We start from the raw sequence: 144,179 nt of genomic DNA, 5'->3' as shown, positions 1-144,179 counted from the left end.
GAATTTGAGCACAGGTCAGACTACAAAGTGAGCTGAAGGTCACATTGAACTGCATAGCGAAACCCTGTTTCAAAAAAAAATTCTCAGTTAATGCAGTCAATAGGTTGTCATTCCTAATATGAGACTTGTCCTTATGATGACATCATAAGGACTTTCAGGTGTAAGTGGAAACTACATCAGTCTTTGGTATATCTCTCTTGAGGAACAAGTGTGTAAGTCAAATTTTTCCATTAAAATGAAATGAAATACATGCTTTGTGACTTAAAATGTAAAAACTGGAAAGGATGAAGATACTCATTGCTTGAGTGTTTTTAACTTTCTTCACTGTGGTAAAATAATATACTTCCAATTTTTCTTGCTTTTATGTGGGGTGCAGGTTCTATTTCTAATCAGTCAAAAATAAAATGTTAGCTAGATCATTTCAATTCTAAATCCCAAATATTCTGATTTTGCGTTCTTTCATTATGCATAGATACAGATATTTAATCACACACATACATCTGTGTATGTATTTATATAAATGTGTACACACTTATGTACATGTATGTATATAGACATCCACATGTATGTATGTGTGTGTATATATGTGTGTGTGTGTGTGAGAGAGAGAGAGAGAGAGAGAGAGAGAGAGCGTGAGTTAAAAAATGTGTTCTGAACTTTCCAATGTGATAACAGCATTACATATATATGTATATATGTATATGTATATTGCATATATATGTATATATGTATATGTGTGTTAAAAGCTTGAAATGTCACTAATTCATCTGTAACACTTAATATTTAATTTTAATTTTTAGTAAATTTAAAGAGCCACATGTGTTTAATAGCTATGATATTAGAGAACACAAATCGTAGAAATTGTGCTGCTGCATTTTGGAAGAAGACAAGACAGAAACATATTTTGAATGCTGTCCATTAAGCATGATAATCAGACTATGATATAATACATAAATTTATTGATGTGATAAAATTTTGGTTAGATCTTACCAGAGTAACCAAAATTTATCAGCATGACTGCTATAAGAACAATTAAATGTTAATGTTGATAGCTTTAACATTTATTATAATGCCCAACAGATCTTGGTGAATGCATGCATTTGTGTTCAATATTAATATATTACTTAGAAATTGAAAAAAATTTGATAAAAATATGGCTTATAAAATGTAACTCATTTATATATATAACTATACATGTACAAGGGTGTAGGTATATATATATATATATATATATATATATATATATACTTTTTTCAAGTGTTAATATATCCATATAAACACAAGCTTTTGAGGAGCGGGGTGATGCATATGGTGGGTGTAAGCGGATAGACAGATACTCCTTAGGAAGTTGCTCTTACTAACATGTCTAAATTACATTCCCTCTAAAAATATCTTCTTTGAGGCATTATGTTTCCATCATTTCACGATTGTTTTTGTCAGTCACTACAACACAAGGGCATCATGTATCATGATTCAGAAAACTGGAATTATTCTAAGACTATATATAGTGTTCATATATAGAAAGTGAAACAAAAACATGGAGAAAGACTTCCACCCAAAATGATACCCATTAAAGGAAATTATGTATTGGAACTGGATCATACACAGATAAGTAACTGACAGGAAAATGGGCACATCTCATTGTGATACAGGGACCTAGAAAATGGCTAGCTAGTCATAGAAGATGGGTATGTAGTGTTGTAAAACTGGTCTAGTTTCTTGAGGGAACGTCACAGTCTGACTTTGATTTGCAAGGTGCTTGGTTTTGTTTTTGTTTTTGCTTTTGTATCAGGGATCAGAGATCAGTGGTGCTGAACTCACCCCCGGCCCAGGAAGCTGCTTTATTAAAAGTGACAAAGCATGCAGAGCACCATCATAGATAATACTACCCCCCAAAATATTTTAGACATTTGAAATATACCCAAGAGGAAATACCAAGAGTAATAAAGAATACATTCTAGTTTTTGCAATCATAAAAATTTGGCCAGTATACCTTCCCCTGTCACTACCAAGAAGACATATTTTCCTGTGATAGCTTCCTACACCCAGGAAGTATGCCAATTTGAAACATAGTTAACATCCTATTACTACATAAGATTTGCTTAAATCACACACTCGTTCTCTGTATGGAATGAGGTTTAAAGAATGAGGCTCCTCTCATGCCAGGCTGTATTATGGTTAAAAGACTGTTCTACAGAAAAATTAGTAAAGTTTAACCTATCAGTGAGTTTATTGAAACAGAAAGATGCAGGCAAAAGTCTATACAAATCATTTTGATAAGCCTAATTATCACTTTCTATAACACCTCTAGGCTATTTTGAAATAGAGTCCAAACACCATACACTGAATGGCTTATTTTCCCCAAAGGAAACATTGTTCTAATTGAACTTTTTTCCAAACAAAGAGCAGTGTCAATTTTCTCCCTCTCCTAAACTACAGACAACAGCAGGGTTCAATCACAAGCTAGTAGTGCTATATTTTATCACTTAGAAGATTTACATTTCTTACATTAATATCTGAAGAACTGTTATCTAGAATATTTAATGGCTTTACAGAACTCTTATTTTTCTAAAATTACTAAATTGCAGAATAGGCTAGAACATAAATGTCTGGGTTGTCAGGTATTTCCCTTTCTCTCATAATAAAGTATTGCAACATAAACTATTATTTTCTGTGTTTTATCAGCTCTCCAATGTCTAAAATTATTTATGATTGCCCAAATCTTACTCTCTAAATTAATTTGTTAGGTTGTACCAAAATTAAAATATATTCATATTACTCTATAGTTTTATCCGTATACTGATATAAAATTTTCACAGAAATATTTTATAACTTATCAGGGCTGGGGATTTAGCTCAGCGGCATAAGCGCCTGCCTTGCAAGCAGGCAGTCATGAGTTCGATCCCTGGTACCGATAAAAAAGGAAACAAGGAAAAAGACAAAAAAAAAAAAAAAAAAAAAAAAAAAAAAAAAAAGAAAAAGAAATATTTTATAACATCATAGTAACACATTCCCAAATCTTGATTTTCACATTCTCTCCTATTTATTAGTTACTGTCAAATTAAGGATCCATATGTTTTATATAAGAATATAATTGTATGTTTCTATTATAAAAGAAAACTATTGAAATAGAATTTTCAGAACTGTACAAATGACAATTGACATTTCATAATTTGAATCTATTTGTTCAGTCAGAACTGTGATTAAGAAACAGATCATTAGAAGCCATTTAGCAGCCTCTTTGCAATCGTTATGTTATCTTACATTGTTTCCCCATTCCTGAAAAGGATAACCAGGTCCAGGAATCAATTACTCATATTTTTTGCCTGTCTACGCTTTCTCAGCATTCCGTTTGTAAGCTTCATTCATGATGTTGTTTATACTTCTCTTTTTGAATTCAGTAGGAAATATGTTCTAAGTTTTTAATTATTTATTAAAATTAAACTTAAAATTAGAATGGACAAAACAGCTCCAAAACAGAAAATTCTCTAAAGAAGATTGGAGGCGTGATCTAAAATATGGTGCGTGCATATGTTAAGAATATTACTCTAAAAGAAACATTCCACTAAACTCCCTTAACATACTCCCTTTTCTTCAGAAGATACTCGTTTCACCACTCTTGCCATTTCCTGAAGCATTTCAAGAAGTCCTGTTTTGCTGAATGTCTTTAGTTATGGTGTATGTCTGCTTGATGTGCTCTATGGAATCTAAATGTTTAAATTTCATGGCCTATTTGACTTTGGAAAAGACCCAGGAGTTGTATGATGCCAAATCTGAAAATAAGACATATGAGTCTATGGTATAACATTTTTACAAGTCTGACTTTTTCCTTTGATGGCATTCAACAGCAGCGTTCTCTGGATTTTTTTTATCACACCTCTTAAAGACATACTTGAAAATTGCTCTTTAGAATTGCTATAGAAAGTGCCAAGAATAGTAGGGTAAGTGTGCTCAGAGGGAGATGAGATAATTTTAAGGAGTAAATGGCAATGTATCTTCTACACTAATATTTTTTTAAATTTACATATTCATCATGTTTTCCATCAATCTTTTGTGAAAAAGTAGTTCACAAGTTTTATGAAAGGATATATAACATCATCAAGCATCCCAAGAATGTAAATCAAAATGGTTAGATCACTTAACACAGATAAGGATGATCATTATCAAAAATAATATTAAATGACAAATGTTCACAAGAATGTGGATGAAGAGGCACTACTACACTGTTGGTGCAAATATAGATTGATATACTCATAAAGGAGAAAATTTCACAAGTCTCTAAATAAATTAAAAACAAACTGGTATTTGCCCAAAAGTGCCTCTTTTAATACTATACTCACAGAATACAAAATTGGCATCTCACAAACATACCTGCACTTCATGATCACTGCATCTTCATTTGTAGTATCCAAGGTACTGAAGCAACCTAAATATCCATCAGGGAAGAAATGATTTAAAGAAAAAATAGCAAAGAAACAACAAAAAAAAAAAAAAACCTAATTGTGTAAGGATATAATGGGATATTATTTTTTCTTTTAAAAACTAGAACTTTGGTTTTGGCTATGGCATGGACAGAAATGAAATCATATTATGGAAAATAAGCCAGGTACAACAATACAAAAATGACATGATACTACTTCTTTGTGGAATAACAGAACATTGATCTAGTAGAAGTTGAGAGTACAAAGGTGGTTACCAGAGGATGAAAAGAGCAGGCTTCAGAGAGGATGGCGAGAAGCTGATTAATTTGTGGCACTAAGTAATATTCAGAAAGGAGTAGGAAGTCCTGGTGTACTCTTATATAGTTGGGTGATTATAGACACTGAAAGTGAACAAATACATAGAATAAAACTATTAATACTAGAGAACAGAGTAGAAGAGGCGAGGAGAGGATGGAAGAGGAGAGGAAAGGAGAATACATTAATACTTTATTTTTATTATTTTTAAATATTAATACTTCATGGTGAAAGATCTAATCCATAGATCACTCTCGGAATTTTGTTCTGATTGCATTACTGACACTGCTATATGTTTAGCAAAGGAGTGTGAAGGTGCCTATGCTTCACGTGATGAAACATTTTGGAATAAGCAAAGCAAGGACTCAAACAGATCATAAAATGACTTAGGAGAGAAGGGAAAGGATACTGGTGTTACAGCTTTATGATGGATAAGAAGTGGAGTTAGAGCATCTGTCTGTGCACACAGATAAGAACCAGTATGATTTGAAGTTTTTCCAGGTTCAAAGTGATGAGCACCTGGTTTTTACCAATTTGTTCAGATTTGGGGCAGTAAAGACAAAAACAGAAATATGCTTCTTCTTTTTAAATGTATATAACTAAATAGGTGTCACATTGCTTACTGAAAGGGTAAGAATAAAATTTAATTTTTAAAAGTAGTATATTGTAATAATCCTAGTTCATTGTTATTCTTTTCTAAATGTCTAAACAATTGTTTTAAATTATTTTAAATATTAGCAAGGATTGCATTGTTTACTCAGGACTGTCCACTATATTTGTTGGTTTCTTTCTGAGGTTTTTTCAAATAATGATCCATGTTTTATGGGAAAATAAAACATGAAGACAAATATTTACCCCATAAAATATGAAACATAATGTCAAATACGATATTTTTGTAGTAAATATTAACTAGCAGTGTTAGATATCTCAGTATATTCTTGAAATTCCTTGGGAATATTGAGTCATTTTTAATTTTTAATTTTTAAAAATTAAAGTAAAAGTAAAAAAAGATACAAAATCAAAGAATGACTTCAGAGAATTAGTTAAATTTACAATATAAAACTACGCTGGCAAACATTTGATGTGCTCTTGTTGATCATGTTTGGAAAAGCAAAAACACTCAACACTGTAATGTTGGTGGTGAAACTGAAGTAAATTTTAAAATAAAGTATATTTTTTCAACTGTTTATAAAATGTACCAATAGAGACTAAATGTACTAAAGCTGTTCATGGCTTACAAAATTTTTTATGGATAATTTGAAACTTGAGTTCTAAAAATTTAAGTGTTATGAAAAGATAAATATTTTGCTGAAGACTATTTTAGCCTCATGTGCTACATATTTTCCACCCTGTGTTGGGAGCCAGCACTGTGTGAGTCCGTGTAGGAAGGGACTTAAGGTCCCATTCACACGTTGTGTCACAGGCAGGTAAATTGATAGGCAGAGAGGGGTGAGCAGTGGAAAGGGATTGACACAGTGCCTTGTGCTTAAAAATTATGCTAGATGAGTGATATAGTTGCTTGTACAGAGCAATGACTAGAAGCAAATAGATTATTGGTTTATATACCTGAAGAATTGTATTGTCAAGAACTGTATTACCAAGAAAAGAAAAGAACATTCTGACCTGCAAAACTTCAAGCTGTTCAACCCACAGAATATAAGCAGGAAGTAAACTAAAAGCAGTCACTCTTTCTCCAGATGAAAACATCTCTATGGATTTGGGTTCTGATAACTCTGAGTAATTTTTATTGTTTGTATTAAATTTATATTTATCATTTCAAATATTTTATTTGTCCTAGTATTTATTTTCTTTTTCAGATACTCTGATTAACCAACATTGTGTCTGTTATTTCCATCAACCATGTCTATAATATATATTGGCTCTTTTTATATTTAAATTTCTCTAAGCTTCATTTCAGTAGGTCACTTAAACCAAAATTTTAGTCACATATACATTTTCAACATGTCTAATCTTCTGTCAGTTTTGTTGTTTCAAGGATTTAAAAATTACTTTTATATTTTGTGCTTCTATGTGCAAAATGGTATTTGCAGAATTTCTTAACATCATACACATTTATTAAATCTATTGTCCTTTTACTAAGTTTAATTCCTTCTATTTCCTATATAGTTCTATTTCCTAATATTTTTAATATTAGATAATTAATAGTTTAAATAATTGAAGGTCTAAACATGAGATTTTATGTTTTTCATTATGATAATTACTAGAAAGATAAATTAAATATGGTCCTTATTTTAGTGTTGTTTGTTACTAAATTTGGCAGCCATGGACTAGTTCTAGGTTAAAAATAATTTATGTAATTAATGATCATAGAAAATATGTCATACAGGAACAGAACTGTCATTATAAAAGATTTGCATAATTTCTGCATGATTGAAAATGATTGGTAAATTTGAGTCTTCAAGTTACAAATATGATTTTATTTGTGCTCAACCTGAGACATTTGAAAGCCAGGAGACCATGTAAGGAGGTCAGTCTCCATACTGGTGAGAGATAATGATAGTCTGAATGTGGGAAGTGATAAAAGGAAAACAAAGGGTTATCTAATGCAAGACAAGTGCTACCACTCTTGGGCCCTCAGCGTTACTGGATGACAAGTGTGGTGGACTGACAACTGGTTGTTAAACTTATAACATCAACTGTACTTCTTCATCATGCCTCTGTGTGTGGATGGCCCACTTGAGGATTGTTGCCAACATTAAAAAGATGGAAGAAATAAGCGTTGTTCATTCTACTGGGTGTTACTAGTTCTCCCGTTGCCATTGGTTCTCTTGCAGGAGCTTGTTAAAGTTTTTTCCTGATATGAACTTGGCTGTTCTCATTGATAGAGGAGCTAAGGATCTGACTTCAGCTGTTCTCACCATCAGAGGAACTCAGATCCTCATTTTTGCTGAGGATGGCTGTGGGGCTTTTTGGGGGACCTCTGGTCCTAATTTGAGCATTGCTTCTTGACTCCAGTGAAGATTGGTTAGCCTACTGATACAGATCCTTCATCTTGCTGCATAGACTTTCTAACTTCCACTTCTGACCTCTGGGCCTTCCCAGAGCAGATCCTTGAAACAGACTTGCATAATACATTGTAGTGGGTTCTAGGCTTCCAGTTGGACCTCTGGGGTATATTGTCATGGACTCTAGGTCTTCAGCTGGACTCATGCATGACATTGCTAGGGAATCCAGGCCCTCAGCTGGATTCTTTGAGTCTTAGTGTGTGCACAGATTTCCTGCACTTCTTACATTAGACTATTTGGGTGACTACTATAAAATAATACTATGAATTATGTGTTCTGTATTAAATTGTTTTAACGTTTGCCTTGATGGATTTTGGACTTGCTTTGATCCAAATTATTTGTATTCTCTTTCTTATAAATTTTGGAATGAAAATATTTATCTTGTGTCATTAATTGGTGGAAGTGTTTAACTTTGTTTTCATTTATATAGGGGTTTGTAGCTAAGAGTTTTCTTAAATCTCAGAAGAAATTTTGGACTTGGACTTTTTAGCAGTGCTGAAACTGTTAGGGTTTTGGTAGCTCTTGCAGATGGACTAAATTTTCTTCCCATTAAGGGACTTGCATGTGTTTCTTAGGGGGCCACTCGTAAAATGTCATGATTTGTGTCTAGATGTCTCCCCAAAGTACAATCATGGGAGGCAGGCCTTTCAAAGGCAACTAAATCTACACTTTGTCATTGTTTAATTGTCTAGTATTGGAATTGGCAGTGAGAGTGCTCTACCCACCCCAAGAATAAGGGAGGGGATAGACTTACCCCTCCGTTTGCTCTTTTGTTCTATTCACATTTGGTATCTGCTGAAGCTGCCATGAATTGTTACTTTTTAGCCATCCCACCCTGCTTTGGAGCCAGCTGAATATGGGCTGAAACCTCCACAAACTGTAAGCTAAATAAATCTTTCCTTTCTTCATTGTGGACATCAGATATTTTACCTCAGCAGTGAGAAAAAAGCAACCAAAACAAAAGGTTAAAGAAATATTAATATTGATAGGATAAGTAGAAGGTTGAGAATTTCTTCCCAAACCTCAAGCCTATGTTTGTAGGCAGTGAGCAAGTATTTTCATTCCTTCTGAAAAAATAACTCTGGGAAATGTTTTTTTTTTTTTTTTCTTTTTTGTAATAAGGATTTAAAAGTATGAGTGAAAATGCTTCTGTATCTGTAACATTTATTGTACATGGAATATTGGCAAGAACATTAGTACATTTCTTTAAAGTTCTCTGTTCTATCCACTACAAAGATGGGTAAGAATATGGGTTGTATTTTATGAGCTCATAGACAGCTCTCTATTAAACCAGCTGTTTAAACTTTAGCACCATTTGCAATACAACATTTGCCTCATTTTCATTAACATTTCCTTTCCTTAAAAAAGATTTTTATCAGGAAATACGCTGTTAAACTTCCCTGTATGAAGATTATGTCAGTTCAAAAATTCAAATTTTTGAAAGTATTAATATTTATTGATAATAAAATTTAAGCAGAGGAAACAGCATTTTCTTACTCTACATACAATATGTAATACTTTTTTTATTTTTTCACACATCTATGAATGTAGATTCTTATAGTTTTATCTTCCTGTTGCAAACTTGCAGCAAGTCTCTCTTCTCCAATGAAGAAGCCCCTACACTGTGCTGCTGCTAAATCAACCATATTGAATTGAATCACTAAGAATAATTCCCTTCATTTCTTTTCTTTCCATTGTAATCTCTCTTTAGTTATTTTCTCTCTAAATTACTTGAAAATAAAGTTGATAGAATGAACTTCAAGAAACATTAATGTTCAGTTGGTAATTATATTTTCTAAATAGAATAATGCATTTAAAAATTTTAGTAATGTCAACGGGAAGAGTATTTGAAAAAAATCATTATAACATATAAGTATAATATAATCAGTATAACATAAAAGCAGTACACATTGTAGTTTCACTTATACTTCATAAAAGATGACATATATATATATATATATATATATATATATATAAACTCACATATGTAATCATTTGAACGTTAGTGTCATTTTGCAAAAGAGACCAAATTCATGTAGAAAGAAAATGTCAGATGCGCCATAAAATTAATGAATAATAAAATGAACTATCATGCCTTCAGCATTCACTTTTTTTCACTTGAAGCATAACATTAAAAATGTCTCTATATCTACAAGGAATTTAGATAATGTAGGTGTGGTAAATATTTTGGTTCTGGTTAAACATGTCACACGGCAATAATATACACCACATATATCTGAAAATATTTTATTGAGCGAGTAACCAAGAGTTACTGGGAAAAAAAACCCAAAATTGTAACCCATTATTGTTATACAAAATCTTTGTAGCTTTTCAACGTTACAGACAACTTGGGGCAAGTTCAATGTGGTAGTTCTATAGACACTACTATCACAAATACATCAAATATTTTTTCTTTCCTATTTTTCTCTTAGTAAGCAATAACTCATATTAACTGTATTACATTAGAAATAAAGACACAACTCACAGTTTTCCATATGCATTTCTTTAATGTCTTTGAATATGAAAATTCTTATAATTGTAATGAGTCCCATTTTCTTCAAAATAGGGATTATCTTCTTAGATTCTTGATAATGAATAAGAATTTTATTACTGTCAATTAATAATTAGAATTACTTTCTAATTATTATAATGTTACTTTCTTTTTTATTTTTGTACTGTAGATCAAACTTATGACCTTGCACTTGCCAAGCAGGTGCTTATACCATTGAGCTAAATCCCTGGCCCTTCATGTTTAATGCAAGATGTGGCCTTTAATGATCAGGAAGCATTTGTGGAAAATATCCCACAACCTCCATGTTAACTTTCAGTTTTTCTGTAACAAAAATAACCTTGACCTAAAGATTTTTCTTGTTTGCCATCAAATTGCCTAGTATTCATTGTAAAAAAATCTGTAAATTTCATTGATTGTATATCTTTCTTCAATTAAAAATGAAATTATATTTTAATTTTTTGTATGAGTGGCTTGATTTTTCATATGAATTTAGTTGTGTTTTTTCTGCTTACAAATAGTAGTAATGAACACGACAAAAATTCTATCTTTAAATAATGTGTTATTTGACATTTTAATATCAAAATTAGTATTAAAAAGATATTTTTGTGTATATTGAAATTTACCCTATTACAAATAGAAAAGTACATCTGATTAATCACTCTAGTGTTCATTTAATCATCAAAGTCATCTTCCCAATTAATAAGTTTATAAAATCTCATAGTTTATAGATTACAAAGAATAACAGCACCTCTAATTTTTAAGTGATTTTTGTGTTATACAATCAGATGTATCTATGATTTAGCAGAGATCTGAGAGCTGTTCTAATTCTTTTTGGAACTTTCAAAATTCTACTTGTTTCCTATTGTACATGTTCAACAATTTATTTTTCCATTTTCAATTTTGAAACTTATTTATACCATATATACAAATGAGTTTTTATATGTTATATCAGATATAAGCTTCATTTACTTAAAACCTGATCTGTGCCTTGTCAGAATGTATCAAACATTCTTCTTATTTGGTGAATATTATTCTTATTTGGTATATATCAAAACTGAGATGCATAAATGTATACAAAAATTCACACAGTAAATGATAGTGCTAGAGTCTCACTTAAGATCTTTAGACTATAAAATTCATTATCAAGTCTGTTTAATATAAAATGACATTTCAAAATATTAACTATCCAAAATAGTAGTTAGCATATAACCTCCTGGAATTATTAACATTTAAAAATTTCAAATTCTCTAAATCATGGTAGTTGTAAAATATAACTTCATGTCTTCAGGTATTTCCGTTTCTTTCCTAAAGTATGTTTACTTAAAAGATTTTTCTTTTGTTAAAAAGACATTTCAAATGACATTGTGAACACACTGGTCTTCTGAAACTTGAAAATTTCATATAAATCAACACTACACCTTATCTAACAATACTATAAATAAATAAATTGATTTATCAATACAAAAGACTGCAAAATATATTATTACTTCCATTGTATCTTTAATGAAATTAACATATATTCTTTTACTGTTTTAGTAAAAATTATAGATATAGATATAAATATATATGTGTGTACAATGTATATTTATGTGTGTACACATTGTATGTGTGTACAATGTATATTTAATATTGGTTTGTTGAATATAAATTATATTGATCACATAAAGTGTGCTTTTGAATAAGTTTCAAATATTCAGAAAAAAACATGGATATTTTAAAAATCAACTAATAAAAGGCATCTAGTGGAAAGGAACTGAGGTTATAATCCTCAATTGTCACACAGCAACTAACTTATGATTAAATCAATACATATGCTTTCAGATACACAATGCTGCTTCACTGAGAATTCTGACCTCAATATGTCATCACATAGGTATTTCAATATCAACCAAGGTGTAGGAAAGCATCAAGTATTTTTGAACTTGAAAAGCTTGAGAAAGGTTTTATGTATTTTATAAATTTGATTTCTTATATGCATTTCAGAATATATGTATGTATTGTTCGTTCTTCTCCTTATAAATAAATTGTATCTAGTAATTTTATTGTGTGTTATACTAGCTAGTTGAATTAATTCTCTAAGTTTAAGAAAATATGAAATACGTATAACATCACAGGGTACAAAGATAATTTTTACAACTGGTATTTATTGTTAGGGATACAAGTTTGAATTTTAAAATTAGACACATGTTTAAAATGTTTTATTTTAAATAATAAGGTTTTCTGTTTAATACTCTGCAAAAGCACTAATCTAAAAGTTATAGGTGGTTTTATAATGAATTTAAAATGAAATCCTATTTTTGTAGTGTGGAGAAAGTTTAGTCCTTCAGAAAAAGCATTTTTTGTGCGTGCTAGAAATAAGGATTGTTGTATAAATCACAAACATAGTTTTTAGAAGAGCAAACTCTGATCCTCTAAATATTACTTAGAAGAAGACTGATTTATTTTATAGTCTTCTGTGTTTCAAATATTATTTCTTCAGAATTCATGGCTGGAACGGGGAAATTTGTCATTAACTGAAAAGTGATTCAATATCAAAATAATGTAAATCATCAATATAAATTACAATAGTAGAAACGGATGGTTAATGTAATGTTGACCGTTTTTTATACCTCTATAGTATGGTTTTCACATGATGTTTTAATATGCCAAAATATAAATACTGTACATGTTCCTGAGAAGTATGAGAAAACTATACCTCACGTATATAACCAATTTCACAAAGTCAATTTTACCTAATAGATATATTTTATTTATTCATTGCAGCTTAACAACCTAGATAATTAGATAGCATACTATCTAGTTTATAGAGAAAGCAACAGATTATAATATTAAGTGACCAAATGAATACAGCTAGATAAAATATTATAGAAAGTGTTCTAAAATATAGTGAATGTTTTACATTTTTAAATACAGCAAAAGAACTCTTGTCACTAATCCTCAAAATCTTTCTCCTCATTTTGAACATAGAGTACTTTCTCCACCATTCTTGTCACTTTTGGAAGAAGTCCTGAAAGTCCTCCTGCCTAAGTGCCATTAGTTTTGCAGTCCTCACTCCCTCTATATGATGTCCTGAAGAGATTCAAAACATTTGCCTTTCATATTTATCTGACTTTAGAGAAGAACTACAAGTCCCTTTGAGTCTGACCCAGCCAATTAAGCGGATAAGGACACTCCATAAGATTTTTCTAGATGGAAATTGCCTTAAATACTTTTAATGAATTCAGGACATTGAGGAAAGCAAAATATTGCAACTGAAGACACTCAATAAACAGGGCACTGAATATTTAACAAGATTATATCTACAACATAATGCTCGGTATTCTCTTCCCTTCAGTTAATTTTACTGTACCAAGAGAATAATAATTGACAATTTTAACATTCCTATACAGAAAACATTTTATTCATATATCTAATTAGTATATATCATAGACAAAACACTTGATATAGAAATATAATATTGCATAAATTCATACATATTTTGTAAAATAATATAATTAAATGATTAAACAAAATGTATTTTGGAATATTAAAATTTGTGCAAGTAACCAAAATCAGGAGTCAACATTTAGCACTGAAATTCCTGATGTGGTTTTAATATTATTAGTTTCATAGGTATTTTCAAAAGCTTTGTTTTTGTAAATATTTTTATCACCAAATTAACATAAAGGCAAGATAAGGCCACAGATGAGGTGAGAACATCTGACTCCAAAACCAATAAACAAGATAGAGATTGTAGTCACAGGCATTTCACTCTTGTAGTGAAAATCACTGTGGAGACTGTCTCCTAATATAGTTCTCCTAAATTAATAAAAGATACCTCGCCTAAATTAATATAAGATCGTTTTCCTAAATTACCATAACCTGTTACTTAGAAAAGTCCTTCAGCCACTTCCAAGGTCCTCCTCAGTTTCCTGCAATTTGCACTCTAACCCCTTTTTTATTTGGAAACTAAATATATATGGGTTGCCTAGAGAAATTCCTTGTCTTAGCCTTCAGAGTCTCAAACTCTATAGAGGGTTTTGATTGCCCTGGGGCCCTAATATCATAACACTTGCTCATTTATTTAAGACCTCGCCATACACTTTTTTGGGATACTGGGAATCTTAGCCAGGTCCCCAGTACTCTTTCCTTACAACTTATAAAACTATGTTACCAATAAAGGAAAATCAAAATGAGAGCAGAATACAAATTAATTGTATATAAAAATTGAAAGACAAAATGTGAGATTTCAAAACATAAGTATAATTTACCTTCTTATTAGTTTAAATATACCTCTACTTTATCACTTAAAATCCTTAAAGTATCTTTGTCTCACTATTTTTATCTCTTTACTGTTTCTGATTCTCTTTCACTTACCTTAATTTTTTCCTACAGCTGTTTTCAGTTAACTAAAAATAATAACAATGAAAAGTTATGCCTTGAAAATTAGTGCTACTTAGCACTTAACTTTCAGAGTTAAATTGGATAGCTTCATTTCTTTAGATAGTAATAGAGAAACAACCAAAGAATGCTGTATAATAAAGATATCAAAAAGAATTATCTTTCATCTGGAAAAAAATATATTGACATATTGAATATAAATTGCTTACAAATTTAATCACAAGTTTGTAGCTTGGATTCTATTGTAGAACATTTATTTGACAGTGGTCAGAATTTTCTTTTCACCCCAAAAAAGTTAGAGAATAGCTGTAAACCATAAAAGTCAGCATTATTGAATCTTTAAGAAATTACATCAAATCAAGGTTATATATATTAAACATAAAGGATGTTTATGATTTATTTATTATAAACCATATATTTCTATTTGGTCATGTCCGTGAAATATACATGAGATCTGGAAATGAATTACTTATGATTCAGTGCGTATTGAGTGAATGCTAATGCTATCGTTATTGATTTTTTTAGACATTTTCTTCAAATTCTGGAGAAAATGTCCTTTAATTTGAAGATAGCCTTGTTATTACATAATTTTCTTTGAATATCTTTTATGTAATCATCCAGTCTCATCTACTAAACATTTCAAAATGTAAGCTGAGCATATATTCTGAGTTTTAGATTTATTTTACAAGAACAACTCATTCGATTCCAAATCAAAGATCTTACTCCATGAAAACTAGTAGGCCAAAAGTCTAGGCTTTGCCAATTACATATTAAAGTCATATACAATAAATAAATAAAATGAATAAACATCTAAAATACGTGTATTTATATTTAGAAAATACTCGGTAAGTAAATAACTGAACGATTTTGACACTGTGAACTACATAATGTACTAGTAGTCCCAAAAGTCTCAACTACTTTATAAAAAATGTTGTAAAGTTATTGGTCTTATCTTTGATGATTTCTCCTTCTGGGAATATTTTGTAATATTGGATCAACTCCTCTGCTGAGAATCATTTTAAATCTTGTAGAATGATCTTATAATCTTCTCAGTATACAGACAGAAAATGTATGTGAATGAGAGCCCCCCAAAAGAGTGAAAATTTTAAGTTACTGGAAACTTTAATAGGAGAAAAAAACAGAGTTGCATTTATGAAATTTGAGACTTCTGTTTCTTTGAAATGACACAGATTCAAAAAGGAAACAGGATCAATAACGTGAAAACCTGAGCACAGGTTTCTCTTGTTTCCTGGGATTTCTGAAGATTTTTTTCATAATGAAGACTGTAATATTTCCAAACTATTGAATGGAATTTGGAGGTGCAGTCATTAGGATGAAAGGTGATATATACACTTCTCAAATTTTCAATGGACTAAAGCTGAACTTCATTCACAGTGCTTCAGTATCCAGTTTGGAAAAGTAATATGAGATGTTCATTATATCAAAAAGTGGTTGCTTAAAAAAACCATGAATTGTCCCTGAAGGATGCCCATTAACTTCAGATTTGTTCTCTACTTGTTGACAATTAAAATACCATTTTAGACAAACATAAAAGTTTGAAATTTGGAAATCAAAATATACATTAATAGATATTTTAAAAAAGATTTTCACACATAAACTAACCATATCAGCTCAAAAATAGACATGAAAGAAAAATGAGAAAATAAGCTCAAATAAATAGGAATTTATTAAAATCTTATTATCAAGTTGTTTTTTTTTTCATCTATGAGCATTTCTGATCACATTAAAACAATTGGAATAAAAATATTTTTATAAATTTTTCAAGTAAAAATAAACTACACAGAATGTATTTCAAATTAGTATTTGCAAACTTGTCAGCAGGAAAAAATATAAATTATGTTAATATGTAAACATTTCTAAAGAATTAAAGATAATTATATGAATTGAAATTGTGGAGACTGGACCAGAGTTAAACCCATATCAACGTGCTATCACAGGAAAATCATATTTAAAAATCTGCAATTTAAAAGCTTTATTTCATTTTAAGTGTCCCACTGTACAATAAAGTTAGGAAATGCACACCTTCATGTTATCTTATTTGGGAAGTATTACAAGATTCTTAGGAAAAGTTTTATTATTTATAGTCTTTGATTAAACCCATAATGACACAATTTTTATGAATTTACTTCCTAAATTTTATTTCCTTCTCAGTATTTCCTCATCTCTGCCACTGTCACTTTCTCTCTGTAAACTAAAAATTTAGCATAAAAAATACAAAAAAGGCTCATCATTTGAATTTGAATTACTATTCCTATTTTTTCTAATATCATCTACCTATCAGTATTTCCAAATTAACAAGTCTACATCACGGTTTTATTATAGAAATGTAAATCTTTTCACTTGAGAAGAATAGAAGAATGAAAGTATTTTAAATTGTCTTTATATATAGTTATTCACATTCCTTGTCAAGAGTGGTTCAAAACGCAGGTGCCCAAGAAGAAAAAAAAAATTATAAAAAAATTCTAGAGCGTATCTGAGATATAAGGATGGAATAATCCATTTTCTTCTATAGATTTCAAAGTATTTCCATTATATTCATTCATACTTTTAAAACACAGATTTTTTTCAATTAAAACTTTGCCAGAACTGTATTTAACATAGTTTTGTCATTTCTGCCCAAATTCAATCCTTTATGTCTCTGATTTGCATTTTAAAAACATCATTCTGGCAGTTTCTTCTTGAGAAGAGATTGGAATTCCAAACATTAATTCAACAATTTATACTTGAGACTGTTGGGGTGCAAGAGAGACAGAAATCTGAAATGGCTTAGTTCAACGAGGACATTACAGCGATGGGAAGATGTCATACAATTGGAGATTTTTTGCATTTGTGTATTAAGAATAGGATGGGATACAGGATTCCCTGATGTTTGACTTTGAGGAAATGAATATATTGGGCAATTGTTGTAGACATTTTCAATTTACAGAATATCTAAAAAGTGAATTTTATTACTCTAAAATTGAATACCAAAGAGGAGATTTTGATGATCATTTGAAAGATGAAAATCAAACTCTTGAATCTAGAATGATGTTAAAAATATAATCCTGTTTTAAATTTATTTTCTATTGATTTATAAAGATGGAAATATTTATCAAGTACCCTGTGATATATTAATACACACATACATTAGATAATGTTGAAATCAAATTATAAATATTTATTTCCTCCTTTATGGTTATTCTTACAGGTATTACCTCATTCATTGTACAGATTGATGTGTTTCCTCTATTTATTTAGCTTCAGGTATTGTGCTTTGTTTGAATCCACTCTCTAAAATACACTCTGTTGAGCTTTAAGTGATGGAGAAGTCAAACATTGTTTCTTCTAGTTTTGGAGAATACTCTGGTTATTATAGTCGAGAGGTGAAAATATGCTGTACGTGCTCGTGTATACTCATCCTGTTGTGTTCTCGGACACCACTACCTGTACCTTAGGACCTGGTGATCAGTATTTCCTCAGTGCTCCCTCACTATGAATCTTCCAAAGAAAAACACTTTTCATGGATTATTTCCTTGCTGCTTTCATTTGATTGTGTGTCTTTTGTAAGGTGAGTATATATTCTTTTGAGTGTCTTTACAGTTTCTTGCCAACCTTGAGTCCCATCATCATGTGAACCCTATGAGCCATATGTCAAAACAAATCTCTCTGTCTTTGTGTGTATACACACAAACACACACACACACACACACACACACACAACATATATAAAATCTCTCTTTCCCCCTCTCTCCTTTTGTCTCTGTGTTTCTGTGTCTCTGTTTCCTCTCTCTCTCTCTCTCTCCCTCTCTCTTTCTCTCTCTCTCTCTCTCTCTCTCTCTCTCTCTATATATATATATATATATATATATATGTAAAATCTCTACCACTTTCTATATATAATCTCTACCACTCTCTCTCTATCTATAATCTCTACCACTCTCTATATAATCTCTCTATATATAATATTTACCACTCTATATTATATATAATATATAAAATACATATTTATTATATATATATATATATATATATATATATATATAATCTCTACCACTATCTCTAACTCTGTATTTCTGCAGATCCTTGATTATGGCAAGTATTAATAATTATTATTTTATTTTTGTTCAGGTAATTTTTTCACTTACATGGTAATTGTATATAAATACAACATACAATGATAGATTCATTTACATTTTGAGGAATCTACAACTCTTGTCTGATAGCATCCAGTATATTTTTTTAGATAAAATGTTATAGATTTACAAATACTTGAGATGGTTTTATAAATGAGTCCAATATACTCATTTCAGAAGTAGGCTTGTTTGTTACATGTATTCACATAGTATTACAGATTAATAATACTTTATAAAAGCATTATGTTAACTGGGTATTGAATTCTTTGTAGCATAAATACATATTGAAATGTTTGATACATTATCTGTGCCCCAATTCATAGCAATGTGCACAAACTTCTTAGATAACACATTTTAGAGCTACTTCTTTTAAGCGGTGAATAATTGGAAACAACTTCCTTAGAAGCATTTGGCTAAATTTTATCTAAATTAGTGATGCATATATTGTTTTTCCTATTTTTTATTTATTGAAAAATGTTACATTGAATTATTTTCTTCAGCATTAGAGAAGTAGAAAAAATATCATGCCACAATGTTCTTTTTCTTAATTAATGTTATTCTAAATACATTTTATTAAAATTGTTACATTTGAAATATACTTGAAGGGCTAGACATGGAAGTACACTCCTATAATTCCAGTGCTTGGGATGCTGAGGCAGGACGATTGTTCCAGGTTAGACGCCAGTCTGGGTTTTCAATGTGAGTCCAAAGCCAGCTTGGACCACATAGCAAGACCTTGTCTCAAAGAGAAAAATACAAAAAAAATTGTTTGTAGAGAATCATACCTATATATAATTGTATGTGTGTGTGTGTGTGTGTGTGTGTGTGTGTGTGTGTGTGTGTGTGTACTGCAAGTAGTTCTTTAGGGACGTATAACTTCCATAAGGTTTTTTTTGTTTTTTTTTTTTTTTTTTTTTTTTTTTTTAATCAAAATGAGTTTTGTTCCACCCTTTTTATTTGGGCTCTTTTTGAATCTTTCCATTCATCTTCAGTCATCAAACTGGCTAACATACGCCTTCTCAGATGCAACCTTCCTCAAAAATCTTTTTGATACTAAATTCTTAATATTTGTTCTTTATTTTTTCTGTCCATTTTTCTTCCCTGCCTGCTGCCTTGTTTTTCAGCCTTCCTAGTGTTCCTAATCTTCATTTCTTTCATTTATTTTTAAGGAATCCACTTTTGTATCCCAGAGGTCATTTCATGAAGACAATGTTTAATCAGATTGAATGCATCAAGATCTTATTCTCCTTACACTAAGAGTACTTACGGAACTGTTCTGCTGATACTGGACAAAACTCATCCTCGGAAGTTTAATCATAAAGTCAGTTTCAGACGTTATGAGGTACTATTTGATGTCTCCTCATTATCTGTGCCCCAATTCATAGCAATGTGCACAAACTTCTTAGATAACACATTTTAAAGCTACTTCATTTAAGCGGTGAATAATTGGAAACAACTTCCTTAGAAGCATTTGGCTAAATTTTCATAAAGCTTTGGCTTTATCATTACTATGTAAATCACCACAGTATAATGTGCAGTCCAACACAATTTCATTTTGTGTTTTTTCCCCATAAGAAATAAATTTGATGTTTATTTTCATCAATTAAATTAAATATAATTAGTCTTAAATAATATAATTATGAAGCTTTCTTGTTAAATTACACCTTCACATCTTTGTATCAAAAACTGCTTGTGATTCTTTGTATAATACCTAAACAAGTGTCATTATGACCTAAAAGCTTTGTGCCTTTTATGTACTTTAGTCTGAAACATTTACTGCTACTATTACATCTTGCAATTACAGTGAAGTGAGGCAGAAAATAGCAGTTCAAAAAATGTATTCAAGTAATGAAGTTGGAGCCATTAGTTTCAAGGCTGTTGTTATTTTAGTAAATATTTAATCTTCTTAGCAGCATGGTTTCCTAATTGATCTTTAAGTATTATTGTTCCTGGACATTTCTAATCGACTTCTAATTGCTACATTAAAGCAGTAAGAAAATAAAGTGTAATGGGTGGTGGAGGCTTTTACATTACACTAAATCAAAACAATGTAATAAAATTTAGAATTCATTTTTAATTTTGAAATTTGAAATACAATACAAAAAAGTCTACACATGCATGTCTTTTCAACTTACACTGTTCTATCTTGAAGAATATGGTGATGTGTCCTGCTTTTTTATACATTGTATGTGCAATCATTTGTAATATAAATAAAATAGCTATTAATAATATTTTTTGCTCATTTACAGCTTTATGTGTTTAATTTTCAGCTTTTTGTATTTAATTTGAGTCTATATCTTTGTATTTACTTTTCATTTATCTGTATTCCACTTGTGGGAAGAAAATTACTTTCATTACTTTATTAAGAATTTATTGAGAATCTAGGCAAGCAAAGCATGGCAAATAAATATAATATATCACATCTATTGCTAATAATAGTTGCATAGATCCTTGAAGATAGCTCTTTTCTATAAAACTAGAGCAATCTTTATCATTACTCATGTATTTCAGTTATCTAAAATTTTTCAATCTTAGTTACTTAGTGCCATGCAATTATTGTAGTTACTAATACTCTTAAATTTTGCTGCCCTGGATGTGGCACAGTTTTTGAGAGAGTTCAAACTGCTTTGACTCTGGGTATTTTGTTTTAGTATGAAAGTCATACTTCCAGCAATAAAGGTTAAAAAAATGAATGAATTTTAGGAACAATGGAGGTTAAGAGAGGAAATACTTATTGAGAGAAATAAAGCTTCTGTCTGAGAGAGAGACAGACAGAAGGGGTCCCGAGTGGGTTGCCAAAGATTCTGTATTTTCTTGGGATTTTTATAGAGTAGAACGATAAGGTAAGGCAGGTCTAACACTGGGGAAAACTGGGAACTCATGATATAGATGGGCAAGCTGTGGGGCAGAGCTATGTTTAGCCAATAAGGTTAATTGTTCAGGTAAAAACCAAATCACGGACAAATGTGGAAGTGAGTCATGTAGCAAGTGAGCATTCTTTTCCTGTAGGGGGTTGGGATGGTGACTCCACGCTTCTCAAGGTGATCCAGATTTAATCCCTAAGGATTATACTATGGTGTGGTTGCATTTGTTTTGTCTTCTGTGACAAGATTTGGCCCACAGCAAGAAGTATGTGTCTCCTCCAAGGTCATCACACGTCTATTCCTCTAGGCAGATTCCTTGAGGACCTCGCTCTGTCTGACTGCCTATAATATTTCTAAGTAGCTCAGCTGCCTATAACAAGCTGACTACAAATTCACTAAATTCAGTGAAATTGTAAGCCAAAATAAACTTACCCTTAATTTTTATTTCTCAGGTTTTTCATCAGAGTGATGGGAAAATGACTGCATAAAATGGTAATTAATATTCCTATCTCCTTAAGTAGTTTTTCGTTGTTTGTGTTGAGAAAATTTGGTCTCTTTGTACTCCTTCATGGAATATAATAAATCATTTTAAAATTTACTTTTCTGTTACTTAGGACACTAGATTTATTTTTCTTTTGTTTCTGTATTTTGGTGCCTGTTACAAGCTTCCCTCATTGCCCCATTTCTTAGCCTTCTGAACTAATATCTTCTATTCTACTCTTTCAACAACTTTCATATAAAAGCAAGACCACATACCATTTATCTATCACTGCCTGATTTATTTCACTAAATGAAATTCCCTTCTGCAAATGACAGAATTCTATTCCTTTGCTGTGGATGAATAATTGCTCATTGTGCGTATATGTTGCATTTTCTCCGTCCATTCATTCATCAATGCAAACCAGTTTATTCTGTAACTTGGCTACTGTGAATAGTGCTGCAAAAACATGGAGTGTGATCAAGTCTTCTAGAGTTGTGTTTTATATCTGCAAGATCATGTCATCTGCAAAAAGGAGTGCCTGGCTTCTTCTTTTCCTATTTGCATCTTATTGCTTTCTTGGTCCATGTTGCATATAAGAGGGATCATTTTCAACTTCCTATTCTATTTGATATGGTCTTTGTTGTGAGGTTATTATACATGTCTTCATTGTACTGAGGTAAAGTCCTTCTATATTGAATTCATTGAGAGGTTTTATAATAAAGGGAGATATATGTATCCCTGGGTATAGTGGTCCATGTCTGTCCCTCTCTCAGACAGAAGCTTTCTTTTTCTCAATAAGTATTTCTGCTCTTAACGTCCATTTTTCCTAAAATTCATTCTCTATTTTAGAGAACATGAACTCGTATTGAACGTATATTTGGTTGGGAGTTCCATTCCCTTATATCAATAGGGATTCAATGTACACCACTGTCCCTGGATATAGTGGTCCATGTCTGTAATCCCAACACTCAAGAGGCAGCAGCAGGAAAATTACTATAAATTCAAAGCCAGTTTGAATTTGGCTACTCTGTCAACTCAAGGCTAGCCTGCACTACATGGGGAGACCCTGTCTCAAAAAAGAAAAACAAAGAAATACAGAAAGAGAAAAGAAAAGAGAAAACATTTACCAAATAATTTTATGGTGTCTATTGATAATTTTATGGTGCCTGTTGACAATTGATACATTTATTGATTTTTATACAGGAAATTACATTTTCTAGTATTTTATTAACAATTTTGTAACAGTTTCATGTTCATGAGGAATACTGTCCTGTGGATTTCTTTTTTAATGCATCTGTTTCTAGTATTAACATTCGAGTAAGTTGGCCACATAGAATGAGTTAGGAAGGGATTTCTCCTTTTCAGTTTTTGACAGCCGTTTGAGAATTGTGTAAAATGCAGCAGGGTGGCCATTTAATTCTGGCTTATATTCATTGTGAGACTCTCTATTTCTGATTCAATCTTTTTTTTTTTTTTGGTTTTTTATGATATTCTATGGCCTTTTGTTTATATACTGGTAGTATCTATTTATACAGAAATTTATCTAGTTTTTCTAGGTTTTCCATTTCATTGGTACTAATTTGTTTATAATACTTTCAACAATCAATTACATTAATGTAACATTTATTATAATATATTTTAAATTAAATTAAAATTTTTATGAGCATGTTTCCATACATAATGATCACATTCATCACAGGACACTTGTACCTGTACATAATATAATTTAACTCTAATTTTTTTCCTATTCCCGTCCCCACCATTAAACTCTTCTCCCCCTCCTCTTCCCCATTTACATTTTTATTTTTTATTTTAAAGAGGATAAAACCAAGAAAAATGAAACACAATAAAATCAATCAAAAAAGCCAGTGTAAGTAATACAAGACTTCAAAACAATGCAAAATCAATAACTGTTAGCATAATGCCGCCTGTTGTCTTCAAAATAGTTGCAGAAACCTTCAGACATAGTATAAATCAAATAGAACAGGACAGAATAGAACCAGTAAAAACAAAATAATGAATGCAAAAAGGACTTCAAACCAAGGCAACAGTAAATCCAAAATGGCTACCATAATTTTGAGATCTTTATAATAGCTGCTCATGTCCCCGGATATGACAAAATCAAGCAAAAAAAACAAAAAAACCAGGACAAACCCAGACACAACAAAACAATGAAAATGATACAGGACTTCAAAACAGGGCCCCAGGGAACCAACAATGGCTACTACCCTCAGAAGATCCCCCTAGGTGCCACACTGTGTACTGCTATGGTCTGAACAGATGATCAGACCACTGACCATGATCTGCAGGTTGGTGAAAAACCAAAACACCACAGGCATCAAGTTACATCTCACTTCAATAGCTTATCATTGCAGCCTGTGTTTCTCCAGATCACTGGATTGCTTACCGGGGAGTGGGGGGACTGGATTTTTTTGTTTGCCAGCCCATGTGCCAAAGGGGTTGGGGTCTGGCTGTGTCCATCAGCAGTGACCTGTGCATGGCGGTGGTTTGCAGGAATAGCTTACTTCTTGGTGAATCCTTGTTCTCTTCCTCCATTGTCTCTCTCCCCATTTACCAAAACTTCATTTCAATTTTTGTTTCATCCATTCTCTTTTTAAAAATCCCTTTTACCTTCCTTCTCTTCTCCCTACCTTGTTCCCCTTCCCATTTGAGTAAGTTTTTCCTACTTGCCAATATAGAGGTTCCATTTGATTATGCAATTCTCCTTTTAGTACATTTCCAAAAGAGTTTATAGCAGTTTATGTAATAGTTGCATACCCTTTTTATATCAGTACAATTTATAACAGCTAATTCTTAGAAATAGCCCTTATGCTCATCAATGGAGGAATGTATAAAGAAAATGTGATGTTTATATACAATAGAGTACTACTGTGTCATAAAGAAGGATACACTGGAGACATTTTTAGGTAAATTAATGCATTTTGAGATGAATTTTCAGTGAAATCTTATTCACAAATTATCCCATTGTTTCTCTTGTGTGAGAAACCCGAAATGAAAGAAAGAGCAAAATGGAAGCCAGACACGGGAAGTAGGAAGACCTTAAAGCGTCTTTTATCTCTAATTTCAATTTGGTTTTCTACCTTTTATCTCTTGGCTAGTCCAGTTAAATGTTTGTATATTTTATGCTTTCAAAAATTAATTCTATGCAGCATTTTTTTTTACATTCTCTTTGTTTTTAATTTTCGTTTTCTTCCAGCTCTGATCATTAGTGTGTGTGTGTGTGTGTGTGTGTGTGTGTGTGTGTGTGTGTGTGTGTGTATTTAACTTGGGTTTGTTATTTAATAATTCTTGAGTAGAATGTCTAAGCTAATTATTTGAAAGCTATCTTTTAAGGCACAGTATTGTACACTTTCTCTTAGTACTACTTCTGAGCTATACTATAAATGCTAGTCTGTTGTGTCCTAATTTTCATTTTATTTCAAGAGTCTAATAAAATCCTACTTTGACTTACTTTCTTTTTATCTGGAAATATGTTCCTTAATTTCCATCCATTAGTACCATTTCTATGATTACTCTTGCTTTGAGTTCTAGCATTATTCCTTTTCGATCAAAGACATGATACAATTTAAGTAAAAGTACTCTGTGTTGATGAGAATAATATGTACTCTGCACTACTGAAAAAAGTGCTCTGCCCATTAGGTTCTTTTTGTCTATAGTACAGTTGAAGTTTGATGTTTCTTTCTTATGTTGGTTTAGATAATTTATTCATTGTTCAAATTTATATGTTGGTGTCCATAACTATTCTATATGACTCAGTATGTATATCTCTCCAGTTAGAATGAATAAATTATGCCTCATATAATTTGATGCTCTGCTGCTGAATTGCATCCTTTATCTATAAAGGAGATCTTCTTTGTCTCTTTTTGCAATTTTTGCTTAAAAGTGATAAAAGTATACTTGCTCAAATATAGTTTCTATTTGCAAATCTATTTTTCCAATCTTTCATTTTTAATCAACATATGTCTTTAGGGGTTAAGTTAGTGTGTTGTAGGCAGCACATCTTTGGAGTTCTGTTAGTCATTTAGCTGGGCTAAATATTTAATTGAAGAATTATTTATATTAAAGTTTAGTATTAACTAAGATTATAATCCTATCAGTTTTTAAATTTTGTTTTTATATAACCTTTGTTCTCTTCCTCTCTTGTGTTAGTCTTTGAGATTTTTTGTTGTTGTTGTTGTTGTTGTTGTTTAGTGATAGGGATTGATTCTTTTTCTCTCATTTACATATCATATGTATTAGTGACTTTTAGAATTTTACATATTTTCATTTTACCAGTCATACACCTGTGACAAATATATTCTGTGAAAGTACTTTCATGTTAAATATACTTAGGATATTTTTAAACTCCAGGTCTTGCAGGTGTACACGTTTTACATTGTAGTAAGAATCTATAAGGAAATAGATTTACTACATGACATAAAATCTTTAGAGCTATTTTATAATATTCACCAGTGACTGCAGGCTATCTGTCCATACAGTAGAGACCCAAAGAATCCAGCTGAAGAACTGGGTCCCAGGCCGTGTCCTTCATGAGTCTAGGTACAGGCCTAGAGCCCACAACGATGTCTGATACAAATCTGTTTTTAAAGATCTGCACTGGGAAGGCCCATGCTTACTGGGAAAGCTAGAATGTATGCGCCAGTAGGATAAAATATTTGCACTACCAGGCTGAGGGATCTGCACTGGAGCCAGGAAGTGATGCTCAAGGTAAGAACCAGCACACCTTCGAAAAGAACTTCAGCTGCCCTCCATGATGGGATGGACCAGAGCTGTTCTAATTCTGGAAATAGCCCAGTTCATATCAGGAAAATCAACGTGACAAGCCATGCAGAATCAACAGCATGCCATCTCCTCCTCTAGTTCTGCTTTTATGCTATTGGCAACAATCTTCAATCTTTACCAATTTTATAAGTTTTAAAATATTTTTTCATAGTCAACAATTTTTTTTTCTGGAGTTGTGAGCTATAGTATTATTTCAGTAGATAATTTTCACTTGGACAGTGCAGTGCCTATGTAGCTTCTTTAAGTATAAGCAGCACTGGGAATGCCTATCTATCTCAGTTGATTAGGCTTTGAAATTTGTGGAATTGCTCTCTAAAACAAAATGAAGTTATCTTATGTGGAACAGGATTGCTAGTGGCTCTGGGCATGGGAAACACTGGTAAGCTGCAGGTTTTTTGTCAGTTTCTGTGGTTTAAATGTGCACACAACTTCTCTGGTTGGCCATTGCATGAAAAATGCAGGTAGAGTACCAGGAAGTTTCCAATGGCCATGTGAAGGCAGATCTTCCCTACAGGGCACAGGTTAATGCAATAAAAAATGTCCAATAATAGTGACAGAGCACTTAAATGAGACCTAATACTTCAAGAGACTTTTTGGAGACTTACTTTTTAGAGACATCGTAAGGGTATTACGATGACTCCTGGGATTTCAGTAGGCCTAGCAATTCATAATGATTTTTCTAGCTGCTTCATGAGAAGATGAGTTCATAGGCACTCATAATATGCCTGGTATCTATTTCTGAAGTGTTCCCTCAACCAATGTAAAACTATTGCCAATCAATAGGATGTAGTGAAAGGAAGGAAAAAAAAACCCTTTACATTCTTTAGTTAATTGTCCAAAATAATAATGATCTATTTTGAAGTCATTTAGTCTCAGGTATGAGCTGTAAGGGAACCACTAGAAACTATTAGTTAAGAACCAAATTCCTAAATAAAGGTCTTAGTTAAGGATGACAAAACTAAAACTTTGACATATATAGTGAGAAAAAAATTAAAATTGACCACATGACTGCAAAAGAAATCTTAGGGATTCACAATCTGTGGAATGTAGGCCAACCCACTGAGCCATGGTGATTGAATTTTAGAGCCATGCATTGCAAAGAAAAGAAGAGAAAGAGAGCTGAGATGCTCTGAGCCCTGGTTGCCAACTCGTAGGTTATTAATTACAGAACTACATTAACCAAGACTCTGCTCTCACCCCTCATAGCATGTTAAATGCATTACAGCACTCAAAACAAAAGCATTAATTACTGATTTATTTGTCCGTTTTATTGATAGCATGTATTCCATATTTGAGTTATTGACTACAAAGAAAATATTTAGTATTTCTAAACACGGAACAAAGATGGATACTAAAAGATAAAATATTTAAATACATTGAGGTTGATGAGACTGCTTCTATTTTATAAATCATTTCAATCTTTCTTGAAATAAAATGGGTTAAATATAAATGTATATGTCTATAGCTCTAATTTCTACATAACATTTTGTTTGTATCATGACAAATTAGTACCTATTACTAGAATTTAAAAGCAAGTTTAACAGTTTTATCTGTGGCTAAGCTCACTGTTCTCTATGATAATTTTATTTGATTATCATTAGGTTTTATACACTCTAACATATTACATGTAAAATATGTATTAAAAGATATATTATCAGATAATTAGATTATTTTAGTACCACTAACAGAATAATTAATTTTATTTTGACACCACCCATACTATTAATAATAATTATAATACACATACTATAACAATTTTCAGAAAAATATAACTTATTGGATTTCCCTCATAATTAATCTTTCAAATCATAAATGAATAAATGTGCTTGCAGAGATCTTTATTAGTATATATTTTATATATGTGTTTATTCTCAAAAAGTGACATATAGGGAGGAAAGGAAAAAAGAAATAGAAAATATGGACAAGGCGTCTACACTTTGGCTCTTTTCTCTACACCCCTCCAGATGCTGCTCAGCCCCAAATTTGAACTCTTGTTGAGTTAGTGTCAGGACAATCCTTCTCAGATGCAGTCAGCAACATCAAGGATCATCTCTTCAGTGGAGTTGTTGAAAAATGTCTCAATGTTTCCAAGAGTCCTCTTGTCTTTTTGGGTCATATTACTAGCCACGTACTTGAGGCCAAAAGATCACTGGACCAATTCTGTGGATGTGGTTTTCCCTTTGGTGTGAAGATCATAGTTGATAACTAATGAAACCTGCTGTACATCAATGCCTCTGGCCAGCAAGTCAGTGGTAATTATTACTGTGCTAGGGCCAGACCAGAACTTCTCCATGATCACATCTCATTCCTTTTAGTACACATCTCCACACGTGGTACAGACAGTGAAGTTCACAGGGAAGCATCTTCTCAGTGAACCCATTAATCTTACTTCATCAATGAAGATGACTATCTGGGTGATGGTCAGGGTTTCATACAGTGTTTGGAGCTTCTATTCCTCTCATTCCACATTTAGGCAGAATTAGTGGATACACTTTCACATCAACTTTTCCCTCTTGACAAAAATTCCAGTGGGATCCTTTATGAACTCATTGGTTATATAAAGCACATCAAAAGGCATTGAGGCTGACAAAAACCACCTGTGTGTTGTAGTTGAGATTTTGTAATATGTCATAAATCTAATCTTTGAATTCATGCCTCAACATTCCATCAGATTCATCTAGTACAAATATCTTAATGTATTTGAGAAATAAATATCTCTAGATACGCTTAATAACCATGTGGCCAGACGCTCTCATGATAATAAAGACCTCCCATCTGCAGCTTCAGTTCCTCAGCGTGCACATCGATTCACCCAATGCAAGCATGAGCCCAGGCAACCTTGTGTTATGACTACGTTTTTGTCTCAACAGAGAGTTCAAGGTACTCATCTACCTCTGACCGCACCAACTCCCTATTCTTAATCTGAATGCCTCCTCTGTGTCCAACAATCTTAGGATATGCACTGCTAAGGGACTCACATTTCATGAAAGAATAAGTCAATAATTCTGTCCTTTAGATCACACTGCCTAGAGTGACTACAGGATTTGAATTCATTCTCTTTCCAGAGTACACAATGATTTATAATAAATCCTGAGCAATTTTTCAGTTTCCATTCTAACTATAAACAGCAAGATATATATCCTATTATCAAAATAGGATGTTCTTTTTGTTAACATTCTTTGTGCCCCAAAGTTCACATCAGGATAATAATAACTTCACCTGCTGTAGAATGTTTAAGAATTTCTCCTTTGTTCCTCAATAAATAATCTATAGGTCTAGTGTTTGATTCATTTCCCTTTAAGACTGAAGAAGAGAACAGAGGCCAAGGATAAGATATTTTGTTCCTTGTGCAAAACTAACTCTGGACACCAATCCAGGCATAAAGCTAGGGTGAAGAAAAAATAATCATCTGCTCTGCCTGGACTGATATAAGTTCAATGCAGTTAATGAGCTGCCCCCTCTAATGGGGCATTAGAGGGGAATTAGATATCATTTTTTTCTGGTAAAGGACAGTGTTATGTATTTTAATTATATTAATATTGAAATCATATGATTCATATGTCATCATTTATTTCAAAGTTATTAACAATTATAAGCTAGCCAGAACTGTATTTACTCATTCATTTATTTGAGATCACTGAATCCCTTAATTGCAATGTGTCCCACTAGTTTTCTTTTCTGAAATTGCATCAGTAATTACCAAGGCCTATTTTATTTTGAGTTTATATTTGGAATACAAACATAGAAAAATATTGTATTATTTGAATAAAAATTAGTTTTTTACACTGTCTAATTCAATAGAATTTATTAAACTTCAAATGAGACTCAAATTGGCAGATTAGAAATTCATTATTATATTATGGCTGATGTACTTTATGTGCAATTTAGGAAAGCTCTGAATACCATAAATCTGAAGTGATGAGGTGGTCATAACCATTGACTACTAGAGTCAAGATAAACCTCATTCTCTCTGAATTGTTTATTAAAGTTAGTCAATTTCTAAAAGGTAATTTATTTGCTCATTATAACTGTGATGAAAGTGGTAGCAACAGAACTGTTTAATTATGAAAAAATACATGTCCAATAACTGGCTAATTAAAGTTACTAAAGTTCTTGATGTATTTCCTAATTAAGTCTGAGAGAAGTGAAAGGAATATTTCCAATTACTATAAACTACATAAATGCACCTATTCATTCAATTTGAAAATTTTTCTTTATGACAAAAATTTAGAAATCATAGTTTATCCATAAAGAAATAATACAATAAAATAATATATTTGGTCAATAGTAAGTAAATAAACTTGCCTCAAAATATATGTAATTTTAACATATAAATTATAAAAGGGAAGACTATTTCCACTGAAAACACTTAATGGTAAAGGGAATACAATATTGCTGCATTATTTGGTAATCTATAATATATAGGGTGGTAAAATATTTTCATTATTTCATAGAGGAATAAATAATTTGATGGATTAAAATAATCAGAATAGGCTAAAATAACTAAAGTTAGATAAAAATAAAATCAAAACAGTCTTTTATCAATTAAAATTAATTAAAAATTTCATGCAGTCATATAATTTGAGCACCAAGATAGCTATGACAGGAGGACCACTGTGAGCTCAAGGATAACCTATGGTTCATAATGTTCAAGACCATCCTGAACTAAATAGTGAGAACTTTGTCTGAAAAATCTTAAAAAATAGAGTTATTGAAGGTGACCAGTAAATTACACAGTTGGATAATTTTGCTGAATTTTCAGAAATGTTATTAAAAGTATGTTTAGAATTATGTAAAATGAATTTTTAAATATTTCAATCTATTGGTAGTTTAATTCACAATCTTTTTCTTATCCACTGATCTCTCCAGAATAACGCCTGGAACAAAACTAAACTAACTTTACCAACAAAAACAAAATCTATTGCATATTTAGCAGGATCTCAGAAAACACAGTCAAAGATAGGACAAGGTAGGACCTAATGGTCTGAGTTAATATTCTCAGGTTGATCTTTCAAGGTAAAGAAGTATATACTTATTTGACATTTGATTGTATTATTAGTGAGAATATTAGGATTAAATAGGGTAAAACAAGGATGCATATGTGAATGTCAATGACTGAACTGCTTTTTGAAATGTACTGTTTGATGTATTTGTTAGAGTCTTTGATAACTTACTCTGTAAGAATTTCTAAACTAGTGAAGTTATTTACTGGTTACTGGTTTTACCTTTTAGAACATAATTTTTCAGGGAGAAACAGCTAAGTCACACTGATTTGAGATCTTATAGCTTATCAAGCCATGATGACCAAGATAGTTTTGATTTTTAAAACTATATGCCTGATCTGATTTCAATCAGCTAATTTAATCTTTTAAATAAGCTTTTAATCAGTGAATTAACTTTTTATCACAAACTAACAGATAACATTTTATTCTTTACCTCATTTTACTGATAAGCAAAAAGGAGGTAAGAGGAGATCAGTTAGTCCAGCTAACTTGCATAGGGTCAAATCACTACACAGACACTTATTTAGCAATCTATTTGCTGTATTTATCTGGGATGTAGAAAGAAAGGGAAGAAATGAGGAAGTGGAAAGAAGTTGTGTGCAGATTTCTTCTCATTTTATTATTTTTTGTTATTATATTCAATAAGTGTATAAAGTACAAAACAAAGAATTGAAAATTGGCATTCATGTATGCTTTCAAATGTTCTATCTCAGATATTTTCAAAAAGTTATGATGACCAAAGTTACATTCTTTTACATTAATATTTACAGATGCAACTGAAAATATGGCTTAGAAGAAATTTTATTAGTGTGGAGTCCTGTTTTATGAGTGTTATTTTGCATGTATATGTAAAACATGTTCCTTAAATATTTTTGCTTGTCATAATAAAAAGATTTATTTCAATATGTTGGCAAATGTAATGTGTTGCACACAATTATGTTTAATTTCTTCTTTTGAAAAATATTTTTAAAATACATTGATTCTTAGAACTAAGAAGTACGATATGCTGTTGCATTAATTTCAACTTGAAATAAACTGTAGAAAGACTTATGCAAACTAATTAAATTACCAAAGGGGCAATAGATTATAATGTGATATTTTTTTGAAAAAGCTTTTTATTGTACACACAAAAAGTACAATTTTATTTTCCAATCACAATAGGTATATTTTTGGAATCTATCTTCCGTGTTATATTCATGATAAAAAGATAACAGAGTTAAAACTTTTAGATACAACTAGATTCAAATCAAGCTACATGGAAATATTATATCCTATTGAGAGGCATAATAAGTTCAGGTAGTGCAAAATGGTTAATTAAAAGCAATTTAAATGTTTTTATTGTTTTTCAGGGATCATGGGAAATCTAGGTTACTTGAAATATAGATTTCAAGGAAGTAAAAAGGAGGACTTTCTAAAATTAGTTAGAACTCTGAAGCAGAGTTTTGACTTATACTCTTTAGAAGAATTATCTTGAGCATATCTGAGAAAGGATATATGTATCTTTAAGAAAGAATAAAACATTATTAAAACCTGATACTTTGGAGAATTGATTGTGCTATGAGGCATCTTAATGGACTAAATTAGAAGATAATGAAATACCTTTTTCCAGGAACTTTAAAGTTTGAAAAATATTTGTATTCAAAGCTGCCAGATCACTAACTGCATCTTTGTCACTTACTAGTTATAAGGGACTTCTGTACACTAGTGTTCAGTATTTCCAATACCACAAGTGGTAGAAGAATAAAACTCCTTATTCTTAGTGAATTCCCAAATAAGGTGTCATATTTTGCTGTTTTGTGTTTGTGTATGTGTGTGTGCACTCAATCAAAATGACAGGCAGTGGGAACCACGAATCTGTTCAGTTATTACTACCAGTAACTCAAGATAGATAAGATAGGAAATGGCTTAATTTTAAGAAATAAAACTTCATTTAGTTTTAGTTTGCCTTTATCATCCTATTCTGATCAGTCTAATACTATTTTTTGTATGAACTCACTGCGTGTGAATATATGGACAATTATTTAGAAGAAAACTTGAGAAATATGATAGACATGAGGATGTCCTGTTGTCTTGCTTTGAAATCTGTCTCTTACATTGTTTTCTTCTGTTCTATTACTTTTTGCTATGTTTAATTTTAACTTCTTTAAAGTATTTTTTTATTTTATTTAAAAGGAAAAAGAGGAAAAAAACAAAACAAAACAAAGCGGTGTAAAGGTACAAGTAATACAGAACTACAAAAAAAACAAAAAACAAAACAAAACAAAACAAAAAACAGTAAGAAATCACCAGTTAATAGATTACATATTATCATCTAAAATAAAATTTAAAAAATAAAAAAGTATCTATTAAGTGTTTTTGAATTACTAATTATTGTAGAAGACCTATATTACAAAATTAAGACAATTTAGTAAGTAAAAACAAAAAACAAAAAAACCTGTTATTCTATGAGCAAATTTAAACTATAAGAAAGAAGAACTAAATGTATGCAGATGAAATAGGAGTCTTACTGATCATTAAATTGTCTAAATGTGGACATAAATACCATCTCCAAAGTGATTTATTCTTTAGCTTTTTAACATCGAAACAATGGGATTCATGATCCTTGTTTTCCTGCCAAAACATTTAAACCAAAGGATACTTTGGTTAATTCTCTATCATTGAAATACTAGGGATTTGCAAAGCATGTCCGATATGTGGTGTTTAATAAATACGATCAATAATCTCATGGCTTACAAGATAATGCTGAGGCAATTTGTAACTTGCGAAGAAAAACAGATTGGGAGCTGAATTATTATTTTTATGTTTGATAAATCTATAACACAGGAATAGTCAATATTTCCACTCATTTAATTTCATTTATAGAAATCACAAGAGTTCTGGGAATTGTGTATGTGCAACAAGGAATGTGTTGACCATTTTATTTTAGTTAGAAAAAGTTAACACAATGTGCATCCTCTTTAATATTTTATCACAGCGCTCATGTTAGTACTCAAGTTTACAAAATTTTTACTTATTTTCTATCATCATCTTATATCAGAATTCAAATTCATATAAAATATATGGAAGGGACTAGGGATATAACTCAGTGGTACAGCACTTGCCTGGAAAGCTTGAGGTCATGATTTCAAATCCACTTACCACAATAAACAAATAAAAATAAAAAACAAAAACATAAATGATGCCATAAAATTATTTATTAAAGCATCAGGACAGTGATGAAAGTAGAAACATAATATATATTACAGAATTTAACTGTAAATATAAGTAATGATGAAAACTTAGGAACAACTGTTTTTATTCTTGTCTTTGTCCTCCGGAAGCTTTCTAACATCACCTCAATTTCTTACCCTTCTTTTAGCTCCACAAACTCAGAAAATCCTAATATTTAGAAAATGCTGATCCATATTTCTGCCTCACTTTGACTTAGAGGAGTGAGACATATGTGGTACAGTAAAAAATAGCATAGCATCTTCAGGTTTAGGATAGATATAAACTCTAGTGTTTTTCTCCCTAGCAGAATTAAGTATCCCTTAAACCTTGAGTTAATTATTATTTATTATAATTTTATCCAGTATTTCAAAGACTCCTTGACAAGAGATTTCTTATAGAAATTTCTTGTCTTTGTAAAGATCAATTTATATTTGAAGTAAAGACGAGGATAGAGAAACTAATGAAAAGTGTTAGTGGTTGGTCTAACATATCCACAACATAAACAAAATTGTAACACTCAAGATTCTTCTGGTTCCCAAGCCCCAGCACTATCCTCATTTCTCTGCCCAAAACCATTCATTTCCTTGCTGCTGACTTAGGCTCTAAATCTTAACCTTTCCTGTTAGCTTAATTCCCAAAAGTTGACTAGATACATTTACAAGGAAAAGAAACAGTATACTTGGGTCCTAATGTTTCAGGCATTTTAGAGACTACACTTATTTTCCTGGAACATTAAATAAAGACAATGACAGAATTGGTCTTCACTTGGAATTAAGCTTTCAGCCAAACAACATTCAATATACTTTTTGCAAGACATCCTACATAGTACAACGTGACTGCAATTGGATATAAGACATCATAGAACAAAATTATTTCATCATCTGGAATTATAGTGCCAATGAATGTTACAATTAAACATTGTCAAAATGATGAAAAACTTTAATCTTTCCTGATAATATGTTGTATTCTTTAAATGAAATAGTAACTACCCAAAGACTATGAAATTTACATATTTTATGTCTTTTTGAAGACTCTAATCTGGTTAATGCAGATGATCTAATAATTTTAATGATATGATAACATATGAATTATATGCAAACATGTTATCCGTTGGCTTGAGATGCTTTCTTTTAATCTTTCATTCAAACTACTCTAGCACTAGTTCTGATAGTCTTTTTCTCTATCATCTGCGAAAGTGTTTATCTGTGCTATTTCATGTCCTGAACATTTAATGTTTTTGCTAGTTTCTAAAAGCTAAATTCAGTGCCTCATCATAATCTTTTTATAACTGGCACTTTACAAATAACATATAATTAATACTTACTTGAGCTATTTACAAGTGATACACTTTTCAAGATTCTTAAGCTACACTTTGAATTAGAACATCAGTCTTCATCTGTTCAGGGATTTCTTTCCTCTAGATCTTTGATGAAGATAAAAAGTGAACTTTTTGAAACTCTGAAAGATTAACAATATATATTTATGCTTTCCAGAAATTGCAAACAACTATTTTCCTCTAAAGCTTTACTCTACATGAGTCACTCATACATATTAAATTGTGCTTATTACTCAATACCTATGAAACGCTGTTTTTGTATTATTTCTTATGATAACATGAATTTTTAAAATAAATTTCTGATTATCTTTATACTTCTATATAACTCTACAATGCTGATGGTCAAAGTCCAACTTTTACAAAACTGTAACCCAAGCAATCAGTGAATCAGTTTCCTTACAAAATATGGGTAGAACACATAATTTGTATGTACTTTTGCTCACATTGTATTTTTTAATAAATCTTCAAATTAGCCTATGAAACAATAAATTCAAATATTTTGGCATGTTTTAAGTACATATTTAATAATTACCTCTCAAATGATTAATACTTTAAATTCCAGAACAAATAAATTTGTATTTTCAGGGACTTTAATATACTAAATTATTTTGTACAGTAGAACATAATAAATGAGATTTTCAAAACGAATTTGCCCTGGAAAACGATTTTCCATGAGATATTTTCAAAATATGTGTTTCTGTAGAACACATTTTTGTAAATATTACTCTAATAAAAGGCTTCATTTTAAGAACTATTTTTCCCTCAATAATCAAACATGTAGAACTCTGCTGATCATTATTAGATCAGAGTTAAATAATTATTTGCTGTCACTTCACGTAAAGGGGTATGTAAATTAGGAGGAGTATATTACTTTGAATTTTTATGTAACATCTACCAGCAGGGCATGATCTAATGAGATCACTTGAAAGTAAGTACCTGCCCACTATAAGATGCCAGTGTGAAAAAATTTCCTGTTGAGACAATGAAGATTCTTTTGTAGAAACTATATATTACAGTTGAGATCAAAGTTGACTTTTTAACCCTGCTAAACAGTTGCCAGACTATTAAAAAAAAAGTATTTAGGGAATAGACTTGAGAAATCAAAATTCTCTTCACTCAAATTCAATTTGTGATATGTAAAAGATAAAAATAGGAGTACTTTAATAGAATTATTATACAAATGGAGGAGAAATAAATTACAGAAGGAAGGTTAGCTATAAAAAGAAAAAATGTCAAGTCTTAATAGCAGTGTATATCCGATTCAAGGCTAATAACTGTGCTCATTTAAAGGTCAGGGAGATTTAGCACCACAGAATATGTAAAGGCCAGTGGTTGACAGGTAAACTGCTCCATTTACTCCATTGTCTAGGTCACCTAGAGACCTTCTTGAGTGGGACATGGGAGTGATAACCGTTACAAAATTTTAGACAGAGATAGCATCAGTTCATCTAGAATTTTTCCATCCACATAAAAAGGACAAAAATGTAAAGTTAAGATTATTGATTACATGTAAAGATAACAGAAACACCATTTATATCAAAGCAAAGCACCTTATTAAAAGGTAAAATAGATCCTTTTTCAAAAGGGATGGTGACAAAAGATGGGGGAAGGGAGAGATAGTAGACAGGAGAGGGACAAAGAAATAATGAAGATTTTTTTTTTGTACATGTACCAACTCCCTACAAGGAATGTAATCATTATGTGCTATAAACATGTAGTAGTAAAAATGAAATTGGATAATTCGAGCATTAAAATGGTTAAATTTCTCATTAAATTATTGTACCTTGGGTACAAAACAAACGATAAAATAACTTTATCCATAATAGCAGCATTAAATATGCTAGTGGAACACTTATTGTGGGCAGCTAGTTATACATGAAAAAATGAGAGACATCTAAGAAGAGCTTCTTACTTCTAAAAGAGAAGCTAACCATAGCAGTTAACTGAGTTGAGAAAGAATCTCAACACCTTAACCCAGAACACATTATAGCTCCTGTTTTTCCCATTTTGTTGTACCTTTCTCCAAACTACACACTACCAGTCATCTTGTGTATCACTGAGTACAAAAGTGGTATAACATTCTCCAGTGGCTCACTAAGATGTTACACCGTCTCAAACCAGTAAGCAGTCTAAAGCATGAGCAATGCAGTTACAAAATAAAAAGAAATAAATAGGAGGTGTGCTAACATTTCAAAGTTGGACAACACATGTTTGGATTGGGGTCAATTTGATTCTACTCTGTTTCTTTTCAAAATTTATGTGAATGTAAAAAATAAATATGCATATATCCCAGTTATAGATTTTTGTCACAATGGTGATAATGTCAAATTTTAATAATGTGGAGTAGCTTCTTTAATCTATTTAAGTTCAAGTGTTTTAGGGGAAGGCTTGAGAACTTTTAAACTTTATATTCACATATTTGAATCTTGTGTCTCTTCTAGAAATCAATAAATTAATAGCATTGACTTTTTTCTATTCAATAACAAAAGTAATTTCCATTCTCATAGGTTGGCAGATATTGCATCATGTGCTTCTTTATGTAAAATTTGTAAAGAGGTTAAATGAATCTCCTGTTTTGTGTAGACTTTAGGTGAATGTCATTTACTTCTAGGGTGATCTGTAAGTATGATTCCATTCTACAATTCTCATTTGAGAAGAAAAAACCAGTTGCATTTTCTCTGTGCCTTTCTAGATAACATTTTAAATCTGTAACATCTTGACAGCTACAAAATGTTTCTCTGCCAACTACTCAATATTTTCTTAATTGCCAAGGAGTTACATGTGTATGGGGGTGTGAATCAATGTTTCATTATACATGTATAAAATTTGATGATCAGATTAAGGTATGTAGTGCCCCCATTATCTCAGTTACCATTTCTTTGCAGTAAAGAACATTCAAAATCTTCTTTCCTATCTATCTTGCTATGTAATACATTATTGTTAACAGTTGTGTGTCTTATGTAGAATAATATGCTGGAATTTGTTTCTCCGATTAATCCTTGAGATTGTAGCCATTATCTCTCCTTTCTCAACCTTATTCTCCTCCTCCCATCTGGTAGTTATTTCTCTCCTCTCACAGTATATAAGCCTAGCAAGTTCAGAGTCTACATATAATAGTAACCATGCAGTATTTGTCTTGCTGTGCCTCAATTATTTCCATACATAAATGTTCTCGAGTTTTTCCACGTTATCACAATTGACAAGATTTATTTTTGACTGAGGACTAGAATTTCATTAGGCATATACAATAATGTCTTGTTTTGCAAGCGTAATTCTCCTAGAATTATGCTTGTAATCCAAGGAACTCAGACACAAAAGCAAATTTCCCAATAAAGAATAATGCAAACACAGATTATTTGTGTCACAACACAAAAATATACATAGAAAGTGATTATAATACTATAAAACAATGCAAAATAATAAAGAAAATACAAAACATAAAGAAAAAATTAACTAACCTGCATTTGTTTTGAAAAGTTTGACTGGTATGAGCGAGAAAAGAGAGAGAAAGATTATTGTCTAGGGGAACATTGATTATCGCTGACGCACTGCTATCTGTTGACTTACTGCAATCTATCTTTTTGTGTGATTTTAACAATTAACTTGTGAATGTTGCTTTTGCCTTCTTTTAAAGATTTCACAAAAATTACGAGATTGCATTGTCATCAAATAGATTCATTCCTCACATTACTATTGCCTTACTAGATTGGTGCTTTTCTACAAAATTATGAAGTTTCCCACATTTCATGGTTCTCCCTAATCGCATATGAAGTGAGGGATTCCTCTATTTTTTTCTACTTCATTTCTGCAGGTAAGATTTCATTCATAACCTTTTGCTGTTGGGAAGGATCACCAGAGCTGTCCAGCTAGAGAAAAAAGAGAAACATTGGCCTAGTTGTGATCACATGTGGTACTACTCCTAGTGCAAGATATCACCTGTTTATCAAGTTCAAGGTTATTAGAAATATTTTCTTGTCTTGCACAAACACTCACAGAACAAGTTACTTTCAATCTAAGGTTTTATTCTATTTGGATACAAGATCTTGATGCTATGATTAAGCTTGATAATATGCTATGTTGCCCCGTCAACATGTGCTAAGCCAAAAGTAATGACCATAATTTACTTCATGTAAGATCTTAGAAGCAGCACAACAGTAGACGCTATTGGAAAAAAAAAAGTAAAGATTTGTGTGTAATTTTATAATATCACTCTTGTTTTCAACTGAGAACTATTCCTAACTGAAACTGAAAAAACCTAATTGTTTTGCAAACCAGAAAATGCATCAATTCTATCCATCTGAAGACAATCTTTATCTAAGAATTGTCAAATATAAAAGGAATACAGTTTAATTTTCACAATCATCTGGAAAAATTGAGGACTCTTATATCAACTTAGGTTATTGCTTTGTTCCAAACACCAAAATAAAATTTAACTACATTAAGTCAGTGTGCTACATGCATTGATATACAGATAAGTCTTATGCTCAGGCTAACTGGTAGAGGAATGATATGCAGATTCTGTTGGGGTGTTCAACATAACACTCAGATAAATCAAGATGTATTTACCTAATGAATAGAGAAAAGGAAGTTAGTTGATCAAGGGATTAAGAATAAATAGCTCAGTTATGAATAGGATTTTCTGGTCTATTTAGCATTGAAAGCTTCCGAATTTTTCATTTTTGGGCAATGAGCTCAATTCAAATGCAGCCTCACCAAAAACAAAACAAAACAAAACAAAACAAACAAAAAAAAAAAAAAACTGGGACATTTCTACAAGAAGTTTATTTGCATGTGTGCTGAGATTTTTTGTTTATTTTAAACCATATTCAATGTGAACAGAGTATTTAATCTAAAATACTATTAGTAGGTTTGGCAAATTGCTTACATGTACCATGTATATGAACTATTAAGAAGTAAGCATGATGGTTAATTACAAGTACTTTCATAAAATTATACATATACTATCACATTAATTAAGTGCACATTGCACTTGAATCAGTAATAAAATCCTCAATTTTACCCTTCACCTTCCTGTGCACGGCAACTCAATCTAAATGTTCTCTAGGATTTAGAAGATGGAAATAGAAGAAGAATTATTGGAAGTCAACACAGCCTGGTTACTATAACAACTCCCTTGGTGGCTTCAAACAAAAACTGCTTTTTCTTTGTGATTGGTTTCCTTCACTCACTTATTCCTCTTTATAGTGCTCGTCAGGGTTCTTTCTTCAGTACAATCATTCTGAAACTCAAACTGCTTCTATCCATGGGCTTTCACACTCCTTAGGGCCTATGCATGAGGAAAAAGTTATACTTATCTATTTATGCCTTAGGCTTCTGTGCATAAATCTTCACTCAGAGTAGTTAGTACAAATAACAGGAACATATATGGCGGTCTTGCATAACATTGTATACAATATAGTAATTGTTGTAGCCAGGGTTTACAAGGGAAAGGATTACAGGACACCTAATTTTATTATTATATATTCACCCCAAGACTCAAATGCAGGAGATATATCCGCACACCAGACACCCAAATAATTCAGTTGAGGGCCTAGATCCCAAGGTATTGTCCTCCAGGAGACCTGTTAGAGGCCTCAAGCCCACAAAAACTCTGTATGTCTGTTTCATAGATCTGTGAAGTAATGGCCCAAAGGTCAGTGTTGGGATGGAGAAAGTCTGTGGCAGTGGGGTAAAGGATTTGTGGCATTAGGCTGAAGGATCTTCATTGGAGCCTGGAAGAGATGATCAAAGTGAAGACCAGAGCTCCCTAGAAGAGAACCTCAGTCATTCTCAGATATAGCAAGAGCCTGAAATCCTCAATGATGAGAACAGCCGAGTTCATGTCAGGAAAACCAGCATGAGAAGCTTCTTCAGGAGAATCAATAGCACACCATCTTCCCTTCAGTTCTCATTTTATGATATTGGCAACAATCCTCGTGGGCCTTCAACACACAGCACAGACTGATTCAATTCAACTGGGCATTACAAGTTGCCCATTAGTTAGTCCACCACAATAATAACAATCAGTGTCAGTATTTGAAACCATTAAACCTACAGGTTTATTAGATTTCAAGATAAACTCTTAATCTTTCCATTAAATTATGATTGCTACTTTTATGGTTAATTTTATAGACAATTTAACCAAGGATAAACTTAGACATTTAGTCAAGAATCAGTCTGAGTGTTCACTGAAGGCGTTTTTTATTTAAAAAAAAAAACAGAACAGAAAAAAAAGAAATGATACAGAATTTCAAAAAAAGAAAAAAAGTAGGGAATTAACACAAGCTAATATATTGCATATTGTTATCTAAGAATTAGTTGTTTAGGTCATAAAATTTAGGCACAAAAGTGATCAATCAAGCAATAGTAGCACAAATTGTTCTTTTTGATAAACTAACAAAGATTAGTTTTATAGTTATCTGTCTAGTGTACATATACATATAGAAATGTATATGATTAAAATATTCATATAATCTTTTCATTTCTTCCTTTTTTCCTTTCCCCTATTCTAGTTGTTCTGATCTTCTGAGCACCTTTTTCCCCTTTCATTAGCACAATATCTGTAGTATACTTAGGATATTATTACTCTTCCAGATTCTTATTTTTTTATTGTTTTTGTACTAAGGAGACTGCAGTATTTATAAATCTGACTTTACTTTATTTCACTTATGAGTATAGTCTTGAGTTGCCTCCTTTTACCTATAAAAGCTCAAGATTATCATTTTTATAGCTGAGTAATATTCCATTGCATAAAAATACCACATCTTTTTATCCATTATGCAGTTAATGGGAATTTTGGTTGTTTCCAAGATTTAACTGTTACAAATTGTGCTGCTATGAACATGGGTATACATAGATTGCTGTGGCATGATATTTTCAGTTTTTCTGGGAATATATTCAGAATAGGAATAGCTGGATTAAATGGAACTTTCAAGCCTAATTTTTTGAGGAATCTCCACACTGATTATCTACAGTGGTCACACAATTCTACATGCCCATCAGCAGTGAAGACATATTTCTTTTTTCCCATAGCCCTGCCAGTATTTGACATCTGTTGAATTCTTGATGGCAGCCATTCTTTCTGGAGTGAGATGGAATCTAAATGTTGTTTTAATTTGTATTTTTCAAATGAGCAGTGATGCTGAACATGTCTTCGTGAATTTATTTGCCATTTGCATTTCTTCATCTGAGAAGTATGTGTTCATTTTAGATGCCCATTTTTGTATCGGGTCTTTGAATTTTGGGCCTGATGTTTTTCAGTTCTTTATATTTTCTAGATAAATCCTTAGTCTGAAGGATAGCTGGCTAAATTTTTTTCCCATTCTAGGGGTTTTCTCTTCACTTTGTGATAATTTCTTTGAAAGTACAAAGCTTTTTTTAATAAGAAGAGATCCCGGTTTTTGACTCTGAAAATGCAGTTTACGTTTTATACATGAAGCCTCTGGCTATGACTTCAAGATTTCTACCTGCATTGTCTTCCAGTAGATTTAGTGTTAGTTTTTCTGTTTCAACATTTAGATCTTTGATTCATTTTGACTTTAGTGTATGAAGATAGACATGGGTCTAGTTTCAGACTTTAGCATTTGGAAAGCCAGTTTTTCCAACACCATTTATTAGAGAGGCTACCCTTCTTCCAGTGAACATGTCTAATCCTTTGTCAAAGATAAAGTGTCTAACTGACTTTACAGTTGTGTCTGCATATTCTAATTTGTTCCATTGATATTCAGGCAGGTATGACTTCTTTGCCAGTATCATGCTTGTTTTATCACTGTGTCTTTGTAGTATAATTTCTAGTCAGGGATTGTGATGCATCCTGCCTTGCCTTTGTTGTTCAGTTTTGCTTTGCTATTCTACTTCTTTTGTGTTTTGAAATGATTTTAGGGGTGTTTTCCCTAGATCTATAAGATATGTTACTGGCATTTTGGTTGGAGTTTCATTAAATCTATATAACTGCTTTGGAAGTACGGCCATTTTCACATTGTTGGTTCTTCTGAATCAATAGCAATGCATATCTTTCCATTTTCTGACATCCTCTTTAATCTCTTTTTTTGTGTATTATAGTTTTCAGCATTTAAGCCTTTTATATCCTTTACAAGGTCAATTAGTACGTATTTAAGTTTTTGCGTGGTCTTGTGATAGATGTCATTTCCATAATTTCTCTCTTAGTGAGTTTATTGTTTGTGTGCAGGAATACTACTGACATTTGAGTACTGACTTTGTATCCAGCTACACTGCTGAATTTACTTATAAATTTTATTATACTTTTAATAGAGTTTTTTGGGATTTTGTATATATAATATCATATCATCTGCAAATAGTGATAATTTGACTTCTTTCCCTAACCTTGTTCCTTTTATTTCTCTTTCTTGACTAATTTCTCTGGCTAATGATTCCAGAACTATACTGAATAGGAGTGGTGATAGTGAATATCTTTGTCTTTTCCTGATTTTAGGTTGAAAATTTTGAGCATTTACCATATTGTATATTGTTATTTGTTAGTTTGTCAGATTGAGGTAATTACCATCTATTCCAAGTTTCTGTAAGGTTTTTTTTTTTTTTTTTTATCATGAACAAATGTTGTGTATTCTCAAAGGCTTTTTCTGTGTCTATTGAGATGATGATGTGCTTTTTGTTTATGACTGTGTTGATGTGGTGTATTACATTTATGGATTTGCATATGTTAAACCAACCTTGCATTTTTGGGATAAATCCCACATATTCTTGATATATTATCTTTCTGATGACTTGCTGCAATCTATTTGCCAGTATTTTATTGAGGTTTTGTTTTGTTTTGTTTTTTGCATTGGTGTTCTTTAGGGTGATTGGTCTATAGTTTTCCTTTCTGATTGTGCCTTTTCTTTTGGTATTATAGTAATACTTGTCTCCAGGAATGAGTTAGGAAGAATTGCTTCCCTGGGGACTGGGGATTTAGCTCAGCGGCAGTCGTGAGTTCGATCTCTGGTACCGATAAAAAGGAAAAAGACAAAAAAAAAAAAAAAAAAAAAAAAAAAAGAATTGCTTCCCTTTGAATTTCTTGGAAAAGTTTGAAGAGTATTGGCATTAAGTTTTCTATAATTTCTTACCGATTTCAGCTATAAAGCCATCAGGACCGGGGCATTTCTTTGTTGGTAAGTTTTCAGTTACATTTTCATTTTCAGTAGCTAATATTGGGCTATTCAAAATTATTATATCTTCTTCATTCAGGTTTGATAATTCATTTTTCTTGAAATTTGCCCATTTCCTCTGTGTGTTATATCACATTTGAGTAAAGATTTTCAAAGCAGGTATTCATGATCTTCTCAATTTCCATGGGATCTGTAGTAATTTCACCCTTTTCATTCCTTATTGCATGAATTTGAAATTTTGTTTCTTTTTCTTGATAAGGGCGGCTAGAGGTTTATCGATTTTGTTTATTCTCTCAATGACACAGCTCTTTAGGGGTTGGTGATTTAGCTCAGCAGCATAAGCACCTGCCTTGCAAGCATGCAGTCATGAGTTTAATCCCCGGTACCTATAAAAACCAGCTTTTTGATTCATTAATTGTTTTCTTAGTCTCAACTATGTTAATTTCTGCTCTGATCTTTATAATTTCTTCACTTCTGTGAGCTTTGTGCTTGACTTGTTCTTCTTTTTCTGGAAGCTTTAGGTGTAGCAGCAGGTTGTTGCATTGTGATTGTTTTATTTTCTTCATGTGACAATTCATATATATTTCCCTCTTAGAACCACTTTCATTGTGTTCCACAGGTTTCAGTATATTGTAACTGCATTTTTATTGAATTGTAGGTATTGCTTAATTTCTTCTTTAATTTCACCTTAACTCATTGGTTGTTGAAGAGGTTGTTATTTAAATCCTTTGTGTTTGTGTAAGTTTTAGAGTTTATTTTGCCATTATTTTCTATTATAAGTGCACTATGTCCAGATAATATGCATAGGATAATTTCAATCTCTTTGAATTTACTTAATGATGTCTTATGGGCTAATGTATGGTCTGTTTAAGAAAATGTGTCAGGCACAGCTGACAAGTATGTGTATTCTGAGGTGATTGGAGTGGAACATTGTAAATATCTACTATGTTCATTTGTTCACAGGTTTGAGTCAGTTCTGTTATTTCTTTGATGACTTTTTGTCTCATTGATCTAGTGTTTATAACAACAGGGTGATACCCTTATTGTGTATTTGGTTTTTCATGTCTATTAGTATTTGTCTTATATAGTTGGGTGCTCCTTTATTTGGTGCATATGTGTTTACGATTTTAGCTCTTCTTCTTCACTTATTCCACTAACAAATATGGAATAATCTTCTTTATCTCTTTTGGTTACTTTTGGTTTGAAGTATACATTGTATGCATACAGAATAGCTACCCCTGCTTTTTTCTGGATTCCTATTGCATGGAATGTTGTTTTACATCCTTTGACCTTTAGTTTATGAGTTTCCTTTTGAGCCAAATATGTTTGCTGTACATAGCATGTTGTTGGATTTTGTTTCTTTTAATCTATTCTTTCAAGTTATTTCTTTTAATTGGTTAATTGAGGGCATTTAGATTGATGGATATAGCTGATGTGTACTTGCTCAACTTTGTCATGTTATTTTCCTTTTGTTGGTTTCTTGATTTTCTCCCTTTTTTAACTGCTTGCCCTGTCTGGTGGTTTCTTTGTTGTTGTTCTGGAAATTATAGTCAATTTTATCTCAATCTAGTATGTCTTTCAATACTCTTTCTAGAGCTGATGTGGTGGACATGGATTTCTTAAGTTGTTCTTTGCAATGGAAGTATCTTATTTTTCCATTAATTTTTAAAGAAAGTTTTTCAGGGTACATCAGTCTGGGTTGAAAACTTTTCTTTCAGGGCTTGAAACACTTCACTCCAAGTTTGTGTTGACTTGAGCATTTGTGCTGAGAAGTTTGCTATGATTCTAATATGCTTTCCTTCAGAGGTGAGTTGTGTCTTTTCTCTAATAGCTTTTAGCGTTCTGATTTTATGCTGAGTTTCTGTGGTCATAGTTACCATATTTCTGTGTGTAGATTTATTTTGGTTGTGACTGTTTGGCCTTTTACATTTCTCACTTTTTTGTATATCTTATTCGTTTCACATTCTTGGGAAATTTCTGCTATAAATTCTGTGAATAGTTTATGAGTGTCATTTGTGTTGATGCCTTCATTGATGTTTATTAGTCTTATATTGTTTCTCTTTGCATCATCTTGAAGCTATTTGTCATTTCATGTTGTTTTGTTATTTTTAAATGACTTTCCTTTTATGGTCTCTAGCTCTGATCCTTTCTTCAATTTCAGACTCCTCAGCTTCATTCAAAGGGTTTCACCTGCTTTCCGTAGAAATTTTTATTTCCTGGATTTCTCTTTGAATTTGTTTCATGCATTGTATTTATATTCCGTATTGTTCATACAAAGTTTCCATCATTTTTCTATGCTTCTGTACTTTTCATCTATGTCTTCTCTAACTATGCTTAGCAATTTCTTTATTAAGTTTACATTTATCACTATGAGAGATTATTTCTAATTGTACTTCCTCTAAAGCCTCATAGAAGTTTTAAATTATTTCACTTGCTATATTTTCAGAAATTTCAGATGTATAACTTCTAATGTCCTCTATTTGCTTATGGACTAGACATTTGAGATTGCATTTTGCTTTTCATTTTGTCATTTTCACTTCATGGATTAATATTTTGCTCTTTTCAATCACACTGGTCTCCACTGTCCATCATCAATATTTTAGGGTCCTACTGTGTGGTTGATGTTTTTCCAATTGCTGGGTCCCACAAGAAGGGGAGGGCTGTCACCTGAATTCTTCCTGCAGAGCCTGTTGGGTGAGTCCTAAATACTTTCTAGGCTGACCGGCCTAGCAGTATTGATATAAGTCAATTGTTAGTTCCTACTATGTCTATGGCTTCAGGCTGTTCCATGCAGCCAGATATACCTGGCTATAGTGTGCACCTCAACTTAGACCCTGCTGTGTCACTGGATGTCATGTAGACCCTTAGATTATCTCTAGGTTGGGGAAGACCTTGTCAGCAATCTCAACTCACCTCGTGTTTTCTGTATAGAACAAGGACTCACTCTCTTGCCAGAATTTTCAAGATCCTACAGCTGGGAGGAAGTATACTGTTGTTCCTGTGTGTTCACTAGCTCTTCTTTTTGAGGAGGAAACTCACCATACTGTCATAATCCTGCTGAGGTCTTCTGTATGGTAGAGGGGTTGTTGAGGCTCCCACCAGCCCACAAAGATTCTCCAGGTGATGAAAGAGGTCAATATTTGTCCAAGGTCTCCTGTGTTTTTTAGGTTAGGGAGACAATGAGTGACATTCCTGCTGGCCCATAGGTCAGTGGAGTGAGGAAGGGGGCATGGCCAATGCTCCCACCAAACCCTAGGTCTGTGGGGCAAAGAGGGGGGCAAGGTCAAGGACCCAGCTGACCCCTAAGTCTATGGAGTGAGAAAGAAGGGCAAGGTCAAGATCTTACTGACCCCTAGGTCCATGGGGTCAAGGAGGGTTGCAGTGCAATGATCCTATCAACATCTAGGTCCATGGAGCACAGTGAAGGCATGTTTTTTAGATGTGATTATATCTGCACATATCGAGGACATTGGTAACTTCTTATAATATAAGTGATACGTATCAAATCAATTTAGAGCCTTACTTAGAAAGACACATATATTTTGCTGAAAAATAGGGAAATTTTCTCTTAAAATGTTTTCAGAATGGAGCAACATCAGCTCAGCCATAGGTTTTTAGACTGTTGGCCTTCACTGAAGTTTTCAGATTTCTTAATATCTGACTAATATGGACTAATTTCTTAAACTTAATTCTTCTCCATGTATACAAATATTCTATTTGTTATGTTTATTTGGTAAACCAAAGTAATACACTAATCACTTTATTTTGAAAACAAGCAAATTATTATAAATTATCCAAGTTTAAAAATGAAAGGAGTGAAAGTTATAAGGAAGTGGAAAAGGCCAAGAATACAAAGCTCAGTGGCACTGTGCACGCCTGGCTATGTGAGGTCTTGTGTCTGACTCCCAGCACCAAGCAAAACAAGACAAAAACAAATAAACGAACGGAAAACCAAAGTAAGTGGAAGTCCAGGTGATTCATCAAGACGTAGTGTGAAAAAGAATTGCTCTAACCTTTGTGGGTTTGGAAACAAGAGGACTGCAAAACTTAAGGAATACAAGTCTCTTTCTAAAAGCTAATAAAAACAAGAATTTCCTGTAGGACTTCCTGAAAACCAAATAACAACCTTCAGGCATGTCGGTTTCCCAGTGCCACCTTTTTGGGGCTTTTAACTTAAATCACTGTAAGACAGTAAATTTGTGTTGTTTCAAGCCACAAAATGGTAACTCTTGTAGCACTGAATGAAAAGTAATACATTGTTTTACTTCTGTGTAAATACAGCAGTATGTTGCATATCAGAAATACCTTTAAAAAGTAAGTATGATTTCCTGATAGTATTAACATTATATATGTTATTGAGTGTTAAGGAGAATTAGGGTGAAATATCTACTGTGTTTGCCATTAGTATGCCCCTACTTATTTACTGCCTGTAATCTAGCAATGTATGGTAAAATCGAATATGATTTTAAAGTTCATTCTGTCAAGAGACATGATCATCTTTTCACATTTTGTATTCTAGTAGCTGTCAGTAATTACATTAAGGGCTACTTATCCCTGAACATTAGCGATCCTATCTGATATATTTACACTGTGGTCAGGTAATTACAAAACCCTTAGTCAGTGACAGTGGACAGGGAGGAAGAACATAAAGAAGCTATTATTGATTTTTAAGTATGCATAGAAACCATCCCTGATATAATAATTACAAGGTTCATTTAATTTTTAGGGGTCTCTTATTCTTAAAGGGCTGAGTAATCAGGAAAGAGAGGTCATCTAATTATTACAAATTTAAAGCTGTGTAGTAGTAATATCTATACTTCAAAAATATGGAGCATACTTCACTGGAGAATTTTGGAATATTAAATTTTTGTGTGCTTAACTAAATAAAGTTATAGTTTAAATTGTAAAGGTATGATCTGATTATAAATTAAGCCCATCAGAGCAAGTTGGCACATGCCTATAATCATAACTGTTTACCAGGATGAGACAGGAAAATTGCAAGTTTGAGTCTAGTCTGGCAGACTAGCAATTTAGCTAGACCTTGTCTGTAAGTATATACATACTTCTATACATATAGCAAAAAAAAAAAAAGAAGGAAAGAAGTCAAGAAAAAAGAGAGAGAAAGAGAATTTTAAAAGATCACTCTATCATAATGCATGCAAAAAGAGGAATAGGGAAAGACCAGAGGATGAGAAGTTATTATCAACAGACTATATAAAATGATGTGATCTGATAGAAAGATACTGTTAATCTGTTCTCTTATAATCATGCTGAAGTGAGAAAAAGTAGATTAGAAAATTAAAAAATGGAAAATATAGTTCTTGTTACTTATTAATAGTACATATGTGAAATGGTAAGGTCAAGGATAGAGCACAATTTGTCTGTCTTGGAATAATAATGCCTAGAAAAGAGAATTTTCTGGAGGAAAAGGTGAAGCAGAGTTTCCCTGACCTCACAAGTGCTTGAGGGGCTGAGCTAAAGCCCAGGCCTGCGGAGTTTCAATAAACCACACTGAGATATTTTTTGTAAAATCCAGGTGAAGAAAACCTGTTGGGAGTGGGTGTGATCAATTATTATGACTGTCAACTTTCCTAGATTAAGAGATCCTTGGAGGATTAGTGAAGCACATTTCTCGATGTGCTAGGTGTGCCTGTAAGGGTGTTTCCAGAAATAGCTGACATGTACATAGCACATCAGGATGACAAGTTCTACCCTGAATGTGGCAGTGCACCCAGTTGACCTGAAGTCCAGACGAAGTTTGACGGCCTTTGTAAAGCTGCAGTCTGCTCCAGTGCGTGGTCTCCTTGCTGCTGCCTTTGGTGTTGGGGTAGATATCTGTTACAGTTTACACCGAGAATACCCTCCTAAATCCTCAGATGTTCAGAATGGGGCTTTTGGGAAATGACTAGATAATTGGGAAACTACAGCTGCTTTGCTATTAGGATGCTGGACCTGGTTGGTGGTGGGTCACGCTATAACCTTGGAGACTTTATTCTGGATTTTGATACCTCCTTTTCCTCTTTCCTTCTGGTTGCCATGGAATCAAAAGCTTTCCTCCTCAGGGTCCTTCCACGATGCCAATTTTGCTGTGGAGTTAGGTGACCTGGGAATATTCATTGATTTACACTAAAATTGTAGATCAAAATACACCTGTCCGTGTTTACTTTGTGAGGATTGGGTAATGTGGGTCAATCATGACAAAGGTGCCTAAAACAACAACAGACTCCAATTCCTTCAATCATTGAACACAGATTTCTAATATCAACTACTCTCCAGGGAGTTTCTAGGTCTTTAGCATCAGACTGGCACTGAATCTCTGATCCTCTTATTCTAAGGTTTAAAACTACTTGATCTTAGTTGCTCCTCAAACTTCTGTCTGTTCATCTATCCACTGTGGCCCTCCTACTGCTGCTGATCATGTAAGGTATGTAATAAACCTCTGGCATGTTAATACGGTATTCCACAGTATATTCCACTGGGTTTATTTTTCTAGAGAATTCTAACAAATATATGGAGGAAGGGTTTTATCTTCAGCAGAGAGATCAAGATGTATAACACAGCAATAAACAGACTGTAGGCGAAGCAAGAGTTTACTCATGTTGTAAGAGTGAAGAGAAAAAGTGTCCTGAAAAGGGCAGAACTGTGAATACAAATGGCTCTGTGAAAACCAGAAAAGGAGATAGAAAGTAAACTCGTATTTGAATCATTTGTGGCATCATAGATCAACCTGAAGAAAGTTGTATTAAGTGATATAAACCAGGTATACAAAGGCAAAAGCTGCATGATCTCAAATACATACAGGAATACAGAAGGGTGATAGAGCAAAATATAAGTCAAATGTGGGTAACAGAGACGAGGGGAGGAGCAAGGATCGAGCACCAACAGAGGATGATGAACGAGTACTGAGTTGTAATATATAGGAGTGAGGAGCTCTGTTGTTCTATCACATATTAGCAAGAGCATAGGCAATATTAAATACTCTACTTTCAAAAAAATAATACAAGGAATTGTGAACTTTTGTTTTCATAAAGAAATGATAAATGTTTGATGAGGTAGATATCTTTATCGTAACTTTTAATACTGTACAATATGTACAATTAATGGAACATTGCATATTGCCCCATTAATATGTATACTTTTATATTCAGGTTTGTTACAACATAAATTTAAATTAGAAAAATTAAAAAAAATTCTGGGCTCCATAAAAGCAAGGATTTAAAATGTCTCAAATTTATGACAATGTTAGAGAAATTTAAATTTTGGTTGCACTAAAGAAGCATAGCCCAGCAGTAGAGATATTTGGGGAAAAATGTGTAGAAACAAGAGTGAATGTAAAATTAAAATGTATGCTACATATTTAGTATATATATTTATCATTCTTCTCTCCTAGGAATAAGTCTCAGCAACACACATGAAAATATATTAATTATGAGTGTATTTAAATGGAAAAAATGATTAACTTTTTATTAAATATTATGCACACATGTTAGGAAATTAAATACAAAGACCAAATGCTTAAGACAAAATTCATATAAAATTAATAATTTTGAGTATTGTTAATATTTCAGAAAAGCTAAAAATGTTTGCTCTTTTTTAATTATCAGTTACTACAGTTTCATGCTGTGATGTTTTACTTTGTCTAAGTTATTTTTAGCTGTTTTTTTCTCAATTGTCAAAAACTCATCTAGAAAGAGTTTATCACTTATTTTCTCATTAATGCCTATACAACTTTTACTCTTACATTTGAATCTTCTTTTTAAAAATGGACATATTCCCAATACAATAGTGATATTTGCAGGATAGAGTTTAAATATATTTACAGGAAAAATTCATGTTAACTATATAAGCTATTGTATCAAGATCACCCAGTGGACATTAAGATTGAGCTTCTGCAATATTTTCAACAACAAGCCATCTCAGTACTATATATGTTTCCAAATTATTGTCCAGATCTCAAAAACTTTAGAGAATTTATTTGGAAAGAACTAGTTATCAGAATAGTAATAATTAGGTATAAGTTGAATTACTATGTTAATATTCTATTTGCTTTTTGCCAAAATCTGTCAACCAAATCATAGTTTTAAGTACATAATGAGTTTTTGGAAAATAGTTGGATGTTGAAAAGAATACTATCACCTTTAGAGTTTTAGACTGCATTTCCATCTTTTAGTTTTTCAGGGTGTCTTAAAAGGTAATACTTATAGAAAACTATAAATATGTTTATCCTTGATCTAACACTTTTTTTCTTGTTTCCTTTACCTGTCATATGATAAGCTTTAGACTCTAAGGGTTGTTACTGTACCAGACACTTAGAAATGTGTGTAGTTTTAATAATGGTCATTTATATGTTGCCATTAATGAGGACATTCACAAAGAAAATTTAGAAACACTACTTGTTTTTTAAAAAATATAAATACTGTAAGTAAAGTGGATATGTGCATAGAGGTGTGGTCTCTGAACTCAAACTTATGTTTAAGCAGTACTGGAGAATTTTGCATAGTCACATTCAAAGAATTAATGTCTTTTCAAAGTACTGTCATCAAATTACTTGGGGAGAAAGGTGTGAAGGTTTTTGAAGGCATGTTATTTCATTAATCATACTGAATATGCTTTCTTAAGAATTATTTAATCAAAATTATTCCTTTTCCATTATTAATTTTTACATTTTATTTTAAATAAGCTAATATATTTTTAATACAATTTAAATGCTAATTTATCTCTATGTTCCCAGTTTTATAATACTGAAATCAGGTAGTTATCATCTATTTGTTCCTTACACCTGTACCTTGTGGATTTTGCTTAAGACATCTTTACTAACAGCTAATTTGGCAAATTGTGCTGTTCAGTGATTGAGCCTAAAGCAAGAGTATACTGGCATCTGCAGTTTAGGTCGTGGATATAAAAGGAGCTCTATGATTTCTCTTTACCTACTCCCCAGGTTAGTTTTCAATGTGTCTTCTAAATAAGGGCTTATCTCCTTTCAAACATGGGAGGCTATACCTCCATTAACTAACTGCATTTATTGCTAAAACTTTCTGAATATAGAGACTATTAAAAAGAGAAAAATTCTAAAGTATCAAAAGGCAGTTTTCTTTCCCAGAAAAGATTAAAAAATACATTCTCAATAAAGAAACATGAACAAAATGTTAAGAAAATATTAGTACATACATTAAAAGTAATCTAAACCTTTCATTTGAAAAGGAAAAAGATAGGTAATTCTCTCTCATCCTCTTAACAAGTGACAAGAAGAGAAAAGCTGAAATTTCAATAACTTCCTAGAATGAGCAATCATTAAAATCAGATATATATCTGAAAAACAAAGAATTATGTGAGCAAACTCATGTAGCACAGAAACTCTGGAAATAGCCTGCAGATTTAAAAATAAGTGTGACTATAGATTCTTAAACAAGTGGACTATATGTAAGAATGTATTTTCAATGCAGATATGATCAAATTTCAAGAGCTGGAAGTAAAAAAAAACACTTTTTATGGAAGTGAATACTTTCTAAGACAGAATAATCAGTAGACTGGACATGACAGAGCAGAGGATGCACTGATGGTGATTTTCGAACTTTAAAGAAAGAAAATTATTTTAATTTCCAAAATTATTAGAAAACTATAAGACATATGACATATAGATAAAAATATCAGAAATACAAAAAAGATGGAAAGCACAGAAAAAATAATTGAAGTACTAATAGCTAAAATTTTTTCAAAAATAATTCCAAACAACAAAATCAGAAATTGCTCGTCAGTATAAATATCAAGATATTTGTAACCATGTTTGTCACATTAAAAGTAGAAAATATAAAATTAAAATTTTCAAAGTAGTCAGAGGGAGAGGAACATCTTTTCTAGGAAGAAGGAAGTTAAAAATTTTATCACTTTTTTCTTTGGAATCCAAATCAAAGGAGGATGAAGAAAAATATTTCAAGTGGTAGAAGGAAAATTTCACTGGTATAGAATTCTGTTTCCAGCAGCATTTCCTTCAAAACTGTAAGAGCAAAAATTTTGGGTTCCAGTCTTGTAGAAAGGCCTTGGAAGTCATGAATCTCATCCTCAAGATATAAAACAATATGAACACAACTCTTATTAGATCCATCATAAAATTGTGTACAGAGAAAATCTTTGCCTACAAAAGGGGAGAAGCCCACTGGTGTGTATAGAAGAATCACAGCTTATTAGACTAGAAGCTTAAAAGCATTGCTAGATTCAGTACTGTTTACTTTAGCAAGGTTTCATTAAAAATAAATTTGCAAAACATATGAAAATATAAGGAATACACAATGAAGAGACAAAACAAGCATCAAAACAGATTCCACTCTATCAGAAATAGCTAATTATGTAACTATAACTTCAATAATCAAATGAAATTAGTTGAACACCAAAGAAACAAAAACATGTAGATAGTAGTTATTTTGTCACAACAAAAAATAGAACTAAAATTATGAAAAACTGAATTAATTAACACTATATGTTATTCAACGTCATCTTTTAAAATCTAAAGACTGATTTTTCTAGCAAAATATAAACTCTCAATTCTATAAATAGGTACATATTTGAAGACACAAAAACAAATATTCCAGTTATTTAATTACCTACCATTAAATAAGTTAATCTCATGTCACACAGTTAAAATAAGTCACTTCATTCCAAAGTAACATAAATATTTGTAGAATGAAAAACATGAGAGAAACACTACTAATTTTTTTTTTTTTTTTTTTTTTTTTTGTCTTTTTTGAGACAGGGTCTCACCATGCAGTTCAGGCTGTCCTTGAGCTCACTTTGTAGCCCAGGCCGGTCTTTGAACTGGCAACAATCCTCCCACCTCAGCCTCACAAGTGCTGGGATTACAGGCATGAGCCACCACGCCCAGCTATTTACTAATTTCTTAATGCTAGAGCTTAATTAAAACAACACAAACTGAAAAACAGAAAAAAAAAATACAGTGAAACCTTGGATTGCAAGTAAACTGTTCTAGTGTTCTGGAATGTATGCAAACATTTCTAGTAAAATTTAATTTGATAAATGATAGATGTCTTTCAATTTTAATAATAGTTTATGCCAAACATCACAGGATAACGCTGAGCCAATCTCTCTCTCTCTCTCTCTCTCTCTCTCTCTCTCTCTCTCTCTCTCTCTCTCTCTCTCTCTCTCCCCGTCTGTCTCTGTCTGTCTGTCTCTTTCTCTCTCTCTTTTCCTCTTCTCTGTGGAAATGTGGGTGATTATCTCTCAACTCCAAGAGGTTATAGAGGAGATCTAGGGTACAAAGGAGGAAGAGAAAAAGACAAAGGAGTTGCTAACATCAAATGAAATTAGATAGATGAGTACAATGTGGCAAACTGCAAAATTTTGCGGAAAACCATAAGTTAAATAAGACTGTGGTAGTGTGAGCGATGAATCTGTCTACTGACAACGCAATACTGCATTTCCATTAAATTCTAAAAGAGAAAGCGTGTATCACAAGATAGGTTTCGTGTTACAGTTGCACAAAAAATTTTTTTATTAAGTCAATAGGTAGCAGTGATTTTGTTAATGATAGAGAAAGTAGATTAAAAAGTGTTATGTATTAAAAACAGGGTCAACATAATGCCAGAGGCATGAAATCATCATTGTTCTGAGAGTGATTGCTACACCTGAGGAAAGTTGCCAGCGTAATTAGAGACGTAGAGAAGGAAAAGAAAGGTGTTAAGGTAATGAGGCATTGAGGCATCCTGGGTTCTCCTGTGTGTTACTGTGTGAGCTGTTGGTTCTCCTGGAGAAGCTCTGGTCCTTACACTGAGCACTGCCTCTTGGCTCCAGAGGGAAGACATGTGCTGCTTAATCTCCAGGAGGAACTCGTCACACTGGCTTCCTGGCATGTACACCACTGTGCTTATCATCAAAGGAGCTTGAGGCCTCTGTGTCGCTGAGATGGTTGTGGTACTATTTAGGGCAGCCCTAGTCTTTGTTTTGACTGTGACTTCTTCTCGTGTCCAGTATAGAAAGCTCAACCTATCAGCGAAGTTCCTACACCCGCTAGCACAGAGTTCCTACCTTCCACCAGTGACCTTTGGGTTTTCCCTGCACAGATCTGTAAAAGAGACTGGCATGAATACCTCGTGTGGGGTCTAGACCTCCAGTCGGACTTGTGGGAGGCATTGTCATGAGCTCTGCGTCATCATCTGGACTCAGACAAGACACTGCTGTGGGATTCAGGCCTTTGGTTGAATATTCTATGTCTTTGGTTGTTGTGGATAGATTTCCTGCAGTTTCTTGTGTTAACTCTGGGTGAGCATCATAAAATATTATAGAGCCTTGTCCTGATTTTAATTGTTCTCCTTACAACACCTGACTACTACAGCTGGCAAACCAAGAATTATCATATACACTAATTTCAAAAAAAGAAGAAAGAAGGTAGTTTGTCCAAACGTCCTGTGTTCAATACCCAGTACCACATACACAAAAGAAACTTTATCATATATTATTCCAATATGGATAAATTTGTATGACCTTGACTTAGTAAAATAGTACAACACCTGTTACAAATTATGCTTAGTATGATATATCAGCTGTAATTGCATAGTAGATGAATAATAGATGTAGGTCATGGATGGTGACATGCCGTGTCACTTGCATCAGTGTCTGTCACTACTCATCAATTATTCATCATTCATATAAAAGCAATGTACATAATAACTTCTTATATTCCAGTGATTAAAATCTTGCAGATTTTTACAGAAACACAGTGATAATCAGATGACAACTGGACAGAAAAGGTGAAAGTGCAACAAAAAATAAGAGTAAAAGTGTAATGCCATATTTTAAACATTAATAATTATTTATAAAGATTGAGTTTAAGCATCGTGCTGATATATCTTTTTTTATCTCAATTTGAACATCCTGATAATTGAATTAGTACAATTCTCATGCTAATCTCTTTCCCATGATAATTTAATTTTCTTTAGAAGCAAAATGTCTATGACAGGTTAAGAACATGTTGGCATTGGAAGTAATATATAGACAATCTGGCTCAAAATCTAAAACTATAAAATAATTGAAAATTAGAAAATATTGTTCATATATACTTCATTATTATACATCAAATACGTTTAATAATTACTAAAATTATAACTGCAAAATATAATTAATCCATTATATTATGTAAGCAGGATAAAACAAAAAATGTTGTAATCTAAAAGTAATAAAGATATGATAGAGACGTAGGTGTATCTTTGTAAATAATAGCACGTATTTGATGAACCTTTCTTACCAGATGAACAATAAATTGCCTGAAACTTTAAATCAAATATTTTTGTCTGGATTCAATCATTTATTAAATGTACATTTAAAATCTAATTCTAAAATATGACTTTCCATTACTAGTTTCATCAATTTTGTCAATTATCAGTTACTAAAGACACTAAACTGTTTTATTGTATATGAATATTTATGAATTTCTACTTATGATTAGATGTGAATCTCTATTAATACAAGTCATATGCATATGCATTTCAGATTCCATTCTTAGCACTCCATGTAAACTGGCGACCTGTGCTACATGTTTATCACAAATTATGTTAACATTAAATGGGAAATAGGGGTAAATAGCATTTTTTAAATGAATTTGAATGTATTTTGGATACTAGTCATCAAAATTTCTTCTTCCTTCTTTGTCATCTTTTCAACTTTGCGACTTTTTTAAAAGTACATCAAAATACTAAAAAGTGTTTGTTAGTACAAAATGCATTTTCTTTAAACATCTTCAATGTGTGTAGCTTATATTTTCTATATTTTTTTCATTTTGAAAGTCCAGATTTTTATGTTGATAGAAAAATACTAAATAAAATCATTAATATTGTGTCATATTTTGTTCCAAATATTATGAGTATATATGTTAACATGTGTTATAAAATGAGTTTCTGTGAATATATATATATATATATATATATATGTGTGTGTGTGTGTGTGTGTGTGTGTGTGTGTGTGTGTGTTTGTGTATGTGTGTATAATGTTTTTTACAAAAAGAAAACTATTTCCTTTTATAGGTTGAAAATAGTTGTAACCACAGAATTTTTAATATTTAGATTTTTCTGAATTACAAATCATTACTTCTTTGAACTAACCTGTAGAAATTTGGGAATTTGGGGGCTAAGGGTGTAGCTCCATGATATAGCATTTGCCTAGCAAATGCAATGTCATGAATTAGGTTTCTGGTACCAAAAAAAGAAAACAATAATTTAAGAATTTTTATATATTTGCAAAATTCAGTAACTTACTTATAAGTCTTTTTAGTAATGACCTATTGTTTTTTGTTGTTGTTGTTTGTTTTGTTTTGCTTTGCTTTGCTTTAAGACCTGGTGTCTCTTTAAAGTACAGCCTGGCTTTGAATATGCTATGTATCCAAGGTTGGCCTTGAACTTATGGCGACCTTCCTGGCCTCATCTTTTAAGTGCTGGAATTACAGGCATTCATATTAATTTTGGAGTGTGATTTTCCTATTGTTCTTTCTACTCTAGCTTTTAACAGAAACTATACCTTTAACTTCATGCTGTGAAAACTTTCTAAGGCATGAATTTAGGTAACGAGGCCATCTTAAATAACTGTCTAACAATTTGAAAAAATAATTAAATATGTACTATATATTAAATGGGCTAATACTTTATTGAATAAGTTATATTTATTCTGACAATAGTACAAGGATGTATGATTTTTTACTTTTTACCAAAATACATATTCATGAAGCAGAACAACTATATGATTGCCTTTTAGTGGATCTTGAAATGCTCTCAATTTTCCATTGAATGTGAAGTATGGAATTAATGTTTTTAACCTTTCAAAAAATGTATATGCATTGTGGGATGAAAAAAATAGCATAATGTTTTTTCAACAGATGGTGTTACTCTCATATGGGGGGCCCTAGAAGATGTCATATATCACACAAAAACCACTACACTGCTAGTCCTTAGATAGGAAACTGAAAAATGCATATGCAGCCAACTCAGTGACCAAGCTGACCCAAGCAGTAGTTGACTGTACTAGTACATGTCTGGAAGCTGATGACCATCACTTTGAGCACCTCTTGTAATTGTAAAGGCCAAAGTTAACTTGCATTAATCTCATGATGTTTGCATAAGTTTAGTATTAAAATATTAATACAAAGTTTTCTTTTCCTGAAATGAATATACATTTTTGGCAGACTATATATATATTATTTACAGTTTATTTGGACAAACTACACCAAATATCTGCTTTCTTATAGTTAAAAGATATTCATTATAGCACTCAAACATGATATTAAATAAAAATATCTGATAAGACAGTAAAAGTGTATTACTATATATAAATTAATGACAATATAGAGTAATTCTTTTTTCATACTTGACAAAAAGAAGAAAGTTTAAAGAAACATCTTGTAAGTATTGGGCTCAAAATTGAGCACTGACTGTCAACAACCCATATACCATGGAATCAAAAAAACATAACGGACTTACTTTGAACTGACATATGTTATTCTGCATAGATATTTACAACAGATAATACAAAATCCTGTATTTATAAAAATGCAGTTATTATAAATTATATCAAATTTTGACCAATGTCTCAGTTAACTACCTGATCACCTGATAAAAGCAAGTTACTTGGAAGCAAAACTATCTCCTGAGAAGAATTAAATGTTTTTAATGAACATCATTACAGATTTTCAATATGAGGATCTTGACAATGGAAAAACATGTGAAAGTGAGTTGAAGTACCTATAATAGCATAATATTTGATCATTAAAACATCACTGTTCTAATTATTTTTTCACTATGGTTAAGATATTCAAGCTACTAGATTTGTGATTATAATTTCACTATAGTTAAGAAAATAATTTTGTGTATTTGTAGTTATGTTAATAGTACCAGAAAACTACATTGATTTTTACTTGGAGATAAACATGACAAATTTAATGATCATAAATATAATTGGATATTGATGTCGCTTTTTTAAAGATGTATGACCTATTTTAACACCTAAACAACAAGTTTACATTTGTTCCTGGCACAATACATTTCAATTACAAGCAAAACTACATAGGTTGATGAAAACTTCTGCACATAGCTGGCAGGAGATGCATTGATCATGGGTCATCAAAGGTCATATTTACCTCACGCAGGTACTTCAGGTTTATTCTGATTACTTTAAAATTAAACACACAGTGCTTTTATTTAGAGTATAGAATCCAACAATAAATTGAGCCCAGAGTACTAGTAGAAACCATCCCATGCATGGAGTAACTGTATTAGTTATGTTTCTGGTTGCTGGGACAAAATATCTGACAGTCATAATTTGAAAGATGGGAAGATTATTTTGACTCACAGATCACTGGAGATAGTCCATTTTTTTCACCTGAAGGGTACATATGATGTGGTGCACAGGGCTGGTGAAGGAAAAACTGCTCAAATTATGGTTGCCAGAAAGTAAAGAGAAGAAAGGAATGATTCTGTGTCAGGAATTTACCCATCCAAGTCATTAATTGAGACACTCCCTTCCTCAAACCAGATCCAGTATAGCCAGTATATTCAGGTAAGAATTTATCAACTAGATAAATCCATCTTGAGTTATAATGGTTGATACATTACATACTTGAGAAGTTTAGAAGTTAAAATAAGTAACTCAGCACAGAGCCAGGCTCCTTTACTTTGTAAACATACTCATTCTTTGCAAGAGGAAGGCACCCAGATGGTGTGAGTGCTACATCCACCCTGGGGAGTGGTAGCCTGCTTTCAAATGTTGCCGTGAACTGTTGCCTCTTGCCATGCCACCCTGTTTTGGAGCTAGCTGACTATGGGTCTGAAACCTCCACAAACTGTGAGCTACATGACCATTCCATTTCTTATTTTTGGGTGTTGCATATTTTGTCTCAGCAATGAGAGAAAAGTAACCAGGACACAAGTATGTTTCATCATCCAGTCACCTTCCAAAAGACTCCCTCTGTACACAACTAGAGTTCAGAGAATATTTTAATTCTAAACCCTAACACTCTGGCCCTAAACCCCAAAAGTATCACGTCCATCTCATGAAAATCCATTTAGCCCATCTTTCAGAGTTGAAAAGACCTTACTTTCTGCATCGCTGAAAAGTCCATGTCTGAATCCCTCTCTGAGAATCAAAGCAAACTGTGAACAGTGACACTTGTAAAAATCTAAAAAGAGAGTTAAATAATGCCAATATATCGTGAAACAGGGTAAAAATTCCCATTTCAAAAGGAAAAATATGGGGACAGAAAGAAATCTCAAAAGAGCAAGCTCAAACGCCATCAAAGAGAAAATTAACTCCTGTAGCTGCATCTTCCAACATTGAGGATACTGAGTCCCAGGGTTTGGGCAGCCCTCCTTTGTAGCCCTGCTGGTTGAAGTCCATGTGGACTCTTGGGCTGGCTCCAGTCAGTGTCTGAAACTGTCCTCAGCACTGTCAAAAGTAACTCTGAAGTCAGTTTTTCTGACAACATTCAGAAAAGCTGAAGCATTGGATACAATGTCTTTTCCTTTGCCAGGAATAATGAGAGCTGGCATTTGCTGTCTGCTTCCTTTATAGTGAACCAAGGAGAATAAATGCCTATGGGGCCACAGTGACTATAATAATTTACATCTCTGCTAGCTCTGTGTAACACCTCCCATTTTCTTTCATTCTCGCTGGCACTTATTTTTTAAAATCTTTCTTGAGAAAGAATTTCTGCTACATGAGATTTTGAGTTTTATATTCCTGAAAATTAGTAATCTTGAGAATATTTCCAAATTCATGGGTAAGTTCCTATCCCATATTTTGTGAAATTTCTCTTGATTTTTGTGTTCTTTTAAATTAAAGTTTTCTTCATTTTTATTGAGCTTTCTCAGCTATGTATATGTTTTTGATAGTAATGCTTCTTGAAATGAATATTTCATAAGTAGTCTCTTCCATTACGTAAGTTTTTACTTATAGCTTATTTTTATTAATGTTGGGAAGCAACCATATTTGTGCATTTTACTGTCTGTTTTTTTGGAGATCATACCCCAAATTCTTGCCCTGTCCAGTGTCGTAAGTTATTTTTTTGGTGTTTTTTCTAATTGTTATTGCGTATGGTATAATGCTGGATTCTAGTTCTATTCATTTGCAACTTGTTACTCAATTTACTCAGCATCATTTATTGAAAATATTTTCTCTAATTTGCATCATTTTCATCTTGTTGAAAATCTATTGCCTATAGATGTGAATAAATATATGGTCTATATATTATTTTCTATTTGCATGTATCTCCATTTTCTTGTCAATTTCAAGTTCTTGAATAGGTTTATAACGTTTGAAAATGTTTGTCATGGAACTTGTTCTCATTTTCTTTTTAAAAAAGTGAAACAGAAAAAAAGAAATAATACAGAATTTCAAAAAACATAAAATATCAACACTAGTTAATATATTGCATATTGATATCTTAGAAGTAGCTGTTCAGGTAATAAGATCTAGGCATAAAAATGATCAAACAATCAGATCTTTTTTCCTTAAAATATTTAGGAAATGTATTTACATTAAGATCAAAATAAATACAACTGTAAAGATACCTTATTGTTAATCAATAAATAACGGTTAATTTCCCTGCATTCATCTTTTAGCTTCCTGTACTTTATAATAATGAAAGGAAGTAACTTAAATTTTTCATGCAGGAGACTATCAAATATTAGTAGCTTATCTATAAGATATGCATCCCAGTGATTACACAACATTTCACTGTGCTTTGAAAATGATTGCCTGCTATGAGTACTCTGCCAGATCTAAAGATGGTCTGCTGGTTGGTTCCAGGAATCTCTGATTGATGTTCTCTTTGTCTCTGGAGGTCCCTCAACATTTGGTTAAGAGTGCATCACTAGTAAGCTGACTTCAGCATTGCCATGGCACATACAGCTTTCACTAATTGTGTATTATGAAAGTAACATCTGTTATGAACCAAAAACTGCTGCTCAACTTCACACCAGCTGAAGCAAATCAGCATGTCGCTGAGTGTAAATGTTCCACCTGAAGAAAGTCGTCAGCATAAATAAGGAAGTGGAGAAGGAGAGGCAAGGCATTGTGGTTTTTCTCTAAGTGTTGCTGTCTGAGCCTTCTGTGTCCTCTTTCTGACCCTAATGATCTAACAATGGGAGATGCTGTTGGAATCAGCTCCGAGATTAAATGTCCCTTGGATGATGTAACACTTCTTTAGTTTACTAGCAGAGTAATCCTACTGAAATTGGGTTGATGTGATTAAATTAAATTAGATTAAATTTGTAAATTGTCTATACATAGTAAAGGCTTACTTAATGTTTGCTATTAGTTATATTAATTGTGGCATCCCACAAGCTATAGGCAGCACTGCACAGGAGGAACACAACTGAATTGAAGTTGCAATGCAGTAAGCCAAAAATTTGTCTTTCCATTAACATTAAACTGTTAAAAAATTCTAAGAAAGTAGCTAAGAAAGTAAACTCCTGTGCTGCTGCAAATCTTTAGAAGAAAAAACATTATCACTTGGATTAAGCCAACTTTTTTTTTAATATATATTTTATATTCTTGGGTACAACCGCTAATCTTTTGGGGGGTGGGAGTACTGGGGATTGAAATCATGACCTTGAACTTGCTGGGTAGGCCCTTGTGCCACTGAGTAAAATGGCCACCCCTAATCATTAATCTTCAATGGGGTTGTATTTAGTTCTTCATACTAACAAACCAGGACACGTAGATTATCTTTCCCAAAAAGATGTAATGAAAGTTTAACTTTAAAAAAATATTTGTCTACTACTGAAAATGCTGAATGTATTGAAAAGATTAAAAATCTATTTATATGCTATATTTTCCAAGAATTGTTTTTTAATAGAGGTGACATATATTCATCTTAAATTTTTGACGTTGCATGTGATCAGGAGTAATGGGTATTATGCCATCAGTTTTCTCAAGGAAATATCCTGGGAATATAAGACTGCAGAATAGTAACAAGCCTTTCACCTAAACTTCAGTCTTCATTGCTGTTTATTCTATACAAAAAAATCTATTTTCTTAGTTCTTTATATTTTCTGCCTATTAGTTCCGTGTCTGACGAACAGCTGGCAATTTTTCTAATCCTGTAGGTTGTCTCTTTATTCTCTTGGATTCTTCCATTGTTGTAGAGAAATTTTAAATTAGTTATGATCCCAATGGAAATTGACTCCCTAATTTTCTTTGGATGCTAGCTTTGATTTTTTACCTGTAATCTCATGAATGCCCCGTGAGACAAGATATGATGATATTTCATGTGAATCAATGACTAAGTTCAGCTGTATTTTTATTTATACCAATAGAAAAATACTACTTTGAATAAACAAGAAATATATGTAATGGATGTAAAATTTATCCTTTATAAGTGGCATAAAAGTAATAGTTAATAACTTTTAATTAGAATGAATATTTCACTAACTTTACACCATTTAGACAAATGTGGAGATCGTTATGCATGCCAAAACCAAGTAAAATCTAACTTTTTAAGGCAATATTTAGATTTAAGTAAAGGAAAACGATGACACATTTATTATATAAAATTTTAGCAATATATATTTATGAATTTATGTAAAATGAATATCAAATCTGAGTTAGACAAACATGGAGATCATTATGTGTGTCAAAAAAGCAGCAAACTGCTCATTTCAAACAGCCATACTCCATGTTCTTTTCATTTGCTGAAGCTCTTCTAGACAGCTTTTCCCATGAGTGTCTTCAGCTGAGCTGTCATGCCTATCTGCAAATCCTAAGTAAACTCAAAATATTTATTTTTTATGATCATTTTGACATTAGGATGAGACAGACATTTCATGATGCCAGATCCAGAGATTATGGTGAATGAGGACATGTTATGCTTTTTCAATCTTGTTTCTCACATTGGATGTCAAACAGCAGCAGTATTTACCACATTTTTAAATCGTAACTTGTAAAGACAACCAGGAAAGAACACCTCCTGTACTGCCTCAGAGACTGGCAGTACTGACAAATAAGGGTATTAGAAGCCAAAGGGATTTTTTTGTTTTTTTGGTAGCAAGGGTCAAACTCACCTCCTCGAGCTTGCCAGGCAGGTGCTTATGCCACTGAGCTAAATCTCCAGCCCAAACAAAGGAAATATTTGAGGGGGTCTAGTTGCAGTGTACCTTTCATGCTGTATTTTTATTTAAGCAAACAAAATACATTTAATCAATACTTGAAAATATAAGTAAAAACTTAAGTGTTCTTTTTTGCTCTTTATACTAGATTACCAAACCAAAAGATGTGAAAACAGCCACACTTTGTACATTCTAAAATATCTTTATTTAAGATCTTCAGTAGTTTTATATGAAATTTATTACTTTTTTCCCTGAGGAAAAAATAATTGCTGCAATTTTATTAACATGTTATCAATCCTATAGATCACTGTGGTCGTATGGGTAATATTTCATATCATTGACTGAACTGATTCTCAACAATATTTTGCGTAGTTTTGTAAATGAGATCGTTTTCTTAATTTCCTTTACAGATAGTTGATTATTGGTGTATACAAATACTACAAATTTGTGTTGTTTTTGATTGTACATCCTGATACTTCAATGAATTACTATATTTTAACACTTCTCTTGTATACTGTCTTCATAGTTATTTGTACGATGTTTGTGTGATATATGATGCTATGTATATTGCTGTCAGAGACAAATTCACTTATTTGCTAAAACAAGCAAATTGGAAGATACCACAAAACTTGATTGAAAAATAAATGTAAAGTTATATTAATCAAAACAGTATTGTATTGACATAGAAGAAAAGAAATTTTCAGACCAGTGGAGCAGACTAGAGAATCTTATTTATTAAAAAAAAATATATAAACCTTTCTTTGACATATGTACTAAGAACACATAATAGGAAGTGAGGATATCTGTAATAAATAAAACTGAATATGTTTTAAAACTATACCTCAGGGGCTGGGGATTTAGCTCAGTGGCATAAGCACCTTTCTTGCAAACAGGCGGCTGTGAGTTCGATCCCCAGTACCGATAAAAAAAAAAAAAAAAAAAGTTAAAACTATACTTGGAAAAAAAGGACAATGGACCATACACAAAATCAGCATATGTAAGCATCATCTGAAAACTCATTAAAACATGCTTTTAAATACTGAAAGTACACATCTAAAAAAAAGAAAAAAAACCAGAATATCAGCACTTTGATGTAGCTTTTTTTCATCAGTGTTTGCTTTTTTTTTATTTTATGGAAAAAATTAAAACAAGATTCCATAATGAGGTGATAGGAGAATAACAATAGTTAATATATTGAATATTATTCTTTAAAATAGTTACTCACAGTATAAGATATGGACATAAAATATTCTCCAATCAATATTAGCACGAATTTGCCTTTTGTGTGAAGCAAGAGGCAGTAATAATATGGCTAACTTGATTTTTTCTCCTTTTTCTCTTCATCTTTTTTCCATTTCTTCCTTCCCAATTACTTTTTTGTTATTAACAATTTCTTCTCATTTTATAATATCTATTATATATTTGAGCCTTATTTACTCTTTCAGTTTCTCACACCAGGGACACAGAACAATATTTACGTATGTGAATATGATATATTTCACTTTTAAGTATGATCTCAACTTACAACCATTTAGCTATAAAAGTCTCAAGTTTATCCTTCTTTATTACTAAGTAGTACTCTACTGTACAAAATTACCATATCATTTTATCTATTCTTAAGTTTATGGACATTTGGCTTGCTTCCAAGATTTAACTATTAAAAATTTTCTGTGATAAACATGGGTGCACTTATCATTGTGATATGGTGTTTTTAATGCTTCTGTGAAGATACTCAGAAGTGGAATAAAATTTAGGTTTTTGAGGAATCTCTATATTGGTTTTGACTGTGGATGTATCAGGCTGTATGCCCACAAACAATGAGGAAGGGATCATTTTTTTCCCACAATCCCTCCAGCATTTGTTATTGGTTGATTTCTTGATGATAGTGATTCTAAAGAGAGATGGAATCTCAGGATTATTTTAATTTGCATCTCTCAAATGACCAAAGATGAACATTTTTTCATATATTTGCAATTTTTATTTCTTCATTTGAGAAGTGTGTATTCATTTCAGATACCTATTTTTGGACTGGGTATTTGAATTTGGGGAGTATGGTTGTTTCAATTCTTTATACATTCTAGATATAAAACCTTAGCCTGAGGTGGCAATTGTCTAAAGTTGTTTCTGATTCTATTTTTTGTTATTTAATTCATTTGTTTTTGTTGTGCAAAAGGTTTTTTTCTTAATAAAATGATATCCTAGTTACTGATTCTTTGAAAGATTCTCTGTGCTGTTTGGATTTTGTTCATGAACTTTCTGCCTATACCTCCAAGATATTTACCTACTTTTTCTTCCAGTAGATTTAGTATTTCTGTTTTAATATTTAGATCTTTGATGCATTTTGAGTTTAGTTCAGTACATGATGATAGGCATGGGTCTAACTGTAGTCATAGGCATGTAAAAAGCCAGTTTTTCTAGAATCATTTATTAAAGAAGCTATCTTTCTTCCAGTTAACATGTTTGGCCCCTGTGTCAATATTAAGATGACTGAGTATGTTTGTAGTTCTGACTGTATCTTTTATTCTGTTCCACTGATCCTCAGGTCTATTTTCTATGAGCAGCATTCTGATTTTTTCACAATAATTTCATAGGATAATTTCAAGTTGCTGAGAATTGCTTTTGCTATTTTAAGTCTCTTGGTTCCAAATGGATTTTAGGGAATATTTTCTCTAGTTTTGTGAGATATTCTAATGGTGTTTTGATTGGGTTGCAATAAATCCATACACTAATTTTGGAAGTATGACCATTTTCAATTAGTTTGTACTTCCTATCCATGTGCAAGGGATATATTTCCATTTTCTGATATCTTGTTCAATCTCCTTATTCAGAGAACCACAATTTTTGATATGTAGATATTGTTAAATTGATTACTAAGTATTTTTTAGAATTCTATTGTGGTGGGCAGGGATGACTCAACATACACAAATCAATAAATGTAACACATCATATTTACAGAATCAAAGGCAAAAATCACACTGTCATCTCAATAGATGCAGAAAAAGCTTTTGATAAAGGCCAACACTTATTCATGACTAAAACCCTATGAAAAATTGTAATACGCACTCTTTACCTCAATCTGGAAAAAGTGTATGACAAATCCACCACCAAATTCATACTATATGGCCAAAACCTGCAAATTTTCATTCTAAAATTAGATACAAGGCAAGAATGTCCATTTTCACTACGCCTATTGAATATAGTCCTGGAAACTTTAACCAGACTAATTAGACAATAGAGAGAAATTAAAGGAATAAGGCCAGAAAGGAAAAAGTTAAATTATCTGTATTCTCACTTGACATGATACTCTATAGAAAACTCGAAAAATGCCACCAAAGACTTTTAGATTTAATAATCAAATTCAGTAGTATAGTTAGATAAAGAGTCAAGAGTCAAAAATCAGTGTCATTCTTGTACACAGCAACAAAGTCACTGACAAAGAAATTGGTGTCCATTTTGATAATTTTTGGACATGAACTCAACATAACTAAAATAAAAACATAAGTGGTAATACACAAATTTAAAAGCGTCTGTATTACAAAGAGCAAAATTTGTGGAATTTAGAAGTACTCTATGAGATGGAAGAAAATATTTTCAAATCCAAGAATGGATAAGTGTTAATATACAAAACATATAAGGGAATCTAACAATGCAATATGACTAAAACAAATAATGAAATATAAAAAATAAATAAAAAATCTCATACACATTTCTCAGCAGAAGTCCTGCTTCCAGTCAACAATCATATACAGAAGTGTTCAACATCATTTATTAACAAAGAAATGCCAATTAAAAACACAATCAGATATCAGGTTATGACCATTAGACAAAATATAATAAATGTTGATCTGAATCTGGAGAAAAGGAAAATTGTATACTGTTTGTAGGAGTGAAAATTAGTACAGAAGTATGGAGAGCAGTATGGAGCTTTCTTAAAATACTAAAAATAGAGCCCCCATGTCCATCCATTTCATGCTGTGCATATGTGCAGAGGAAATGAAATCAATATGTTGAAGAGAGCTGTGCTGTCACATTTATTGTAGCACTGCTATAATGACCAACCTCTGGCATCAATCTAAATGTTCATAGTAAAGTCAAAGCAGTTAACATATGCAGTGTAAAACTTTCAGCCTTTAATTTGTGAAAACATGGATGAAACTGTAGAAAACTACACTAAGTAAAATAAGACTGGAGGATACTGCATGATATCAGTTATATGTGGGGCCAATAAAAGTCAACTTCGCTGACACGGAGTAGAATAGTAGTTACCACAGGCTGGAGGGAGGAGGGGAAATGACCAGTTATTAGCTGAAAAGCAAAAAGTGTCAATTACATGGGAGGAAAATATTCTGGAAATTATTGCATAGAATGTTAATATGTATTAATAAAAATGTGTTGTATAGTTGAAAATTTCTGAGCGTATATTTAAAATGTTTTGAACACATGGTGGTAAGTGTGTGAAATGATAGAATGTGAGTTTGATTTGTTCATTCTATACTAATATATATATATATATATATATATATATATATATAATCATATGCATTAAAAATGCATGCAATCTGTGTCAACTTTGAAAACACAAAAATTGAAATTAAGACTCATTAACAAAAATTCTAACATTTTTCCATAGTGACAGCTACTCTGATATATCTATTCTAGTCTTAGGCTTCAATAAGACTTTATTTCTTTTCATTACAAGTAAATATATCACACCCTTTGGCTTTCCAGGAAGCAATGCTGGATTTTTGTGTATACTTTGAAAATTGCTTCACATAGTGCATGCCTATAATTTGAGTGCTCCAAGTTTGAGACAGGAGGATAGCTATTGAGTTCAAGGCCATGCTGGGCTACCTAGTGAGACCCTATTTTTAAAACTTGAAAATTGGTGCTGAATTCAATTCTTTCACTTTCTGAGGCTCAAATCTTGAAATCATTCATGATCCATTTCTTTCTTCTACATATCACGTTCTATTTATATCCAGGAACAGCTCTTTTATCATACATGTGGAGAAACCAAGTACTTTTCATTACTCCACCTGAAGCCAGCCACATCTTTCACTCAAAGTCCCTTAAAAGAAAATAGTTCCTCTGCTGTAACATTTCCTTAATTAGATGATTCATGCAGGAGCCAAATGTTCTATTATTAAATGTGTACATCATGTAACTCGTATCTCAATTCTTTCCAAAGACTCCTTGGATTATTCCTTCAGAAAGGAGTATACTCTTCTTGGATGCTTTGTCTTAATTGTAATCTTTATTTGAGCCACTCTTGTGAGCTTATTTCCTGCCCATTCCCCACAATCTGATGGGCACTAACTTTCTTTGTGTGATTCCTCAAGCATAGCACAGATATCCTCCTTCCCTACAAGGTGCTTACCCTGTGGCTGCAATGTTCACCCTCAGTATCCACAAACTTTGCATCTTCTTTCATTCAGGTGTCTGCTTAAAAAACTCAAGTATCAAATAATGGGCCTATGTACCTCCCACCCTCTACTTTTTAAAGTTACTTTATCTTACATGCAACTACTTGTTTTTAACTGTGTTTTAATTTATTTTTCTCTGTTTCTAATACAAATATTTTGAAGGCTTACATTATCTCACATTAAGGGATACTGAAAGTTAGTTCAATGTAAAAATGCTTCATTTTCTTCTATAATGACAGTCCCCAACATAAAATATTATTTAGAATATTTAAAGTCAAATTCATCATACATATATAAGTTGAATTATGGAGTTTTTTTCACATTATGTTTAATTTGCAATTATTTGATGTTTACCACAATTTTAACAATAAGTATTTTATATTGGAAATAAAGTAGAAAAATTCAAGCTATGGTGGTTGTCATCAGAATTTATTTGAATTCTGGAATTTATCAGATCAACATATATAATAAGATTTGATCTTGCCTTATTACAAACACCTCTATAGAGAGAATACATTCTTAAATTTTACAATATAGAATTTGAACATTAAGTTTTATAATATAGAATTTTAAACATTAAAAATTAATCATCACCGTGCATATAAAGTATTTAGCATTTCACTTGTCAGAAAAAGTGTCTTAATGAATATTAATAATTAATATGTAGCTATTTGACATTTGATAAGTAAAGGCAGATAATGTCCAATTTGAAAAACACCAAGATAAAAATGATAACAATCTTGCCATTAGAGATTTAAAAGATAAATCATATTGCATTACTTGAAATACTTGTGAATCTAATCATCAGATTTTCCTTGGAATCAGGCTGCCATCAATCAATAACATTTTAATTAATACCAGCATCATAATTTATCAGAATTCCTCTCACAAAATTTACAAGTGAAGGTAGCTTTATTTCTGGATGAGAAAATGTAAAGTAGTGTCACATATGATTACTTCTGCGATAGCCTAGCAAAGGTGATTTTAATAGAAATATCACCACATATTTTAAAGTACTGTGTATGAAAACACAAGTGCCACAGTTTTGAGCATAAACATCTTTCATTTTGTAGACATTGCAAATTTTGAATTAATATGTTGCTTTTGGGGCTGGGGATTTAGCTCAGCGGCATAAGCACCTGCCTTGCAAGCAGGCGGTCGTGAGTTCGATCCTTGGTACCGATAAAAATGAAAAAGACCAAAAAAAAAAAAATTTAATATGTTGCTTTTATTTTAACTTTGCTTTATGCATTCATTAGACATTTAAAATAAGAAAGTACAATCTTAAATGTGTGCAAGTTACTGTAAATAATACATGCACACCTTTTAAATGACATTTCACAAATTATGTAAAAAAGTGAAGTCTCAGATATACGAAAGTTTGACATTATGAATGCTTCTCTTAACTATAATGATATTGAACATATGTAGAGAATTGTAAATGTTAAAAGAGAATAATAACTTTGTCATCGGCTTGACTTTATACAAATATTAAGACTATTTTTAGAAAATCATTATCTGAACCTAGAAATAGGAAGAAAGATTATCTTCCCTGAGAAGATAACAGATGACCCAAAAATATATAATTTTGAATGACGTTAAAGGAAAGAGAGGAAAGGTAAAAGTAAGAAATAAAGTAAACTTCATATTAATTGAAAAGTACTAGACATTATTCATTGTTCAAAAATACTGAATTTTTAATGGACTAAAAGAAATTCTATTGAGGAAGTGTTTTCAGACAACAGATGGAAGCTCTGAACTCACTGGCAAACAACAGCACAACCTTATTGAGATATATTTATCTCCTGAATGTTTCCTGGAATTTTTGTTTCATTAGCCTGGGGTTTCTTTTGCATAATTTCTATTATTTGATAGCAATGTTGAAAACCCCTTTCAATGTATTTCATTTGTTTTACAGTTAATACAGAAATTGTTTATCCAAAATGTCTTTTCTTATTATGTACTTTTATTAATATATGCTTGCAGTACATGACAGTTAGATTTACTGTGGGGAATTTCTTTAAATATATCTTAATTATTTCTCTGTCTCATTTCCTTCATATTTTTCCCTGCTCCAACTCAATTTTTTTGTATTCAAAAAGCTCTACTTCCATTTTGTGCTTGATTTTCTCTCTTTTTAAGTTATTTTCCTTTTCCCTTACTGTTGTTCACATCTTGGCTCCTTTCCTATCATAAAAAAAATATTTCACTAGTGTTATTCATAGTCAAGAAAGTATATCATGGCTCACCATTTCTTTTAGTATCACAGTAACTGTTTAATGATACGGTTTTCCATTGACATCATTGATATATTGTATATTTGATATGGGATAATTGTATCATAAATTATTTCCTATATGATTGTGTAGAATTAAATAAAACAATTGTATTAGCCCTAGTTTGAGTATAAAAATGATACAAATCATTGTATTTAGTGTCATTCCATATGTGATAACATTTGGAGAAAAGCTTTCAGTAGAGATGTAATTTTCATTGAAAAATTTTTTGATAAATGTATGCATTTATACAGTGCATTGTAAAAGAAAACTCTTCGAGCACAGTTAAAGTAACTTATTATAAAAGTAAGCTCTTCAAGCTTACTTAAAACAAGTATGTAAATTAATACTTTGTCCATTGAGCTAGAATCTGAATTATCCTGAACAATAATCTAATAGTTAAATCTTTTTAGTTAAGTAAATATGTGACCAATGCACCTATGTATTTCAAATTCAAGTTAACGTTTTGACATCTTAATCAATGACATCTTCAATCTATTCTTTGCCATATCGTTGTTAATAAAATAAGCATTATGTACTGGAATCATACACAAAAGAAACAATTTAAGGTCAAGAGATGGGTGGAGGGCAAGTATCCAAAATAAGATTGTAAAAAATAGATGTTTCATTGTGTGACGTTATAGTTGAGTATTTGTGATGGATGATATTTTAAAATTTGAGAATTGCATGGTAACATCATTTTTGTCATCGTTCTATGAGTAAAGAGCCACAACAGATAATTATAACAGTCTTTATTTTTCCCTTCCTTTCTTCTTCCATCTTTTTCTTTCTTTCTTTCTCTTTTTTTCTGTTTGTTATTCTTTTGTTCTTCCTTGCTTCCATCCTTTTTTTCTTTCTTTCTTTCCTTCATTTTTTTTATTTTTGTGTAATGGAAAATGAAAAATAGTAAAAGACATAATATGGTTCTAGTGTAAAAATAGTCACACAAATTTTAAACTTACAATGAAAAGTCTAACCATTCTACGATTATTTTAAGTTAACAGAGAAAATCAAATCTGTTCCAATAGTGATAACTTCACATACTAACACATAAGAGCATTAAATTTATAGGGGGAAGAGTTTATTGGAATGATTAATACTCCAAATATATTTATCCCAATGTAAGATGTCAACTATTATGAAATTATGGGCATTATTTTAAAAAGTCAGCAAACAAAAAATCTTTGTATTATTATCACAGATGAAATCATCCAAATACTAAGGGATTAACAGATTAATTGGAAGTGTTTTGGCATCCATCAAATTATACCATTCTAGGAGGTCCTGTAACAGTCTGTGCTAAATTCTACAGAAAGTTCATATTGTAGGCTTACTAAATAAATAATACTTCAGTTATGATTCTATATCAAAAGGTAATGTTAAAAATTCATTGAATATAAAATTTGTTCTCTGATTTTTAAGATATTTTAGGAACAGAAATCAAGTGACATTTAGCCTACTCAAGTCAAGTGGCCAAAATTTCAATCCAACTGTATTGTGTCTTTATAAGAATGTTTAGACAACAGGGACTTTTATACATGTGAGAGAGAATGCAGTAACCAAAAATAAAATAGACACAATTTTCAGTACTTTCCAGCATGCTCAGTAAAATATGGTTGTCCTTAATGGCAGTACACAATGACTTTACCAATGTAATTTGCTACTTGTTCATTAAATATCATACCCCCTTCACAGATAACATTAAATTTTCTCTTATATTATTATCACATGTGCATGAGTGTATTATCACAATGTACTTATATATAAAAGCAAATATTTATAACGGTAATTAGTGTATTCACAAAAAGTATGAATAATCTTATCTAGAGAAGCTTTAATTTTCTTAACATATTATTTGTAAACATTATTTTTTCAAAGTAGTATAGTTATGAATGCTTTGATAGTATTTTCACTATATTAATATCTTTTTGTATCTACCTATCCATATATTTATCACAGAAACAATTTATAGGTATATGAAACATATATGATATAATAGTGAAATAAGTTTATACATATGCAAAGCTCAGACTTCTCAAAACAGGTATATATTTTACACTTGTATGTTCTGAAAACTATTTTCAGGGAAGAAAACTGGCAATACTACTTAAAAATCATTTTTATTACACCAAGACTTAGTTAAAGGTTTGAATTTGAAATTTCTTCCTAAGTGAGATGAAACAAAATTCTAGATATGACTTACTACCTTAGATATACCTAATTTTCAAATTAGGCACCTAAATATTTACCTTTGTTTTGTAGGCTTACTAATTCATATAGTCAGTTTGAGAGCTATGGAGACGGTTCACACTGTTCATCATTTTAACACTCGCAGTTATTGAAGAAGTTCAAGGGTTTTCACGCTTTCAGTTTTTCTTAGGAAATAATGTGGTCTGTACTTAGGGTAAGTGGTCTGTAGAAAAATAAAGAATAAGAAAAGAAACTATTATATGACCCCATTCTCAAGAAAGAGCAATAATCAGTACTCTGGAGCTATAGCTCAATAATGAATATGGCTTAGCATAAAGTGGTAAAGTATAAGAAATACACAATAAAATGCAAGAAACTATTCAGGAAACAGTTTATTAAAACACCTGATATTACTAAAAGCCATAGTTAGGCAAAGAATGAAAAATAATGGTTCAGTAAATGAGCAAGTTGTGTTCCAGGACATAACAGAGGAGAAGGAAAAAATAGAGTAATTTCCAAAACTTGGGGTTAAGAAAAAAGAAGCATAACTGTCCACTCAATGCTTATTGAAAGTAAATTAAAATTACAGGCAAAAATATTATTTTGAAAATCAAATTTTCTGGGCTAAAATTCTTTTTCATTTACTTCATCTATTATTCCAAATTCAAAATATTTTATATCATTTGCCTAAATCTTCTTTTGTATAATGCTATAATCATTTATGATTTAAAAATTGTTATTGTATCCCAAGCATAACAGCTGCACTGTAACTTACAGATAATATCTATGAAAAGTGTTCATTATAATTTACTATAAAATATGTATTTTGCTTTATATATTTAATTTTCTTTTCATACAACCATTTCACAAAAAGCAAAGAGAAAACATTCCATTGCATCAAATTTAAGCCAAGGAAAGAATAACCAGATATAGGAAATAATGATGGTAGGAAGTTAAAAAATTATTATTATATTAAAATTACTAGTATGGCAAAACCAAATAATGAAGACTAGAAAGAGTTTCAAAATTTTAAATTTATGAAATTGTGTCAGTCTTTTGAAAAAGTGTAACTGTAGCAACTTTGATATTGAGAGAATATTCAAAAGAAAAAATTAGTCTGCTAAATACAGGTTAAAATAGAGATAAAGCAAACTCATGCATATATATTTTTAAACATAACCATCTGAAATGCATATTCATTAGAACTAATTCATCTAACTCCAATCATATCTTATTTTAAGCTCACAAGCACTTGTAATTTTTGCTTTATTATGGAGGAAAGAACAATCACATTAGAGAGCCTTGTCATTCTCCCAGTAATGAGTTTAATATGACATTTTGGAAAGTACTTTGCTGTGACTAGAATAGCAATGTTGATTTTACATTTCAAAAGATGCTTCAAAATGCATACAGTGAGAACAATTTCCTACAGGGATTTTATTTTTCCAACCATTGCAATTTGAATATGAGTTAAATTCTAAATTACAGTAATTGTGAACTGTTTGCATGTTACTATAAAGTTTCAAATGGTGAGCTAAGGCTTATTCCAAAGTCAGAATCTCATCAATAGAAAATGATTTTCAAAACTGCTATTATCGATTTTTATTCCATGATATTTACTTTATATTCTTAGCAAATTTCAATGATTGCACATTATATTAGAAGAGTAATAAAATGAATGCAAATGTTGTATTTCAGTCACAGTGAGGAAAAGATTTCTTATTAAATTTAAAGTTTTTAAACTATTGTACCTAGTCCTAGAAGTGAAACACACATGGACAATCCCATTAGAACATTTTAAGAGAAACAAAAGAGAAAAGTATTTAATCTAATAGTCTGTTTCAGATCATTATTTATCTGTACTTTACATCCTCAAGTCCTTTCTGGAAACTGAAAACACAATGACATTAAGTAATGTCACAGTAGAATTTGAAGTAGATTATTCACTGCATAAAGAAGACTATGTTCATGCTCTTAAAAAATAACAGTCTGGATTGAGTTCATCTAAGACAAACAGAGAAGATGTTTTTAAGAGCAGAATTAGGAAAGAATCTTAGGCCATCGACTCAATTAATTTGCTTAACCTAAAGGTACAAGAAACTTTACTTCACAGCAGGTGCAAGGTGTCCTCTAGAGTTAAGCTCCTACGGCCCCACAGAGACTGGCTATGTGTTTCCATTTTTTGAAGTTATTTCTTAGGTCCTCTGGAAAGATAATGGGTTTAACGTTTGATAATGGGTTTAAGGATAATCCTACTTGGAGTTGCTGAACCTTTAAACTTGGATTTATGAAAGAGAAGCTATGTTGTTCGGGTTATTCCCTTGAACAGTGTACTGGACTCTTGCTTCCAGCCATCTTTTTCTTTTCAGCTATCATGATGCAGGCAGGTTTGCTCCTCTGTACCTCTCATATTGATGTTCTGCTTCACCAAAGGTCCTAAAGCTGCAAAACCATGCCAAAATGGACTGAAAACTCTAATATTATGAGTCAAAATAACCATTTCCTTCTTTCACATTGTTCATCTCAGGTATTTTATTAGAACTATAGTAAGATGACTAACACCAGAAACTGACTGTAGAGTGGATTTATTGCCATGATTGTATAAAGCAGTTCAGTTCAAAAGACTTTGAGGTGGTTTGGGGGAAGATTTTTGGAAAATTTATAAAAGCAGGCTGTAGAAAGCATAAAACAATGAGAGTGGAACTTAGATAAATTCAAACACTTCTGGTGAGAACGCACAAGTTCAGCATGCTGGTAGAAATGGAGACAGTAATGGCTGAACTCAGATGTTTTTAAAGAAAAAGGAGGTATTTATAGGGTATTAGACTGGAGATCATTTGTTTTACTTTCTGGCACAGAACTTGGGAACATTTTGTTCACGCTCTATGACTTTGATGGAGGCTAAAATTAAAGGTTAGAGTAATTAAAAGATGGCAGAGGGTACTTCAAGTCAGGAAAACATTTAGGTAGTATAATCATTCAGGTTAATTTTATTAATAAATTTGAAAATCTAGATAAAATATCTTGTTTTCTTACCAAATTATTTATTATATTTATTACTCATGATAAAAATGTTAAATGTTGTAACAATGTGAAAGGCTCAGTAACTCAAAGCAATAAAGATTAATAACTAAAAACAAAACTTAAGATAATCTACAATGAATCTACAATGAATCTACACTGAAATTATAACTCATAGTTCATATATTTTGGACCAACTGTGGTCCTTCCCTGGGATGGTCTTTCTTCTGGATATTTGCAATCCTACCTTTATCATTGTTTTTGAGCTGTCATTCTAATGTCTATTTTTTTTTTCTTTTGGTACCAGGGATCAAACTCATGACCTTGTGCTTGCCAAGTAGGTGCTTATGCCACCGAACTCAATCTCTGGCAAATGTTAAGTTTCAAGTGATCTTATTTCAGACATCCTTTTTGAATTATACTTCTCCTATCATGGACTGATCAACCCACAACCTTCTAAATTAGTGTATGGCAAATGGCTTAATTTATGGGAGATATTTGGTATGATTTTTGGGGCTCCAGGAAGGTCATAACTCACAAGAGCACCACTGGAGTGCAAATTTTCTATAAAGTGAAACTCATTTTGTTGCAATCATACAATGACATTTTCCCACGTGTGTAATATGTATTCTACATATTCTGTGAATAACTGCCTTGTGTCCATACTTCATGGATGCTGAATTCAGCAGTTCTGGCCACTCATATTATACCTTGTATTCTGACACTTTACCAGTGTCTCAAATATTAAACATGCTAATCCCCTGGGTGGAACAATTTGGAGTTGGTGGAACATCAAAAAGTAAAGAGCAATGAGAGTTCTCATTTCACTGGGCATTTATCCTGGAAGGAGCCAGAGGAACTGAGCCCTTCTGCCTCCCTTCGCTTATTCTTAGTAAAGAAGAAACCAAATATGTTCTGCCTCACACTTCATCTACGATCTACAGCCCCATCATAAACAAAAGCAACAGGCCCCAATACCATGCACAAGGTCCTCCCGAACTCTGAGACAAAATAACCCATTTCTACTGATATTTGATTGTCTCAAGTATTTGTAACAGTAAAACAAAGTTAACACAATATTCTCACTCTCAGAATAGCAAACACAAGTCTGTCAGCAGTATAAACCAGCTGACATCAAATTAGATTATTTATTGTATGGTAAGGCTATAAACCTGAATAAGATATGAGAGTGAAACTGCTCTGACGACCTAACAAGCATGACATTTAGGGGGGTGATCAACAGAACAAGGATGAAACAGCAGGAAGATGAAAGTATCTCAAGCAAACACAGCACTGAATGCATTCTAATGATGAATGAAAAAAAAAGAAAGAAAAAAGAAAGAAAGAAACCTTGTACGGCAAAAGCTACTGCTTTTCTGCCTTAAAGTCAACCTATGATTTACTTCACTTTCATTTGGTCCTTGAATGAATTTTATTTGTAGATGTCAGACAGATGTATCTACAGTTTTTATTTATTTTTTATTCTTTAAAGAACATCAGGCATGTAAATATGTTTGCTCTGGGCTATTTTTACACTTTCACTTTTTCTTAAACATGTTACTGAAATATCACTTTTAAATTGTAAAATGAAATCAGTATTATTTTTCTTGTAGTACTATTGACATGAAACATAAAATTTTAAGCAAAAACATGAATGAGGTTATGACATGTAAAAATTAATGACTTTTGCTGAACTGAAATGATTAAACTATGAAAATCTGAGGTGAATGTTTAATAGGAATGCTTCCATTACAAACTGATGATAAGGACCAGAGATTTTGCTTAGTAGCATAAGTGCCTGACTGGCAAGTGTGAGATCATGAGTTTGATCTCCCGGAACCAAAACAAACCAAACCAACCCAAACAAACATTCCCCCAAAAACCTTATGCTATTCTAAACTATTTTTCATGATATGTGACATTGGATAGATATCTGACACTAGCAAAATGGTCTCATGACATAATTCTGTGAGTGAGGATTGGTGAATAAATGTCAGCTATGTATAAAGGATACAGGGATATATTCAACAATATTGTATCTTGTCAAATCTAATGTATTCCTATTTCAAAGATGGATATGTTTTTTCATGGAATCATTTTATTGAAAAATATATTAACATTTTTATGTTAATACCTCACTCAATGTTTCAGTAACTTTGAATAAGATTAACTGAATGATTTTCATGATTGATCAAAGCTAATTAACTATCATATCTCAAAAAACTCAGCCCATGTACTGATTGATTTTGTTTTTTGTAAAAGATAGAAAAGCTATAGAGAAATAATTGAATTAGAATTGCTCCATTTATTTCAAAGAGAATAAAAATAATGCAAAGTTGGTTAAATTTAACAGAACAATTATATATCATAAAATCTTAATATAACAATTATTTAAGCTTAAAATAACCTATAAAAATAATTCACTTAAAAATGTAAAGTTCACTTTAGGTAAAAGCATGCAATTTTATTTATATGCATTGTTTCTTGCCTTGATCTTAACTAGTAACTACATAAAAATCTATTTGGATGTCAGTGGCAATATATGCATTCATTCTGTACCATTCTATCCATGGGATTTGGGATTTGTATTGTTGTTTCTGAAAATAGATGTCAGAGTGATGCTGCCAAATACAGATGGTTTGTATTTGGGCACAACATAACAATTCTTGAAACTTCAGGAAACAAGAAAAGTAACTTTTGCAACTTTACTATATCTATTAAAGATAAAAAGTAGTAATGAAACAGAAAGGATGCAATATAATATATGTAACATTACACAAAATGGAAAGGATTTTTGTAAAACTATATTCAATAGTGCATAATATAAAATATAATAATATCATATTTGAGAAATACATGTTATTATTTATTCCATTAATTCCTGGAATAGCCAATAAGAAATGAAGACATTGGAACATGATTTTGCTTACATTTATATTTCATTTTGGTTCATTAAAAGTGATTTTAAATAAAATACATGAACAATCATAGTGATTTCTTCTTTAACTTTGCAACAAAAACAATATCCTAGGTGTTGGTTTCCGTAATAAAACCAATGTGACTTCTCATTTTGGAAAAGTAGAACCCAAGGACAACACGAGGCATTACATTCTAGTTAACTAGGAGTTCAAATATGTCAAGAATCTTATCTAGTGTTCTCAGTTTTCCAAATATTTAAAAGCTACTTACTTAAATAAGATACAAGCATTAACTGAATTTCTGGAACTGATACATATAGCAATAAAAGCCTTTTACTTCTACAATTACAGTTCCAAAATAGTGAAAAACCTTACGGTTGTTAAATATTTGAAAATTGAAGCAGTTTTTCAAGTTGTGCCCCCAAATCATTAAATGTTCTTCAGGAAGGGTAGATTTTATCATTTTATAATTATGTATTTACTACAAGTATTCTTTGATATTTCTGTGATAGCAATACTTGTATCAATAAGGTCATGTCATTTCTTTCAAATTTATTTCAAAGTAATATTAATTATATATATATATATATATATATATATATATATATATATATGACAATAGATCATGTAAAAATAAAATGTAGAAGTTGAAAAACATGTTTCATGACCCATGGCATTTGTTTTTATTTTTCCTTGAAAGACAAAATGTTTTCAAATTCTCTTTAAAGAAATTTTAGTATACAGATACTAAGGAAAACAATTATTATCAGAATTGCCTAATGTATATACATTTTTAAAAGGTTAAAACTTTTCAACATACTAAATTTTAAAACCTTTCTAAACCCAATATTTATCAATGCCATTTTTTATATCTGGTAATAGCATATGCATATGTAATTTTTGGTCACCAAAATATTTCTGCTTGTTCTCAATACATGAACGCTCTTAACAGAAAAGGGGAGGTGTATATGTGAAAAACACATTGTTTTTTCTAATTAATTTATTAAAGATTGATTTGAAGTAATGCTTCTGACCGATGTGTCTTAAATACAACATTATGAAAATGTACTAAAATTACATGGGAAAGACAGTATTTAGGAGTTTCAGCTGCCATCTCTTTAAGAAATAAGATTGCTTTATTACAATCCCAAAACTTTATTCTTTGCAGGTGGTGTGCCAAACTTTTGCTCCTTTTTTTTTAGTATTTTTAAAATTTTATTTTAAAAAAGCAAAACAGAAAAAGGGACAGAAATGATTCAGAATTTGAAAAAAAATTAGGAAATTAACACTAATGTATTACATATTGTTACCTTAGAAGTAGTTGTTCAGGTTACAAAATTTAGGCACAAGAAAATGATCAGTCAAACAATGAAAGCACACACTGTTCTTGTGTGGATGAGTTAACATATGTTAGTAGTATAGCAGTCTATCTTGTATGTTTTCATGCATGTTTTAGTGTACTTTTCCTTTATATATAATACTACATTTTCATTCCAAATTGACTAAACTATGGAAAGGATCACATGTTTCAGGTAACCGACATGTAACACAAACATATATAACAGGTTTTTTTTTCTACTTTCTATGTTTGCTTCATCATAAATAATACATCTAATTCAGTGATAAAATACATTGCTAGACTTTTTGATTGGTAATACGTCCTTATATTTTTCTTTAAATAATATACTTTTTGATGAGAATAAATAACATTTATTCTCAATAACACTTAACATTTGAAAATTATTATTTTGTTTCGAGTTTACTACATGATTTTAAACAAAAATGCTGGGTTGTGATTCATCTATTATATCAATGAGTTAAGCATGTGACAATTTTTCTCAAGCATTTAAAAATAGCTGCTACATTTATTTATTTATTTATTAAATTGAATCCTTAAATTCAATTTTTGGGATACATCTTCCAATTAGGGAAATTAGATAATTGCATATGCTATTTAATTATATTTTAATATTTAGGGTTTGTATAACTATTCCTAAATGAACTTAGGCTATAGATTTTCTCTCCAAAGTTTATAACATTTAAATGTAAATACTTGCTGTATATGGAGAACTTGGAATATTTTAAGTATGATGCTATTTATCATATTTAAATCATGTTGGTATTGTTTTGTTCTCAACAGGAACTTAAAAATAGTTGTCTTAAATTGTTCTGTTCTGACTTGTGTTGTTTTGTTGTTATGTCCTCTTTTATCTCAATCTCCCCCTTTTTTTCCTTTGTCTAAAAAATAATATATTTTTTATTATTTTTTAATTAAGGGAAAAATAGCGGGATATATTATAATAATTTTTTTTTGTTTTCCTATTAACCTGATTTGAACTCCTTTATTGCTCTCCCCATCTTGTTTTGACTGATTTTACTCTATTCTGTTTTGTTTGATAGTATCAAGTTTGAGGGTATAGACAACCACTTTGAAGACAATAAGATTCACTATGATGCCCATTATGGTTTGACTATTATCTTCTTTTGAAGTCCTGTGAGGTCTCCAATGTTTGGGTTTTATTGGTTTTGTTTGTAATGTTTTGTTCAATTTTATTATACCTGATGATATAGGCAACTCTTTTTTGGATACCAAGAAGCATAATATTAACCATTGTTAATCACCTGGCATTCTGTTTTTACATTATGTACTATGTCCATCCTTCTGATCTGACTGTTTTGCTTTGTCACATTTGGCTTTATTCTCTTCAAAAAAAAGTAATAAGAACTGTGGGATTAATAAAACCCGAAATGTGTAATTGTTATTGTAAAAAAGAAAGGAAAAGAAAGTGATCTAAAGGATATAACTGCATGTATATTTAAGTGTGTAACATAGAAAACCATATTACTAAGTTTTTGTTGGATCATTGAACAGAACAGTTTGCAATATCACTGTTTGAATGTCCACTTTGTATGCTTTAATTTTGTAATTTGATGAAATATTTCTAAGATGACAATATGTAATCTATTAACTAATGATTTTTTACTGTATATTTTTTCTTGAAATTCTGTATTACTTCTACCATTTTACTGTTTTGTTTTTTAACTCTTTAAATCAAAAAAAATAGAAAAAAATAGTTTTCTTGTACATAAAAGAACTATGAAAACATATCTCATATTAAGAACAATCACACAATCTTATTCAGTTTATTAGTCATGTTTCCATTAGTATAACAAAAAAAGTTGAAATTGTCAACTAACAAAGACAAAAGATTTATATTAACTTATGGTGTTAGATGTACCACTCGAAAACTGGGTGTGCTTGAGTACATGCAGCCATGCAGAACGTCACAGTGGGTATGTGTGACAGTGCAGAGGTCTCAGCTCATTACCAGGAAGCAGAAGGAAGAGAAAAGGGCCAGCCCTGCACAATACTATTTGAGTGGACACCTCAGTGACTGAAGGACTCTCTTCAAAACACAATTTCTCAAAAATTTCACTTCTTCACTTGCTTCCCACTAGCGTCTCCTCTGGAGCCAGTCCTTTAATTCCCAAGTCTGAGGAGTCACTGGAGGTCTGAATTATAACATTTTAGAAATGATTGGGGTGACAGAATTTATCACCAAAAAATATTTTTGGAGACCCTGAAGAGTTTTCAATATAATAAGCCTGAAATCATCATAACATTATGTCTAAAAGTGTGCATACCTTGATTAAATATATCTGATCTTTAAAAATGATTGGGGATCATAAAAGCTGCAGCAAGTCATAATTATTTTACTGGTGGAGAATATTTCCTTGATTATTGAAGGTTGGTGTGTCAATATCTTAAAACGCAACGTTTGCCGCAGGAATTGACGTCCTTTTATGAAACAGTTCTTTGCGATTTGCTTTGCTATGTAACAGCACTTTTCCCATAGTAGGTTTTAAAGTTGGAGTTAAGGCTCTCCAAACTTACTTCTTGATCAACTAACGTTGTAATTTTCTAAAACCATTCATTTCAACAATATTCAAAGCATGTCCTTCACCAGGAATGCATTCTATTTCATGAAAATACTTTCTTTGCTTATGCATGAAAGCGTCACATGTGCTTCATCTATAGTTTTATCGTAAGAGTGAAACAATTTGATTACATCATCAAACTCCATTTCTTTTTCTGATTCTATTTTGTTTGCTAGTTCAACAAGTGCAGCTGTTTTCCACTTGTCTTGATGTCCTAAATTCATTCAAGACAGATGGAATTAGCTTCTTCAACAATCCACTGCTTCAAACTTTGGCCTCCTACCATGAATATTCTTCATGGTAGACTGAATGGTAAGCCTGTACAGAATTTTTAATTTTTTTTCTATTGATTTCATCAAACAAATCACTGCCCATGACAGGAATAGCCTTATGAAACATTTTTTTTCTTTCTTTATGTATCTGTGATAATAAGAATTTCATACATCTTGACTGCGTGTACACACGGGATCTAGATCATTTTTACTTCCCGTTTTCCTCCCTTGTCCCACATCCTGCAATGCCCAGGCTGCCCTCAAGTCTGTACAATGTTCACCTCTCTCTCCCCTATTATCTTTTATTTACCTTGTAATTTATTTATATTCTGAATTTCTCATATAAAGTCGTGCACTATGTGATTTTCTGTGTCTGATGTATTTTACTTAAAATTATATTATCAAAGTGCATTCATTTTTTTTCCTAAAAATCACTAGAATTTATTCCCCCTCATTTCCCCTCATTTGTTAGTGTTCCATTATGTATATATACTACATTTTATTTGTCCATTCATCTGTTAATTAATCTATAAGCCACTTTCAAGGTTTAGCTATTATGAGTTGTGTGGCTGTATATATGTCTGTGCATGTAGCACTAAAACATGATATATTTAACACTTCCGTGAAGACACCCAGGAAACAAATAGCTAGATTTAATGGTATTTCTATTTGTAGTTATTTTTAGTACTCTTCATACTGATTTTCACAAGCATTTACTATCTTATATTCCAAGACAATGGAAAAGTTTATTTTTCTTCCTACAAATTCACAACATTTTTAGTGTTGTTTTGTTTTGTTTTCTTTTGCTTTGCTTTTTGAGTTCGTGATGATAGGCATTCATGGAGTAAGATCAAATCTCAGTATTCTTTGGTTTGTATTACTCTAAACGGCTAAATTTGTTGACCATGTGCTTAGTAGCCCTTCCGCATTAATTCTTTTCAAAAGTGTCTATTTACTTAAATTACCTATTTTTAATTGGATATTTTGTTTTGGAAATCTAAATTTTTTTCTGAATTCTTATATTCCAGATATTAATACTCTTAATATAAAGAGTAATTGGCATTCTTTCCATCTTACTTATTCACTTTTTGATCTTGTACTTTAAGATGTAGAAGCTTTTAAGTTAGATATAATACCACATGTTGATTCTTGGTGTTATTTCTTGCACAATTGTGATTCTGTTCAGAAGACTTTAGCAATGCCTACATCTTCAACAGTTTTAATTGTTTTATCTTCCAGCAGATTCAGTGTTTCTGTTTTAATATCCAAGTCTCTAATCCATTTATATTTAACTGTAGAATTAGCGATATAATTCTAGATTCATTCTTCTGCATTTGGATAACCATCTTTCCTAGCACATTTTGTTAGAGAGGCTGTTTTATTTCTAAAGTGTGTTTTCATCCTTTTTATCAAAGATCAGAATATTCAGTGTGCCTGGTGTGTTCCTTTGTCTTCATTTCTTTTCTATTAATTCATACACTGACTTTGTGCTAATATCATGTTGTTTTTATTATGGTAGGTTCTAGTATAACTGGAAATCTGAGGACTGCTCTTTGTCATGGTTAGTTTAACCATTTTGTGTCTCTTCTTGGTCCTTATAAATTTTAGGATTGCTTTTATTAAGTCTGTAAAAAATGCTGTGGCTGTTTTGATTGAATTATAACAATATATCATTTTTGATAATATGACTATTTTGAAAAAATTGTTTTTGCCTATCCAGGAATAGGGATTTCTTTTCATTTCAAATGTCTTCTTTATTTTCTTTTCAGAGTTCTGTTGGTTTCACTAGGAAAGATTTACTTCCGGTGTCATGTTAATTGATAGGTATTTAATTTCTAGTGATATACAAATGTGACTGTTTTCTTGATTTTTTTTTTTTGATCCTTGTTGCTATAGAGAAATGCTACTGAATTTTTGTGTATTAATTTTATATTCCTCCATTCTGATGAATTGTTTTTATTCATCTAAGAGTCATCTGGTAGAATTTTTTGGGTCTTCTATTTAAATGTTTGTGTCATCTGAGTGTGACGCTCTTCTGAGTCCTTCCTTTGATATATGTCTTTATGTTACTTCTTTCTGTGGTCTGATTGCTCTGACTACAGTTTTGAATATTATAATGACTAAGAGTGTAAAGAAGAGAATGAGTAGCCTTGTTAATGTTCCTGATTCTGGAGAAAATGCTTTCAGTGCTTACCCGGTTGAAATTGCTCCCTGGTCCTCGGATTATAAAATAAACGTCAACTAGCAGGCCTGAGAATAACAACCTTTACAGAAGTTCCTGCATGACCACTTGAAATGTAAATGAGCAGTAATATTCTGAAAAATATTTTCCGTGAAATGAATATCTTCCAAATTCGTATTGAGAAAAGTATCAGAAGAATGCATTTGTAAGTATTGATTGGTATAACTATTTCAGTATTGGCAAAATAAGCTCAATATAGCCTTCTGTTAATATTTCCTTAACTTTTATCTCTTTTAAGATATTGCTCCACTCCAGGAGGTAGCAAGATAGCGGATGTAATAAGCAGCATAGTGATTTTTAAACAAGATCTTTTTCCACTTTTATGACAGATTTTACACTTCAGTAATAAGTGAGATTCAAAAAAGTTTTAGGAAGTTTTATTTAGGATGTTACATACGGTATTGAGATAGATGATCTGCTCCGAGACGTACACATGATTTCTTGCAGCTGCTTCTGTGTTGTAGGGACAGCTTCAGGGGAGTAATGCATCAATTTTTGCTAAGAAATCCTTAAAGGAGTAAATCTTCTTTGGCATCCAAGATTCTCAACCATCTCTAACATCTAGTGCCTTAACAAATGCCTCACAAATTGATGAAGATTTGTATAGCAGATTCAGCTGAGCCAGTGTAAATTTTGGCACGTAAGGGAAGAAGATGGGGTGAAGGAAATAACATCCTTGGACTGAACTAAAAGTTCTGAAAAGTTGCTGCCTAAATTCTGGGTAATACTACTGACTTCTTCCTATAGGTCTTACTTTTTCCATTTTCCATTTTCCATTTTTCAGTTTATCCAGAGATAAATCATATCTCTGTTCAAATTAACATCTGAGAAAAAAAATGGCGATTCCAACGTACATGATTTGTTTGTTCTGCTTCTTTATCCTTCACTATCGTCATCGCTGCCGGAATTTGTTGGTATTTTACCCACAGTGTGTCGCTTGTATCGTTCAATAAATTGAAAGTTTCATGAAGGCAACGGTGTTATCTGTGAATATTTTTATTTAAAGTCTCCTTTCAAATGCATATTGTTTTTTCTATTGAGATATGAAGACGATTTTCAGATTTCAGCATATGCTTGCTTTAATTTCGATCTTGTCCCTAAAGCATCTAAATCTAGATGTGAATAATTAAGCACAATGTGCTTCAATTTGGCTCATCCCTGGTAACTAATAGAATTTGGAAAAATCTAAATATGGTGAAAAACAAAAATATTTACTTCAAATAGATATTAATAAGGTTTGGAATTGTTCAGAATGTAGCCTGACTTATTTTGACTTACTTCCTCTATAAGAATGCTTCTTGGTTATGCCAATACAAAATTGAAACTTTTAAGTTAGCCTCATTTATAGCATTCCACCAGGATTTTTGTGATTCACTAGGTGAAGGAGCCTACTGGTGACAAGGTGGCTGATGACAATTACATGACAATTACATATATCTCTTGGTACACAGTCTTTCTACAACTCCCTCCTAACACATTGGAGCATGACCTTAGATTGTCTTTATCTGATAAAAACTGGCAGAAATAATACAGTAATAATTACATTTCTAAGTTTCTTGATGTCTGGCAGCTTCTGTTGCTGGGTTCTTGCGATTATGAACATGTACATCACGTATCCTCCATAACTTATTTTACTAATGATTCTGGTTAATGAGTTTAATAGTCCAATCTGACTTTGATTTTATCTTAACTAATAATTCTGAGATTATAGATGGACACATACCTGGAGTGAAACTGTTCTTTGCAGTACACAGTACCATTTGTCTTGGCAGAATCGTTCAATTGCAGTTTTGACTTTCCAGCTGAGTCCAGCCATGGCACAATGGTAGCCCAGCTCACCTCTGCCCAGCTCATCTCAGTAAAGAATTCTGAAGGAAAATAAAACATTTTTATTATACTGCTATGTTTTGGAGTTATTTGCTATATAGCAACATTAAATAGAAACATCTGTTGAAATTCTTGTCTCAGTCTTTATGGATGTATGTTGAAAGTGCATTAAATATATCAATGTATAAGTAAAAGGATGCGTGAAGAAAATAATGAGCAAAGTCCCACTGCCTAACTGAAATGTGCTGACTATCTAGCAAAGCTATTTTTAAGAAAGCTCCACAGAGAACTTATAAAAATAGACGGTAAGCTTACCAACCAGTCCCAGATGCTCATGGATGATCAATACAGTCAAGTTGTAAAGTCATCCTTCTATGCTGACTTATTTTCTAATTAAGGATTACGGTTCATTTAAAGTGTCCTTTGAAAAAAGACCATTATATTGGTAGTCAGTTTGAACTTTTACTTATTGATCACCTCTCCCATCAGTAGCAAGTGTTTATTTAATGTCACTAAAAATGTTTACGACACTATATTCTATTTGCTTGCATGTCACAACATTTTATCAAAGGTTTCAATTTTCCCTTTTAGATGAGGATATAAATTAGGAAACTCTTCTTTTCTCTCTTCCCCCAAGTTTTTACGCATAAGGTAACTACACAAAAAAGGTTCTATTCTGTGGTTCTTTCAATAACTTGAATCTTCTGAAGGTACATATTTATAACATAACCATCCTTTTAAATACTCTTCAGAGATTTGTATTTGGCCTGTGGTTATGCACACACAGATTGGTTCATTTGAAAGTGATCTCATTCTTTAAAATAAATTTATAATTTTTCTAATAAAAACTATAAATTTCTACTTAAATTCGTTTCAACATTTCTTGTAAAATATCTAGTAAAATGGCATCAATTTCATTAAAACATGAGAATGTATATTTAAAATTTTGTGTAGATATAAAATATGCTAAAGATATAGATTTCTGAAAAAAATATATGCATAATTCAGCATATTGAATGGCACTCTCATAGGAGAACTCTCAATCCTTATTCTTCTCTTTCAACTCATTATTTTAAGACTTTGAGAGAAAAATGTAATTTTTGTTCTGTCCAAATTATATTGTCAACTTTCTTCAATTTAAAATACAGACAGTGAAACTGGGTATGGTGGTGCATGCCTATATTCCCAGATTGATAGGCTGAAGCAGAAGAATCACTGTGAGTTCAAAGCCAGCTCAAGGTCACCCTGCACTCCCAGGCCACCCTCAAACAACCAAAATAAATAACTAGCATTAGCTATTCATTTTTATATGCTATATTTTCTTGAAAAATATATAACAAGCAGCAATTTTGTTCCATCTAGAAATATACAAGTGGATATTTTGCCTTACTTCAAAGAAAATGATGATGTGAAAACAATTAGATGATAATAATATTCTCTAATCTGATTCTTGAAAAACAGAGAAAATAATCTTTTTTTTTAAATTTAGCTATATTGTACCATTCTTTCATTTGCTCTGAGAAAGACACAAACACTTCAATTTCACAGGAACAAATTACAAAAGTCACATACAGATATGAATCTGAAATTTCTCTAATGTGTTTTAACTTTCTTTATTCAAGCAGAAATGGCATTACTTTTATTATTCTTTGGAATCACATAAAGTCACAAAACATAACTATTAAATGTAATAGCTGTACACATTAGAAATTCAAGGTTGAAGTAACTAGAACGAAACAGCAGATTTTAAAGGAACAAGACTGTCACTTAGTGTCAATGTTACAATTCCATTTATCAGCTCCATTAACTTAATGGTCAAAGAAAAAATCTTTTTCTCCCTGGCGCTTATTCTCTCTCATACACATCTGAACTAATGCTAATGGTAAAGTGATGCCATCAGCAATCTTTTATGTAACTTTTATTGTTTTCCATAAAATCCTGTCACTGGGATAAAACTAATGTTATTATACATCTGGCCCAGCCACACAAATTCCAATTTTTACTTTTCCAATTTTTATGCAAACCTTTTACACTGCTTTAACTTAGAAGAGTTTTGTTCCATGAAAGTTGAAATACCAACATCACAAAACCTCAGCAAAACAAACAGGTGCTTCACCACTTTTGATTGGAGACCTGCATATGAACCAGTTTAGATAATTATTTAACTCCCAGGCTTCATTTAGACTGCAGACTGTTGCACAATAGATTTTCTGGTATCTATTGCTGAAAAATGCACTTGGTGATATGTAGTAAAATTTTATTGCTCGTCTCAGTGAAAAAAAAAAAAAAAGAGCGACTCCTATACTTACTTTGCAGTTGAAAAGTTCAACCTTTATCGGTTTAGCCAGCTTTAATTCAGGAATAGGTCTCCTTCCACAGGGAGGAGAAGTGCTGAGCCATCAGCCCTTTACTGCAATCCCTTGTGCAAGCTGATTTGCCTGCTGATGTTCATGGATTTTTCCCCCACTCTCAGAAAGTTTATGTTGTTTTATTTATGAAAAAGAGAACCTCTTGCATGATGAATGTCAATAACTTACCTTTACCTGTTATTGCAAAACTTTTGAACTTTTGTGTGTACTAATTTTTAAATATTACAAGCTATTTTATTAATTTGGTACACATTTCTTCAATTGCACATAACTTCTCAAGCCCTGGATTACATCCAGAATATTTGAGTAATATATCTATGAATTAATTTTGATATGTAGTTTATTTCCACAAATCAATACGTCATAGTGGCAGGTATTTGAATGCATAAATAATTATCTCAGTGCTCAGCTCTAATTTCTCCAATGCTTAGATCTTTTAATATGCACATATTTTTAAAATTAACTAAAGCCATAACATTTGTTGTTTTACTTAAAGGCATTTATATGTGTTAAACATATAAAAATAATAAAGAAAATCATCTATATCTTTCATTGCTTTATTTTAAATGTTCCAAGGGAATAATAACTACACATAGTTTTACAAAAATCATGTGACATTAAACATAGTGGGCTTTTGCTGAAAAACATAAAACCTCACATCTAAAATATGAAATATACTAAAATATACATACAATTAATGCTAAGTTGTTTTCTTTTAGACAGTAGAGAATTTAATGAAAAATTCATTTATCAAATAGTCATTTGAGATACAAATAAACTAAGTTTTCCTGAGAATGAAAATAGTAAAGTATCTTTTTTATAAATAAAAGTCTCCTTTTAAATATAAACATTTTAAAGCTATTGGATAATTTGTAAATTTTTTAAGTGAAACATTTACATGGGGATTTTGAGGTGAAAATACAGGAAAATAGTTATTTTTCTGGAAGATAGAATTTCTGAAATTTTATTAAATGTAAGGTGAGCCTTAAGCAATACTGGGTCAAGACTGTTCATTCTCTACACATGAAAAAGTTGCATTTAATTTGAAATGCATTGCATCTCCTGAGGTTCTGCTCTTAATATTTTTACTTATCCTCTGCATAACAAGCAGCTAGGAAAGATTTCTACTTCGCTTCTACATTTCACTCAAATGCACTTTACCAAATTGAGACAGAATATGTGAAGTGTGACTGGTTTCCATTTTTAGCTTCTTTACCAGATGCTATTCAAACTTGCCAAGTAAAATTTTAATCACCTGGCACAGTATTTGAAAGCTACCTCACCTGAAAAACAACTATTTAAGATTTATGTTTTTGTGTTGATCATGCATCTTATCCATATCATTGACTATTTAAAATTATTCTTTCTGATTGCTGATGAAATACTCTGTTCCAATAATTCTCTGATCATTAAAAACATTTAAGATTGATGTATCTTATCAATCTTTGTGTTTTAAAAATAGATTTATGCACAGTTTCATTGTTTATAGTAGCAAAATTAAAATGTAATGAAATAGCCAAAAGATGAATATGTTCAACTGGAGTTTGCATACGACAAGTGTATTTATAATCATATGTTACATTATTTCCATACTACCATTAAGGTGTTAGTAGCAGTAGTAATATTTTGTGTGGTGCTGGGGTTTCAGTTCATGGCCTCAATCATACCATACATGTACCCCACTCCTGAATACATCTCCAATCCACAATATATTTCTTTAAAAATTGAATAAATGAAAAATAGACACTATAAACTGCTTGATTTCTTTTAAGATTTTGAGTAAAAGAATTCTTATAATATTATCTTTGGCTGCTTTAAAATGTTTTAGCCATAATGGAAGGAAAGTGACTTCAGATCAATGTGCATGGCTGTACTGTTGAAATTATATATCATTCCTTAAATGGACAATAATTATAATGCAAGATTTGGGTAATATACACATATATTATAAAATGGGCATACATGTATTAACATGCTTTCAAAGCTTAAATTCATTCTTTAGATGATAGAAGATATTGTTTTATTGATACAAAAGTTGATAGAAATGCACAAGATTAGTCTTTCACAAATTAGGGAAAATGTCTCTGTAACTTGGAAAGATGTTTTTTAGATATATAACAACCTAGTTGTTGATGTACTATAATGAATTTGTGCAAACCACAGATGAATGTGATAAACAATCAACATTAGATGCAAATACACATTGACTAAAGGAGCAGTTATATAAAAGGAATCAGACAAGTCATGGAAAAGAAAAAAAATCACAAATACTTCCATAATCAACTGCTAGGAAATTTAAAGTAATGATCTAACAGTCACAATTACCTTACAGACAGGTATGTATTAAATCAGTTAAAATCAAACAGAATTGTTTGCAGTTAAACATATTGATATTTTCCATAGCATAAGCTGTGAAAAAAATATACTACACTGACAACTGAATACATAGCTGTCCTCCACCAATCCCAGGGGTATATTCTAAGACTTCTATGCATATCTAACATAGAGGCAAGTGCTGAATCTGAATAAGTGATGCTTCTTTTATTCATACATACCTGTGATAAAATTTGATTTATTTTAGGTACAATATGAATTTCACAGCAATAAGAATAATTGTAATATATGCTAATAAAAATATATGAAAGTGTACTTGTCCTCCACTGTTGAAGGAATGTAGAACAGTGCACCACTGTGGAGATCAGTGTGAAGATTCCTTAAAAATCTAGGATCAGAGGTCCCATTTGACTCAGCTGTTCCCCATCTGGGTAATTTTCCAAAAGAATTAAAAGCATCATACCACAGCAATATATGTGCACCCATGTTTATAGCTTCACAATTCATAAGAGCTGAATCTAAGAAACAACACAACCGAGGAAACGAACCAAAGAATGAATAAAAAACATGATTTTTTCTATATAATAGAGTAATACTCAGTAGTAAAGAAGGATATACTGGAGACTTTTTATGTAAAATGAATGCAATTTGGGACTGTACTCAAAAGTAACATAAATCAGACCCACAAGTATAAACATCATATTGTCTCACTACTATGAGAAACTAAATAAGTAAATAGGGTCCAAACAGAGCAACAGATATTGTGAATTAGGTAAAAACTATTCTTCAGGAAACAAAAACTGAGATGGAGGATAAGGAAAAGTAAGGAATGAAAATATATATTATCTATCTATACAGACACACACACACACACACACACACACACACACACACACACACACACAAAATAGTTAAGATACTTGCACGGTTAGTTTCTCTTAGTTTGTCGAAAAGAAAGCTTTGGAGATACAGCCCTGCCTGCCCACTGCCATCATCAGAAGATGTGCTTCCTATAGTAGCCAGTGTGGGCAAGGACATGAAGCCAGATTTACTCCTGTATGCTCACTGCTGACACTGGTAGGTTTGCTTTCTGTGGGAAGCCAGCATGGGCAGGGAGAAGCAGCCACACATGCACAGTGTACCTGCAAGCCACCATAGGAGACTTTCACTTCCTTCAGGAAGCTAATACCCACCAGGAGAATCAGATAAACACACCTTTGTGTGCCTTCCACCATCAGGGGATTCTCGGTGTAGACACACAGGTGGAGAGAAGAAACATCTCTGCCACCACACAACCCTGGCATCAGGAAATCTTCAAAGTAGTTGCAGTCTACAGAAGCCCACCTCATTCCCTGTTACCTTGCTGGGAATCAGGGTTCAGAGAGACCCATGTGCCTGTTCCATTCTCCTATACTGTGGAGGGGCAGCCAATGTGGGAAGCGATTGCAACCCCACAACCACCTTGTGGGATGGACCCAGGAGAATGTCAAGATGAAGAAGAAAAAGGCAATCTCAGGCCTTGAGCCCACTCAAAGCAAGTCTGGGAGATATAGACATGGATAAAAATGGAAGTCAAACACATCTAACATCTCTGAGACAATAGAAACTGGAGTAAAGATACAAGTCCATGCATTGTAATGGTAATCAGATCAGAAATAATGTCTCATATAAAAGAAGAAATCATAAACATGAGATAAGAATTGATGAGCATATCTAAAGACATAGATTTAAAAAAGGAACATAGAAAAATGTTGGAGACCTTGAATGAACAATAAAGGAAGAAATAACAATGCATGAAACAGATTTAAAAAGATAATCGGGAATGTAAAAAGTCAACCAAAAGCTGGCAAAACTACTTGAGACTGAAGATATACTTTTAGACATTGAAGACAGGATCACCGCTACCAATCATTTAAGGAAAGATCTTAAAATGACCCAGACCGTGAAATGAAAATTCAATGGCTGCAAGATGGCACAAAGAAAAATAATTTAAAAGTTATAGGTATCAGTGAAGAAGCAGGGATCCACACAAATGAAATAAAAGGCTATTCACAGATATCATAGCAGAAAACTTCTCAAAAATAGAAACAGTTTCTGGCTTAGAGTTAAGTGATGCATACAGAACTCCAACTAGCCATAAAAATGGAAATCTATACCATACATATAACAATCAAGATTATGGAAATTCAGCTCAAGAACAGAATATTAAAAGCTGTTAGAAAAATGAAACAGGTCACCTATAAAGGAAAATGCATCAGAATCACTGCAGACTTGTCAACACAAACCACCAAGTCAAGAAAAGTTTTGAGTGCAGTGTTTCAAATCCTGAAAGAAAACGACCTCCAAAGCAGATTGATATACTCTGCAAAGCTATCTTTCAAAATTGATAGAAAAATAAAATACTTCACTGGTAAAGAACTAAAGGAATTTATGACCACCAAACCAATCCTACAGAGAGTGCTGAAGAATATTCTAGAGAGAGACAAAGACGAATGTGGTTCCAGGAACAGCAACATAGTAGGATCACCAAACAGGACAGACAATTGAATGAAGGGGAAAAGTGGAAGGTCAACTGTAGGAGAATAGCATGTCCAAGATTAAGTAAAGTATGCTAATTGTAACCATTAATGTAGATGCCCTCAAATCACCAATAAAAAGAAACACAGGGAGGGTAAATCAAGAAACAACATCCATCTACATGCTTTATGCAAGATACACATTTAATTCTAAAGTAAATTCATAGATTGAAACTCAAAAGACAAAAAAATATATATAGTTAGACACGATGGTATACACACACATAAAAAGCAAGTATAACTTGCCCATCAACAGCAGAAAGAAATGATATTTTCATACAATAGAAAGCTACCCAGCTACTAACGATAATAATCTAGAGGTTTTTGTAGCTAAATGGATGTAATGGGTATTATGCTCATGGATGAAATAGTTTGGACTAATATTGATGAAGACTGTGTTATCTCCTAACATAAAAAAAAAAACCTGAAAGAGTTAATGGGATATTATTAAACGTATAGGGAAGGAAATGCCTAAAAAAGGAAAGTGGTAACCACTGTTAATTTCCTGCTATGTTGTTACGAATCCTTTTATCATTTTCATAATTTTGTTGGGTTTGGTTTTACTCTGTCTTATTTTGTTAGATGATAATGTGTCTGATGTTATGGGCTGCTGTTTAGAAAATAACAGGATGTATTATGATAAGCATTGTTGATTTTCTATTATTTTGTTTTGAAGTCCTATAATGCCTTTATTCCCTTGTTTTGATTGGTTTCAGTCTGTTTTCTATTATTTGATTTCATTATGTATGAAAGTATAGACAGATATTTTGAAGAAAACAAGACATTTGAAAAAAGCAAGCCATTGCTGATTTTCTGTTGTCTTGTTTTGGAGTCCTACAATTTTTCATCCTTTTATTTTGAATGTTTTTTTTTTTTTTTTTTTTTTTTTTTTTTTTTGCTTAATTTTATTGTTTATATGATATGCGCAGCTATTTGGAAGAAAATAAAAGGCATTATGGTAGTAATTGTTGATTTCCTCTTGTCTAGTTTTGAAGTCCTGTATTGGCTGCATTGTTCTGCTCTAATTTGCTTTATTTTGTTTGTTTGTTAATTTTATTCTCTTTAAAATAAAAAAAAAATTGAACGAAAGGTTGGAGCAAATATTTTTTGGACGATATTTCTTTCCCACATCTTGTACTCTGAATGACTACTATGATGATAACAAATACATATATTAATTATTGTTACTCTCATACTAGTCTATTTTGAAAGTAAGGTTTACTTTTATCTTTTCTTTTTTTCTTTAAAATAAAATAAATAATTTCACAAAAATTAGAATAAATTGTAGTATATTCTACTGCATGAAAATGTCCTTGTTCCCTGGAATAAAATATTTGATTGCAAATATTACCAGTTTCAACATATAATCATCTCTTATTTCTTTATTGTGGAAAGAACTTCAATATCTTCACTCAGAGGAATTATTTTACAGGTCTTTTGGCATATTTTAATTACCGGCCTCTTTACTTTTGTTATTTGGTGCCATTACTAAGGAGTAAGAGTACTCCTTGAACAAGAGTTAACTACTAAACTACTGATGACAAGACAAATCATTCAGCCAGTGTATGAGTATCCTGGAAAAGGGTGATTTGGGTCCCCTCCTGGTAAAGACCTGGGAGGCACAGAATTTCTTCACATTACACAGAATGATGCACAGCATGAATCCTATTAATTATTAGGAGAATTTCATGTATTATTTTCTCACCTTAGTTCACAACAGGTTATTGAAATCAAGAAAAGTGAGTCTGATGATGAGAGTGTTTAACATATATGATGTAAAAACCACTTAATGTTGTGAAAAGTACTTAACTGTGTATAGTTATCACTGTTTATTCATTGTGGATTGATTCTAGGAGCTCTACCAACACCAAAAGCTACTATATTTATTAGATATAATACTAGATATAATATTATGCATACCATTTATACACTATGTTGTTTAGAGAACAATTACAAAAAGAACATCTCTATTGTGAGGGTCATGGGTTTATCTTAGATCTAACTTCATGACATATGTCAGTACTATCTTAAAAAATACTTTTGATACATGAGTTCATTAATTGGATTATTGAATGGAGGACACACAAAAATGGGAAAAAATTGGAAACACCATCACATATAGTGTTATTCTAAACTAAGGATATATCTTGATGTTATTATTTGTGTTATTATTTGTGTCCTACCAAATCCTCATGCAGTAATAGGGTCAGACTTCCAGAGTTTGTGACTGATTCATGGTCTAATGCTGATTATGGATCAGCACTGATTATGGATCTGAGTGCTGAACCTACTATAGGTTCTTCTACATGCAAAATAAAGGATCAAAAGAGTCTTCTGTTCTTATTACTTCCATTCTGCTCTTGTTATTTTTGTTTATTTCCATTGCCATGAACTATTGTTTTGTGCCATTAGCCACTTTGTCTTGGCACCAACCAAGTATGGACTGAAACCTCCACAAAATATGAACTTCCTTAGATTTGAGCATCAAGTATTTTGTCTCATGAGATAAAAATAACCAATGCATGTGGAAATCAAATGAAAATATTCTCAATAAATTGAACTGAAAGCATAAATATATAAATATACAAATTATATTTAAATGATCATTGCCTTTTTACTGAGATGATGATTGTGACTAGATTATATCAATAAAGAGATTACTGTGTTAATTGCATAAAATGAGTCTCTACTGAATTAAATTTATTCATTTGTTTAAATTTGCATTAATCAATTTACATATATGCCATTTTCACCTTTGATATTTTCATTTTTTAAAGAATTTATTTTAATTTGAATCTGTAACAAAGTCACAGGTATGAGATTTAATAAAATAAGATGAGATAGGTTTAATATAAAATCATAAATAATCAACATTATTTGTACTCATCCATAATTATTTTTGTAAATACCAATGGATTTTGTGGCATTAAATTAAATGTTTAAAATTTTCATTAAATGTAATTTTTAATACATTGCTTGAAACTGCTTGTATATGAATTTATTTATTTATTTATTTATTTGTTATGGAAATTTTAAAATTGTGGACACAACACTATGGAATTAATAAAGCTCTTGTACCTTCAGTGACAACAAATTTATTTAGGAAGCAACTCCCTTGCAGGGCCAGTTCAAATTACATCCAGTAATTCATTCAACTCCAGCTCAGTGGCATGATGAAAGAAACTAGGCCTTCACAAAATGGAATTTATATACACAATTCTGTCCTATAAATGATACTTTTCCCGCAAATTGGTTAACAATAAAGAAAATGATCATATATGGTGGCAGACACCTGTAATTCCAGCACTTGAAAGACTAAGGCAGGAGAATCATGGGAATTTGAGACCAGCCTGTACCCCATCGTGAGTCGAAGGGTCTGTGAGACTCTGATACATAGTGAGACTCTCTTACAAAAAAAGGTAGGATGTAAAGGGTATATAATTAAAATTCATATGCATAAAATGACAGGAAATGATCAAATACAAATTATATATACTGAAACTTTTAAAGAAATCATAAATTTCATTGCTTTATGTATGTTAAGAAAGCAATTTTACTTTAAGAATTTTAAAATGTAATGTACTCTATGGAGTTTTAATGTTACTCATGAGTTTATGCAAATTAAACTAAGAAGTATAAAGTACCGTTTCACAAACTATTGCTATAATCATATGAATGTTGTCTAGTGATGACAAGAATACTGTAAAGTGTGTTGTAGCTCTGGTGAAATCATTAATTTTCACTCCTTATTGAAAATATTTTTAAATACTAAAAAATTCAAATGTGTTCTGAGGAAGTGAATATATCAGGATGGTCACCTTCATACATGAAATAAGTTTAAATTGCTCTAAATGATATAGTTCAAGCACAGGTATATGTGGAAAATCAGTTTTGAAGTATGAAATCTACAAAAAGCTAGGATTAGTGGTTCCATTTGATCGAGTTATTCCACTTCTGGTTATTTTCCAGAAGGACTGAAAAAATTATACTACAATGATATATGTGCACCGATGTATATAGCAGCACAACTTGTAATAGCCAAAGGGTCCATTAATTGAAGAATGGATTTAAAAACACGTGGTATTTCTATACAGTGGAGTACTACTCAGCTGTAAAGAAAGATAACATTGTGGCTTTCAAATTGTGATCGTACTCATCACTCACATGTTCAAATGCTGTATTGTCTCCCTAGTGTAGGATACTGAAAGACATAATACAAAATCTACAATAAAGATTGTGTAACGGTAAGATTGCTAAGATGACTATAGTACTTATTGTATTAGTCCTTTGAAAAGAGTAGTTAATACTCATACGATTTGATCAATTTTACATGTCTATATCTAAGCAACTCTATTGAAGATAACAATATGTAATATTACTACCATTGTTAACTTGCTATCATCTTGTTTTGAAAACCTATATTGTTATTGTCTTGGGTTTGTGGTAGTTTTTGTTGGTCTCTTTTTCTTTTCTGTGCCTTTTTTTCTCTTAAATAAACAAGTGAAAACAGAAGTAAAATCAATCTTCTTAAATGTGATAGTCGTTATGTAGATTTGGAAATTTCTCTAATGTATCTCAGAAATCAAATGGAAAAAGTGTTGAGCATTGCCTGATACAGCATAAAGAAATCAAAATAAGATAGTGATCACTGGTCTTATATAGATTTTAAATACATTTAAATAATTGTTATGAGACATGTGTCTTAGTTTTTATAAACACTTGTCCAAAATATTCATCACACATATGTACTTGTAATCATTTTGAAATGTTCAAATGAAAATTTTGATACCTATGAACATAGTATATTTATAATATTGTTTAATTTATATTCTGATCAATGATTTAATAGAAAGGTTATGACTCGTTTACTCTTAAGCTCCGTGACAAAGTCAGGAAAAACTTGTTAGTAAATATTTGTAATACCAGCCCATTTCTGTTGTGATAAAAGAAGTGACAGTTTTAGGGCGGCCTCACTGACATCTGTTTTTCCTCTGAGTCATCCACAGGACATTGACTGTGATAATTAACTTCTCATACTTGGATGGTATTTTTATTGTTGTCAAAAGTCGCTATGAGCTCTGTAGTAGCAACAGTTAATTAATATCTATGCAGCAGTACATGAATGATTGAGAAAAAAATAATGAAAAACTACATTCATTTGTCTCACAAGATTCTCACAGACTTTTCAAAACACCAGCTTTGCACATGTGAACTGACCACTACCAAGCAAATTTCTCCTCGGAAGCATGTTTTTCCTCAGACACATTCTCAGCCAGATATGATATGTGGCTTGAGGATTTTTATTATCAGTGTATATATATATATATATATATATATATATATATATATTTTAAAATTTCAATGAGACTGCTGACTGGTAAGGGCATTATGGATATTTTACCAGTACAACATCAGTGAGAATGAATTTCACAACACATTTTATATAAATATGTTCAATCCATTGTGTTGATGTAGATGCTGTATCACTTTTTTAATACTAGAAAACCATGCCATTTGACACAAAAATGTCTACAAATGCAGGGCTGTTGATTTCATGGGGTAATATGAAAATAAAAAATTCAAACTTAAGCTATATGTCTATAAAAATAGATGGTGAAATGTAAGAGAAGGGATTATGTGTTCAATAAAACTATACTACTATTGTAAGCATTCAATACTAATTTACATCTTCATAAAATTTGAAATTTGGCATAAAATAAATTTAAACAATTTTAAATTTGACATAACATGCAATAATAAAACATTATTTAAGAAATTATGACTTAATGATTAATGAAAATTAAAATAACTCCAACTGAATAAAAGGTTTTTTTTTTTTCTGCCATATCTCCTTTATTTTCCATGGCACACAACACCATCTAACATAGAGTGCATTTTTACTCCACTGATTGCTGTTTCCCAATTGGACCCACACTCACAAGGTTAATAGGACAGGACTTTTATTCTGATTACCAGTATATTCCTAAGGCTAATAAAGGTCCTGGCACAAAAATAAATCATTAAATATGCATGGGAATAACAACCACTATTAAATCATGTAATAAAAATAAAGTTAAAAGTATACTGAAGAAGGAAAAATGATACAAATCTTTAAAGGAAAACACCAATAAAAACTATAATTTTTCTAATTATCCATAAATAATTGATTTGGATATTAACTAAATCAAAGGATTTTAGCTGCTATTTAAATGAAAAGCATACATATTTATAGACAAAAACAACAAGACCTATATCATTCAGAATCATTTTATTTGTAACTAACCAAAATTCAATTGAATCAACATAAATACAATAATTGATTGGCTCATATGAGCAGAAAGCCAAAAGATAAATCAGAGCACCAATGTGACTTAAAGTGTTGTATAAGACATTGATTCTTTCCAGATATTTAATTGAAACAACATCAAAGCTAAAATTGGCATGACTGTCACTGAATTAGTTTTATCCAAACAAGGGAGATTCTTCAACAGAGTTGATGGCAGATGTGATGTGAGTGCAGGGCAACAGAAACACGTGTCTGCTACCAAAGCTCACTTTGTTTTTGGAGTGCTTTGCTTCATGTGCTTATTTTTTGGAAAAAAAAATACACTAAAATCGTGTATGCTATTAATTTTGAATGTATAGAAATAGAAAATGATCCTTCAGAAAGTATGAGCCATTCTTCCTTTCATTGTCATTTTCTTCCCAGTTCAGATTATGGTAAACAAGTGATGAGAAATGGCAGTACAGAAGATTCCAGTGCAAAAAGAAAAATAATATATGAGACTAAGACCACATTATGCATGGCAAAGACATCCTACTACTACTGATAAAAACAAATTTAAAATAAGGAGAAGAGTTAAAAATACAGTAAATTCAATTTATGTAAGATCAGTATTGTAGCTTATTTAGCAATTTTAAACAATGGGATTAATAGTGTTAGACCCATTCACCTTAATTCTCCATTTCAAATTTCTATACACATGCTACTTAATATCTTGATATCTACAAATTAGATTCTTCAGTAGTACACATATCAAAATATAACTACAATAATAAACATAAAGTATTTGAGCACTCAAGTATCATTTAATTTGCTAAGTACTTCATCGATTCGAATTAACTTTTTCCCTTGGAACAACTGGAGTTCATGTAGATCAAAAACTGAAGTTTGAACAATTCTAATGCCCAAATTCAGAGCTACTTATTTTTATTTTTAGTACCAGGGATCAAACTCATAACCTTGCACTTGCCAGGCAGACACTTGTGCCACCGAGTTAAATCCCCAGTCCTCAGAGCTACCTATTTTTAAACAGCAGAATGTGATCCCGAATCTTCCAGTGTACAGTACCCATGTTGTTTCAAATGATGTCGAGTTCCTGTTTTCTGCCTAGAATATTTAACAAATCTCTCAGATTGCATGTCACTTCATTTTCAATAACCTGAGTCCACTGATAGTCCACCGAAAATTTTGAAACACTAGATAAAAAAGTACAAATTGAGCACATTGCACCAGAAGCTGGGTGGCTAAACTAAGATCATGATATAAGAGAAATAGAACTCCCAATCTGCTAGATGTCAAATGTTCTGAGTTCCTGTCCCATGAAACTGAAGAGTGAATTTCAAAGGACAAAAGAGGTTAAGAGTAGAAAAGCTTTATTGGAGAATAGGAAAAACTCTTGCGAGACACTAGGACACCAGAGTGGGTTGCCACTGAGGCCCTTTTCAGGGGTATCTTACAGAGTAAAATCATAGTATGGGTCCAATGGGTCAAATTACTCAATCAATAAGATTACAGTTATAGCCACTGAGCTAATATTGATCCAGTAGGGAAATTGGGTCTGTAGAAAGGTTTTATGTCTAACATTATTGACTCTGGTTTATCTATGACTTCTAAAATAGGAACATTTTGTGGAAAGGATGGGTCCTGATATTGTGGTCACTTACTGGGTCCTGACCTAGATCCCTGACCTCCCAAGTGAGTGTATGGCAGAGGTTACATAAAAAGAGACAAATTGTATGATATTTTAGGGCTCCAGAAGGGTCAAAACCCTTTAATTAAGTTCGTGACTCTGAGGGTTAAGACAAAATCTCTAGGACAGTCCTCTTATATTAGGACCAAGAGCAAAGGGCAGAGAAATTGAGGAAACTGCAGGCAAAGGCAGGATATTAGAAGTCACTTCAAGGTCGTCTCCAAGTAATGAATGGAGTCAATTCAGTAGCACTTGTCTAATCATGAACATATTGTAGGAATGAGACTGTAGGAGTAATTTCTGCAGCTGCAGTCTCTATCTTGTTAATTGGAGCTGGAGCCAAGTGTTCGCAGCTGTGGCCTTACCTTGCCCTTTGAGGTATCTCTGGCCTCACAGGCCACTACAGGTCTAAGCCAGGACCAGTGATTCAGAGAGATTCACTTACTATGCATCAGCTCCCATCTCCATACAGGAGCCTAGGCCTAGGACAGACTCACAGATAAACATAGGAAGCCAATTAGTAAAATTTAAATCCTGCTCAGAGCCACTTCATAGTGGTCTCCAACAGTCAGAAAAGATGGAAAATATAACCATACTTAAAGACAACAGCATGCTAAATAAATAACAAGGAAGAAAAAATATCTCCAAGGAAAAGAGATTTTAATTTCAAAAAATTATCATTAATAATGAAAAAATATCCACATAAGATATGTAAATGTAAAACCAAACATAGATGGGTATTGTCAAAATATGAATGAAGTGATTTAATACATTTAATGAAATGAAAAATTGATGTCAAGTATCCCAATAAAAATAGAAAATAAAAAAAATTGGATCTACATATACAATAGTTTAAAAACTAAGTTTATGTTTAGCAGAAGATATTTAAAAGGAGCAAAATGAGCTGGCTAACAGACAAAAATTAAAACAACCCAATTAGAATAAAAGAGAAATAAAACAGGAAGGGAAATAGACAAGCAAGGGCGTAACTAGAAGTAAAGTCTCAGTGGAAGTCTAGAGTGACCCATAGGAAGCTTTAGAAGGTAAGTTTTCATATCTCCATACAAATACTCATAACCAAAATGTCACAGGAAAAATGAATGGTGCTGAATAATTTTTAATGATGGTCCTAAAATTCTTGATAGTCTTGGTGAGGTAAAGTGTTCATTTTTTTAAAATTTTATTTGAAGAGAAAAAAAGCACAAAAGAGAAAAAGGGTAGAAATAGTACAAAATTAAAAAAAACAAAAAGCAAGAAATCTCTAGTTGATAAATTACATATTGTGCTCTTAGAAATAGTTGTTCATGTTACAGAATTAGAGCATATCAAGTGGACATTCAAGAGTGAAACTGCAAACAATTCTGTTCAACGATCCAACAAAACCTTAGTAATATGGTCATCAATTTTACACACTTAAACATATATGCAGTTATATCATTTAGAGCGAAAGTGTTCTTTATTGACTGTAATTTGACCCATAAGTTGACTCCGGATAGAGTTCTGCAAGTTCTTTTCTGCACTAAAATATAAATAAAACTGAGAAATTGAACTCAAAATGAAACAAAAACTAAAATCCTAAAATCAATGTTTTTGAAGTTCTGAAGGTTAACCAAATATTTATAACAGTAGTAATAACATGAATTCAACAAAAATTCCAATCTTTGTATTAAAAAAAAAAAAAGAGGAGAGATTTTGTGGCATTCTAATCTGTCCTATTCACAACCCTCCTTCACTTACGCTAGATCACAAATCCTAATTCATGGTGAAAAGAAGCAGCAGCCCATGGGTCAATGAGTCAGTGCTAGGCAGGGAGCACATATTACCTTTAGCCTTCTTTCAGAGCCTTATTTATTCCCAGAATATTTTTTGGTGGTGTTGTTTTCCTTGTCCAGTCTTTTTTGGGGAGATTCCTCTTGCAAACGCTTTTATTTGAACAGAATCAGAGCTAATGAAGTGTAAATATTCATTTTGCTGAGCTCAGTTGTCAAAATCAATATGACAGAAATGTTGAACATCACAGTCATCTTACTGCTGGAGGATAACCAGAGAAAACAATCCTCTGAACAAAAAGCTTAAAAGGAAAATCTAAGAGATGAGATGTCCACAGAGGGCATCAAAGTGTCAGGATAAGAAACCAGAATTCAGAGAATAGTCAGATCTCCTTTTAACTCAATACAACTTCTCCAGAATTTAACTTTTCTAGCCCAAAGGACCTATTCATTTCCTACCAGGCATCATTTTCTGATGGTAACAACAGCTGTCATCTTATCATAGTAGGGATCAAACTTACAAGGTGTAAACCCATAAATCTGAAAGTTTAACTTTATCCTAGCCATAGTGGTTCCTTGAGATAAGTTTTTTTTTTTTTTTTTTTTTTTTTTTTTTTTTTTTTTTTTTTTTTTTTTTACCAAAGTTAAACTAACTGGAATTTTGCAAAACCTAAGATGAAGAAGGGAACTATAGTCAGGCTTTCTTATTTACAGTATCTGTATCTACACATTAAACCAACCACAAACTGAAAATATGCTAAAAAATAATTATACTGAACATATAAAACTCTTTCTTCCTGTTCATTAATCCCTAAATAATACAATATAGCAACTATTGACAATAATTACATTGTTTCATTTATTATACATAATATAGATGTAAAGTAACTATGAAGGTGAGCTTAGGTAACATTGCAAATACTATATCATTTCCTATAAGAGAAATGATAGTCAGATTTTAGTATTACAGAGAATCCTAGTATTAATGCCTGACCTGCACAGTGGTGAAAGTTACAGGTCCAAAAACATACTTCATTTATACTTTAAGTGGATTAATTTATGATATGGAAATTACATATGAGTTAAAACTTATAAAAATACACTTTGTAAATATGAGTTAAACAAAATAATAAGTTTGATAAGCATGTAACTCACTGGCTAAAATGTATAAAAAGTGTATTAAAATACTGTATTATTTACTATATTATGACTGTCTTGGGGATAAAACTACTATCTCAGCCATTATTCATGCTTATTACTGATTTAATAATTAAATGGATATTATTATTTGATTGAATGCCAGCAAATAAATATATCTTTATATATTTATTTCCACACAATTCACTAGTACAAAAAGATAACAATTAGAATAAAAACTATTTTAATAGTTGACATCCTGATCTCAAATATACATGTGACTGACTTATGTATAATTTGTCAATTTTTATGTTATAAAAATTAACATAAATACAGAATAAAATAAATTTACATGCTTATATGATATCAAAAATAGGCAGAAAATAGTTGGAGAGAAAATATTCAAATTTAAGGAAGATGTATGTAGGCCATTTTTTCTTTTTATGGGTTGTAAAGTTTTCTTGTACTATAAAATTTCAAATGAAATAGTGAAAATGTTTAATTTCTTTGCACTAAATCTAGTTATTCCTATAAAAGGAAGACTGAGTTTTCAAAATTAACCAATGAATAATGTGATCCGATATTCTTTATTATCTTAAAATGAAAGTGAAAATGTCTAGAAGATTCCTAATGAGATAACTATTATAATTACTGATTTTACAATTAATATTTATTAACTCTAAGTATAAAAAGGAACTATAAATTTTAAAGTACTAAAAGTAAAATACAAAAATAGGGAAATGTTGCAAAAAAAAAGAATATCTATCCTATCATTGGTAGGAATAGAAATAAGTTATGAAATACTTTATATGTTCCATAAGTCAACCAAATTTAAAAGCTTAAACACTCCATGTTACAAATAACCTGAAGAAAAAAGCTGTCACCTTGATCAAATTTGGTATATCTAAATGTCTCTTTTCTCCCTAAAGTAGTAAGAAAAATAAATTGCAAACATAATCTAAATGTCCCACTTTGAAATTAAAAGGAGAATCCTCATTAAATGCATCTTCATAGTCTTCTATGCCTCGAGAAGTTTACAAAATGAAAGAAGAGACTGCAGTAACAAATACATCAAGATATGAATGAAAAAAATGATTAAAAATGCTAATAAAAATAAAGTGCATATAATTATCATTTGTAACTAAACATTCATGTTTTGATTGTATTTGAGTCTGTGTGTATATTGATTGGCAAGTTGTGCCTCCTTTTAGATACATTGTGAAAGAGTAGGCAGTCATGTCTCCATCCAGTGTGCTATTTCATCAGAGTATTTTACTAACTTTCACTGAAAATGATTTATCTTTTGTTAACACAAAAAACGTAAAGAATAAAGTCATGAAATGTAATGTGTTCCTCCTGAGATATTTCTTAATTTGTGTCTTGTGAGGTTTATTTTTATGTTTTCATAATGCATTTTCAAACGATGCTATGAATTACAAAATGAAGAAGAGATTGAATATAACTTATTTTTGGGATCTTAAGTGTATGTATAAGTAGTAAACAAGGGTTAAATAATGAGATATATTGCATAGAAGTCAGAAATACTTTCATAAATGCTTTGTGAGACTTTCTTTTTTCTTACTAATTTCCAATCACGTTTATTTTTATGATTGAAATGAGGTAATTTTAGAAATTTTAAAAATTCTCATAAATCTGGAATGTTTGAAATTTCAATAAATTTTGCAATTTATTTTGGAGAAAGTGAACATTTTTATATATTGATGTGCGTGTGGGTTTCTCCATCTGCTCAAGTTGTATTTATGCTGTGGAGTTATGTTTTATAGTTTCTGCTACTTGTTATCAGATTTATTGCTATGCACTTGATAGATTGTACTGCTGTAGTGAATGGAACCTTACAGTTTTAAAAATTTTCAGTCTAAATTATGTGCATGCAGTTTGCTCCAGGAAATGTTGGATTACATTGGAACTGCTCAAGCAGTAAATCTTTACTAACTCTCTAAATTAGTGGTCTATTGTGTCTTTTTATGTTTATATATTGTTAATAAATTTGAATATACGTTGATTTTCTAGAAGATCAGTTAGCTCCCTAGATTTTAAATTTTACATAGAAATTGTCTGTATTTATTATATTTTATGTACTTTTATTGTAGTTTTCTTGCTGTTAGTACTATTATACTTGGAGAAAACAAGTATTAGAGGTCTGATATGTGAATTTTACAGTTAAGTGTTCTTTATTGGCCATCGCTGATAGAATTTCTCTCTAATGATCCAAGGATGTCATCTATTGGCATATATACAGGGTTGATTCTTATGTGACCTGGCAATGGCTGGGTGTGAAACCAGCTGGTACTCACCTGGACATGACTAATGTCCCTTGCAGTGGTCTGGAAACCTGATTTTTCCTATTCCTGCTGTCACTCCTGACATTTTAAATTCCTCATGTGTTTACTAGGCCGGCACCTGACACTTAATAATACAATGACAGTAATATCAATATTTCTCCACCTTTCAGTTGTTCCAATAAGTTATTTGAAGAAACTTAGTTTTTTCTGAACACACATTTCTGGGTTCTCTATTTTGAACAAGAGAAGTGGAGAAATCTGGAATGTACTAAATTGTCAGCCACAATAATAAGTCACAATCATCTTCTAGAGGTGATTGTATGGGATCCTCAACAAAAATGTTGCCGAGATTCTTTATACATAGTAGAAACAGACAGTTGAAATTGTCCAGTCCCCAGGCAGCTGAATGGCACAGCAAGAGAACAGAGAAAGAGTGTTTCACTTTGGAAATTGGTCTGTAAGCAGATATTATTGCTCTTAACTACTACAGGATGGGTGTCATCAGGTTAACCTGTAGCTTTTCCTCTTTCTGTCTGATATTTAATTTGCCCTGATTGAAAAAAATTCTTTTAAATAATTAGAGGAAAAACAAGAGAATATTTGCAATATAGACTACTTTCATCTGATCAACAATTTTCAGTGCGACTAATTTATAAACTGGCACATAATTAACTTTGCAAAGAACTTGAATGTCATGGATATCTTTAGATTTTAATCCTGTGGTAATAGATCACAATAATTGTCTATGCTTCCATGTCCTAAAAGGAATCTTAGATAGAAAAATTGAGTTTTATCTAGTCCAATCAGTTAACGTTATAAAAAATCCTTCACATCAGGTATAAAGAAAATATTTGAGTGAAGTTTGATTTTTTTTCACTCGTCAGCAAAAGCATTTTGTAACTAGTATTATCTTAGTTCACAGAAGCAAGTAAAGAATCCAGAATTTATTTTTACTTTATACCTGGAGATTTAGTCAGAGCTCTAAATTTTTCCCATCACAAACTTATTCTTTATAGATTGTCAGACAGTCTTGGATGGCCAGTTATCATTGTAATTATGTTATCATAATGAATATTTTCTATACTAAACTTCATTTAAAGTCTCTATAACATTTTTATGTAATTTATTGCTTTGTATTTCGTTTAAATATCATCATCTACTTGATTTTCTTTTTCTTACAACTTTGTTTGTTCCCATAAATTTCAACTTTCATTTGTATCAATTCCATCTAATTTTGAATATTGTATTGCTTATTTCCTCTTACAAATGTAAAATATATTTCCAAATATAAAATGATTTTTCATATTTATAATTCCAATAATTTTTCTATGTTAATACAATTGTTATATATTAGACAATATTACATTTCATTATATAATATACATTAAAGGTAAAAGAATCAATTGATATGTGACTAAAATCACTTTTGATACCTTAAGTCATATATCCAGAAATATGAAACATTATTTGCTGTTTGTATTTTGTATTTGTAATTTATATATTAATATCTATATACACTCAATGTCTCTAGACAATTGTGTAGTCTACTATGTAGTAATACTTTATATTTTATAGTACATGCTTACTCTTTATTACTGTTTTTAAAATTGTATTAGATTTGAGGTATTCATTTAATTTGGGTCCATAAAATTAAACCTCTTGAATGGTTTTACACTGTCTTGTTATGTTTGATAACTGTAGTGTATGAAGGTATACTCAAATATTTCAAGGAAAAGAGATGCTATGGTAGCTACTATTATGTCGGGTTGTCTTGTGATGAAACACTATGTTGCTTAAATTGTTCTGTTCTGACCTGTGTTGTTATGTCCTCTTTTATCTTAATCTTTTTTAATTAAAAATCCTCTTTATTTGCTTGCATGCATACTAATTTGTTGTATTTTAATTGCTTATATTGTCTTAATTATTTTCTATTTCAATGATACTTCTATAAGTATTTTCAAATTTAACAGTAAGCATTTACTGTGTCAAATATGGTGGTTAATGCTACATGTGTACCTTTTAAACTCAAATACATATTTTTTAAAGAAAAAGTAGAGTTGGGGTTTAGCTCAGTGGCACAAGCACCTGCCTGGCAAGTGTGAGGTCATGAGTTTGATCTCCTATACCAAAACAAATAAGCAAAACAAAGTGTAAAAGTAAAAAGTTGTTTTTTCAGACTTTCAAATGAACAATAGCTGTATGTTACCAGATAGTAGTTACACACACACACACACACACACACACACACACACACTGAGACACATATCTGTTATACATATTAGTATATGGGACAATAAATATTTGGACAATGTCTACCAGTGCTAAAAGTTCTGTTTCCAGTATTGATTGGAGATTGGAGATTTTGGTGAGTTTTATTATTAGAAAGATTTTGAGAACTAAGTCTCTATGTATGTTAATACATTTTAAATTTGAATGGATTCAAATCAGTCATTATAGAATTGGATAATCACACAAGCAATGGGTAAAAATTACCTAATTTTATGCATTTTCATTTAACAACTAAATATTTTAAATTAAAATGTAAATATCCCAATTATACTGTGATTCAATCTCTAAATATCAACTAGTTCATTAATTCATATTTATTAAAATTTATTTTTTATTCAATTCCTAAAATATCTGTTATTTTTTCTATTCAATATGCATTTCATGTTCAGAGGCTAACACATTAGCACGCATCCTCTTATTCTCTTATTCTGTTCAACTATACTTTCATTTTTATCGAGAGTCAGCAATAAATTAATAGCCCATGTTATTTTTTCTCTGTATTCAATCCCAATGTAGGAAAATCCTTCTAGCATGTCTTAATGTAAAGAGTGAGGGAATTGACCTTGAATTCCACTTCCAGTCGACTGGCACCGTTTCCAGATTCTATTTTCAAATGTGTAACAGAAGGGATAGTTGTCGTGCACAGCTCCCAGTCCAATTCCCCTTTTCTGGCCGGTTTTCATCTTCTGGCTCCGCTCTACTTTGATTAAGTGTTTTTCTGAACATTGTTTCCAGGTTTTTTGGTTTTGAGCCAAAACACAGAGCCAGTGTTGTACACTGAGGATTACACTTGAGAGCCAGCTTTGCAGCCAGGTTCTGTTTGCTTTGCCCTTACTCACAGCAAGTTATCCATGGGAAGCACCACTCTCTCCTAACCCACTCTGCCCTCACTTGTTTATCGCATGTTCTTCCTGTAATTAGCAATGATTTGAAATCTCCGCTTCAGCAAACATCTCCAAAAATGTGTTTTAGGGAGGATCTCATTATTCATCTTAGGTTCTGTCTGTTGGAGTTAACTCATCAGTAGTGGTAAAATTATAGAATTTAAAGAAGACTAACAAGTGATTCAGGAAGATGGAAAATGCATTTTGAGTGTCAAGATTTATGCATATAATTTTCCACTTTTCCTCTACTCTAAATCTACCTCACAGTAATGTCAATTCCTCCAAGATGTCACTGTTGGATTATCTGTCAGAATTAGTATCAAATGTTGCTAAAATACTTCACTGACAGTCTCAGTATTAATTGAATAGTTGATAAGGATGCCATGTGAGGCCTAAAAAAAAGCTTTAAATTTTGAATCAGAAGTTTTTGATCATTAAATTTCAGAAATAAAGTTTTTAATACTGAGTAGTGTTAATGAAGCTAACAATGAATCTGATCTGATATGATCTGGTATGTGGCAGTGATTAATTTTAAATGAATTGATATGTTAAAATTTCTCCACAATTTGATAAATCCAGTGTATTAAAATATGTACATTTCAAATATTCCTCTAAAATAAAAGTAATGTTATGGAATTTCTTATTGTAAAGAGCAATATTCTAAGGGGAGTTTTTAAAGTTATACTGAGGTATGTATATATTATATTGGTATTCTTTAAACCCTTTAAAATTAGTTTTCTTACATACTATTCCCAACATTATTACATTTTCATAATCACTTTTGTTACCAAATTGTTCACCAACTGAGCTATCCCAGACTTAAGCATAATTCTGTAATCGCCATGGTGTGTATGGGTATCAGAAATTAAACACTAAACATAGCTAGGAAGTTTACTGCCCTATAGACTATATTTTAAAAAATTTCCCTGTATATTATGAAATTCTTTTAAAAAATTTTCAAGATAAGCAAATTACATTTTTGGATAGAAATTTTTCTACTCTACTGGTCAGAACTATGCATTTTTCTTTAAATACAAAGTTTCATATTTCCTTCATAAAACAGTATCAATGTCCCTTCATTTACAAAATGTTTACATGTTTCATTAGTGAGAAAACCAGGAACACAAATTTTATACAAAATAACTTATTTTTTTACTTTTAATGATAATGATTATACTAGAATTTTCTATATTCAAACTGTCCTTTCATTTTTTGGTAGAAAATTGTATATTTACAATTCATTCTTATTTCAATATTGAATACCTGATACTTGTATACTAGTACTATAGTAATATTGTGGCAGAAATTATTTCTCTCATATTTTAACATAATTTCTATACCAGAAACTGTAGAACCATGAAAGAAACTCAATAAGTTATCTCTTATATTGTCTCAAAAATCCTGAAAGGCAAGAGATTGATGATGCTTTCTTTGTTTCTTTTTTTTTTTTTTTTCCTCATGGCTGTGGTACCTGAAATTCAGATAACCGTTGAGTGACTTGCCAAGAGTATATGTCAGTCCTATATTACATAAAATTCCGCCTCTGTAGATACTGAAAGTGCAATTAGTTAGTGACATAGAATATTTTTAAAACGTTGCTAAAATATATAAAATTTTGCTAAAATTCTAAAAGAGTCAGTTAAAATAAATCGCATATCATATAAAATTATTATTTTATTCTGTGTATCATCTAATTTTCTTTTTCTTTGAATTTAAAATTTAAATGTCTAAATTTGAAATTTTATTATTTATGCTCCATCTGCATATATAGTAGATAAATAATATGCAAGATATCTGATATTCCTGGTGAATTTTTGACATTAGTCTCTATAATAATTCTAGCATGGATTAACATTATTCGGGTCAACTGTGTTGATATATAAGCCTATTTTATATATAAAAAATGAAAGCACTATAAATATATTTTGATGACTTACAGTCACTCAGAAAACACTTAGGTTACAAAGATATCCCAGGTGAGTATCTTTAAATATACTTGACTAAGTGCCCAGAAGCAGTGTTATTCTCCCTTATCATATCATTATATTATCTGTAGTTATTCATGTTGATAATATTTACTCTGTATATGATACAATGATAATGGAGTTGCTCCTCTGTGGTGTTCCTCCCTAAAACTAGTAACATGAGAAAAAATATATTTGAGAGATATTTTGTCGAATACCAAAACAATTATACTATCCTTAACAGACTCTTGAATAGGAAAAGAAAATCAGTAAAAACAAAAGCAAACAGTAAGGAGCTGTCAATTATGTGAAATTTTAGTTAATGGTAGATCAATAATGATTCGTTATTTCAAATATAACATATTGTGAAGTTAGCCACTCATGCAGAGTATGTGCGATTTTACTGCATCATAGTTTCAGTATTTTTGTAAGTCTAAAGCTGATGAACATACATTGTACCTAATCATCATCCATAACAATATTGTAAAAATTAGTATGTATATAGTGGGGTTTATTTTCTCCTAACATACTTGAATCTATTTCAATACTATATTTGCATAGTCCCCAGTTTTAAATAAATTTGATATTATTTTACTATTGATAACTGCCAGCCCACTGATCTTTGCAGAATCAAATTCTAGCAACACACTGTGCTAGGCTGTATTTCTCAATTGATTCTCCTTTTTTAATTCGCACAATTTATTTATTTGCTTAGGAAAAGGTGGTAATGTTAACAATTGCAGTATTTTTTCTGATATTACACTGCAATTGTACATAAATGATGAGCTACTATTTCCTGATTATCATCACATAAATATCACTTTGATTGCAGACTAGTACTATACTATGATGAATTATTTTTTCAGTGATTTAACTTCTCCTATGATTAACTCATTTTCCTGAATGGACCCAATTTTTTAAGAAATATGTTCTAAGTGCTATATTTTAGGTATGTAAGAGTCCTGATAACCACTTCAGAAAATCTAAGTATAATGTTCAAAACTGGTATTTCAATAAGTCAATACAATTATTTTCTCTGTAAAATGAAATTTTGTGTCACTCTACAAATTGTAGGGGACTCTGATTGTCAAACACAGGTGTATAAAATCAGTACTGAGGGAAAGAGAAAGCTCATTTGGGGAAGATGGTTCAATACATTTCAAGGATCCTTTTGGATCTGTTAGTTGAATCAGTGACTCCAAAACACAGAATATAAAACAGGCTAGCACCATAAGAGAGAACGGGGTAGGCATGGCAGCACTATGTTGTAGTTCAAGAAAGTAGTCTAAAATACAAAATAGTCATTAAATTTAAATAATATATGTTAGGATAAGTTTTCCTAACTCTGCATTGTAAAGAATTCAAAATGCATTTTAACCACTATCCTAACATATCATTCATGTCTTCTTTATTGTGTCTATATTCTTTATCTTCCATTTTTTTCAGTTCCTTATGATTCACAGAAATATTATTAGCCTTTGGAACAAGTCTTTTTTTCCTGTTTATTGAATTAAACTGTAAGATAATATAGCTGGGAATTTAGCTCAGCAGCATAAGCACCTGCCTGGCAAGTGCGAAGTCCAGAGTTCACTCCCTGGTACAAATAACAACAACAACAACAAAAATAGATACCTGTGTGTCAACACTAAGTTAAATAATGAAAGAGGTGTGGATTTACGTAGAGTTAAGGAAGTACATATTAAAGTATCATGTGATATATGGCATACATGAATGTTTTTGTGATGACATACTGGCACTTCAGAGTCAAATAACACCAGAAAGTCTAGAGCAAAATTAGAATAGATAGTAAATAGCACAGAGGGAGAGAGAGATTTTCCAATTGGGGAGGAAATTAAGAAATGAAGGAAGGAGGAAAAATGGAAGGAAGAGAATAAAAAAGGAAGTAAGATGTTTCATCTACATAGTATCAACTCCCTACAAGAGATGTAACATTATGTGTAGTACTAACAACTATAAATCTAGATCACATGGAGTAATGTGGAGCTTCATTCATTTGAAGTCATATATCTTTATACATATACATGTATACATATATATATATATATATATATATATATATATATATATAGTATATGTACTATAGTATATATAGTATATACACTATACATATATATTATATATATTGAAATAAGTATATAATATACATGTAAACCTTGTTCAAATTTTTAGTTGTCTATGATTAAAATCAGGGGAAATTATGACTAAAAACAATTTATTTGTGTTTCTAGAAAAATGAATATACCTTTCATTAAAAACATTGTTGCATAAATCAAACATTTGGAGTAGTCTGCTTAGAACTCCAATTAAATAAATAGCCAGGTGTAGTAGTTAATGCCTGTAATCCCAGCGCTCAAGAGGCTAAGGGAGGAGGATTCCTCTGAGTTTAAGGCCAGTCGTGGTTACATAGTGAGTTCAAGACCAGCCTGAACTACATAACAGATCCTGTCTTAATCAATTAATCAATCAAACAATCAATCAATAAATCAATAAAATTTTAAAAATAAAGTTGAAATAAAAGCTTAAAATAAAAAGAGCCATGGTACTGACTTTCCATTTTCATATAGAAACACTTAAAAATATTTTCCCCAAAATACTTTTATTATCCTGGTATCCAGTGACAAAAAATAAAAATTAAGATGAAACAATTATGTAGCAGGTCACAGCAGGATTTTTGGGTCTTTGGTGAAAATAAGAGCTGTAAAGAGACCTGCTTCTACTCCCCAAATATCAAGGACATCAAAAAGAAGTGGTTGGTTTGGAATTTTAGAGAAGATCCAAACAAAACAAATGCTTCAAAGAATCTGAAGACACAGTACATAGCATTTGAATTTGCAGCCAAATTTCTTACTCACCCTCTGTTTTTTGAAAAGAATCATAGTAAGATGTAGTTTAACTACTTTGAAGGCAATAAGATTCACTATGATGCCCATTCTGGTTTGACTATTATCTTCTTTTGAAGTCCTGTAATGTTTACAATGTTTAGGTTTTATTGGTTTTGTTCTCTACTGTTTTGTTCAACTTTATAATCCATAATGAGATAGACGATTCTTTTTAAGGAAGCAAGAGGAATTATGGTAACCATTGTTGATAACCTTGTACTCTGTTTTTACATCATGTACTGTGTCTATCCTTGGTTTTGACTGACAGCTTTGTTTTGTCATATTTGGTTTTATTTTCTTCCAAAAAAGTAATAAGAACTATGGGAGTAATCATACCCAAAATGTGTAAATTTTGTTGTAAAAAAAGTGAGGAAAAAAAAGTGCTCTAAAGAATACAACTGCAAGTGTGTTTACATATGTTAGGATAGATGACCATATTATGGAGTTTTTGTTGGATCATTGAACACAACTGTTTGCAGTCTCAATGTTTGAATGTCCACTTTGTATGCTTTAATCCTGTCACATGAGCAACTATTTCTAAGATGACAATGTGTAATCTATTAACTGGTGATTTCTTACTTTTTTTTTTTTTTTTTTGTAGTCCTGTATTACTTGTACCCTTACACTGTTTTGTCTTGTTTTTTTTTTTTCTCCTTTTAAGTAAAATTAAAAAAAAAAAGATGTAGTTTAAGAAGTCATCCTGGAGTGTTGCTTTTGAATGCTGAAGATGGTGGTGTTTGCCTTCGTCTGCTCTTCGAAATATTTAAAAATATCAATATAAACAAAGATGATTTTACAAAGTGATGTCTTAAGAATAAAGAAAGTTATTTTCCCAGATTCTAAGTAATTAGAAGCAAAGAAGCAATCTTCAGCAAACAGTCCCTCCTGCCTCTTCCTCACTGAAGAGCAAGGAAGTGTGTAAGCGAGAAGAGATGAGCTAGTGACTCCCTACATTTCATCCAGAGCTCACCCAAGGAGAGTATGAAACCAATAAGAAAAATGACACATAAGACAGTATCAGAGGGAAAAAAGCAAGAAGAGAGAGAAGAAAAATAGTTAATGATGGTACTTCTTACATGGGTTACAAGTGATAAACTGGGCGGATTTATTTTTAAGCATCACCATGACTGTGTCTTTTTCCAGTTTCAGCATTTAGTGTATATATTGCATCTTTTTCAAAAGACATTAAATGACCAGATTTGTTAGCAGTCTGTCTATGGGACTCACTGCACTGAGATTGCTTTATTGCTTTACATAGATATGTACATACAAAACAAATTTGCTATTACTTTTGCTATTATTTCATTGATCATCTTTATGTTTAATTAATGTACACAGTCATGATTGTATAAAAAATTCATTGTAAGGAGAATGCTGTGTCTAAGTAATATTGCTTTTACTGAAAATAATTCAACTGATAAAGACCTATGCATGATAAATTGTACTTCTTATCATCTAAAGGATTCCATTAGAGAAAGCAAACTATTTATAAGTAATATTGCTTTTATTAGGTATGATTGAATTGATAGGAACTTATTTATGAACATTTAAAATGAGAGTTCTGCTTTAGGAGATTTAATGTTCTTAAATTTTAATATAACATACAATAACCCACTTGGATAGGTGCTCACTTCAAATGGAGTAAATTCTTCCAAGTGAATGTATTACCCAGAGGGCAAACCACGACTGTTAAATGCTGCATTTTGTCATTGTCCAACTAGATGAGAGCATGAAATATTACTTTATATAAGCAATAAAGGCAACTTGCCTGAACCCTTGTCTAAAAGGTCTAATTTATTAACCATGCCTTGAAACTGAACGAGCTTAATAATATGTCCTTTTAAAATACTTCTGTGTGATGCTTATTTTTTAAAAGAGAAAAACAATTGCCAACATATGAAAAACTCATTATTCTAATTAGAAAAATATTGAAGTCTAAGATTTATTCAACAAATCAATAGTTAATTAGTGATGTGTCAAACTATAAATATATGTTAGTATAGCATATGTAGCTAAAATGAAATGTCTGTTTTTCATTTCTGTAGCTGTAAAGAATAGGTCACAAAGAATGAAATAAAAAGGAAATTACAAATCCAGATGATACTAGAACATAGTGAAACCACTTTCTTACTGTGACCTCAATAATGGAATCCTGTCATTTGGTTTCTCAAAAAGTATTGTAGCTTTTATCATTTATAGAAATGCTTTGTGTATACAATTAAAAGAATTAACAGTGATAAATACAAACTAGACCTTCTCTGACTTTTTAAAATTCACATTTTTTAAAAATAAGAATGCATTCATAAAGAATTTAAGTGTTTATGTTTATGTTCTTTCACACATTTATATGATTGTCATAGATAATGAAACTATTACTTTTCTTCCTCTTTAAAAAGTAATCAGTATTAGTGTTAGATAATTTCCCAGCATGGAGTAAGTAAGACGTGAAAAGCAAAAACTAAAACAGGAAAAAGAAAAGATTCTCAGGTTTTGAACTACATGAAGAAATTGCCTCTATTACTTTCTCATTTCTGAGACAGACACACTTCGAAGGAGAAAAGGTTTATTTATTTATTTTCTTACATTTTGCAGAGGTGTCAGTCTGCTGTCCGCTGTGCCCAGGCAGGGCAGCATGCAGGTGCACATGGTAGAGGACAAGCTGCTCTTGGCATGGCAGTAGACAGCAGGTGACGGATCAAGCAAGGATGAAGGGAGACAGGCCAGTCTAAGCTGTATCTTCTGTCTCCTCAGCTCCCAGATCACATGTAGTTATGCATTCATCAGTGGGCTGATACACTGAAAGGCTCTACCCACATGTTCCAATCATCTCTCTAAGGCCCACCCATGAGCACACAAGGCTCCAGGGGGACATCAGAATATGTACTACAACTCATGATTGTGCGTGCAAACTTTAATAGTCTTATTTTTAATTTTCTCTTATGAAAAATATCTTTTCAGAAATATTTTAAGGTAAAAATATGTCTTCAAAATGTATTAATTTGTATTTTGCACAAATACACCCATTAAAAATCAACCTATATGTATTTATCAATCACAACTACTATGCTGATTCAAATGACAGTTTCTGCTTGCATGTGTTCCAAAAATTGTATTATGTTTATATTTTGAAAGCTGTGTAAATTTTGAAAGCAAAATATAGTGTATTATATAGGAATAAAATAAAATATTGAGATATGAGAATTTGAAATTACAGCAACTATTGTTTATTTGAGATATGGAGATATAAAAATAATGTGACCAAAATACCATTTTGATTGAGGTTGATATAAAGTGTTTCAGTTTTGATTGTGAGACAAGAGTTATGAATGTAATATGAGCAGATGAAACAGACACAGATTGTTCCATAAAGAGGTTCATATTCAATTCAGTGCTAAGAATCTGTCGAATTTAGAAATGTTAAGAGTACTTTGCAGCAGGAGAGTACACAAAACAAAATATTTTGTGTGAGTCATTATATGATATTCAAGATAATTAACCACAATGTTTTCAAATTTTAAGTGAGAGGTACTAAATCGTACAGTAGTTAAAATGAAAGAGAGCACAGGGAGAAAACTTAGTAAGGAAAGGAGAATAAAAAATATTTTGTTGAAAAAGTAAAATGAATGTGAATTTGAAACTACTTTAAAATTATAAGTTTATTTATATTAGTTATATGCCATATTTAAGAAGTCAGTACTTAATTATTCATTTCGTTTCATGTTCCTATAAACACCTAAAATCAAATCATATATTTAAAAACACTGCATTTTTCAATAGAAGAGCATCAAGTCCATTGAGTTAAAGAACAAAAACAGGAAAATGGTAGACAAGACGATTAAGTTTAGTAGGTAAGGTAGAGACTTCTGGAATCAGAATCTCTGCTACCACTGTTTTGTTTAATGAACTTCATTGTCTTATTAATCTCCTCATCTATAAAACACATGAAATAATAGTTTTTCTTTCAAAACATTTTTGCTGTTACTATATTTTGTGGTCTATTTATGATATTGAGGTTAGATAGAAACAACAAAGACAATTAGAAAGCAGCCAGGCATATCCTAATTGTGTAGAGCTTGTACATTTCAGAAAGCTGCAACTTTTGATTCACAGTAAAAGTTACTCAAGACTATTCATTTTGGTAATTTGAGGATAATTCTGGATTTTTTCCTTCCAGACCCATCACACTAAAAGTTCTTTCCTGATGTAAGCCCCAAATTAATTTAGTTGTTAAAATATAGGACAGAAAATTAGTCTTAAAATAAATAAAATTAAGCAAACTCAAAGACCATTTAGATCATAGATCTTATTTTTTAACTGCTCATACACTTCACATGTAAAATGTGTATGTGTTTATATTTTAAATTCAGTCAAAATAACATCCTATTAGGAGATAAAGGATTTTTCCTCTCTTCAAATATTAAAGTTGCTTCTTAACATTTATTATACACAAGATGACAAAAATGTTGTCTTTGACTGAAATCTTAAAATGAAAAAAACACACTCAAATGAGAAAAATCAAAGCTATACCTGAACATAATAAAGTGAGTAAATCTGACCTTAAAATCTGAAAACAATTCTATAAACATATTTTCTCACTAGTGTAAGTGTCTGAAAGTGTAAACAATATTCAATACGAGTAAACAATATTCAAAATGTGCATCAGACATTGTGAATAGAAAAGAAACTGTACAAAAGAAAAGGAAAACTGTGACAGGAGAAAGGGAAAGGAAGAGAAAAAGAAAATACATAAACAAACACGAGACAGATAAAGACAGGGATGTAGCTGGCTTCCCTTGGTCCACTGAGGGGAAAGTGTTGTGCTAGCAATTTTTTGGACAATGTTTCATGCCTGTGTTTTCCACTCTGAGCAAGTACACTTTCAAATAATTTCATGACTATTTTACTACAAAGTGAATGTAGTTGGTTCATAGGGAATAAGATGCGTGTCATAGCAGTTGGGAAAATGAAAAGGGAAAGGAGGACTGGAAGAGATTTGCAGGAGAAAAGGCGGAGAAGGAGGATAAAAGAGAAAAATAGAAGAAGAAAATCAGTGGAAGAATTTATTTTGCTTCAACCAAGATATTCAACACGATGTAAATTTGTTGGGAGCCTGCCGTATTACCCATGAGAATATAGCCACAAGATGGCGTCTGCCTACCACCTCGCTGCTCCCCCGCCCATCGTGTGCCCAAGATGGCGCACACATCCTGCTTCCTGGTTCTTGCTCGGCTTACTGTCCCCGCCATATATGGTAATGATTGATTGCTTCCTTGTTGCCGCCCAATCGCCTGTCCCCACGTGTAATCCCATGATTGGATAACATTAGCCTTCTGCAGCTCCTGTGACTGTGTTGAAAAAGGGTACGTACCTGCAGGTGAGCGGCGGCTTAACCCGGCCTTGGTGGATGCACTTTAAGGGATCTACTGGTTGACCCCTTGCGGGGATCCACATTGCCCAAAAAAGAAGGGCAGGCCTCTGTTGGCTATTGCGCCTCGGGGCTCTTTAATTTTGTTAAAGAGCCTTATCGCTGTGGTTGTTGCTTAAGGTGCGAGGGATTAGGATAGATAAGCAAACGGTGCTGCAGTTTTTCGAATGTATCGATGGTTTGGCCCCATGGTTTCTGCCCACCGGATCCCTCACTTTACCCTCCTGGGAGAAGTTAGGATGTGATATTCAGTTTGCTGAGGAACAAGGGATGGGTGTCGACCCTATGGTCTGCCCCATATGGGAGATGGTTCGGGCATGTCTTAAAGCCGAAAGCATGGTAGGCGCAGCTCAAGGGCTTAAGGAGGCGTGCCATGCTTTCGAGCGGGCATGCTCAGAGAGTTCCAGAGGGGCCTCTGAGGCTGGTTCACCGGATCGCTCCTCAGATTCGGAAGGGGAGGGCCCCCTGACAGGCCCAAAAGGGGAAGACGGCGGCAAGACATGCTCGCGCCATGATACAGGACAGGAGACTGATAAGCCCTCTAGAACCTTATGTAAAGGGTTGATGGAGAGCTTAGAGGAAGAGCTCGAGAGAGTGGAGAATGATACACAGGAAGTGCATACCCCAGGCGGGACGAGACCAACCCCGTCTGCCCCTCCCTGGGAACCACCCCAGGAAATGAGCGCACCTGGAGGCTGGGGGCCGCCCCCTCCCTTCCCTGCCACACTTCCGTCCTCCGGACGCCGCTCGTTTCATGGTCGCTTGTGGGACGTCCTGCGTAGGGGCCTTGCCTCATATGACATCCCCGGTTTCTATCCGGTCTTTCAAGACCAGGCCGGTGTGCCTTATTATCAGGCCCTGGACATGAAAGTGGTTAAGGGATTAAAAGAGGCAGTTTCTACCTATGGCCCCAACGCTCCGTTCACACAGGCTCTTTTGGATAATATAGGAACCACCCCTTTGACACCCTCGGATTGGGCACAGCTTGCAAAGGCATGCCGGTCTCCAGGCCAATTCATGGACTGGAAGGCTTGGAACGACGAGTATTGTGGGGAGCAAGCCGAAAAGAACGCTAGGGAGCGCAATGCTAGATGGAACAAGGATATGCTACTAGGTCAGGGAGCCCATGCGCAAGATCAAATCCGGCACCCTCAGGCAGTTTATGATCAAATTACCAAGTGCGCTATTGCCGCTTGGAAACAGCTTGCCAAGCCAGGCGAACATACCGCCTGTCTTACTAAGACTGTGCAAGGGATGACAGAGCCATTCTCTGACTTTGTGGCCAGGATGCTAGATGCCGCCGGCAAGGTCTTCCCCGACCTCAGTGTGGCGCAGCCCCTGGTAAAGCAGCTAGTCTTTGAGCAGTGTACTAAGGACTGCCGTGCAGTCATTACACCACATAAAAACAAGAGTTTAGAAACCTGGACCAAATTATGTAGAGAAGTGGGGGGACCACTCTCTAATTCAGGTCTTGCAGCCCTGGTGGGCGCTTCAATTAATGCGGCCCTCGGCTCCCACCCTCCAGCAACACAACAGCAGATGCAAAAGAGTAAAAAATGTTTTGAGTGTGGCCAGCCGGGACATGTCAGGAGGTTCTGCCCAAACAAAGAAGGTAAAGGTAGCGCTTCTCAACAATATGGGCCATCTGATATGGGACAAGCGGGCCTTTGCCAACGGTGCCGCAAGGGCCATCATGCTGCTAAGGACTGCCGCTCCAGTTTTGATAAGGAGGGCAATTCTCTGACTGGCCGTAAAGACTCACAGCCAAAAAATGGCCAGAGGGGGCCCTCCTACAAGGCGGGCCCCTTTTCCCCCAGCAGCCCCTTTCCGGGAGTAAACAGCCAGTCAGGGCTACCCCAGGGTCAGCAGGAGTGGACCTCTGTGCTGCCTCCGGACTCATACTAACACCTGAAATGGGAGTCCAATTGATAGAAACTTCATTTAAGGGGCCCTTACCACCAAAGACTGTCGGCCTCCTGCTGGGACGCTCCTCGGGTCGTGCCCGGTGTTATTGACTCTGATTTTCTGGGTACAGTTAAAATCATGGTGCAGTCTTTACAGGGGACACTGATCATCAATAAAGGAGATAAGATACCTCAGTTACTCATCCTACCTAGCCTGCATGATCAATTTCCTGCCAAGCAGCATTCTCGGGGTGATCAGGGTTTCGGGTCCATGGGTAAAAACTTCGTTGGCCTCCATATGACCTTGCAGGAACGGCCTATGTTGCTCCTCTCGGTCAATGGTAAGAAAATTAAAGGGTTATTAGAAACCGGCGCTGACCGTTCCATCATCTCTCATAAAGATTGGCCGGCCTCTTGGCCGCCTAATGTGGCAGAACAGACTCTCCAGGGATTGGGATTCCTGCATTCACCCAGTGTGAGTGTGCAGTCCCTTCCCTGGCAGGATGAGGAAGGACATGCTGGTACATTTCAGCCTTATGTCCTCAACCTTCTGGTGACCCTATGGGGCAGAGATATATTAGTTCAGATGGACATCACCCTGAATACGGGATGTTCCGAGGTGGCTCAAAACATGATGAAACGGATGGGCTATACCCCTGGCAAAGGCTTGGGCATCAAATTGCAAGGAAATACCTCTCCTGTGCCCACCGTCACTAAAAGGGGCAGGAAAGGACTGGGTTTTTCTTAGGGGCCGCTGTAATGCCTCTCGCGCCCACCCCTATAAAACTGACATGGAAATCGGATACCCCGGTTTGGGTGACGCAGTGGCCCCTACCAATAGAAAAGATAGAGGCAGCATCTCAATTAATACAAGAGCAACTGCGGCTGGGGCACATTCAGCCGTCTACTTCACCTTGGAATACCCCTATCTTTGTCATCAGGAAAAAATCAAGGAAAGTGGAGACTCCTCCATGATTTGCGGGCTGTCAATGCGCAAATCCAACCGCTGGGAGCGGTGCAACGTGGCCTTCCAGCACTTACAGCCCTGCCCCGAGGGTGGCCCCTCTATGTGATAGACCTAAAGGACTGCTTTTTGGCATTATAGAACGAGCTCATAGAACGCTCAAGCTGGTATTACAAAAACAAAAAGAGGGAATAGGTCATGGCCTCCCCCCGAAAGGAAGACTCTCATTGGCCCTGTTTACATATAATTTTTTTAAACTTGAATGCACACGATCACTCCCCTGCAGAGGAGCATACCAGTCCCTCCCCTATGCACAAGGGCATGGTAAAATGGAAGGACGTCCTTACAGGACAATGGAATGGCCCGGACCCAGTGCTCAGCTGGACCCGAGGTGCGGTTTGTGTCTTCCCACAGAAACCAGGGAAGGAGCTGGTGTGGATTCCAGAACGACTGGTGAGGATCTCCAACGTGCCACGGTCAGTGGAACCCCAGATACCTGAAGATGACCCCGGCATGGAAAATTGATCGCTTCCCCAGATGCGAGGTAACCGAGGTTTGGAGGACCCCTTTGGTATCACCCGCCGCAGGTGTCCAGGGAGCCCCCATTAATACCAGGTTCCCCAAACAAAGCTACAGCATATACTTCTGCACACTATTGCTTGCCGCCGCTGCTAGCATGGCTGGTGCAGAGGACACCCAATATCTCTGGGGTCTTTGGCATCATCCTCCTACTCTGGCCCCCTTTTCCGCAGCATCTCCTGCATCACCCACGGTGTACACTATTAATCAAACTGTCTTAGACCTTCCCCATAAACGTGTTTCACACACCCGTTGTGAGTTCAATATGTCCTTCCCGCTTACCCCTGACACGATTATACTGTCATATGCAAATTTGTCTATTACCCTAGAAAGGTCCAATTTAACCCTACCATTGCTGGAATTTGTGAATTGGACGCGCATGGAATGCGAGGGCACAGCCAGAATCAATTCCTCAGATGGGTTAAAGTCCCCAAAAACATGCCTGACCCTTAATCAGGCACGATGGCCCATCTTGCCCGACTGTAGTAAGGACTTCCAGGCCCCGAGGCACCCACTCTTCGAATCCTGCGATACAAACATCCCTAGAATAACCAGACTGGCAGAGCTCTTTTGGCGCCGCTGTGTCCCAGTTATCCACCTTTATCCTATAACCCGTGAGGGATGGTGGCTCTGGACCACCCACCCTAGAAAAGAGGGTAATTTAACTAAGCTTCAGAATTATTCAGTGGGGGCCGCTTGGACGGCCACGGGGTATTGTAATGAACCTCAACCTGATCCCACTAGACACACCTCCTCCATCTTTGCGCAACATCAACTTTGCAACGCGATGGGGGCATGTTTGGACCTTCGCCCCTTCACGACACTTAATCAGACGCTGTCCAATACCTCCACCGCTAATGTGACAGGCGTGTCAAACGGGACCCATTCACTCAACACAGAGGTCTGTGTAGACCCCCCGTTTGTCTTTGTGCTTTCTCATCAGCACACCTTCCATTGTAATTCATCCGATAGCAATAAGACCTCTTGCTCACTTTCTAATTGTTGGACTGGTTACCCGGCCTTCGCCATTCTAGCATATCGTCCAAGCTATCTTTGGGTTCCCGTCCAAGCCCAGGACACTCTCCTCGTTGCCAACCAGAACAAAAGGAGGGATAAAAGATTGGTTGTGGCAGGCAGCGGGGGTGGTCTCTTCTCTGTTTGTCCCTGCAGTGGGACAGGCTGTTTTGCAGGCATGGACCTCCGAGCAGCTCGCACTGACCATGGATGCAGTCAATCAGCTGAGCAACGCCACAAGAGAGACCATCAAGGCTCAAAGGCAACAGATTGAGCTTAACAGCCAGGCTATACTTTGGCTACAAGAAGAGATCCAGCTCATCGGGCAGGAGATTGATGCGTTGTGGCAGGTTGCCACTCAACTCTGTGATCAGAGGTGGCTGCCTTTCCGGGTCTGTGTCACCCCTGTTCGCACCAACCTGACTGAAACTACAAAGACTATGACTAAATGGCTGCAGGACACTTATTTGCCAAAATTTCACAACCTGTCAATGATTGTTAGTCAGGAATTAGACGAAATAGAAAAAATTCAGTTGAACCCGGTTAGATTTGATTTGTCTACCCTGAGTGATGTTCTAAAAGGTTTATGGAATCATGTCACCTCTTGGTTCTCCTGGCCCAATTTGACTACCTGGATTTTTATTGCTGTTGCTATCCTGGTTGGATTAGTGGTTGTTAAATGCTTGCTTGATCGCTTGATGCAGACTCAACAACAAGTCAGATTTACAGCCATGGTGGCTATGCAGCTGGCGGAGGCTGGCCCATCTGGTGGTCGGGCGGCTGCATATCTCCTTCATGTTGCAGAGCATCAGTTATAAGGATGCTGAATGGGCGAGCCGAAGACGGGTAAGATCAAGGTACCCCACCTTGCTCAATCTAAGACAGGCCCCGTTCCATTAAGACAGCGAGAGGTACCAAGGTGTGAGACCAGATGGTACTGCATGACATTCTACTCTTGGGGTTTTTGAAGAGAGATGTCAGACTATATGTCTGTATGCATCTAGGTTTCATCCGAATTACCCTAGCCCTGTGCAAAAGGATGAGGCTTGGAGGTCCCTTCCGACGCGGGGGTGGCCAACCTGTGCCGGGGGATGACCTCAGAGCCATGCACAGCGGGGTACAGACCTCTGTAGTCACTTGGAAGGTCTAGCTGTCCTTCCTTGTAAATAAGAAAGGGGGAGATGTTGGGAGCCTGCCGTATTACCCATGAGAATATAGCCACAAGATGGCGTCCGCCTACCGCCTCGGAGCTCCCCCGCCCATCCTGTGCCCAAGATGGCGCACACATCCTGCTTCCTGGTTCTTGCTCGGCTTACTGTCCCCGCCATATATGGTAATGATTGATTGCTTCCTTGTTGTCGCCCAATCGCCTGTCCCCACGTGTAATCCCATGATTGGATAACATTAGCTATATAAGCCCAAGTATAGGAAGTGCCCGACGCACAACACATAGGAAGCCGTCAAGGACGGACGTGTATTGAGGTTGTAGCCCAGTCAATAAAGGAGCCTGCAGAGACAAAGTGTTCGTGTGCCTCATTCTGCGGGACAGACGCGGCGCCGGACATAAATTATTTTAATAAAGTGATAAAGATGAATACACAAAAGATAAACATGACAAAATTTCCTTTCCAAGATGAAATCTGAAGAAAAGTAGTTGTAGTCAGTGTGAGATGAACTCTCATGAAAGTTGAGACTTCTATACTGAGGGAAATAGACCATGCTCCTGTGTGTGTGTGTGTGTGTGTGTGTGTGTGTGTGTGTGTGTGGGTATGTATGTGTGTATGCATATATATCCTTGGTCCTTTGATTTTTACATGCAGATAACATTTATACTGGATAATCTTAAAGTTGTAATTATGAATATGTATAATATCAATGTCATATTTCACACCAGCCTTTTCATATTGTAAATATAATTTAATACCTCTTGAAGCTTCCATTGGTAACTATTAGACAGAAGCCGAACATGCAATTATACTAAGGATAATTGTTCAAAAACAATTAGTTCACTTTAATGCATTACAAAGAATTAAATGTATTTTCTCAATTTTTAATATATTTTTGTGATGTGTACTTAGCAAATACATTCATCATGAGGGCATTGGTAAGTATATGTTTCACAGCTGAATCCTTTGTACCCTTCCTCCTCCCTCTTTCCTCTCCCCTCTCCAGATTCTTTTCCCATCCTTTCAAAGAACCACCTATTGGATTTATTGATCCTTTGTGGTTTTGTTTTGTTTTGTCTTTATTTCATTAGTTTTTGTCCTGGTCTTTATAATTCTTCCCTTCCATACTTTCAGCTTTATATTGTTCTTCTCCTGCTAGCACCTGGAGAAGCACCATCAGGTTATTCATTTTGCATCAGTCTATTATTTTACGTGCACATTTACAACCATAACTTTCCCTCTTCGCTCTGGTTTCATCATGTCCTGCAGATTTTGGCATGTTGTGCTTTCATTGGCACTTTTCTCTATGAATATTTTATTACCTCCCTATCTTCTTCTGTGATTCATTGATTACTCAATAAAATATTAATAAATCTTTATGTGTTTGCAAGGTTTCTGTGTTTTCTTTTGCTATTGATTTATAGCTTCAACCAGCTATAGTCCAATAGAATACAGGAAATGAATTTAATCCTTTTAAAGTTTATTTCAGCATGGTTATGGCCAAAAAAAAAAAAAAAAAAAAAGAAAAAAAAACTCTGCTTGATGGTTAAAAAACTATTTTGGAAAAAATTTGATATACTTTTTAAGAAAAATATGTATTTTATTTTTGTTGGAATAAACACCATCAGTACCTATTAAATCACTTTTTCAATTGTGTGGTTTAACTCTGATGACTATTGGTTTTTATCTGGTGAATCTAATAGTTAGAATGGTGTGTTAAAGATCACCAAAATGGTTTTATCAGTGCTCCTCCTTCTTTTTAAATCCTGTGTTTTTTTCTTTTAGGAAGTTGGGTATATTAATATTAGGTGCATAGATGCTTAACACTGCTATCATTCCTGTTGAATTATTCTCTTCATGGGCATGTAAGAGCAGTCCTTGTGTGAATAAATTCTGGCTTGAAATCAGCTATATCTGAAAATAAGTTGGTTGCAGTCACTAGCAGAAGAAAAATCATTAATAGTAATAGAGAGAAAAACTGTTCACATATGAACCAACAATAGCTAGACGTATACCAACCTTGACAGTAGGAAAGAAATCTGAAATAGTGATAATGTAGACACAAATGCTAACCAGTTACCTATATGTAGTAAGCATCTACTAAAAGCAAGTGTCACTAAAAATAGGAACAAATTCAAAAATAAAAGTATATAGTCAACTAATTAAGAATTAGTGCAGTTTAATTGTAATAATAACAAAAATGGAAGGAGTAGTAGAAGTGGGTGAAAAATAAAAATTGGGAAAAAAAAGAAAGAGAGGATGATAAGGAGAAGAAAAATGTGTGCCAAAATATCATATTAAATAATAAAAAATAGTTTAAAAATTATGTGTAACTAACAGTAAAATACAAACAAGTCAAAAAGAAAAAGGAACCAAAAGTTCTCCAGCATGTTTGGGGCAGTGGTTTCATTCAACAACTTATGTTACTGAAATCTTTCAGATAAGTGGGAGAATGATGAGTTACCACTTGACACTATTTTGTTTTGAGGCTTTATCTTGCCCCTTTTCTCCTGCTGGATGCAATCAGTCAGGAGAGCTGTATCCCCTTCAGCAGCTCTTAACGTTAGTGTCAAATCTGTGTACTCCACTGATATCTCCAGCTGGTTTTATAGTCTGTGGATGTGTTAGGTGCCCCCGTACACTCAAGGACATGGAAACTGTACAAGCCAACTAGCACCCCTGATATGTTCACAGGTGGAAAAGCACACAGCCCACTGAGCTGCTGAAGAAGTTGGTAAGGGACACCAAGAGGCCTGTCAAACTTAATGTCATTACTTGCAGACCCGACCACCATAGAAAAGCACAGAAACAGCCTGGCCTCTCCTTACATGACATGGAATCACTGTGCCCCTCACTTCCTTAAGCTGCTTGAGCTTCTGCGGACAGATCATTGGTAGGTCCTTCTGTGACTGTCTTCTCTCCAGCCTCTCTGGTAGATGACCCCAGAAACCCTGAGGTGAAATTTCTCTGTAACTTTTGACTTAATTTTATAAAAAAAAATCCTTCTCCAAAAGGCTTCTGATTATATCACTCCTAAGTCTGAAGAACATAGAAATGAATTTCTTTCTGCACCATCAGGCTGCAGTGGAGCTGGAGGATTATGAGTTTGTGTTTACTAGAGAATGATGTAATTCATCATATACAAGTACATGCAAATTCATGAGATTGGTTGACAACATCCCTCCCCAGAGTCAGATTTGGAAGAGAGTGTAGAGTGTCTGCCTGTACACTGAAGACAAAAGGACTCAGCTGAAGAGGCAGCAATGGAAGCCAAGGGATGATGTGCAAGGTGAATATGAACCCTGAGCTCCTCTGAAGAAACAGAACCAGATCTCTCCTTCATTTCCCTTTACACCATCCAGGCAACCAGCATCCCTGGAGTTGTTGAACCCATTTAGCTGAGCTTCTCTTGCTCAAGTTGACACAATCAACATCCCAAGAAGACAGCACCTCTAGCACTGATACTGGATTATTCTTTTCTCTAAACTGTCTTTAGTTTATATGTCATTCCTAGTTTTCCTAGTGTGTCTTGTTGAGCTCTGTTTTCTTTGAAACTCTTCTTGAAGACTTGTACTTCAGATTTCTTCACTATGATGTTGATTCCATGTGTCTGATTCCAGGCCCCAGAGATGCTATATTTGCTCTAGTCTTTTCATTTTAAATCTCAAAATTAAATAAATTTACAATATAAATTCAGAGATTACATGTTGATAATATCCAAAACTTAAAATCATGTCTCTTTAAAATATTTAAGAAGTGAACAAATTTATTTTATTGAGAATATTAAATACATATCAAATGTGGGTGACTCATGTTTGGACATATCTTTGACATCATTAAGGAAAAGTTAATCATTTAAGAGATAGTCAAATTAAAAATAGTGGTTAGTCTGTTATCACGTTAAAAAATCTTGGTTTCTAAGAGTGTAAATATTGTTACTTTCTTATCAATTATTAAGGTATTTAAAAATATTAATGAGTTTTAATGATTATCTTTATTGTTAATACTAAAACAAAATTGAAATAAATTTGTCTTACTACATCGAAAGACTATAAAATAATGCAATTTTTTCAATGTAACAAGCATTTTTATTGGATTGAGTAGAACCTGGAAAAATCATTACATTTTAACTATTATATCACTGTTTGATAGTTTGAAATAATTTAAAATAAAATACAGTTTCAGCACTGACCTCTAGTTTGGTTAACTTTCATGATGAAGGCGTAGTTTTTAAGTTAAAATTGGTTGTACTTAATAATTAATCATATAATGTACATAATGTGACATTTTTCTAGGCAGGGAGTAAGAAGTAATCCAAAACAAACAACTGAAACATAGTATTATGTCTTGCATTCAGTCCTTAAATTAAAAATTGTATTTCTTAGATTTTTTAAATGCACTTTATTTATTTCACTAGGTTCCATTATAGTCATGTTTATTTTTTATTTTTTATGAGTCATAGTATTTTGGTTATATTAACAGTAAAAGTAGTACCTTTACTACTATGTAGAAAAAGATTGATATGTACTTTGGTTGTATCTCCATAGGCATTTGTGCTCATCCCTTAGCTGCTATGTATTGAAGGATATTATATTTGATGATGTTAGTTAGAAAGTTATCATAGTGGGAGTATTTTAACCATAGAAATTATGAAGGCTAAGTCATATTCCCATCCTTCACTCCAAGAAAGCTGATTTACAGTACAACCCTGTATGATACACTTAGCTTTCAGTTTGGAACTTCCTATAATATTTTCAGTGTTTTGTTTTCATTGGTTTTATTATGCCTTGTTTTGTTTACTTTTATTATGTCTGGTGGTTTGGACAGTTATTTTGAAGAAAACAAGAGAAACTATGTTAGCTGTTGTTGATTTCCTGTTACCCTGTTTTAGAATCCTGTATCACTTTTATTATTCTCTTCCACTGGTTCCTGTTGAGTTTCATTTTGTTTGATTTTATTCTTTTAAAAAACCTTTTATAAAAATTTTAATTGCTTAGAATCAATGATTTGTTAATGTTATTTGCCTTATTGAATAAGTAGTATATATCCTAGAGATGCCTGGACATTTTAGTTATACATTTTTGTGATTTTATTCAAAAGCTTTCTGACATCAATGCAATTCTTGAGTCTTTTCAAATTATATATCCTGGTCAATTTTCTAAAACATTTAGAAATCTATGTTATTTAATATGAAAACAGACAAGGAATCAGATTGATTGAAATCACCTTTTTTTAAAACATATTGCATATAAATTCAGAAATTATCATACAGTCTCACCAAAATTGTGTTCCTTTCAAATTTTATTTATTTTACAATGGTTAACATGATGACTCTATTTATTTGCTCAAGAATCCATCAGCCAATGAAACATAGAAGCAATAGAAAATTACAATAATATTTATAAATTAACAATTTAGGAATCATGTTGTAAGGATACATAACCCATTTTCATGAGGATAGTATAATATTTAAATTCAAATGAATTGAATTTAGTGGAAATATATTGGAAAGAGTGATTCACAGAGAAGAGAAAAATGAGATTTAAGATACTGGATAATAATGGATTGAAAACTGTAGAAAATCTATCATTAAAAATCAAATAGTAATTGCTTTTCTAGGATGGAAAATCAACAAATTAAATAATGATAGTGTCATTGTTTAATTGGTTTAAACCTTTTAAATGATTTAGGCATTACAATGCTTATGGCTACCCTAATTTGGAGTTTTTGCAAGATTATTCTGAATCTCACACAGAAAATGAATAAAGAAAGAAAATTAACATAGAAAATACTTTTCCAGAAATTCAAGTGAACAATCAGAAATGTAACATAGTTATTGGTATAAGAGTGACACATTCTGAAAACTTAAAATTCAAATTTAGAATCTGTGACTATAATCAAGAGAGAAATTTGCTTGGAGCCCATATATATGCATATACAGAAATGATAACTGAAGTCATATAACCTGGTACAATTTCAAGGGAATGGTAATTTTAAGAAGTGGAAAGTTAAGCATATAACTTTTAGGATTACTATTATACTGTGTTAGAAATACACAAGGAAAAAGAGAGTAAAAGGCATGGAAAATGCTACAATCCGAAAGAAAGACAAGATCTACTAGACTGCTATGTGAAAAATCACTGAAATAAAGGTTTGTAACAAGCCAAATTAGTCAATACTTTTGGGACTCTGGCTTTAGCTGATAAAGAGTAAAAAATATTGGCAAAGTGTGTTACTTTTGTAGGCTACAGCAAACATAGGCTTTGTAGGGAAAATATTTATTAGACACATAAATAAACATTGGGCATTAATATTTAAAAGAAAATATATTTTAGGATGTTGTTATAATTTGTCTGTTTTGGTCGTTTATACTAAAAAAACATTTTAAGATGCTTATTTGAGACTATTAAGAGTTTAATAGGAAATAAAATTATTTGGAATCAAATATATTCAATGAAAAAAAAGGCAAAAATAAAATCCAAACCACTGTTTTCCAGATGAAAATCACCTTTATTTATGGAGATTTGGAGTTGAAGAAAGAACAAAAATCTACATATTTAAAGTTCATTTATTTACTATTTTCAAAAGTGAGATTTGATATTTGACATGTGTCTACATCTTGAGATTTTTCTCTATGTAACTCAATTTTAGTTCTTTGGGTGCCTTCAATATTGGTAAATTTTTGCATTATATTGCAGCTTGCGTGAGCATGTGTGTGTGTTTGCACTTCAAAGGCAGAAAACTGCATTTAAGTAGATTTGGAATATTCCTAGGTGCTGGATAAAAGAAAATTTGGAAGTGCACCATGAAAATAAATCTAAAGAGGGAAGAACTGTTAAAAGATTAAAGTATCATTTATATATTCATATCGAGAATCACTTTCAATTTATGTCAATCTTTCATTTTTTATAGTGGTTGTTGTCTATTTTCTTTTATCTCTAATAACATTAATTTTCCCTCATCTGTTAAAAAAAAATGTGCCTGGTCTCAGCTTTTCTTAAAAGTTATGTAAATGTTCTCAAGTATTTTGTGACACATTCATCATGATAGCCACATAATAATTTAGAAATTCTGATATTTCTTCAGCTTGATGACCAGGGAGCTTTATAACTATATCACAATACTATTGACTAGAATATTTTTACTGTTGACTGTAAACCCGATATACCTTTTATTCTTTTTTCCTTTAGCCTTCTGAGAATATGCAGAGAAAAACCAATCTGCTTTTTTTACATATGCAACAAGACTTACATCATACTCTGCAAGTGAAGAGAAGGACCTTCTTCTACAGGTAGACTTAATCTTGATGTTTTTTTCCTTTTATTCTATATTTTTTTAAATTTTTATTTACTTACTTTTATCAGACACTGCACCTTTCATTGTCTATTTCTTACATTGAAGAACAGCTTATGAAACATGGAGAAGTAATTTCCATTTCAACTTTCACCCAAATCTTATTTCTAGTACCTTCTAAATTTAAAGTCCTCATCAGAAACACTTGCTAATAGCCGTTCTTTGGCTTGCATGTTTGTACTCTTTGAAAAGCAATCTTCAATTTTGTACCTGGTGGGGTTTTTGGTAGTTATTTACCTTTTCTGGATCTGTGTAAGATTTTTGTCTTAATTTTTTGTATTTTTTTAACTAATATTTGAAGTAGGAAGGAAGCTATATAAAGCTAGTTTTTTTTTTTTTTTTTTTTTTTTGGTTTTTGTTTTGTTTTGTTTTGTTTTCTTTCCAATTGTGGTAATCTTTTGGTTCAGTTTTTTATGACAACCAGAAGTGCTGTTATCTTTGGTAAATATCTGTAGGTAAGCATAACTAGGAGCATTTTCCATGTTGATATTTTTATAACTTTCGAACATTGTTCTCTTATCTACTACTCATTCCTTCTTGATATGTATACACATGAAATGCATTAAATGTAACAGTTGAAATTGTATGCATTCATGACTTTGTGTACATATATTTTTCCAATATCTGAAAGCTTTTGAAATGTTTTTCTTACCTAAAATAGTTATTTTCTGACTTAAAATAGTTCTTTTCTTACTCAAAATAGTTCCTATTCTGTAAAGTATAGGATGGATTTCATTGTTTTAAACAGTTTCATCATACATCAGTACTTAGGATTTTCCAAATTTCTGTTGATTTTATTGTATTCATAAGGGAAGATATGTGTGAGTTTTCTAAACAGCATGGCCATTTAAGAAGTATTTATCATAAAAATTATTCTGTCCTTGAATTATTTGTTTCTCAAACAATCACAGAGCAACATATGTAACTATACCATTGAATTTTAAATTGTTCATAAACACTGCCCCATATTATTGCTAATTAAGGCTTATTTAGCATAATTCAGTGAGATTTGTGTATATGGCTGATTTCCAAATCCAGTATGTTTTGAGAAAATTATAATTAAAATCTTTTCTGTGCAGCCTTCATTTCAAATATGTCTTTCCTACACAATGCCCTTCATCCAAATATCAAACTGGCACATTTTCAAATACAATGACTCACTTGATTAAAAATGGGCTCTATTTTGTTTGCAATTCTGTGTACATGTTTTATTTTGTCCCTGCCTATAAACTTAGATCGTTGATGAAATGAGAGGTGCTGGACTACTTCTACCTGCAAATGGATAAACTTTAGACATACTAATCTATACATTGGAATTCTGTGTCTTTACCTATTTTCTACAATCGGAATCATCCTATGGTTTTTTTGCCAAGACTACCTGTGCATTAATTTTTTACTACAAATTTATCTTTTACACCTAGTGTTTCACAAATAACTCAGCAGGTGGTCATCTCACATTTTATTATACAAAATAATTTTGTATTTATTGTATTGCATTCATTAATTAACAATATGTACTTGAAATATATAGGCATACAGTTATGAATTTGTAGGATTTTTTTCATAAATAAGGATGAAGAAACTTTGAAATATATATATATATATATATATATATATATATATATATAATTTCTACTAAGCATGTTTTATTTTACAGTGAAGTAGTCCTGTAATTGAAGTATTCTTTCCCAGAGTTTTATACATTATTCAGCTCTTGATTTGTGTTACTCAGTTCTCTACAGTCAATAATTGTCTAAATAACTCATTTAACCTGCTGCTTGGATACATAGCAGTATGTTCATAATGTAAAGATGGATAGATGTATAAAGGAAAAAAAACACAACATGCTCAGGTGAGGGTCTTTTATTTAGGGGTTCTCTTTCTTTAGCAAATAAGTCACTGGAAGTCCTTTTATATTAAACTGAGAAATTGTTGAAACCTGAAACAATTATTGAGGAGGATGAAATTTGCAAACATTATTTTAATTTTTAAAAACAATTGCTGAAGTAGTACATTAGGTTTATTTTTTAAATTTTTATGTATCATTGAAATTTTGTTTTATAGATACTGTGATTTTCTCTTTCTTTATATACAAAAATCAGTGAGTGTGAAAGCACACGCTTGTCTTTCAAGCACTCTGGAGACTAACACAGGAGGATCTCAGCAAGTTTGAGGCCAGCTTGGGCTACCAAATGATTTCAAGGACACCCTGGACTACAGACCCAGTCTCAAAAAAAAACAAACTAAAAAAGTTATACATGTAAACCATATTTATGATGTGAATTGAGATTAATTTATTTTCTTTAACTTATTTTAGTAAAAAGGATATTTATACTGAGAAGTCATTTAGGTTAGCTTGCATCCTTGTCTTACAGCACATGCAATGTGATTTTATTAATTTATAATTTCATTTAATTAGTAATATTTAAAATAACAACATTTAAAGATCCTGTAAAAGAGAAAAAAGTTATGATGCAAAATTATATTTTTCAAAATTTCTTTCTTTCCTTTTTGTGACAGAGTCTTATTATGGAATCCAGGCTGGTCCTAAACTCATGATGTAGCACAGGTTGGACTCAATCTCATGCCAATCCACTTCCCTCAGCCTCCTGAGTACTGGGATTACAGGCATGCACTACCATGCCCAGCTAACATTTTCCCTTTAAATTTCAATTATCTGTTTGTTCAGACACTTTTAAATAAAAACTATAATTAATTGATAATCAAATAACTGATAAAAATTATAATACAATTCTTTGTAAGGCAATAAAAAAATTATTGCTTACAGAACTCTCCATTTAGCAACCTAGTACAAAGTGAGTTATTTTAGTTTTATCTGAAAATATACATACACCAAAGTATGTAAATAAAATAATTATAAAAGAATATTTAATTAATAAGGAAATAATAAACTAGACAGTGGCTATATATGCAGATCACATACCATAAAAAAATCCAGACTCACCAAGCTTATTAGAATCTGATGGCAAAACTACATGAAATCCAAATTCAATAACACAAGTATACAAAGATTTACCTAAATACTTGTCATGAAAAGAAACAGAAGGGAAAAGCAGAAAATATCTCTTGTGCACGTCACACACAATAAACACTCACACAGATTATCTCAGACAATCCCCACCATTAGTACATCAGGATCTCATGACAACACCTCCATTACACAGAAAAGAAAAGCATAGACTGACTGAAATAGGCCTTCTGGATGTGACCAGGTCCAAGGTCAGTTTCTACCACAGATTAACTGTGCTACATAAATACAGGTAGGATTTTTCTCACTTTCTGCTTTTCTTATCTTGAATTTGAAGTAATAATATAACTACACTCAAGAAAGTCTCTGCTGGTTATTAGTTTAAAGAAACTGTGCATGATAATACAAAAGATGTTAAGCAATTTAAGTGTTCATATAAGTGAATCAGTAGTTGTGAACAGTTAGATTTACTTTTTAATATAAAATAAACAACATAAAGATCTTCAATTCTATCCATGTGGTTTCAAATCACAGAACTTTATTGTTTTAAGCGCTGAGTAATATTCCACAATGTTTAGTAGCTTGTTTCCCTTGGCCATTTATCAGTTGACGCTCATACATTTGTTTCTGAGCTCTTTAAATATTACTGCAATAAAAGTGAGAGTTCAGTGTGACTTCTGACACACTAATATTTTATTTCCTATTAATATGCCCAGGAGTGGCATTGCTGCAACATATGGTAGTTCTTTTCATTTTTACTTTTTCAGAAAATGTCATAGCATTTTCTATGACTGCACCAGTTTAAAATAACATAAAAATGTTGAAAGATTCACTTTTCCCCATATCTTCAACAGTGTCTATTAACTTTTTGTTCGATGAGGGCATCCCATGAGATTAATGAACTAAATGAAAGAAGTTAATGTAAGAAAGAAAGAAGTCATTGAAATTATTTTTGTTAATGACATGATTACTTACAAATAAAGGCCAACAACATTTACCACAATATTTTTATAATTCATAGCCAACTTACCAATATAAGATGATATAAAACTTACATACAGGAATCAAGAACATTCTTACATACCAATAACAAACTCACTGAGAAAGATACTGGTTCAATATGGTCCAGAGATTTGTCTCAATGGTGATAAGCACCTGCCTGACAAGAACAAAGTCATGAGTTTGAGCCCTGGTAAGCTCCAAAAAGAAATTAGGTAAATAATACCATTCACAATAGTAACAAAATGTTTAAATATTTAGGAATTTACCAAAGAAAGTGAAAGACATCTACCATGAAAACTACAATACACTGATAAAGGAGAATGAGAACAATTAGAAAATAAAAACATAGCACCTTTTCCTAGATAGGCACAATGAATATAAACAAAATGGCCATACTTTCCAAACTAATACATAGAAATAATAAAGTTTCAGTCAAAACACTAATAGCATTCTGCACTGAAATATTGAAAACAATCTTAAAATTAAACGGAATCAGAATTGACCTAGAATAGCCAAAGCAAAGCAAGAGGCATTATGTTCGTAGATTTGAAGTTATAGAGAAACAGTGAAAAAAATGATACAGTGTTGGTACAAAAAAGACATGTGGGTCAATGGAACAGAACTGATAAACTAGAAACAACTCAAGTATTTAATCTTGGACAAAGGGCCAACATGTACGATGGAGGTAAGATAGCTTTTTAAATAAGTGATTGTGGAAACATTACCTATCTTCGTGCAGAAGATTAGGTCCAGGCTCATGTATCTTACTATGTATTAAACTATAAACAAAATGTTTAGAAGATATAAATATTAAAAGAGAAGCATTTAGTGTGCTGGGAAATAAAGACACAGGTGTTAGCTGTACTGTATAAATAGAATTGCAGTGGCACAATAAATATCAAGAATCAATAAATGGTTTATATTAAATTTAAAACTTTCTGCACATCAGAAGAGGCAACCACCAGAGTGAAGAGACAACTTACAGAATGGAAATATATATACATATTTGCCACCAGTTCCTTGGACAGAGGACTAATATTTACATTACATAAAGGACCTTCAAAAGTTAGGTACTTCCAGATAAGACTTAATGAAAATTGAGAAACTGAAATAAATACTCTCAGAAGAAGTACAAATGGACAAAGTTTTCATGAAAGATATTCAATGTTTGTGGCCATTAGAGAAATAGAAATTTAAGCAATACCAGGATTCCATCTTACTTCAATAAGAATGGCTGTTATAAAAAAATCACATAGTAAAAAATGCTACAGCAAAATGATTCTAATCACATAAATCATCTGTCAGTACACGTAATCAACTCATTAAATCTAGCAAAAGCCTTTCAAAGATAGAAAAATAAGGCTCTCTATATAATGAAAATATGGAAAACACTGCATCACTTTTAAAATCCCATCATAAATTTGTAAAAAAAAATTGAAGCATATTTAAATACTTTCAAAAAGAGTATAACATAAAGATATAATTTTCCTATTTTATAATCAATTAATATCATATTTTTCTCCAATTAGCTGAATTTCAATACATAGAGAATGTAAGATTTTCATGCTGCTTTACAGGTTTTTTTTTTTTTTTTTTTTTTTTCCTATTTAGCACATATAATGATTGAGAGATGTTCCCGAAGATTATGTGTTGAGAGCTAGGGATTTAGCTCAGTGGTGTAGTGACTGCCTAACTAGCTTGAGGTCCTAATTTTGATTTGGAGTGCCTCACACTCACCAAAAAGGTAAAAAAAAAAAAAAAAAAATTATATGCTAAGGATGCTACTTCTGTACTGGGGAAGGCAGAACAGGAAGAGCTTAGCACATTGCGAATGTCCTCTCTAAAGAAACCACAGGACCTACCTCAGTTTCTTTCTTTAACTCTTTCCTCTTTGATTCATGATATAAGCAGTTTTGCTCTGCTACCTGCTCCCACAATCATGTACTTCCCCATCTGAGTTCCAGAGCAACGGCGCCATTCAATTATAAAATGCAACATTCACAACCAAGAAGCAACGGGCTGATTTAAGGATGGGCCGAGTTGATAGCAATTGAGGTACAAAGAGCAACCAAATGCTTGTATTGTTTTGTTGTCTTTTCAGGCTTGGGGCCAGGGATCTGAGCCTCTATTGGGAGGATAACTGTACGCATTTAGGCAAAAATAGGGGATTCCCTTCTATCTTGTTTTTGAAATCAAATATTGTACCCATTGTTTTATTTTCTTCTGATTGATTGTTCTGCTTTATTCAGTGTTCTGTTTTGATTGGTTTTATTCTATTTTGTTTGGGTTGAATTTGCTGTGTCTGAAGGAATGAACAACTATTGTGAAGATAACAAGAGATACTATCATAGCCATTATTGTTTCCTATTATCCTGCTTCCAAGTTCTGTACCATTTTCACTGCTTTGTTTTGACTGGCTTTATTCTATTTTGTTTGGTTGGGTTTTATTATCTTTAAAATAAAATTTAAAAAA

The 144,179-nt window shown here is 32.4% G+C and overlaps 1 pseudogene; it reads right to left on the bottom strand.

Moving 5' to 3' along the window:
• Positions 1-28,955: 28,955 nt before the first annotated feature.
• On the bottom strand, positions 28,956-124,761 carry LOC100715437 (eukaryotic initiation factor 4A-I-like; annotated as a pseudogene).
• Positions 124,762-144,179: the final 19,418 nt, after the last annotated feature.

The sequence above is a fragment of the Cavia porcellus genome, unplaced genomic scaffold, assembly GCF_034190915.1.
Source record: "Cavia porcellus strain 051 isolate PalLab524CR breed Dunkin Hartley unplaced genomic scaffold, mCavPor4.1 scaffold_29, whole genome shotgun sequence".
NCBI classification, from domain to species: domain Eukaryota; kingdom Metazoa; phylum Chordata; class Mammalia; order Rodentia; family Caviidae; genus Cavia; species Cavia porcellus.
This window is presented reverse-complemented; position numbering and strand designations above follow the sequence as displayed.